General features: G+C 37.6%; 11 protein-coding genes, 5 long non-coding RNA genes and 1 pseudogene across 20 annotated transcripts in view; 5 read left to right on the plus strand and 12 right to left on the minus strand.

Moving 5' to 3' along the window:
• Positions 1 to 17,665: 17,665 nt before the first annotated feature.
• LOC126586686 (protein TIC 21, chloroplastic-like) lies at positions 17,666 to 19,832 on the plus strand. Its single transcript, XM_050251614.1, has 4 exons — positions 17,666 to 18,068; positions 18,272 to 18,529; positions 19,103 to 19,303; positions 19,539 to 19,832. Exons 1-4 carry the CDS (start codon positions 17,787 to 17,789, stop codon positions 19,650 to 19,652), a joined length of 855 nt encoding a protein of 284 aa, XP_050107571.1. The 5' UTR covers positions 17,666 to 17,786; the 3' UTR covers positions 19,653 to 19,832.
• A 515-nt stretch (positions 19,833 to 20,347) lies between these two features.
• LOC126586687 (reticulon-like protein B11) lies at positions 20,348 to 24,494 on the minus strand. 2 transcript variants are annotated; one of them, XM_050251615.1, is made up of 6 exons: positions 24,327 to 24,494; positions 23,843 to 24,023; positions 23,399 to 23,540; positions 23,209 to 23,278; positions 22,936 to 23,105; positions 20,348 to 20,686 (listed from the first exon to the last, which is right to left on the minus strand). In XM_050251615.1, exons 1-5 carry the CDS (start codon positions 24,385 to 24,387, stop codon positions 22,936 to 22,938), a joined length of 624 nt encoding a protein of 207 aa, XP_050107572.1. In that variant the 5' UTR covers positions 24,388 to 24,494; the 3' UTR covers positions 20,348 to 20,686. The 2 variants fall into 2 exon arrangements, with proteins under 2 accessions (XP_050107572.1, XP_050107573.1); XM_050251616.1 differs by lacking the exon at positions 20,348 to 20,686 and adding an exon at positions 22,575 to 22,856.
• A 2,396-nt stretch (positions 24,495 to 26,890) lies between these two features.
• On the minus strand, positions 26,891 to 32,852 carry LOC126584270 (uncharacterized). The gene is made up of 3 exons (XM_050248705.1): positions 32,843 to 32,852; positions 32,495 to 32,751; positions 26,891 to 27,169 (listed from the first exon to the last, which is right to left on the minus strand). Exons 1-3 carry the CDS (start codon positions 32,850 to 32,852, stop codon positions 26,891 to 26,893), a joined length of 546 nt encoding a protein of 181 aa, XP_050104662.1.
• A 61-nt stretch (positions 32,853 to 32,913) lies between these two features.
• On the minus strand, positions 32,914 to 35,855 carry LOC126585286 (uncharacterized; annotated as a pseudogene).
• A 3,785-nt stretch (positions 35,856 to 39,640) lies between these two features.
• LOC126585681 (uncharacterized) lies at positions 39,641 to 48,657 on the plus strand. Of its 2 annotated transcripts, none has more exons than XM_050250154.1 (10): positions 39,641 to 39,921; positions 41,153 to 41,220; positions 41,337 to 41,362; positions 41,501 to 41,591; positions 41,800 to 41,895; positions 46,812 to 46,880; positions 47,133 to 47,191; positions 47,277 to 47,399; positions 47,953 to 48,024; positions 48,105 to 48,657. In XM_050250154.1, exons 1-10 carry the CDS (start codon positions 39,832 to 39,834, stop codon positions 48,173 to 48,175), a joined length of 765 nt encoding a protein of 254 aa, XP_050106111.1. In that variant the 5' UTR covers positions 39,641 to 39,831; the 3' UTR covers positions 48,176 to 48,657. The 2 variants fall into 2 exon arrangements, with proteins under 2 accessions (XP_050106111.1, XP_050106112.1); XM_050250155.1 differs by lacking the exon at positions 39,641 to 39,921 and adding an exon at positions 39,954 to 40,690.
• Positions 48,658 to 50,534: 1,877 nt separating this feature from the next.
• On the minus strand, positions 50,535 to 51,502 carry LOC126585682 (probable cinnamyl alcohol dehydrogenase). Its single transcript, XM_050250157.1, has 3 exons — positions 51,357 to 51,502; positions 51,038 to 51,151; positions 50,535 to 50,908 (listed from the first exon to the last, which is right to left on the minus strand). The coding sequence occupies exons 1-3, from the start codon at positions 51,443 to 51,445 to the stop codon at positions 50,677 to 50,679; spliced, it is 435 nt and encodes a 144-aa protein (XP_050106114.1). The 5' UTR covers positions 51,446 to 51,502; the 3' UTR covers positions 50,535 to 50,676.
• A 900-nt stretch (positions 51,503 to 52,402) lies between these two features.
• On the minus strand, positions 52,403 to 55,769 carry LOC126585680 (probable cinnamyl alcohol dehydrogenase 1). Its single transcript, XM_050250153.1, has 5 exons — positions 55,550 to 55,769; positions 55,227 to 55,340; positions 54,808 to 55,035; positions 53,321 to 53,760; positions 52,403 to 52,900 (listed from the first exon to the last, which is right to left on the minus strand). The coding sequence occupies exons 1-5, from the start codon at positions 55,636 to 55,638 to the stop codon at positions 52,704 to 52,706; spliced, it is 1,068 nt and encodes a 355-aa protein (XP_050106110.1). The 5' UTR covers positions 55,639 to 55,769; the 3' UTR covers positions 52,403 to 52,703.
• A 3,857-nt stretch (positions 55,770 to 59,626) lies between these two features.
• On the plus strand, positions 59,627 to 69,352 carry LOC126587743 (uncharacterized). Its single transcript, XR_007611207.1, has 9 exons — positions 59,627 to 60,092; positions 65,079 to 65,165; positions 65,630 to 65,696; positions 66,536 to 66,613; positions 66,911 to 66,998; positions 67,282 to 67,346; positions 67,592 to 68,199; positions 68,309 to 68,925; positions 69,025 to 69,352. It is a non-coding gene; the product is annotated as an uncharacterized LOC126587743 (long non-coding RNA).
• On the minus strand, positions 60,201 to 63,289 carry LOC126587744 (uncharacterized). Its single transcript, XR_007611208.1, has 2 exons — positions 61,781 to 63,289; positions 60,201 to 61,698 (listed from the first exon to the last, which is right to left on the minus strand). It is a non-coding gene; the product is annotated as an uncharacterized LOC126587744 (long non-coding RNA).
• Positions 69,353 to 70,708: 1,356 nt separating the features above from the next.
• On the minus strand, positions 70,709 to 72,696 carry LOC126585146 (uncharacterized). Its single transcript, XM_050249533.1, has 6 exons — positions 72,600 to 72,696; positions 72,132 to 72,370; positions 71,782 to 72,000; positions 71,569 to 71,667; positions 71,402 to 71,482; positions 70,709 to 71,300 (listed from the first exon to the last, which is right to left on the minus strand). The coding sequence occupies exons 2-6, from the start codon at positions 72,339 to 72,341 to the stop codon at positions 70,824 to 70,826; spliced, it is 1,086 nt and encodes a 361-aa protein (XP_050105490.1). The 5' UTR covers positions 72,342 to 72,370; positions 72,600 to 72,696; the 3' UTR covers positions 70,709 to 70,823.
• Positions 72,697 to 72,927: 231 nt separating this feature from the next.
• On the minus strand, positions 72,928 to 74,035 carry LOC126585147 (uncharacterized). The gene is made up of 3 exons (XR_007610336.1): positions 73,717 to 74,035; positions 73,510 to 73,617; positions 72,928 to 73,075 (listed from the first exon to the last, which is right to left on the minus strand). It is a non-coding gene; the product is annotated as an uncharacterized LOC126585147 (long non-coding RNA).
• Positions 74,036 to 77,582: 3,547 nt separating this feature from the next.
• LOC126585253 (uncharacterized) lies at positions 77,583 to 78,360 on the minus strand. Its single transcript, XR_007610384.1, has 2 exons — positions 77,776 to 78,360; positions 77,583 to 77,705 (listed from the first exon to the last, which is right to left on the minus strand). It is a non-coding gene; the product is annotated as an uncharacterized LOC126585253 (long non-coding RNA).
• Positions 78,361 to 84,951: 6,591 nt separating this feature from the next.
• LOC126584271 (protein FAR1-RELATED SEQUENCE 5-like) lies at positions 84,952 to 86,558 on the plus strand. The gene is made up of 2 exons (XM_050248706.1): positions 84,952 to 86,470; positions 86,533 to 86,558. The coding sequence occupies exons 1-2, from the start codon at positions 84,952 to 84,954 to the stop codon at positions 86,556 to 86,558; spliced, it is 1,545 nt and encodes a 514-aa protein (XP_050104663.1).
• Positions 86,559 to 86,594: 36 nt separating this feature from the next.
• On the plus strand, positions 86,595 to 87,134 carry LOC126585229 (uncharacterized). Its single transcript, XR_007610377.1, has 3 exons — positions 86,595 to 86,669; positions 86,815 to 86,886; positions 87,020 to 87,134. It is a non-coding gene; the product is annotated as an uncharacterized LOC126585229 (long non-coding RNA).
• Positions 87,135 to 87,206: 72 nt separating this feature from the next.
• Positions 87,207 to 89,521, minus strand: LOC126585228 (sodium/hydrogen exchanger 6-like). Its single transcript, XM_050249642.1, has 6 exons — positions 89,230 to 89,521; positions 88,662 to 89,037; positions 88,479 to 88,576; positions 88,301 to 88,376; positions 88,186 to 88,205; positions 87,207 to 88,021 (listed from the first exon to the last, which is right to left on the minus strand). The coding sequence occupies exons 2-6, from the start codon at positions 88,716 to 88,718 to the stop codon at positions 87,919 to 87,921; spliced, it is 354 nt and encodes a 117-aa protein (XP_050105599.1). The 5' UTR covers positions 88,719 to 89,037; positions 89,230 to 89,521; the 3' UTR covers positions 87,207 to 87,918.
• A 4,473-nt stretch (positions 89,522 to 93,994) lies between these two features.
• On the minus strand, positions 93,995 to 96,205 carry LOC126584608 (cinnamyl alcohol dehydrogenase 1). The gene is made up of 5 exons (XM_050248940.1): positions 95,874 to 96,205; positions 95,562 to 95,675; positions 95,226 to 95,453; positions 94,499 to 94,938; positions 93,995 to 94,299 (listed from the first exon to the last, which is right to left on the minus strand). Exons 1-5 carry the CDS (start codon positions 95,960 to 95,962, stop codon positions 94,100 to 94,102), a joined length of 1,071 nt encoding a protein of 356 aa, XP_050104897.1. The 5' UTR covers positions 95,963 to 96,205; the 3' UTR covers positions 93,995 to 94,099.
• A 45,423-nt stretch (positions 96,206 to 141,628) lies between these two features.
• Positions 141,629 to 141,992, minus strand: part of LOC126586779 (RNA pseudouridine synthase 4, mitochondrial) — a 4,348-nt gene continuing 3,984 nt past the window's right edge. For all 3 annotated transcript variants that reach the window (XM_050251727.1, XM_050251726.1, XM_050251728.1), the window contains exon 11: positions 141,629 to 141,992. This exon is cut by the window's right edge and continues 59 nt beyond it. In XM_050251727.1, the coding sequence (XP_050107684.1) occupies positions 141,692 to 141,992 (301 nt within the window). In that variant the 3' untranslated portion in view covers positions 141,629 to 141,691.

A 141,992-nucleotide genomic window follows, 5' to 3' on the forward strand; every position in this document is an offset into this window, starting at 1 on the left:
TCGTTTACATACCTATGTAGTATGTTTTAAGGAAACTACACTTGTTTTACGGCGAGGGGTTAGTATATTCAAAGATAAAGGTTTTCTTATAAGCATTGTTTTGCTGACCCACTCAACTTTGTTTTTCGCCCCTCCAGGACCTAGATAATTGTATTCTTTGTGTCACTAGAGGAATCTCAGCAGTTTTGACATTTCCTTCTGTTTTAGACGTACGAACTTATCACTGTTATGTCATAAGTGTACTTTAGTTATTTTGACTACTCTTCTATAGTTTCACTGTCTATTACGCTTTGAATAATTGTAGTGGGTTCACCCCACGATTGCGCACTCTATCACTGTTTAGTTCTAATTAGTTTTAATTTTATTTACTTTTTGCATCACTTACCCTTATGGTTACGTCATCTCATGGTGATGACCAGCATGCTTCGACCTTTCTAGGTCGGGGTGTGTCAGGAATCATCTCCGGATCCCTTCCACCAAATCCACCAAGTCAAGGGATCTGAGCCTTTGAAATTTGATTCAACAACTAAAGTTATTATAACTTTTAAATCGGACCCCTGTTTTTAGCCGTTAAATCAAATTTTAAAGGCCCATATCCTTTGACTTGGTGGATTTGGTGGTAGGGATTAGAAGAGGATCTATTTCCTGTCAAAGGGGACAATACTCCTAATTAAGCAGACAAATGCTTTTTTTGTAGATTATAAACCATGTAGTAGTATCGTGTTTTTTTTTTTTAACAAAAGATATTATCTACACTAAGGGAAAATGGGTGAGCTTAGTCTCATAATGGGCTAACAATAATGTGGTTCAAATTCTCCTTTGGCGATAATCAAACCTAAGACCTTTCACTTATAGGTGAAGATGACTACTACTAGAACATAGTACCAAGTGACAGTAGTACCATGTTATTGGTAAGGTTCTAAAAGACGTTAGACGTTAGTTAGGTAGCAGGCTAGAGCCTAGTGCCTAGGCGTCTAGGCAGGGCCTAAGAGGATTTAAGTATATTTATTATATTTCGTATAAATAAGTATTTGCTTATACTTAAAATATATATAATTTCATCATAAACTACAAAATAGAATGACATATAAATTATGAAGTATTGAAACATGAGGAACAATGATATAACGTGTGTTCATTTAAGTATGCAACAAGTCTCTTATAATTTATTGAAAAATATAAAATGCAAAATGAAATTTATATATTTTTTGTCTAAAGTGAGTTGTGAACTCGGCGGGTGCTGAGGCGAGCGCCTCAGCAGGTCTAGGTCCCTTTTATTAATTTTCAAACACCTAGGCATTAATCGAGGTGGTGACCAGCCATCTAGCAACTAGGCGAGGCCTAGATGTTAGGCGGAAATTTTTAGAACAATGATTATTGGTAAGAGTTGCATCAAAGTGTCGTTTAATAAATTATAACTACACACTCCTTCACTCCTTTTTCATATTCTTGTTTAATTATATCCGATGTTTCGTTCAATTATTTTAATCTTATTGGGATTTCATTTATTTTTTCTCTTTCTTAACCCTTTCTGGTTTGTCTGGTGCCTTGAATAAAAGCTTGTTGCACAATTTATGCACGGTACATAACCTTTTATGGTTATATTAAGGGCTGGTTTGGTATTGTTGTGCTTTAAAAAAAAAGCTGCTGTGAGAATAAGAGGTTGTGAAATAAATCAGTAGAGTGTTTGGTAAATTTTTTTGTAAAAGTGCTTTTGGAAAAAAAAAACAGTCTGATAGTGGGTCTTTTCATTAAAGGAGCACTATAGCTCCGTGTGCTTTGAAAAAAAACCAATTTTCCAAAGCTACAAATAACAGCTTTAGCTTTTTCCTTTGATTTCAGCTTATTCTCACAGCAGCTTCCAAAATAAGCCCTTTTTTTTTTTCAGTTTACCAAACACCTAAAACCCTCACAGCTTTTTTTCATGGGTATTTTTTTTTAAGCACCTCACTCCCAAACCACTCCTAAGATAGTCCATGAGGACTGCTGGGCACAAGTTTAATATGACAGATGACATATCAATGAATTATAAATTGTACAATTGAGATCCACCGTAAAGTGGGAGGAAATCTGTTGTGTCAGCAGGAGTATAAACTCATGAGTTTTATCAAGTAACGGAAGAGCGAAACTCAAGAACAAACACCACAAACGTATATAAAACAACGTGTGACGTTCAATAATGTTAAAAGATGAGAGTTGGTCTACTTGCCCTTGAGCCACTGCAACAAACCTTTGTTCTAACTAGAAGTGTGCATCCCAATCCCAATAGCTAATCCTCAACTCCCTAACTTTTCACTTTTTGACTAATCTGCTCCTCATTCTTCCCTTTTAATAATAGTGTCACCTGATCGTTCCCCATTGTTATTGGAAAAAGGGTAGCTTTTGGAGTCCAGCTCTAAGGCTGGTTTGGTATTGCTGTGCTTTGAAAAAAAACTGATGTGAGAATAAACGGCTGTGCTGTGAGAATAAGCGGTTGTGAAATAAATCAGCAGAGTGTTTGGTAAACTTTTTTGTAAAAATGCTTTTGAAAAAAAAAAAGCAGTCTGATAGTGAGTCTTTTCATTAAAGGAGCACTGTAGCTCCGTGTGCTTTGAAAAAAAACCAGTTTTTCAAAGCTACAAATAGCAGCTTCAGCTTTTTCCTTTGATTTCAGCTTATTCTCACAGCAGCTTCCAAAATAAGTCTTTTTTTTTTCAGTTTACCAAACACCTAAAACCCTCACAGCTTTTTTTCATGGATGCTTTTTTTTTAAGCACCTCACTCCCAAACCATCTCTACTGTGCCCACTTTTTCTCTGCCCAGCCTGTTACTTGAAGCATTTGTTTACACCTGTTCCTCATTTAACCAACACCTTAACAGTGTTAGGGATGGATTTGAAAAACTGAAAATCGAAAAATACCGAACCAAACATTAAACCGAAATTGCTCTGGGTTTTGGGTACTTTGGGTTAAATTGCTTTGGTCTGTTGCCTTGTTGGGTCATATGACCTCCAACTTAGGCTCTACTCGTATGCTTTTTTTATGTGCTTATACTAAATAAATTATGGGAAACTCTTAAAATTCCTTCAGCAGGGAAATATAAAAATAGAAAGGCACAAGCGACTTAGTACTACAATCTAAAGGTATTATTATTTACTTATAAGTAAGAAGGTTCATGTTTGATTCATACCAAAGGAAAATTTGAACCATATTATTGCTAACACATTGTGAGGCGAAACCCACTCCCTCCCCCTTAATGTAGATAATATCATTTGTTCAAAAGAAAAAATATATGAAGAGGCACAAGAGAGACTCAATGTAATTAAGTAAAGAGTTTCCCTGGTCTCTTGGGTGTTGCTTAAGAAGGATTAGTTAGTGGGCAATACTAAGGAGACTAAATGTGTAAATTAAATCACATGGAAGTTGATAAGTTGACTATTACTTAAGTGTTGATTAACGCATTTATATTTTATTGATTACACATAATTTAGTTTAGGGAATTGTTATTAGCACTAAAAAAATCTTACAAATTTAATTTACCTAGCATTAGTCTAGTTAAAAAAAGGTCAGAAGGTGATTCCTACAAGCTATTAGGAAGTATTTAATTTCTTAAACAAAAAACATTATGATGGCATGCGATAGAAATAGAGCATCCAATCCAAAATTAATTTTGACAGTTAGTAGAATACTAGCAAAAGTGTCCGTGCGATGCTGTAGGTTTTAAAATCATATAAAATATGTAGAAAGTTATAATGTGTACATATATTATTTACATACATATGAAATCTATTTACAACCCTTAAAAAAGGTTTCAACTTCAACATAACAAAAACAGTTTGCACAAATATTAGCAAGAATTAACTAATATATTTGAAGGGGTCTCCTATAAAGAATAGTTTGCACAACCCAAGGTAATATAGCAAGAAATGAAGAATGAAAAACCCTTCCCTCTGTAAAAATGAAAGTAGTAATAGTAACATCGGTTCTAGACATATTTGAAGTGTCAAATATAGGAGCATACTTATAAGCTATTGGATTATACCTCGTCAATAACAAACAGCTAATTTCCGCACCATTTTTCTTAGCTTCATAGTTGGCATACTCTAAGCTACATAACAAATCTCTCCACTTCTTTGAGATAGTTTTGAGCAATCTGTGGTTCCCATGAGACACCTTTGCCTAACATCTCAATGCCAAATTTTCAGAAAATGCAGGAATAAGATGGTGGTGCAAAGATTCTCTATATTCCAAAAGATTGTTACATAAAACCAACCAAATACTTGAGACCAAAAAAAGAGAAAAACTACATGCGTATAGACCTATAGATAAGCTAAAGTTCAGTTCTTTGCGAAACCAACATTGCAGTTCACCACAAAAAATGAAATAAAAATAAAACCCAACAAAATAAAAGATGAGTATATGCAGTAGCCGTCATATAAGAGTTCATTCATCAGCTGAAATTTGGTATTTTAGATTGGCCCATTCATCATTTCCATAAAACTTCACTTATGGCATTCACACTTAGCAAAACTAATATGTTAGTATTAATAAACTGAAAAGCTATATCATTGTAACCTGCGTCAATTTATCCAATTAGAAAAGTAGTGTAATATCTTTAGTGGAACGTAACCTGGTCAATCCAACAAGTTTTGTGCGAAACTCATTGAAATCTTTTGTGCGAAATCTTGTAGCTCATCTTCTGGACATTGATGAAGCCGTTCCAACCCAGACTCAGCTTCACCTGCAGAAACAGAAATTACTCTTCGAGCTTGAGAAAATGACATACCTTGCAAGTACTCAAACAACTTGGCATGTTCATGTTCCAGCAAATAATATCCATCAGCATATGTCAATTTTAGTACTCATCTACATTCAAATATTTGAAAATAAAGAAAATTTAATAAGAAAAAACAATAGAGTCTTAGTAGAAAAGTACGGTAATTTGTGGTGTACCTGTTGCCAGGCCTCTGTAATGAACTTCAGCTGTGACTCAGGTTGGCACTGCATATCGCTCAGCTTCTCAAGCTACAATAAGAACATCGATAGTATACATAACTCAAAAAAACGAAAAACAATAGAAACTGAAAGAGAAAATTGTACATATAGAAAATACACGGCACTAAGCATAAACCCAGGAACACAAACCACACAATTAACATTCACATCAATCACCTATACCATAATCACTAACCAAGAAAGACATGATAGTAAAATGTTTTACTTACGTACACAGTGCATTTGCTGCAAGTCTGCGAGTGCTTTTTGCCGAGACTGCAGTGAAGGGAAAGGAAAAAAAATTACTCTAACATGAATTATTTTATAAATACCATAGATTGTCATGAAGAACATGTATTTTGAAATGATAGATACGATTTATACCCCAAAAAGTAGATAATAGAAACTGCTAAAGCATCAATTGAAAAAATAAAAAGCATCTGCACATGCACATTGAGCCTATGATAAACGTCAATTAATTGACATTAAGTCAAAGAAAGCATCTGCCAAAGCATAATTAACTCGACCTACTCTAATCCATGAACTCAACTCAGTTATCCCTTCCTATTCTGAATAACTGTCTGAACCATGAATGAGATACAGTTGGATCATCATCCAAGAACCGATATAGGTGGTTCCCAATTCTAATAGATTTTTCCTGGTGTAACATAAAAGCATGGTTCAAAACAACGGAAGAAAATATGTCAACAATGGCATAATATATGTGACGCAAGTTGGTTTGACATGAAAACAAAAACTGTAATTGTCCAATTATATTTCACACCTTCATTGTTTAAGAAATATGTCAGTTCAACCACTTGTAGATCAAATGTAATTTTCCTTGAGTATTTTTCTTTGAACTTCTTTCTACTTAGAATTTCCTAGCAATAAAACAAAGTAAATGAGAATATAAAGACACTTCAAGGCAAACTTCGAAGGACTCACTCATGAACATTACACAAAAAGAGTTTTCATGCAAGCTTTCTTCCAAATTCAATACCCTGCACATCATAACAGAAATCGAAAAGTAAAGGGAAGAGTTAATAACAATAAGATTAGCTAGCAATCTGTTTTGCATATATAGTAGATACAACTCACTTAATAAATCATTTCGTGCATATGAAATACAACATTGTCATTTAACTGCATACACAGTGCTACAGCCTCTCCATTTTCTTTTGGGACAGGTGTTCCAAGAGTTGAAGTAGTTCCTATAAAACCACCTTTAGTAAATAACTGCTAAGCACTCAAAATACCTCACCAACAAACCAAAAGGTATCTGTGTTGAACAAAGAATTAATACATATCCAAATAGAATTAAACTTACTGGAAATTTTTTAGGGAAGAAAACTGATCACAGAATTTTAGCCAAATGAACCATGTTGCCAAAAAAATGATTAAAGTATGTATAAGCATGGATACTCAGTCAACTACTAAATCATGAGCAAGCGAAAGGTCTGCAATTAGGTACAAAAAAGGCCATGTAGAGTATAGTTACCTTTTAGTTTTTGGGCATGATTTCGAAAAAGTCAAAAAATTAAAAACTCACAAACCAAAAACCTAAAAAAAAAATCAAAATTTTTTCCCCAGAGATTCTGACAGAGAAAACTGAAGAGATCTCCACTGAGTTTCTAAGAGAAAGGTCGAAATGGAGGAGGTGTTGTCCAACGGATGGGAAGGAGGAAGGAGGAGGAACCTGGACAATGAGGTAAGAACAGCGCATCGTTTCTATTTTTCCAGAAAAAGATGTGCACAAATTTTGACTGGTTTCGTCGTTTTTAGCAAGAGAGTGAGGGAGAGACAGAGAACTCGAGATCAGAGAGCCAGACAACATGAGGCTTCAGAGGAAGAAAAGCGTTTGTGAGACGGGGATGGAAAAGGAAGGAAGCAGTAGACGGACGCATGGCCAGCATGCGCAAAACCGAGAATTCACTGTTCACCAACAGTGAAAAACAATGCTAGCCGAACCCAGTTTTAGTATACAGAAGATAATATGCTTAACATGATGCACAAAGTTCAATATGGGATTGCAAAACCAACGAACCAAAAATAAAGTAAATATAATTCTCCAAAAGCAATACACGATTTTTCATATCAAAGACCAAATCTAGCTAGTTAAGGCTATCTCGGTTGCTCACAAGTTGAACATATTAATGTGCGAGCTCGGCTTGCTGTTTTCATGAACCTTAGTCAAACTCAATATAGTTTTAAGGGGTGTGTCATCCACACACCCCTTTTTACGTCTCATACATTCCTTATTAATTTATGTTCGTTGATCTTCTTCATTTCATCCGATCCGACGGCCGAAAATTAGAAGGGTGTGTGAGAAGTAAAAAGGGATGTGTGGATATCACACTCCTAGTTTTAATTGTTTTGAGCCGATTTATAGACCTAGTCTTTTTTTAATTTTTTAATAAAAAAACAATGGGCAAGCCAAGGATGCACCCTGCGGACCCACCAAGGAGCATTGAGAGACCTTTCTTAACACAAAACGGTTGTTGAAGCGATTTAAGGAGCACACTCTATCGACGTAACGAAAAAACAAATACTTTCATAACTGTAAAAGCACTTCCCAGATTTAGAAGCACTAAACGCATTAAAGCTTTTGTCCAAAAAAAAAAAAAAACGCATTAGAGCTAACTCAAGCCCATACATCAAGTGAGGACAACGAGCACCTTTCCCACTAGACCACAACGTGTTTGATGGTAATACGAAATTCTTGATAGGGTTGTGAGATCAGTGTTCTAAAAATCGGCGTAGACGGTGAAGACCCGACCCGATTTAGGGTAAGTCGTTTAAAAAAATCGGTCTGGAGCTAGGCGCCTAGGCGGGCTAGGCAGCACCTAGGCAGTCCTAGGCGGCTCCTAGGCGGATTTGATATATTTTTTTTTAATTAGTTGTGTACTTTTTTTTTTTTAGTTTCATGGTGGTATACTTATGGAAATGATGTACCTAATTCGCAAAGGATGTATTGAATACAAGTTCATCTAATTGTGAAATGAATTGGAGAACTTTTGAGGGGATACATACAAATAAAAAAAATAAAAAATAAAAACTAGATACAACAACGTTAAATAATTTAGTCTATGTCCAATCTAATGCAAGGACCATGAACAAGAAGAATTTAGTCTATCATCCAAGAATACTCCTCATTATGATTATATGCTTACTGTTTTTTAAATATTGAACTTGTTGGATGGATGTACTTTGTGTATTCTTCTAATTCTATTTTTGCATTTTATCATTCTTCTATTATCCATGCAAGTATATTTTTTTTATGTGTAAATAGGCACTTATTACAAGATATATAATAAATTTACATAAATCCGTCTATGCCACTTAGGTGACCGCTTAGACGCTAGACCCCTACCTGCCGCCCGACTACCACCTAGCGTTTTTAGAACTTGTGTGAGATTGTCATATCCTGTCCCAAAATATTCAGTTTTGACGATGTGAAATGACTATTTTGCCCTCGGATGTTTTGTGTGATTGTGTGATTTAAGTTTGGAAGTGAACTAATACCTTAAGTCCTTAATATTTGGAACCAATTAGGACTTAAAGTTGTTATGATTTTGAGGTTGTTTGGAAGTCAAACAATTTTGAACCACACACATACTCCAACACACTCTCTCTCTCTCTCATTCCCATGCACTATCTCTCTCCTCCCTCTCGATTTTCTTCTATTTCCGTCAACTTTGTACGGACAAACTCTAAGCCTTCCATTTCAGGCACGGATCGACGTTAAAAAGGAGTTTTTAAGGGCATAGGAAGCTTTAGATTATCTTCACGAAGCTCGGAGAAGAAAAATGAAGTGATTTGGACGTCGGAAAGTTGAGTTTCAACGAGTTGCAGGTTTAGTCGGATTATCGAGGGATTTTCTGACGAGTTCCGTGGGTTTTACGGCTTTTGAAAGGTATGGTTGTGTTCTATTCGTATTAAGCTTTAAATTGGTTTAAGTTTTGTAAAAATTGGTTGAGAAATGGATGAGAAATGAAGGTTTTAAAGTTTTCCAGTTTTTGCGACGGCAACGGTTGCTGGAGTTCGAAGGTAGGGGATGACGGAATATTCCGTCAACTTTGACGGAATATTCCTAACGGCGATGGTTAGTTTAACGGATTTTGTTACTATTTAACAGAATATTCCTAACGGGGTTAAGGGATTCCGTTAGGGTCCCTGCGCATGGCCGCGCGTGTTGCCATGCCCTTGCCGGTGCGTGGCGGTGCGTGAGACGTCCAAAAATTATTTTAAAAATATGAGGATGTTCGTGGAGTTGTGTAGATCACGATGGTATATTTATATATCTCATTTGAGCAATGTATGAGAAGTTAGTAGCTAGTGTTGGTGATGTGCTTTAAATCAACGTTTTTATAGTTGTTTCACATATAGGGGAGACTTATCCCAAGGACGAGCACAGTCAAGGGCGGCTCGGGGGCTACGACCCTTCGACATACCAATGAGTGGGCTTTTGATTTTTAGTATATACTTATATACTTGATATTTTCCCAGAAAATGCGTTTAAATGAAAGTATGCCTTGAAATGCCATGCATATAAATTATGTTCAGTATATGAATTAGTATATGATGCATAATATATAATTGTGATGCTGTGGACGCTCAGGTAAGTCCAGGTGAGTTTATGAATTGTAAATGTGAATAACGGTTGTGATTAATTGAGAAGCATAGAGCTCATAAACCTGCACCCTGGTGTTAGTGATTAGCCAGAGATATGACACAGGCCTGTATATAGTGTCACATCCCGCACCATATGCTCACATTTGATCCAATTTAGGTGCACAGTCTTGTCGTACAGACCATCATAGGTGGTTCCGACTCATAGGTGACTAGTGATTCATCGCCCAGCTATTATGAGAGCGTAATATTGAGCATAATTATATTACACCTAGTCTTGTCGTACAAACCCTTTTAGTGGTTCCGACTTGTGTGCAGTGTAGTGTCGTATAGGTCATTGTAGTGACTCCGGCTAGATTGACTAATGAGCTATGAATTCAGCCATACAGACTTCTTTAGGGTTTCCGGCTAATATGTTATTTTCCATGAATTTATTCTCACATGAGGTACTTATTCTATTTTATGTTTTGGTATGGCATACTTATGAATATGGTTATGTGAAGCATGATTTGAATTGAGATATATACATATATATATATATATATATTTATGCATATGTTTATATTCTATTTCTGGGAAAATTATACATGTTTTACGGCTAGGGGTTAGAGCATTTTAATGATGAAATGGTTTTGAGAAACATTTGTTTTTGCCTACTCACATTTTCTGGTTTGCGTCCCTCCAGGTTTTAGGTAGACTTGCTGTTGGTGGCTTTGAGGATCTCGGCGGTTCTGACAGATTAAAATAATTGTAGGACGTCTTCTAGTACTGTATAATTAGTACGTGTCCTACTAGATTGGATCTAAACTTTCTATGCTCTGATTAGGAGTATTTACACTTGTATCTCACTCCTAGCACTTCCTGTTTATTAGTGCACATTAGTAGCTTTCGGTTTTTATTTATTCGTATATTTCTTATCTTTATTACTTCCGCACTGTTCACATGGCTACGTCACCCTCACGTGACGGCCAGCATGCCTCGATCTCGGTCGGGATGTGTCAGAGATGATAGACTTTCTAAGCTTTTTCAGGCCCCAAACTTGCAGTACTCACCGGACGACTCAGAAGCAGTTGTCCTGCATATAACATTGATGTCGATACATCATACGTGCTCTACAGAAATCACTTGGACTTTTGGAAATTGATTGACCAAACTCAAAAGAAAAGTAGACAATAATAGGGGGCCATTGCAAATACTCTTAGGAGGGGACCCTAATTTTTATGTTTTTGAGTACAACGATATATTTTACATTAAGGAAATGGGGAGTTCGGCCTAAGCTACACTATGAGCTCCTAATTTGGTATCGAATTCGCCATCCACGAGAATCAAACCTAAGACCTCTCAATTACAAGTGAAGAGGAATACCACCAAACCGTAGTACTGAGTGACGGTTTCATAGTCTTTTAAATCTGGTTGTTAGCCATTTCTGTTCTTGTCTATTTATCATACCAACAAGTGTGGAAATATAACTTTTAAGACCTTGCAAAATTAAGAAAGAAAGGTGACTCCTTGAGTTCTTATAAGATTAAGTCATCCATTCTCGGGGCTAATTTGAGATTGTTGTGATTTAAAAAAAAACATATAATTGTATAATTTCTGATGTTTAAGGTGTCTGATAAATTAAAAAAAATTAAAAAAAAAGAAGATTATTTTGAAAGTTATGGCGATTGACAGCAGAAGTAGGCCATCAAGCTAATTACCTGGTTCAGCTTAAGCCAGTTTCATGTTTGGTATTAATCTTACCATAACCCCATGATCATGTGCCTTCGAGTAGGATTATTTGTAGTCAGAAAAAAGTTGAGATCCTTAATCCCACACCCGATCTTTTAACGTGTATTATACATGTAAGGACATGTATATAATTTTGTGCAAGAAACTAAGGAGACAGATTGTCTGCCTTCCTGTTATGGTGCCTTTCCCATCCCCTCCTATTTGTGCGGTCACAGTTAAGTCACGTCAACATTTTATATTTTTATTGCTTTTTGTTTTATTATCTTTATAAAAAAAATCAATATAAAATATTGACGTGGCTTAATCGTGATCGCACAAATAAGAGGGGATGGGAATGGCACCATAACAGGAGGGCAGACAATCTGCCTCCATAAACTAATATATTTTCTGCATAGAGCCGACTTTGGAATCAGCATGAAGTTAGGTGAGACCAAAATACATAAAGTCAAATATTTTTGTAAGATCTTACAAATGACATGATCGGACATCCTTACTCAAGGTTTTGTCTCCTTCTCAAGATATGGTTGCTGAGCTAAAAACTTGTTCTTTGGTAGATTAGATTTCAAGATTATCATAGATTTCAAAAAAATTACATACAGAACTAAGTTCTACTCAGAAAAGCTGCATAGAGAATGTATATATGTTTTATGAGCCATTCAATCCCCTTCAACCATGCGCATAAGTATTAATCACTACAATTCTGGGTGTGTGGGGACTAGAGAGGTTAATTAAACATGTTAATTAGAACATAGGATTTGCAGGGCACCATATTTCTTTACAGGAGAAAACAAGTGATTAGGTGTGGTTGCTTTGATTAATGGAGTCGGCCCCCTCATTATTTATGTTGAGCAAAATATAATCTAAAAAATCTAGAAGACGATACGTGAATTTTTCCTAAAGATAAACAAGAATGTCCTCACTAAATGGGCAAAGCTCTCAAATACTCCCACTCACAACTCAACATCCTTGGAGTTTCAAGCAGCTAACTGCGACTGCTCATAACTCCCTTGCTCGTGGCATGGAAAAATCAAAACATATTGGTAGGATTAATTACTAAATCCTATCTTTAATACATTATCAGTTGAAGATCAACTTCATCAAGTAAGGAATCTCTATCACAATCAATTATGGATGCTTCCATTATCATCCCAAGATATTATCTCCTATTAACATCTTGGGAATATTCTTTACTCATTCATTCAACAGATGACACACCTTGGCCAATAGGATGTCGCCATGTGTAGGGCAAAACCCTAATCCTATGACCGGCCAAGCCTCAAACACTCACTCTTTTTAGGGATACTGACTTAGGCATTGAAGATCCATTGACCAACCCCCCCCCACCTCATGGGCACGTGTAGCTTTGGTCATTTATCAAGTGTGACACACCTCGATCCTAGAATCAAGGCGTGCTGGCCGTCACGTGAGTGTGACGTAACCAAAAGTGCGACGCGGAAGCAATAGGTAAGAGAATTACGAAGAAATAAAAACCAAATACTAGCAGTAATAACCAACTAGCATGCTAGAGTGAATTTAAGTGTGAAACACACATATTTAGAGCATAAGTACTAGGTGCAGTCAAGTAGGACCATAACTAAATTACAACACCCGAAGGTGAGTCCTACATTTATGTAGTCTGTCAGTACGCCGTGGAAATCCTCGTGGGCCACCAACGCTGCTAACTAGAACTTGGAGGGGCGCAAAACAAAATTGAGTGGGTCAGTAAAACAAAGCTTTTTGAAAAAATTTCAATTAATAACATTTCTAACCCCTCGCTGTAAAACCTGTATACTTTTCCAGAAAATAACATAATATACATATAAATCTTTATATATATCTCAAATCACCAATCTATATCAAAAACCAGAAAGTATGCCATGTTAAACGTCAATAACAGAATAAGGATGCATCAATATAACTGGTGAAGTAATGAATCAACCGGAGACCCTGCAGTTGGTCATGTACGGTTAATTCTAAAGCTCAATATCCCATCCAACCGGAGTCATCGCAGTGACCTGTACAACGCTACTCTGCACATAAATCGGAACTACCTGAAGTAGTCTGTACGATAAGAAAGGTGTAAGAATACGCTGTAGTGCTTCTCTCATCAACAGCTGTATAATAATCTAAAATCACCTACAATCGGAACCACTCTATGGTCTGTACGACATGTCGGAACCCTCTAATGGTCTGTACGACATGCACCTACTTGGATCCAAGGTGAGCGTGTGGTGCAGGGTGAATAATATAAGCACTAACACCAAGGGTGCAAGTTATGAGCTTTCAACACAATTCACATCATCAATAAATCATATGAATAATATAAACTCACCTGATACTCACATGTGCGTCCACATCACCATTTAATATATATATGCATCAATTACTAATTCATATAATTCCTAATATGCATGCATGACATTTTAAAAACATACTTTCATTTAAATTCAATTTCTGGGAAATTCAGTAGTATATAGGTAATAACAGAAAATAACTGCCCACTCACTGATAAGTCGAAGGGTCGTAACCCCCGTGACGTCCTTGAATGCGCTTGTCCTCGAGATAGGTATCACCTATATGCGAAATAACTATAAAAACGTTAATTAAAGCACATAACCGACAATTCGTAATAACTTCTCATACAATGCTCAATTTGGGTATATGAATATACCACAGTGACCTACTCGACGTCACGGACGTCGAGGTATTTTTAAAATAATTTTTTGAGGCTGCACGCGCCCCCATGCGCGTCACCTTCTTCCTCCAGTTGCCGTACTGGTTTTGCCGGTCGCCGGAAAACTGGAGATTTTTCAATCTTCTTGTTCTTCGTCATTTCTCCATCATTTTCTACGCATTTTATATCAAAAATGAAGCCCTAAACATGTAGAATCACGTTGTACTAGTTTAAGGCTCTAAAAATTACGAAATCTCACCGAAGAAAATCCAAGAAAACCGGCCAACTTCGAACCCTATGATCCCAACGTCCAAAACCTTCAAACTAAGTACTCCGAGCTTCCTTGGGACCTCACTAAGCTCCCTGTAAGCTTAGAATTCCCTGAAAATCAACAATTCACGTGTGCATGAACAGTGACATCAAACTGGGGTTCGGATTTCACGTGATTTCGAAGGTTCTAAGTTCCAAAAATGATACCATTCAACTCAGGAGGTTGCAAGGGTGAAGAAACTCACCTTATTGACGTCGATCCGTGATGTTTTGAGGGATTTTGGGTTCTTGTCCATACGGTTCGAGAGAGAGAGAGAGAGAAACTGAGAGGGAAGAGAGAGAGCACGGGGAAGGAAAGGGTTTGTCCCGTGTGTGTGTGTGTGGTCCACCCAAAACAAGTCATTCTTTAATTCCCTAACCACACAAATATACACATATCCTTTAATCCAACTTAAATTTTCCAAAACTTAGGAAAATATGCATTATTCAAAACATGCCACACACATACCTTAGTAACCCTCAAGGGTACTTTCGTCATTTCACAACCTCGATAATCGAATATTTGGGACGGGCTGTGACAAAGTGTGTTAATTGTTTTATAGGTACAAATTCGTTAAGACCGAAGACGACAAATTTTTGCTAGCACAATTTATGTTGTGGATAATATTGTCTCACTAAACCAAGTTAATCATTGTTAATTGATAGGATTTTTATCACCCACTAAACCAAATTAATCATTGTTAACTGATAGGATTTTTATCACCTAAATCACAGAGAACAAGGTTATTGTAGTATAGATAGCTCGAGCAAATCATCCTCCATAGGGATTGATATGAATAAGTTATATTTAAAATCAATTATTAATTAACTATGCAATACAAAATATAGAGAGTTGAGATCATAAAATAAATAAAAGATTGCAAGAAATTAAAAGTAATGAAATTGGTGAGAAATTAAATGAAAGAGAATAATCAAAACAAACGGTTAAGAAAATCAAAGGTGAAAAACACTAGGGACACTAGCGTTTAGCCGTAACCATTAACAATACTACATAGTTCTACCAATTACTTACGAGTTAACACGTGCAAACTTTGAAGGTTAGGTCTTCCTAATGCATATTCTACTTGCGGCATTCAAACTAGAATATATATCTAACAAGCAATCTGTCTGTGGCATTCATATCAAATCTAAACATACAAGACTCATTAAACTTTGTGAAAACCTTTTGAAAAAATATGAACACCTTAAGACATGGCCTTAAATGAAATTACAATTATCAATTACAAGAAGCGCTAATCAATTTATGTAACATTCCACATCGCCCAAGGGAGTGGATCCTCTAAGCCTTATATGTGTATTCCCATCTCTACCTAGCACGAGGCCTTTTGGGAGTTCACTAGCTTCGGGTTCCGTAGGAACTCCGAAGTTAAGCGAGTTCGCGCGAGAGCAATCCCATGATGGGTGACCCATTGGGAAGTTCTCGTGTGAGTTCCTAGAAACAAAATCGTGAGGGCATAGTCGGGGCCCAAAGCGGACAATATCGTGCTACGGCGGAGTCGAGCCCGGGATGTGGTGGGGGCCCGGGCTGGGATGTGACAATTTCACGGCCAATTCCACATAAATTGTATTTGGTTACTTGTCTAAACATCCTGATGGTGATCAGGCTCATCACTATTCTAAAAATTGACCTAGGTACTGGGCGGTGGAGCCCCGCCCCGATTTTGGGCAAGGCGTTTGCAAAAATTGACTGGAAGCTAGGCGGCACCTAGGTGGGCTAGGTGGAGAGCTAGGCGGCACCTAGGTGGTCCTAGGAGGTTTTTTTTATATATATATTTTATATTAATTGTGTGTTTTTTTCTTTGTTGGCTTAATGGTGGTATACTCATGGAAATGGTGTACCTAATTTGCAAATGATGGATTTACTACAAGTTCATCCAATACTTATGGAAATGGTGTACCTAATTTGCATTTTATCATTATTTTATTATTCATACAAGTATAGTTTTTTTTAGGTGTAAATAGGCACTTATTTACAAGATATATAATAAATTTACATAAATCCGACTAAGCGGGCCGCCTAGGCTCTAGGCTCCTGCCTGCCGCCCGACTAGTGCCTAGCGATTTTTAGAATCTTGGGCATCATGATATATAGAAAGTTTGTACATGCTGATTCATAAATCAAAGCCTACATGCATAACATCATATGTAAATTGAAAAGAAACTAAATATTCATGCTAAGACACATAGCCACGCCCTATCAAAAGGAAATTGGTTACGCATATTCATAATTGAAAAGAAAAATATTATTAAGAAGAAAAATTAAAAAAAAATTTAAAAATAAAAATAAAAAACCTTGTAACAAATCGTCAAAAGCTGTCTAAACCGAGGTTCTAATCCTCCAAAATCACCATATAATAAACTGATAAATATGATATATGAATCCTATCTAAAATAGGTCTTCCAACAAATTTGGAAAGCCAAATAAAATAATAAAATTAGAAAACATAATCCTACTTGGACAATTTGGGCACCCAAAGATTCCTCACGTTTTATGACCATATCAACACCAAATCAGGCCAAAAGGTGGCGTTGGAAAGATTAGGACGTCCCCAAATAAGCCCAAAACTTAAAACAATATTAGAGAGGAAGAGTTACTTCTCACGCAAGCATATTCCTATGTCTTTATCTCACTCCTCGTCCTCGTAGATGTAGTACCAATACATCATTGCTAGAAAGCCATGCCCAACCAGGCTTCTTAAATCTTAATATTATGCTCATGTTTCCTAGTTCACAACATAACATAGTTGAAAACGATCATTACAAATCTAACGTTATTTTTTAGCAACAGGGACATTTTTGCCTTCATGTCTTATGACCAGTTTTCGTGTAGTGAAGTTTGTTAGAATACAAAACCAAAGTTGCCTTCTTTAGAAAACTTTGTTTTAACTCAAATTTCTTCGGCTTTGATTCTATCTATATTTGATAAGATTGATTGCTTTAGGGTGGAAAATCACCATATGAAGCTTTCTCAAATTGGTTAACCAAGCTCTAAATGATATAATGTAACCCAAATAAACATAGCACATCTTCAACTCCTCTTGAACTAATTTTCTTGTTGCCATACCAATCAAACTGCCCGAACCAAACCAATTAGCGGTCTAGGGTCTAATGTGAACTGTTCCACTTCATCGTTTTTTTCTTTTCAAATAATAAATTTTGTTAGATTAGCCACCGACGGAATTCGAACCCACGCTTCAAATGTGTTGTTTGACGTCTGAACCGATCCAATCCAGACCGTATCCAACCAGCTCTATCTAGTCCTGGTTGATGACCCAAAATTCGACCCGGTTCCATATTTCTCACCTTTTAGGCTTATGACCCAAATTTCATAGGATGTCAAATGTTTACGGGCCCAAAAACATGCCCTCAGCAGCTCCCCAAACTCAGTACGACAGCAAAAAAAGCTCCCACACACTCTCCCTCCCCCTCTTTCTGCTAACCGTTTAATTATGCAAACTCTATTATCGCCGGTGACACGCGCCGCCTACTTCACGGCGGCGCCACCTACATCTGTCACGACTCGGCCCTTAGTGTATCACGTTCCTCTTCGATCAATCTCCGACCGCCACGTGCCCAGCCTCACTCTCTCTTCTTCGTTTTCTTCTTCGTATGCTGCTCCCACCCACAGAGGACCAAAGCTCTCCATCAGCACCATCAGGGCATCTTCCCCTCCAATTTCTCAGAACTTCACCTCCCCAAACGACGAAACCGAAAGGGCCAAGCTCCTTCAGGTTCTCCTTCTTCTACTTTGCCTAATTTATTCTATTTTCTGTTTGGTTTACGGGAAAATGTAAGACCATGAAGTGAAATTACAGAAATTTGTACTGAATTGACCCAATTTCGAAACGATAGATTTTTCAATTTCAAAATTTGCATTGCATTGTTGATGATTTGATTGAAAGGTGAAGTGCTTTAGGTGGTTTGTGGTGTGTAGGTAGCCAAAAGGTTAGAGAGTACAGCAAGGTATTTCAAGAGGTTGGGTAGTTTAGGGTTTTGGGGGCAGCTGGTCAGCACTGTTGTGGCGGCCGTGATTCTTTCGTTTTCGGTTGTTATAACCGGCAAGGTTTCGTCACCACCTACTTTTTATGCCACTGCGGGTGGGATTGTGGCGGGATTCATCTCTGTGTTTTGGTCATTTGGGTACATTCGCCTCTCGGATAAGCTTCGAAGAAGTGCAAGTGACCCTGCAAAGGTATTGTGGAATTGTCAATTTTGGGAAAGTTATTTGTGTTTGTGATTGAATTGTATGTGCTTTGTGAAATTTGTTTCATAAAGGCGATAATACTGTTTTCGGACAAATGCTAAGTTGCATGGGCTTTGTGCATGATGTGAATTGTGAAGTTCCATCATCCGTGGCATGCTGATAATGATATGTTCAACCGATGCCCATTATCTTGAATGAACTGAAATATCCGTTGCCAGCTTGAATAGGCTGAAAGTATAAAATCTATTGATCTACTCTTCGATAACAGAATAAGATAACAATGGAGTTGTCTGTCACTGTCACCCAAATAAATTGTACTTACAGTTGCACTTCAATGAATTTGAATCCTTGTAATCATAATTGCCTGTGAGCACTTCATCTGCTTTCATTCTTCTTTATTTTCGTCCATCATTATCATCCCATTATTGGGTTTCTTGTTGAAATTGGCTCAAATTCCTCCCACATTTAAAAGATGTTTTCATAACCGATAATTATCTGACTTTGTTCTCCGATGGCAACTTTTACCTATTACATCTGTGTTTCACTGCTTATAATATACAGGCTCCTCCACGCGCTGATGTTATAAAAAGCTTAAAGAATGGCATTCTTCTGAACATTTTGGGTATGGGTGCTGCTGTTCTTGGCATGCAAGCAACGGTAGGACTGTTGGTTGCTAAGGCTTTTACTTCCTCTGCAAATCCGTATCAGGGTCTCACTCCGGGTTACAGTCCTGTTCTTGCCTTGGATGTATTCTTGGTGCAGGTAGATTCATATATCTCACTTTACTTTTCGTTCTGTTCTGAAACATTAGGTTAGATAATACCCCGTAGTCTTGCAGAGTATACTTTCAGTTTCCCTGTTCTAACGGGTCATCAGTATGCCTCAAACTCTGTAGAGTATAGTTACCTTTTAGTTTTTGGGCATGATTTCGAAAAAGGAATTTGCAATTGGGAGAAGACTGACATTTCTATTCGTTTGTTTGGCGTTTTCGTTGCAGGCATCGGCAAACACTATCCTTTCTCACTTCCTGGGACTTCTCTTCTCGCTAGAGCTGTTGCGCTCAGTAACGTTGCCACCTTCTGAAGGCATTCCCATTCCCAGATTCGCATAAATACTGCCCTACCTTTTTTCAAAGCATTGAAGCTGTGATTCTTTTTTAAGTGTTTTTGCTTCTCTATGATGTTATAAGACGAATGCATTTCTGTATTATATTCGTAGGTTTTGCTGCCTCTTTCCAATTGTATTATACTTGGAACTTTTAACACAAAAATGAGATTTGCACTATCCAATACGACATGGAATGTTGGGCAGTCAAGCATCACCATGATCGAAAAATGAGTGTAGCAGATATGAGAATACTTTGTTGGATGTGTAGGGACACGAGAAATGACAAGATTAAGAACGAGGATATTAGATGTAAAGTAGGAGGGGTGGCCGCAATTGAAGATGAGAAAATCGATTAAAGTGGTTTGATCATGTAAAACAAAGGCCTATAGAAGCTTCAGTTTGAAAATGCGATTGCGAGCCATAAGCTTAGGACAAAATGGGTAGAAAAAAACCTAGAAAGACTTCAAAAAAAGACTTTTAAGAAAAAACGTGGAGTACTTGGAACTAACCGAAAACTTGACACAAAACAAGTGTAATGACGTTATAAGATTCATACAACCAATCTCATTTAGTGTGATAAGACTTTGTTGTTGTAAGTAGCAACCAGCAAAAAATCATGCACGGAAAGTTTCTAGGCTAACAAACTGACACAGAAATAAGAGGAAAATTAAAACATACAACGATGAAACATAAAAAGGATGGCAAACCAAAACACTTTATATTTCATTAGAATGATTAAGTTTCTCTCTTTCATCCCATGGAGATGAACACAAAGTTTTAACCACCAAGATCCAATGATCCAATAACTATTCACCAAAAACCTAACAAGATTATAAGATCCAGAGCCAAAAACGATGTAACACTGAATCTCAAACGCAGACACTAACGGGATCCACCCAAACCTTGTCAATGATGCTGTTTCACTGTCAATATGTATAGCCGCAGCATGCCAATAAAAAGATAACCGAGGTACACTACTTCGTACGTTGAAAGCCTTGTATAAGGTTGTTATCACACTTTCCAGAGCTCCATAATACCCTGCACCATATGTACATGTGTTTTAGAGAAAATCAGCAGCAACTAAATCAACAGAATCTACAAAAATATGATACCAGTGTACACACAGAGACGGTGAAAGAAATCAAATGAGTAGTCCATTCAAAGAAAAACAACAAAAAAAAAAAACTTCAGAGGGCCAATGTCATATGAAATTAGACAAATTGGCGAATTTCATATATCCTGGTGTACATTGTGAATAATGGTTTAATGCAATATGTAAGAAATTATATTCATTAAGATTTAAATGAAACTGATTTTGTTGCCCCCAAATACCTTTTAAAGGCAATATCATATGAATACTTTCAGAGACAAAATAGCTAGCATAGTACATCAAAATTAGAACTCGAAGACGCCAAAACTTGTTCAATTTTATGCATCCACTGAGAATTATCAAAGAAAAGTCATTGTTAAATTATTTCATATGCAAATGCCTGTCATAAAATCAATACGATCTGTAAGAACATCGTATTCTCTTGAACAACAGCATTCATACTTCAATATGAGTTTCGCTTTACTAGTCAAAGTGAAAACAGAAAACAATTATAGTCTGGAAAATTAGTACAGTACACTAAACTAATCCAAGTGAGTTTTCTTCTTCAGAGCCAAAATGACAATGACAGGTAGGCGTTTGGAGAAAAGTGTTGGAATCTAAAAGTCTTCACCTAAGCCAATCAAAGACAGAGTATATGGAGTGCAAGTTCAGTGCAAACGGAGGCTCAAATGAGTTAGGGGTGAAAATTGGAGATCAGGAAGTACCAAAGAGCGACCGTTTTCGCTACCTAGGATCTATCTTGCAAAAGAACGGAGAGTTTGATGGAGACCTCAGCCATAGAATACAAGCTGGATGGATGAAGTGGAGAGGGCATCCGGCGTGTTGTGTGACTGCCGTATGCTACTGAAGCTCAAGGGAAAATTTTATAGGACGACAATAAGACCGGCAATGCTTTATGGCACGGAATGTTGGGCAGTGAAGCATCAACACAAACATAAAATGGGTGTAGTAGAGATGAGAAATTGAAGGAAAGATCAGAGAAAATCGGTTACGATGGTTTGAACATGTGAAATGAAGGCCTACTGATGCTACAATTAGAAGATGCGATTACAGGATAGAGGTCCAGGGCCAAAGGGGTAGAGGAAGACCTAGGAAGACTTTGGAAGAGACTCTAAGAAAAGAGAGTACTTGGATATAATGGAAGACGTGACACAGAACCAAGCGCAATGACATTCTAGTATTCATATAACCGACCCCACTTAGTGGGAAAAGACTTTGTTGTTGTTGTTGTACGAAAGCTGAAAATTAGATTGACTGAAATGGAAATACTGTTTATTTTTCACTGGAAGCAAGGGCTAATTCTAGTGGGAGTTACTAAGTTAAATGTCAGGTGCAAATAAATTTATTAATTGCGATGTTTACATCGCAATCCTTGCAGCTTCTTTTCCCTTCTTTTTTTTTTTATTACATTTATTTGTTCCTCTAAGGAATTTAGTTGCACCAGGGTTAGTGTAAACACTGCCCTGTTGTCTTACAGACTTTCATAACACAAAAAAACTGCAGTAAAGACAGGACAGTTTCTCGAAACAGACACAGAATATAGGAAGGACTTCAATCTTTTCCATTGTCTGCGAAAAGAAGCTGTAGAGATTGCTCAATCATCCCATCATAATCCGTAAGACACCAAAGACCCATACCCAGAAATCAGTTATACCTACTTGTGCCAACCATTCTAAAGATGGTCTTCCATTCCTCTCTAGCCATTCAAAGCTCTGGCCTTCCTTTTCTGTTTCCCCAGATTTGGAAGTTTGGGAGTAACATCAGGAAAGTGAAAGGTAGCACACCACTACATGACTCTGTTTCATTACTAGTATGTTTCGCTTAAAAATTCCTACCATATACCATAAATTAAAACTGGGTTTGCAAAATTACAGCTTCATGCTCAGTACAAATAATGAACATTGTAAAGCATAATGATGCAAGAGATTTCACACTTGAATAGTTCACAAGATGCTTTAACTAAAAACACTGATCACATGCTTCAACATGTCCACCACAAAAAACAAAACCTAGAAAAAATTTCAAACCAACATTGCACATAGATTCAGCATAACAAAAATAGCCTGAATTAATTCCTCTAATGCCTTGATACGCAAACTGCCAACAACAGGGAAGAACAATTAATATGAACAGATAAATAGAAGAGTGTCTCGGGAGAGAAAGAGATCACACTTACCTACTGTAGCTTCTTCTCCTTGTTTGAACCCAGTGGAATTTTCTTTAGGATGCTATCATCAATTTTCCTGTACTGTGTTTGTATTACTCTGTTTGCTACATGCAGCTTATCATCAATGTGGTCCTGATACTTATCATACAACACGGGCACTGAAAGACTTAGAAGAACCCCTGGATAATAGTTAAAGAAATGTCCGTAAATAAATATTGCAAATCTTTCAAGCATGCACCTAAACTAAACATATAAAGATACAAGGTGCAGTAAAGAGATTACCAATGTAGAAAAGAGTAAGGAAGTTGAAGAAACTTCCGACATAAGAAGCTAGCCATAAGCAGAAAGCAACCTACAGAAGCAAACCAAAATTTCCAATCAGTAAAATTCATAATGGTCTGTTCTACGTAATCCATAAAAACCACCTCCTTGAAACCATAAACCTAGGGGGGGGAAATAAACTACGCCTAACCTGAAGAAAGAGCTTCCAATTTCTCCCAATAGCAATGTCTCGTGCAATAGACAGTACACGATTAATCCCAGCATGCAGTGCATCAGCAGCCTTCACAACATTGGCCTCAGAGATTTCCATATCAGGGAGAGGAGGCAAAGGTCTGAAAGACAGCATAGCCCGTTTTTCATTAAAATCGCCTCAAACTAAAACCAATCCTCAGAACAGTATAAATCACCACCCATCGTTCCCAAAAAAAATTAATTCAACTGATATTGCGTTCTTGGTTACTTTCTACATGACGTATTCAGGAAAAACTAGTTCAATAATCCAAAATAACATACTCCTAATAAATACACGTCTGATCTAAAGCTAAATGAACCCGGAAATTCTCGGTGGGATAACAAGATCAGTAAAAAGTATACAAGAAACGCAGCGAAAAATAGCCAAAAATGAGAGGGTTACCTGTTGAGAAGAGAAGCAGATTTGGCCCAGAGGAAAAGAATGACCACAAGAAGCAGTAGAACATTGGCCACAAATGACAAGAGATTGTAACCAGCTCGCTCAAACAGCAACCACGACGCCGTTGTAGAGGTCAGCAGTAAAACTCCTCCACTCCATTTCTTCCACAGCAGCACATCGGCAACTACCAAAAACCCCAGAATTAACAACATTAATCACAAGTTAAATCAACACACAACGTCAATTAGGTTGTATTAAGATCAAGAATAATGTAATGATTATTCCATAATCCAAATCTACGGAATGTTAAAACAAGATTATGGTTAGTCATCGCCAATGGAAGTAGAATCGATTCATACCAAATCAGAATCGCGAATATAAATCTATGGATTTACAAATCAACAGCATCCGTGCAATTATGTGTGTGCATGTATATATACATACACACACATACGCATATGTGTAGAGAGAGAGAGAGAGAGAGTACCAGGGCCACCTCCGAGAGTTTGGTGAACGGAAATGCGACGAGGAGGCATAGATTCTCCCATGGAGATTTAGGGTTTCAGAGAGGAGAGAGATGGAAGGAGAGAGGTACTTGATAGGGAGGGAGATGGAAATTACAAAAATGAATGGAAATAGTTTAAGAAGAAGAAGAAATGGCGATGACTTCATTTACTTTTTTTGTTTTTTGTTTTTAAATAAAAAGGGGACTTAGGCTTTGATACAGTAGTTCACTACTTCAGGGGCCGAAAGATTGTATTTCAGCATCTTCTTATTACGGTTTACTTTTGACAAGAATCAAACTCAAGATGTATCGTATGAAATACAAATTTAAAATCCGTTTCTAATACAAGACAAAAGCCCAAAATTGCTAATCCGGGTGTTTTATTACCTGCGCTCCCATAAAAATAATACACTTTAATTTAATTGTCCCTTTCAAATTAAATCTCAAGTAAATAAACATCCTCCTCCCAACCAATTTTGTTGAGGGCAACATGTGGTCTAACTCTCAACACTAATCTCACCTACGTATCTTAAAAGAGGGTATTCTAAATACGCTGAATTGGGTTAAAATACGTTGTGGATCATGTTAGTTGGTCGAGACAGTATACTCCTTTCTTTGTATTTAAGTATGATCTCCTAGCGGTTTTAGCTCATTTTGGTTAAAAGACGGAATGAAAGTATATGGACAGAATAACGAATAAAGAAATGTGAATGAACTAGTGAAGAATGAAGGAGAATATATGAAACAAAAACTTGAGAAACAACGATTTGAAATTGTTATATAGTTTTAGTTTTTCATTTCATTTACCATGTCATATGCATTTCTTGCGCATCTCTTTGGCTATCATTCTGACGCCATTTTTTATACCCTACGATCCCATAAGTTATTGCTCATTTCCCCATATATTTAACTACAAAAACAAAAATTAAAAACGAAATGATAAAGGACTTTATAAAAAAAATTAGTTGAGGATAGAACCTTGTGGTTGATGTTTCCTTCCTAGATCTATCGCCTTGTAGTGCATTAGTTGAAACTTGAAACTTCACTGGGTTACGTTGATGTTGATCAACTTAGGGGTGGGTTCAAAAAACCGAAAACCGAAAAAAACCGAAAACCGAACCGAACCGAGGCCGAAAAAAACCGAACCGAAAAAAAACCGAACCGAAACTGCCAAACCGAACCGAACCGAATCTGGCTGGTTCGGTTTCGGTTTTTAAGGTTCAGAAACCGAACCGAACCGAACCGAACCGAACAGATATATATTTAATTTTTTTCAATATTATAAATAATTTAGTGATACAATCATAACAAGACATAACCTGTTACCAAGTTGGTTTGCTTGAAACTTTTCAAGCCCCTGCGCATGGGTTCGAATCCTCATGCCTCCAAGGTTTTTGAAATTTTTTTTAGTTTTTTTGAGCAATCAACAAACCTTTTAACTTAAAATTAAATAAATACTAAAAAACATTTTGGCAGCAGGGTTTGAACCCCTACAAACCTTTTAACTTAAAATTAAATAAATACTAAAAAACATTTTGGCAGCAGGGTTTGAACCCCTGACCTTATGCTGGGGAAAATTGCTTCAAACCAACTTGACTGTAGGCTTTATGTTGTTATAATTGTACCAGTAATATATCTATAGGTTTCTAATATTTAATGCTTTATAAAACCGAACCGAGCCGAAACCGAACCGAGAAAAACCGAACCGAATACAAACCGAACCGAATACAAACCGATTGAAAACCGAACCGAACCGACCCGAACAGTAATTTCGGTTCGGTTTTCGGTTTTGGCAAAAAACCGAACCGAACGGAACCGAACCCACCCCTAGATCAACTGCCAAATTTAACAAGCATGATGCAATTGCAAGCAAGAAAACAAATGCTACATGCCATTCTAGAAGAGAATGGAGCACTTGACCAAGATGTAGACCCGGTGTTTAAAATATCAGTATTAGTGAAAATATCGATATGTAAATTTATGAAAATATCGACGGATATATCAAATATTGATATCGATATCGGTATTGACAGATATATCAAATATTAATATTGATATCGGTTGCTTTTGGTAGAATGATAGATATTGAAATGAAACCTTAGGGATTATCAAACATTGGTTTAGACGAAATATAAGAGTTTTTCCGATATATAACAGATGTGTCAGTATATGTCGATTTTAGCCTATATTTAAGAGTTTCTTCGATATAAGGTGAAGTTTTAGACTTCATCCCCAATTTCCATATCTTTCTCTGGTTTTTTTAATATTTCCATGAAAATATCAACCGTATCAAAGAAAATTTAAAGATTGCGTAAACCACATCGTTTTTGTTCTTTATATCAAGAAAATAGTTAAACTAAATCAAAATTTAATTTGTTCTAATCCCTTGGGATGTTACATCTTGGAATGCATACAATCGAATTTGGGCGGCAAACATGGCAATTCTAGACTTGAGAAAAATGAAATCCCAATTACGTTGGTGCATGCTTTGCTCCTTTAATTTGCAATGCACACAGATACCAAGCTTTGAACCGATGCATCAAGAATTAAAACTTAGTACAAGCTTGTTCAGTTTGATCATCAGGATTCCCATCATTGTCCAAAGACTCTTCTTTCTGTTTCTCTTCACCACCTGAATTTGTTTTCATCTTCTTCTCCTTTTTTCTCTGGTTTTTCTTTTTGTGTTTCAAACGCTTCTTTGCTATCTTTTCTTTAGCCTCTCTCAGTCTTTCCTCCCTTCTCATATTGAATTCGGCCGCTTCTTTCCTTCTCTGATAGTCCACGTCCATCCTAGCAATCCTGTCTTGCTCTTTCTGTCTCGTTTGCTGATACGGTGGATGTACAACTTGGGGTGAGAAATAAGTTTACATGAAATTTAGCTGCCAACTTAATGATTCCAACAAACCATAACCAATCAAATATTCCAATGTCACGAAAGTAGGTGTATGAAAAGAAAATTAATTTTTTCCATGCTCAGAACTTTAGATACTTATCTAATCGGTATTACTGATTCAACATCAAACTCAAACTCAAAATCATAGTGTTAGTACCATATTATATTGGGTCTCGTTAATTGGGCTTCTAGACATTGAGCCCATTATTTATGTAAAAGGGGAGGAGCCCTTAGTCTATAAAAGGGACTCCTCACCCTCACAATCAGGAGGCCTCACATCCAGCAACCCTCTCACAAACAGAGAAACACTCTCAAACTCTTTCTTTCTCTGGGGGACTTCCCCTCACACTTGTAATCCATACATTCATACAGAGAAATACAATCAACATCAGTGTGGACGTAGCCCAAACATTGGGGTGAACCATGATACATCTTGTGTTCTTTACTTTCTTGCAGATTCATGATTAGATTTACATTGTTCCAAGACCCCTCCGGTTTTGTACATCAACATTTGGTGGCGTCTGTGGGAATCGACACGAAAAGTTATGTCGGTTTTCTTTCATTTTTTTTCATATCACCACCGTGAATCTGCAAAACCCAGAAACCAAACAGCCATGTCAATCCTTTCCATTTCTGTACCTTCTTCTTCCTCCGCTCTCCTCCCCATTCCTCACCCTGCCATTCCAAATCGCCGTTGCAAAATCCCACAAAAAGCGATCGATGGGAGTCACCATGAGCATGGAGGCCGGCATCAGAGTCATGGCCACGAAGCTCAGCATGATAAGTTTCTTCGAGCCCATCAAAAAAGTTGTCCCGATTACCGTCATGGGTTTCAAGGAGGTCAACATCGTCACCCAGGTAAAAACCCAGGCCACCGACAGCTACGACGCTTCCATATACATAGTTGGTCTCTGTGAGACGGCAGAGCTCTACCTGTCCTTGCTTGTTTTCCTCCTTGAAGGTCAGTGCCATTGCAAAATCAGTCCAGTATTAGATTGCTTTCAAGCCATACCAGTCCCCAAGAGGTGACCGAATTGGAAAAAGGTATTTCACCGATCTCTGCCAAGCCTGCAACGTTTTGTGCATAACACAAAGACTATGAGAATATGTGTTACTATCAACGCTGAGGAAGAATCATCTAGAGGTCCTTATGTGTTTTCAAAGACAACTCACCATTTTCAGATCACAAAAAAGACTGGTGTTAAGTTGCCTGAACAAGGTTAAATGTTCAAACAGTCAACTGCATCAACAAAATTGAAAGGAAAAGCTTTCGGTGATCTTTTTGGTTTTTCCACGGACTATGGTCTCCCTGCTCAGCCTAGATTGAAGCTACTACCTTACAGAAGCCCTACATACAATAATGGTGAGGAAGATGTAAGAGATGATGAGGCTTATGCACTCGAATCATCATCTGAAACAGATATTTTGGACATGGATGCTTTCCAGGATAACCTTCTTCCTGGTAGTTACACTTATATTTCTGTTCGCTCTTCGATTATTGTCTTTCTGCATAAGAACTTAAAAGAAAAGAAGAAGAAAATCTCTCTCAATAATGTCGGAATCCAAAAGTAAGGAATAAACACCCACATGCAAAAGCAAGTTGTCACCAATGAGTCCTATTCGTCAGTTCAAGCGAGGCAAGCTTCAAAGTTGCAGAGGAAAGACAAAAGCAATCAAGTGAGCTGCGGCACAAAAGCAAAAGAGAGAGGTGTGGTGGAAAAAAGAAAAGTAAAATCAGAAAGCAAAAGCATGGAATAAAAGGAGGAAAATAATGAAAAAGGAAAATATGTATGGAGATGGAGAAAAGCCGAGGAAGTGGAAAGCATGGCACACCCATACCCACTATCATTGATGAATATTTTATTAAGTTGTCTTCTACAAATTGGAGCAATTATTGTATAGTTATACTGATGTGTAAAAAAATAAATAAATAAATAAAAAAAAACCGTACGTCCAGTACTCCAAAATTATTCGGCAGCCTATCGCTATTATCACCAACTAGGTGATCAAAAGTACGTCCAGTACTCCAAAACTATTCGGCATCCTGCCGCTATTATCACCAACCAGGTGATCACAAGTACGTCCAGTAGTCCAAAATTATTCGGCAGCCTGTCGCTATTATCACCAACTAGGTGATCAAAAGTATGTCAAGTGCTCCAAAATTATACATGAGCATCACTCATGTCAATCATACATAAACATTCATGAGCATCACTCATGTTAATCATACATAAACTTTCATGACCATCATTCATGTCAACATTCATGAGCATTACTCATGTCAACATTCATGAGCATCACTCATGTCAACATCCATAAGCATCACTCATGTCAATCAACATAAACATTCATGAGCATCACTCATGTCAATCAGCTTCGAAAGCTTCATTTACAGAGCTCCAACTTTGAAAGCTTCATTTACAAAGCTCCAGCTTCAAAGCTTCATTTACAAAAGCTCCAACTTCAAAACTTCACTTTCAAAGCTTCACCTACAAAGCTTCAATGCATGGTATACAAAGACCGCCTCCGAACAACCGTTACTTCGGCCCATACATGGATTGAATTTGAAGTCTCCAACCAACAGCCTTTATTGATTGAAGACTTGGGGGACTACACTATGTACCATATATTGGGCTTCCGTAACAGGGCCTCATAAAAAATACTTGGGGGACTTAGCCCATTATTTATGTACTGAGGAGCGAACCCTTATTCTATAAAAAGGACTCCCTCACTTTCATCAGAGAGCACCCATTATTCATGTATTGAGGAGCGAACCTTTATTTTATAAAAAGGTTTCCCTCACCTTCATTAGAGAGAGACTTTTAGCCCATCACTCATGTATTGAGGAGTGGACCCTTATTTTATAAAATGGACTTCCTCACTATCATTAGAGAGCATCACCGCTTGCTGAGCAACCATCTTGCCGCGAGCATTAACTTTAGCCCATTATTTATGTATTGAGGAGCGAACCCTTATTCTACAAAAGGGACTCCCTCACCATCATTAAAGAACATCGCCGCGAGCTGAGCAACCGCCTCGCCGCGAGCATCACTCCTAACCCACCACTTATGTATTGAGGAACGGGCCCTTATTCTATAAAAGGGACTCCCTCACCTTCAACGCCATAAGCTGAGCCAACCAAGGCAATATAAGCCACAAGCCGTGTAGCCTCGCAACATGTGCTACTTCTAGTTTAGCATCATTTCACATTAAGCACCGCCTCATATCAAGTATCAGTTCTAAACGACATCTAGTTACTTCGGCCCACACATGGATTGAATTTTAAGTCTCCAGCCAAAAGACTCTCTTGACTGAAGACTTGGGGGACTACTGTTGGTACCATATTATATTGGGCCTCGTTACTTGGGCTTCTAAACATTGAGCCCATGATTTATGTAAAAAATGAGGAGACCTTAAGAAAAACAATTCTGCTAACTGGAGGATTAGAAGTTGTATTGCGGTCCACATGCAAAAATGACAAACAATCATTCATGCCTACTGCCCACATACATAACACGTATAAGAGAGCCACCATACTCCATATCCATTTTGTGTTCCCACCAACTCCAATATAACACTAAAGAGGAAACATTGCTTTACTTCTTGGCAAAATCTCTTCAAAACTCAAACTAAAAAGACGGCCACAACACAGTTACCATGCATGACTCTTATTAACACATTCTTCTACTTTTATGGTACACAGTTAGCCCTAATGTACGCATACACAATTCGACCAAGCTTATGCAATATAACCCCTTCAACATACTAACAATCTAGCCTTGAGTCTGATTATCATAAAGAAAGACTTGCTCAATCCCAAAATTGAAAATCCCTAATACCTGGTAAGCTCATATGCCACATTATCGAAATTGAATTCCAATTTTGTTTTTCTGCTAACGGTAAGTGACCAAACTCTTGCTATGGGCATATAAGCCCAACAAGTCAATTCAAATTTGATTATTCATAATTTTGTGAAGAATCAAACCGATGGCGGCGACCTCTAATTACTGTACCACTCATGTCCTAGCTAGGGGTGGGCAAACGGGTCTAGGACCCATGGGGCGGGGCAGGGTGGGTTCAGCCGGTTCGGGATAGGTATAAATTTTGTAAACTCAAAATGGGGTGGCGGGACAGGTTCATATAATTGGCAAGGCGGGGCGAATCCCAAATCTCTGAAAAGAGGTTCCTCGACCTGGACTGTTTCCCCTTTCAATAATGCCATTAGTGCATTCAGCATCCTTGTTTCTAGTCACTGACCTGACACTCTCTTCCTCTTCGAAGACTCGAACTCTAACTTGACTCTCTCCTCTCACAGATTCCCAACTCGAGCCTCAACCTCAATGCGTCTCTCTTCTGACTCCGACCACCACTATATTATCCTCTAACTTCCACAAGTTCTCTCAGAAGACGAACACACTTGCAAATGCACCACCTTTGAGCTCTCGTCGAAGTCACTCAGATCTCGTAATTTGTTCCTTCGCACGTCCGTAGGCGGTTGCCTCTTCTTCTCCTCATGTAAGTCCTCCGCTACCGCCTTCTTCTTCTCCACTTTCTTCTACATCAAATTTCAGTAGTCCACCGACCTCTGACCTTACCACATCCAGGCTCCTACTTCTTTTCTTCTCGACATCTAATTTCAATTTTATCCTGAATTCGAATTTTAGGATTTAGGAATTAGGGATTTAGTTAATTTGCTTGAAAAAATCATAAAAAATGTTAGGGATTTAGCTTAATTAGGGATTCAGTTTTGTTTTATTTTTTGATAAATTAGAAATTGTATTTGAATATTTTTTTTATTTATAAATTTGTTCTATTTGGGGATTTAGGTTGGGGCATGAGAAATGCTAAATGCTGGATTTTATTGGGAAGCAGATTGTGTGCATATGTATATACCATATTGAATTGCAGAAAAGCTTTACACGGGGAGCCGTAGGATCTGTAAGAAATAGGCCGGGTTAAGTCCAGTTCTAGTTTTGAAAATATGCCAATCCGCCCTGCCCCGGCCCGTTTCATTTTCATAGGGTTCCAATTGGGTTCCTCCAAATTTGGACTCGACCCAACCCGTGCCTAACCATAGTTCTAGCTCCAGCTATCTAAGTTCAGAATGCCCTAACTTCTACAGACAACCGAACATAAACCTTTTATCCTCTCTCAATCTACTCCAATTTATACAGTAATTTACTCAAATAAGCATCAATATCCAATAATTACAATCACAAGGAAAATCAAGGTCACCATTGTAATAATGCATCCGCGCATCATACCTGATGGAAGTTGCCAGAGGCGAACCGGCGGAGCTACCGGAGGTGTTACTGAAACGAACCGGGAAATTTTTTAGAATCCTTCGGAGCTTGATCTTGATGTCCTCTTCCTCTTCCTTGAACACAAGCGGCGTATACTTCACAAGCGCCGTTGAGCTAGCTGCCGTCGGTGGCCTAGACGGTAGCATTAGTTTCCTGTCAGACCCATGGGCTTGTTTCCTCTCCGGCCCTGCCACCAGTTGTATGTCCCCGTCTTTGGAATGTTACATCTTGGAATACATACAATCGAATTTGGGTGGCAAACATGGCAATTCTAGACTTGAGAAAAATGAAATCCCAATTACGTTGGTGCATGCTTTGCTCTTTTAATTTGCAATGCACATGGATACCAAGCTTTGAACCAATGCATCAAGAATTAAAACTTAGTACAAGCTTGTTCAGTTTGATCATCAGGATTCCCATCATCGTCCGAAGACTCTTCTTTCTGTTTCTCTTCGCCACCTGAATTTGTTTTCATCTTTTCCTTTTTTCTTTGGTTTTTCTTTTTGCGTTTTAAAGGCTTCTTTGCTGTCTTTTCTTCAGCCTCTCTTAGTCTTTGCTCCCTTCTCATATTGAATTCGGCCGCTTCTTTCCTTCTCTAATAGTCCACGTCCATCCTAGCAATCATGTCTTGCTCTTTCTGTCTCGTTTGTTGATACGGTGGATGTACAACTTGGGGTGTGAAATAAGTTTACATGAAATTTAGCTGCCAATTTAATGAGTCCAACAAATCATAACCAATCAAATATTCCAATGTCATGAAAGCAGGTGTATGAAAAGAAAATTAATTTTTTTGTGCTCAGAACTTTAGATACTTATCTAACCGATATTATTGATTCAACATCAAACTCAAACTCAAAATCATAGAGAAGAAAGCAGTTTTTGCTTGTACCTGACTACATTCTATTGCAGTGCGTACAAATTCGGGCACTTTCATTTTCGTTGAGAAAGATGCTATTTCATTGCAGCAAGACAAACAAGACAATTCCGGGCATCTCTTGTCCCAAAGTTTAAACTTAAAAGTAGACAACACTGCATTCTATTGCATTGCTCAAGATCGAAGGTTTCTTTAGCCCTACGCGTATAATAACAAGCTACAGCCTTTTAAAGAATACTACATTGTTTAATCATAAATGATCCCCAAGTTCAAGCAGAAAACACTAATTCAATGCAGAGAAAAGGGCAGAGATTCATTCATCCATAAGAAAAAACAATTCTTCTAACTGAAGGATTAGAAGTTGTACTGCGGTCCACATGCAAAAATGACAAACAATCATTCATGCCTACTGCCCACATACATAACACGTATAAGAGAGCCACCATACTCCATATCCATTATGTGTTCCCACCAACTCCAATATAACACTAAAGAGGAAAAATTGCTTTACTTCTTGGCAAAATCTCTTCAAAACTCAAACTAAAAAGACGGCCACAACAGTTACCGTGCATGACTCTTATTAACACATTCTTCTACTTTTATGGTACACGGTTGGCCCTAATGTACGCATACACAATTCGACCAAGCTCATGCAATATAACCCCCTCAACATACTAACAATCTAGCCTTGAGTCTGACTATCATAAAGAAAGACTTGCTCAATCCCAAAATTGAAAATCCTTAATACCCGACAAGCTTATATGCCACGTTATTGAAATTGAATTCCAATTTTGTTTTTTTGCTAATGGTAAGGACCAAACTCTGCTATGGGCATATAAGCCCAACAAGTCAATTCAAATTTGATTATTCATAATTTTGTGAAGAATCAAACCGAAAGTGGCGGCCTCTAATTACTGTACCACTCATGTCCTAGCTAGGGGTGGGCAAACGGGTCTAGGACCTATGGGGCGAGGTGGGGTGGGTTCAGCCGGTTCGGGACGGGTACAAATTTTGTAAACTCAAAATGGGGCGGCGAGACAGGTCTATATAATTGGCAAGGCGGGGTGAATCCCAAATCTCTGAAAAAAGGTTCCCCAACTCAGACCGTTTCCCCTTTCAATAATGCCATTAGTGCATTCAGCATCCTTGTTTCTAGTCACTGACCTGACTCTCTCTTCCTCTTCGAAGACTCAAACTCCAATTTGACTCTCTCCTCTCACAGATTCCCAACTCGAGCCTCAACCTCAAGGCCTCTTTCTTCCGATTTCGACCACCACTATATTATCCTCTAACTTCCACAAGTTCTCTCAGAAGACGAACACACTTGCAAATGCACCGCCCTTGAGCTCTCGTTGAAGTCACTCAGATCTCGCAATTTGTTGCTTCGCGCGTCCGTAGACGGTTGCCTCTTCTTCTCCTCATGTAAGTCCTCCGTTGCCGCCTTCTTCTTCTCCTCTTTCTTCTACTTTAAATTTCAGTAGTCCACCGACCTCTGACCTTACCACATCCAGGCTCCTACTTCTTTTCTTCTCGGCATCTAATTTCAGTTTTATCCTGAATTCGAATTTTAGGATTTAGGAATTAGGGATTCAGTTAATTTGCTTGAAAAAATCATAAAAAATGTTGGGGATTTAGCTTAATTAAGGATTTAGTTTTGTTTTATTTTTTGATAAATTCGAAATTGCATTTGAATATTTTTTTATTTATTAATTTGTTCTATTTGGGGATTTAGGTTGGGGCATGAGAAATGCTAAATGCTGGATTTTTTTGGGAAGCAGATTGTGTGCATATGTAGATACCATATTGAATTGCAGAAAAGCTTTACATGGGGAGCTGTAGGATCTGTAAGAAATAGGCCGGGTTAGGTCCAGTTCTAGTTTTGAAAATATGACGATATGCCCTGCCCCGGCCCGTTTCATTTTCATACTGTTAGAGTTGGGTTTCTCCAAATTTGGACCCGACCCAACCCGTGCCTAACCATAGTTCTAGCTCCAGCTATCTAAGTTCAGAATACCCTAACTTCTACAGACAACCGAACACAAACCCTTTATCCTCTCTCAATCTACTCCAATTTATACAGTAATTTACTCAAATAAGCATCAATATCCAATAATTACAATCACAAGGAAAATCAAGGTCACTATTGTAATAATGCATCCGCGTATCATACCTGATGGAAGTTGCCAGAGACGAACTGGCGGAGCTACCGGAGGTGTTATTGAAGCGAACCGGGAAATTTTCGAGAATCCTTCGAAGCTTGATCTTGAGGTCCTCTTCCTCCTCCTTGAACACAAGCGGCTATACTCCACAAGCGCCGTCGAACTAGCTGTCGTCGGTGGCCTAGACGGTAGCATTAGTTTCCTGTCAGACCCATGGGCTTGTTTCCTTTCCGACCCTACCACCAGTTGCATGTCCCCGTCTTTGGGTTTGCCCAACAACATGTCGTGCAAGAGAAGCCCTACTTCTGGATTCGGAGGTGTGGAGTTTAGTATAGGAATTTGGGGGATTCTGAGACTAGAAGAACCCTAATGGCGGAAACAGTGTCGTGATTTTGGGGTTTAATTTAGGGAGGATTTTTCTTTACAGCATATGCTCATCATGCATTTAATCATTTTGTCATGTGTCATTTAGTTAATTTTCACATTAAATTTACTTTTTAAATTTAAATAAAATTAATCAAGATTAAGTGAAAGCTTAGCATTTCTCACTTTGAAATTGTGGCATAGTAAAAAACGGAATTGAATAAGATTTATAGGTACATGGTGTGAATCAAAGCCACTTGCGGGCCCTTTCTTAGACTGGTGGAGTTCTTGAATGGGTTAGTAGTAATGGTGGTATAGTAATGAGACAAGACAATGAACTTCCGTTGGTACTTAACTATCGATATTTGTCCTACTTTAGGTCCATGAATTCGTCTTTTTTCCGGGTCTTGTACTTCGGAAGCAAGAACTCCATATGGACCGCCACTTGAATATATCCAATCTTCTTTTTCATCTTTCGAGATTTGTTCATTCTTATACTTTCACCATGACTTTACTAATCTTTGCAAGAACCATATTATCATCACGATCTATTGATCAACCGAGAAGTTTCCTTGCCTCTACATGGCACAAAACGTCTTCTCGACATGTTCGAACCAAGCTTCGACCAATTCATGATCTCCATGCCATAGAAGTATTCTCGCTTGAATACCAGTGGTGATATCCAAATCATTCTTCCGAGAATGGCAGAAAGTTATCTGGACGGCGTCAGCGATAGTCGCTCCAAGTTGCCCAAATCAGGAAAAGCTAGCGTGGTACATGCTCAGCCAGGTGGCATAGTTCTACATTTTACACCAAGAATGACTAGCGCAGTGATGATTGCAGGGCTACCTAAACCTATGCTTTGATACCAAACTAACATACTCCGACCCGGAAGGCGTGTTGGTTAACACTTGAAAAGTAACGAAGGCATAAGTGAATGTAATATGAAAAAGTGTGAATAAATTAAAACCTAAAGGTCTAGAATTAATTTAACTAATAATGAGTCGGCAATAACGGGGGGAACCCTTATTATACATGTGATGTCATAGCATAAGTAGTCAAACAGTAAAGTGAGGAATGTTTGTACATAAAGAAAACACTTCCTACATTAACATCAGTGAATGTCAGCGTTGCCAATAATCCTCGTCGCCGCAAGAGTACCATCACTAAGTTGTGGAGGGGCGAAAACCAAGGTGAGTGGACCAAAAAGCGAAGTTTGGTAAAAATCGTTGTTTTCGTAAAAGTTGTAACCCTTCGCTAAAAAACAAGTATAGTTTCCCAAACTAACTTATTAGTCATAAGTATATTGTATAGCACCCAATATATGTAGTAATAAAAGAATACGGGTACGAAACATTAAAAGCAATAGTGATAACAAATTATCATTGCTCATAAGGTCATGTAAGCACACAAATCATGCAGAAAGTTACTACACAAACAGGCTAGGCGTATAATTTACATTCTAATACTATAATCACGTGACGTTGGCACTAAACGTTCACATACAAGTCTTAGTTGCCTAATGCAAAACTAGAGGCAAGCTGGCACCTACTCTAGATCCAAAGTTATTGTAAATGGTGCATGTGAACATACACATGAAGCTAGTCCTGGCCTAGACAATACAACTAAAAGTGACACCGTGCATACGTTTTAAAATGAGCAGATAAATTACAAGTGTATACATGCCACAGTTTATACTCATAAAATAATAATAAAATAACCAAGTGTAGGTAATTATTATTTTCTAAGTTAAACATGACATGTCACACAAATAAACACAAGCACAAGTACGAAAACTAATATAATAAAAAAAAACTTTTGAAGAAAAGATCTACTCACAGTTACATTGTGGGGTCATAGTTGCCTTGCCTAGCTATGTTTCTCTTAAATGAGAATTTACCATGCTAATTAATACTTTAATAGTAATGCAAATAATCTAAATATTTTTCCTTTGTTTGCTTGTTTTGGGAATTAAAGTTGGAAAGTGATTGGCATGATGTCACATGACAAGATGTGTCACCATGCGGCGGTTAGAGCTGCCACGCACTGCTATGCGTAGGTCAAAGTCAGGCATTGTGCAAACATGCACCGAAGATGGAATATTTTGTCACTGGAGTGAATATTTCGTCATCGAGTAGAATATTTCGCCGCCAGGCGTAATACTCCATCACAGTAACGATAACGTTAACTGTGACGTGAAGGGTTATAGTTAACAAAATTTACATTGGTTTGGTGGTATATGTTGACGTTGTTAACGTCATTAGGAACATTCCGTCAAGATTGACGAAATATTCCGTCTTCCTCTCTGGTGAGTCTAATTGTCGAGGCTGTCATGCACTGTAGGGAATCTCACCAAATTTGAATTTTTTGCCTAGAAAAATCACAGAAGTATATCAGAGCCATTTTTCAACCAAAGTTCACATAAAATATATGGAAATGAAGCTATGGAGTAAATCACTAATATGCTTAATTTGAGGCCATAAACTAGCTGGAGGTGGTTGGAAAATGGTTAGAAAACCATGGCCTGATTGGTTTCCTTCTCATCCGCCACATATTCGAGCATTCAAAGCTCGAATCTGAGTCTGGGGGTGGTAAGGAGTTTGTTGGGGTTGGTAATCTTGTTCAGTTCGATCCCCATTGCCTTAGATATATTAATTTGGGTGCGTTAGGCTAATCTTTTTTTTTTTTTTTTTTGGCATCTCTTCAATTTATTTTAAACTTAATGTTCTCTGATTGTTGAATGTTAATGCATAATGAAGATTTATAATAAATTTTATTGCACATGTGACATAGTCTTATTAAGTGTTGGGTCCTACATATGTTTTAGGAGGCGACCTATAAGTTCTAGGGAAAAGAGAGAGTACACAAGTCAAAGTGGAATAAAATTTTGAGTTTAAGGAGTAAACGATAAAGGGATGACTTTTGAATTACATGGGACAAAATGAGATCAAACTAGAGTTCCAAGGAGCGTAGCAAAAAATAAGCCTTTTTCTTTTATCAAAGTCACTTTTAGTTTGCTCGTCCAACAATCCATTTGGAGCAGCTCCATTGTTGCTTACTGCCTTGGGGGATAAGGTAACCCAATCCACTCCCCCTCCCAAAAACACTCCAACCCCTTCAGGCAATTGGGTTCAAGGAGAGCCCGATGGGGAAGTCAGGCAATAATTGCCTAGCCCAGTGCCTTACCTATGTGATGTAAGACTGACGTCATTATGATGTCAGCCATAATTTAAATTATTAAAAAAATTATAAAAATGATTAAAAAACAATAAAAAAAATTAAAAATTATAATTTTTTTTTCTATAAACACCTAAATGTGTTCTTCCACAGTTCTAGTTTACACTACATTTCAATATTTTCAAATATTATTTAAACCAATCTTTTATTATTCTCCAAAATTAAAAATAAAGTTATCTGTTATTATTTTATAAAACAAAAAATACTAATATTTTTATATAAATTGCTTGGGCTATTCAGATTAGGACTGAAGATGTACTCGGACAATTATTGTTCACTACAAACAATTACTTTATTATTTACAGTTTCTATTTATTTAATAAGATTGAATTGCCTATTGCTCATAAGACCTTAGTATAGAGAAATCACAATCCAACCTCACAATTCAAAATCCAGGTCCGGCCCAATGTGAGAATTGATCGAAACTTGGGCCGTAAGCGCAAAGGGAACTGAAGTAGTCGTTGTTTCTACGTTCGCTTCCTGCCATCTGAAAATTCTGAACTCTTTCGAGGAGAAGGGGGAGAGAGAGAGAGAGCTGGTGGTAAGTACAGAGATTTTGTAGATCCGCAAAGAGGAGGTGCATAGAATTCCAAGCGAAGAAGCACAGAGGAATCAGGAGACAGAGATAGGAGAGAAAGAGAGAGAGAGAGAGAGGAAGATGTTGCCGACAACGTCGAGAGGGCGGTCGTCGTCCTCTTCATCTCGGACGAACCCCATGCCCATTCAGTACCTTCGGCGAATAATCAAGGTGCTTTCTTCGTCTCTAATTGTCTGGGTTTATACTTTTAGATCTGATCTGCGTACTAATTTTCTGCTTAAGCATTTCATAATTTGTGGGTTGGATCTAATTCGACGAATAATGTTGAAAAAACTCTGAATTCTGGAAGAATTAGTGCCTTTGATTGCTCTGGAATGTGGATGTGCGGCCGAATTTTGGGTTCTTTTTTGGTTTTCAAGTGGGTTCGGCCTCATTTGTAATCAATTGTTTGAGGGGCTGGTAAGGTTTGTCGGCATCGGTCTCGGAAGACTTTGAGAGTTCTTTGTTCAGTTGAATGTGGAGAACATCACATTTTTAGATGGGGAAGGTATTTTAGGGAAATGTGGTGCATTTGAGCTAGTTTCACGTGGAGAAGTTGCCCTAGGTTAAAACAGAGTGACTTTGGTATTCTTTTTTAAAAGAGATATCGGAGTGAAGTCGGTGTGATGCTTCGGTTCTGGAATTCAGAAATCAGCGCTTAAATATTTCCGTACTGCACACTTTCAAAATGGCAAAACTAAAGTTTACACTGATGTTGCGAAATGGCTTAAGAAAGTAAGAGAACAGAGGAACTTTCCACCATGGTGGGTTCAGAGCAACAATATAGAGATCCAGTAACTTAGCATTTTGGATAAAGCGGCTGATAGACCAAATAAATGATTTTATATGTTATTACTGGGAGGGGGTTGGAGATCGCGTCTATATATCTAATTCAATCATACTTTGAGCCTTTCACTTGATGTAACCCACACAGCTTGATGTAAGTTTTTAGTCTCATTTGGAATCCCGGTTTTACAGTGCCTGCACATTAATTGAGACCCTGGTACATGTATATTAGTCTGCATTTTGTTAGGGCATCCAGATCTGCTAAATAAAGGCTGTGTACTGTGCAAATTACAAACTAAATATCAATTTCGGCAACCAAGAAGTTTTCTTGGATGTGAAGCAAATTGAACATTGAGTTGATGTATAATCATGTTATTTGGAATTCTAGTCCTATCTATTGCATAACCAGGTGTTGGGTATAGGTCTGAAATCTGGATTTTTTTTCAGCACATCCGTGTCTGTTTTGTTGTCTCTTTGAAATCTCTTTTAACTTTGGTTCTAGAAGCTAGAACATTTTCATCAGTAACAAGTTAGTATGCTACATCCAGTTTGTTATAATTTTGATTTTGTAGGCATGTACCAATGATTTTTCTTTTGATTTTTGTTGGTTTTTTAGTGGCAACAAATGGATATTGAATATACTTTTTGGCAAATGCTTCACCTATGCACCTCACCGAAAGTTGTGTAAGTATTCACCTTTCCAGATCATCAGTATCCTCATTACTGTTGTGTTTTGTTGCTCATGATTTCCTTAATAATGAGTTTTGTATCTTGTATGTGGAACTGTGCGACTGATGCAGCTATCAGCACACTAAATATCACAAGCGTAAGTCCCTTTTCCATGAAAAATAAGAAGCAGATGTTTTATTTGTGTGCCTTCGAAGTGATTACATGTCAAAATTGTGAAATATTTCTGCTACATCTGATGCAATTGAAAATTGGTTTACTTTCCTTTTGGTCTCAGAAACTAAGAATCAATGGGCACGCGATGATCCTGCTTTTGTTGTAATCTGCAGCGTTCTACTTGCAGTTGCAACTCTGGCTTATTGTGCCGCGTAAGTTTACTGTTCGCTAATCCTACACTCTACATGTAATAGTTGCATTTTGGATTTAGTTGTTCATCTGAATTTGATATTGCTTTTGCCTCAAAAGTTCTAGCCTAATTGCAGTTTATATTATTTATTTATTTTTATAGGTTTAGACGGGTCTAAGAGTTCTGTGAGGAATCCCTTGTTGACTTATATATTATTTTTATTATTTCAGGTACGACCATAGTGCTGCACATGCTGTTTTTGTAGTTATTTCCGTTTTGTTTTTTCATTTTTTGTTCATCGGGATGCTTCTGGCTACATTTTGCTGGTAAGAACTAGTGCTCTCTAACACTAATGTGAACTCGTATTGTCCGATCCCTGAAATATGTTAGTTCTTAATTCTTATTCAGGCCCAATTGTTTCATGAAAAAATTGAAGGAACAAATAAGTTTTGTGGAACCAAATTTCTTGTATTTTCTTACCCAATTTTTTAGATAAACAAAGCTATTTTCCATAGAAGTAGGAAAACATGTTTGTTTGATGTCACCTGTCGATGCCAAGCCACCTTGAGTTTCCTAGTCACTTAAACATTCACTAAAAGGCTTCTATATGTTGAAAAACACGCCCACTAGACCTTGTTCTTTAATGTAACCAACAACAATAGACTAAACTAGCAAATATAGAAAACTTAGAAACACACAAGAATTATATTGGTTCGGCAGAACTTTTGCCTACGTCCAGTTGTGATTTCTCAAGGTAGAGAAATCACTGCTCCTTTGATTAATAATAGAGATTACAGAACTTTTGCAAACCCTAGAACTAATCTCAAAACTATCGGCTGTCTCTGGCTGTTCTCTCTCTAAAAAATTAAGCCTTGCCGCACCCTATTTATAGTCATAGGTTAGGCTTACATGTCCCAAGGTTGATTGAATTCCTATTTCTAAGTGGATTAGGAATTTACATTTATCCAAATCCAAATAGACTTCTAGAAATCCAAATCTAAATTGAATAAGGAAAACTGAAATTCTTTCCTAATTGCTCTAGGACAATAATCGGTATACCTCTAATTTTCCTAAAACAAACCCAAACCGACTAGGACATATTTGACGACCCAAAAATTCTAACAATCTCCACCTTGGTAAGTAAAACCAAGTCTTGATCCTTGCACCCCAGAGTATCTTTGAACCTTCTTGAAGCAGCTCTAGAAATCTTCAAGAGTCTTCACCTTGGCAATCTTCTTCTTGCCTCATTGCACCTCAAGTGAGGAGGTGCTCCACTTTGATCTTGGCCATCACTATCTTAATCTGCGGCATGGTCATCCGTATGAATCTTTTCAATCCAAATGTCTTTAGACTCCACCCAATCTCTGATTCTATGATACCTTGCTTCAATGTGTTTTGATCTTCCAGAAAAAACTTGATTCTTTGCCAAGTGAATGGCACTTTGACTATCACACTTCAGCTTCACACAATCTTGAGTGATTCCCATTTGACTTACCAAGCCACTAAGCCAAATTGCTTCCTTTCCAGCTTTGGCCAATGCAATATACTCTGCCTCTGTGGTCGACAAAGTTGTAATTGGTTGCAGTAGTGCCCTCCAACTAATTGGTCCTCCTGCGCATGTAAACACATAACTAGAAGTTGACCTTCTCTTGTCCAAGTCCCCTGCATAATCGACATGCACATATCCTAACACTCCTGCATTTTCTTTTTGCTTTTCAAACGTAATCCTTTGTCACCAAGAACCCTTCAAATAACACAAAATCCACTTGACTGCATCCCAATGTTGCTTTCCTGGATTTGCCATGTATCTGGAAACGACGACACTGACTGCTTGAGCTATGTCGGAACGTGTGCATACCATTGCATACATGAGGCAGCCCACGACATTAGCATAAGGCACCTTTTCCATTATTTGTTGCTCTTCCTCGGACGTAGGACATTGTTGCCCACTTAACATGAAGTGAGCTGCCAAGGGAGTCGAGACTACCTTTGCTTCTTGCATGTTGAACTTCTCAAGAACCTTCTGAATATACTTGGCTTGTGATATTCAGATCTTTCCAACTGTCCTACCTCTTTGAATTTCCATGCCAAGGATCTTCTGTGCAGCACCTAGATCCTTCATGTCAAACTCCTTGCTCAACATCTTCTTCAAGTCTTCAATTCTAGACTTGTCTTGACAAGCAATTAACATGTCATCCACATATAGCAATAGTAATACGATCATCCCATCTTGGAATACATGATAGTACACGCAACAGTCATATAAACATCTTCTAAAATTGATTTTCAGCATGAAGGAATCAAATCTCTTGTACCACTGCCTTGGAGACTGTTTCAGGCCATACAGGGACTTCCTTAGCTGACATATTAGGTTCTCTTTCCCATATTCAACAAACCCTTCTGGTTGAGCCATGAAAATCGTCTCCTTTAGATCCCCATGAAGAAACGTTGTCTTCACATCCATTTACTCAATCTTCATATCATGCTAAGTTGCCATTGCTAAAAGTAATCTGACGAGCCTTGCTTTGAATCTCACGGCATCTTGTTCATGTAGTCCTTCCTTTTTCCTAAATACCCACTTGCATCCAACTAGCTTTTTGTCTTTGGGCTTAGGAACCAACTCCCAAACAAAGCTCTTGTAAAGAGACTCCATTTCTTTTGTCATAGCACTTATCCAACTATCTTGCTCATCACTTGCTATATCTTCTTGATAAGTAGTCGGATCTCGACTAATGTTAAAGAGCATAATTGAACTTTGCATAAACCTCGGATTTATGCTTCATGAAATAAACCCAAACCTTCCTAGAAAAATCATCCATGAAAGTAACAAAATACCTGGCTCCACCATTTGATTTAGTTGGTGCAGGGCCCCAAACATCTGAGTGAATATAGCTGAGTTGCTCTTTGCTTCGGTTATCTGCACTGCTACTTGCGAATGATACCTTTCCTTGCTTCCCGAGAATACAGTATTCACAAAAGTCCAGTTTGCAAGATGACACGCCTTCTAACAGGCCTTGCTTGTGTAATTCATGCAACCCCTTCTGGCTTATGTGCCTAAGCCTATGATGCCAGAGTTCAGTCTTGTCTTCTACACTCTGATTTTCAGAAACAGCTGCTCCCCCGACCATGGTGGTCCCAATTAACTTATACAGCTTATTGGGTTGTAGGTCACCTTGCATTACCACTAGCGACCCTTTGGTTACCCTGAGTCTTCATTTTTTAGACTTGTACCCATAATCGGCCTCATCTAAAGTACCCAAGGAAATCAAATTCTTTCTTAGTCTAGGGACATTTCTAACGTTCCCCAAAGCTCGTATCATTCTAATTCGAACAGTGTCGATTCCTCTTACAGGACATGAAGAATTGTCCCCCATTAAGACTTCCCCGCTGCTGACTTCTTTGTAAGTATCGAACCATTCTCATATTGCACACATATGAAAAGTGCATCCAGTATCCAAAATCCAATTTGTGAAAGCCTTAGAGCCTGATGTTACTGAAAGAAGCTCCCCGTCACTCTCATGCTCGGTGATTGCACTAGCTGAACCTGAGCTTCCTTCCATCTTGGCTTTCTTCTCTTTCCAAATCTTGCATTTCCTTTTCTAGTGATCGGTTGAACCACATTTGAAGCAACCTTCTTTCTTTTCCTTTTTCTTTTTGGATTTTGACCTACCTCTGTTGCCGATTTTTTCTTCCTTTGTCTTTTCCCGTCCCTTCTCATTGCCTTTGGCATAAAGGCCTTGAGAGCTTTTAGTTATATCATCCAGTTTAGCATATGACTGAAGAGCTTGAATTACGTCTTCAAGCTTCAGGGACTCTTTTCCAAACATTAGAGTTGTTCGAAAGTGCTTGAAAGATGAAGGTAGAGACCTCAGCAAGATGATAGCCATATCATCATCTTTGTAAGTTTCTTCGACCTTCTGAAGATTAACTACGCAATTCTGGAACCTGCATACATGATCTTCAATATCACCTCCTAGTCGAAGCCCGAATAGTTCATCTTTTAGAAAAAGTTTATTGGACATGGTTTTGCCCATATAATCATTCTCCAGCTTTTCCCATGCTTCCTGGGCAGTCATCTTTTCGGTGATGTGTGACTGAACTGATCTTGTAAGATGGATCTCGATGGAACTCTTGGCCTTCTTGAGAACCTTAGTCCATGTTGCTTCTGTCATGTTTTCCGGCTTCTCACCATTGAGTGCATCATCCAAATCCTTCTGTATCAGTATGTTCTTCATCATCCTTTGCCAGTCCGTGAAGTCATCATTGCCGTCAAAGGGCTTTAACGCAGGTCCTGGATCCACATTCATCTTCCCTTTTGACTTCGTAGAACACCTTGATCCTAGCTCTTAGATACCAATTGTTGAAAAAACACACCCACTAGACCTTGTTCTTTAATGTAACTAACGACAATAGACTAAACTAGCAAATATAGAAAAACTTAGAAACACACAAGAATTATACTAGTTCGGCAGAACTTTTGCCTACGTCCAGTTATGATTTCTCTAGGTAGAGAAATCACCGCTCCTTTGATTAATAATAGAGATTATAGAGCTTTTGCAAACCCTAGAACTAATCTCAAAACTCTCGGCTGTCTCTGGTTGTTTTCTCTCTCTAAAAAATTAGGTCTTGCTGCACCCTATATATAGGCATAGGGTAGGCTTACTTGTCCCAAGGCTGATTGAATTCCTATTTCTAAGTGGATTAAGGAAATTACACTTATCCAAATCCAAATAGACTTCTAGAAATCCAAACCTAAATTCAATAAGGAAAACTGAAATTCTTTCCTAATCGCTCTAGGACAAGAATCGGTATACCTCTAATTTTCCTAAAACAAACCCAAACCGACTAGGACATATTTGACGACCCAAAAATCCTAACACTATATAAGCAAGTAGTGAGTATGAAACAATCTATCTAAAGACAAAGATCATGTTAGTTGCATGAACATATGAGAGTGAAATGTTTGATGATTTCATATGTTTTGGTGTAAACGTGAATCTGGGTCTCTTATAAATAGCTAGTTGCTGGTAACAACACATTATTAATTTCTCAAAAGTCTATGAAGGAAACTAATATTTGGAGAACTTTTAAGTGTAAATATTTTAGTTCTGAGTCTCTTTTATAACTTTTTCAGTTCTCAGTCTCCTTATCTATAGAGTTCTCAATCTTCATTCATACTTGACACCACAGTGTGAAGTATTGCTCATCTAATGGCAAAGTCCACTTCTCAATGTTCATGCAGGTTTTTGACTAATTCTTACCTCCGTGAAGAGGCTCCGAATAGCCATGTTGTTGAGCAGCATGTTGAATGGTGAGTCCATTATCCTTTATTTCCACTTTATTAGCAATATGATTCTTACTGAACAATTCAACTTAGTCTTTCTCCTGATCCTATATCATCAGCATGTACGTTCATGTGCATGTTATGTATGTGAATATGATTTTAGATTGATTGAATCTCCCAGAACTAGTAATTTAAATTATATGTGTATTTCTAACTTTTATTTCGATTCTTGTTTCACCTTCTGATCAATTATTTTGTTGTGATTTTGGTCAATTGAAGGCTGTACGCGTTTGATGTGCACTGCAACTCTTTCTTCCCGATGTTTGTTCTGCTTTATGGTAGTTAATACAAAAATATGTTTTCCTTATCATATTTTTATTCTCAAATGTGTGAAATAATGCTTTTGGTGTCTTGGTTCTGCAGTGATCCATTATTTTCTATCACCAATTTTGGTAGCTCATGGCTTCCTTCCTGTATTGCTATCAAATTTGATATTCATGGTGGCCACTTCATACTATCATTATCTCAACTTTTTAGGTTATGATGGTAAGCTAATGATTCCGTTCTGTGCTTGAAAATTTTCATTCAAATGTTTAGGTTCATTCGGTGTTTTGGATGTGGATACAAAGTAATGTTGCTTAAAGGCCAAGATTAATGAATTCAATCATATTTCTAATGAGCGAAATGTGCAATTGATTTGTCAAACATAGACTAGTAAGTAGTAACCATCTAAATGGTTCACCTATGCATTAATATGCATTAATATGTAGAGCTTCCACCACTTGCGGTGGAGATGAGAGGTGGCCAGCATTATAGATTTTTACATTTCAATTCTAGCATTCTCCTCTATAGTCAGTAATATTGAATTCTCTTCAAGTTCTGTTTTTCTTTTCTGGAGTTCTCTTCCAATTAAGTGGGCTCATCAGCTTGTAATGTAACGCAATGACTTTAGATTCGAATGCAACTTGTTGAGTTTTTTCATTTCCATATATGATAAGAACTCTATGAAACATACTTGTCAATGATGTACTTATTTGTTAGGAACTTGAGTTAGTTTGCCTTTGTGCGTCATACTGATTGCATGCCCTATGTTTTGCAGTGCTGCCCTTTCTGGAGAGGACCACTTTCTTCCTGTATCCAATCAGTGTTGTCATTGTCCTCTCTCCGATCTGTAAGTGTTGCATGAACTCTCTCTTTTGAGTTTGCTTTCCCGTACACCTAGTGTCAAAATTGTTTGTTTCCCGTCTGCAGTGATTTTGAGTGGCTTCAGTCCTTCAAGATACTTTATGAACATGTACTTTAGTCAACGAGTATGGATTTAATTGAGGCAAACATTTAAGACGGCACATATATGTCATGCTTGGGTTACTAATTGAGAGGCCACAACTCGAGAAGGCATCGGCGGATTCTTGATTGCTTATGCATGATATGATTATCAGCAGCAGGTCACATTGGAAAAAGCTTGTGTGGCTTCCGTTGTAGTCATTTTACCACTGTGAATGAAGATTGGACCAACAAAGATAGGGCATCAAGTGTGTTTTGAGAGATGAACATTGATCCCAGAGATGTATCGAATGCTACGATTTGTCTGCAAATCTATGCTTTTCATTTACATAAATTTTTGAAAAATTATAGTCGACGTGTTTTGAAGATTCTGTTCCTGTTGTACCAAAAGATATTTTGGAGTCAATTGAATAGAATAGCTACGGTTCAGCGTAGTACATGTATGGTGAATTAGCAATTGAAGAGAGTTGAGCCATATAAAACAGATTCCTCAATAAACATGGACTTGTGTTTTTCTTCATTTTATTGTTCAAAGATTGCTACCGGCTACCGGCCACATCGACGACGAACCTGTACCTGACGTTTTTCTCCAGCCTCTCGAAAGCTGTGCGGATGTAGTCCATCTGAATCACTTGGATCATAGTTGTCAATCCTCTCTCTTTTGCATAACTGAAGCTCCCTACGCATAATTGCACAGCACAGAGAGTAACAATCCATCTGTTGCTAGTCAGCCCCAATATGCCCCAAAGCCTCCTCTCTCTTCTTTTCTGAAGAGCTCATCACCGTCACATGGTGCCCCATGTGTCCTACACCTGCCAGTCCCCAGCATTCCTCCTTTTAATCCCACCCACATTCAGGCCCAAGTGCCTCAGCGGGCTGTACACCGTCACCCCCCGCGCAAAGCATTGGCGCCGCCTGTTCTGGCACCATGCCCTCGGGTATCTTCACCGCAAACCTTAACCAAAATAAATAAATAATTACAAATCAACAAGGATGGAGATTCAAACTTTGGAATCTCTTTCAAAGGAAGAGAAATACAATCAGACAAAAATTAGTTAACAAGGTAATATTTGTTTATACGTACAGATTCTGGTTAACGGTGTGACGTAAAATATATGGCCATGGTGAGATAACGTTATTTTAATGGATAATGCCTTTTAAGATCATCTTTAACTTTTGGGTTAAAACTTAAAATTTTTAATCTAAAAAAATTAGGTTTTAACTTAGAAACTGTTTTGACCATTTTTTATTTTTATTTTTTGTATCGTTAAATTTGATTATATTAGTCGTTAAATTCAATGAATTTACAAATATACAAAAAGAAAAAGAAAAAAGAAGAAGAATCTGCACCGTGGGATTAACCAACAATCCAATGATCCAGCACCGTCGGATGTAAGAAAAACCTGTTGGGCACATAATGGTGGCAAGCGCTTCCATGTGCATGGGCCTTGCACTGTAAGGGCCTCGCGCGTTGGTGGCATTGGGCGCATTTACTCTGTGTGTGTTTGTGGTGGTGTCCACGCACACAAGTGAACCAGGCCCACTAACCTAGTGTTGAATCATGGCCCAAATTTACCCTAAAATTGAGTTTTTGGTTAAAACTCATTTTTGGTCTAAGAGTTGAAGCAACTTGAGTTGAGTTTGGAACTTAAAATTTGAGTTTTATCCAACGGTTGGACTAGGTCAGGATAAGCTCATTTCTCCACTCAGTTATAATGAATCTCTACTAAAAAAAAAAAAATCATTTGCATTAGATATAGGTAGTAATCTAAGGATGCGTTCGTCGACAAAAGCTCACTCTCTCACAGCCAACCAAATGAACAAGTCACACAATCAGCAGAACCCATGACGCGATTTGGATTCTGGTGGTATTGGAATGATTAATGTGCAACTCATGGAACGATTGGGTTTCAAACGTAGTGATTTTATATTTTTTTGTTTTGTTTTTTGTTTCGAATTCTGGGTTGGATTTTTGAAAATGGGCTTCAAATTTTGGGTTGTTTCGAATTTTGGGTTGAATTATAGGTTTTAGATTCCGCTATCTGGTTTTGAAAATGGCTGAGCAAGTGAGGAAGAAGTAGATGGGAGAGGCGAAGCAGGGAGAGACAAAGTGGAGCTGATTGGTCTTAGTAGTCCGCCCTATTTTGGGGGGTCTCTCTAAGACCCTTTCGCGAACCCGTTAGTTCATGCGAGCCCCACTTTGTCCCACTAAAGTTAGTCCCCACGGGGAATCAAACGCAGGATTACACAAACACTTAATCTAGTCTAGTCCAGTCCCACTTAGTGAGAGCAAACAAACGCGCCATAAATGAATGAAATAAATCAATGGCTCATCATGAATTTATTTCTTAGTACCTATACGTTTGATTTATTTGATATGTTGAATGTTAAACGATATTAGATTTGAATGATTTTTCCTATTGATGATCTTCAAATGAAGATTAAGAGATTAAACGGTAATGATTATAAATTTCTATAGTAAATATAGATTATTTGTGAGGATAAGCTCATCCCATAAAATTGAGGGAGAATGCAAGTATTACTTTTGGTCAACCACCATTGCACCGGAAAAGCCGCCTTTGGTGGGTTTGCCATAGGTGCAAACGTCAGCGTACGTCCAGATTTTCTTGTTGCAGTATTGCTCATTATCTGTGTTGCAAGGGTTGCAGTTTCTGCAACAACCAACCACGAGGCCAACTCCTACCACATCTCCTACTCTGAACTTGGTCACATCTGATCCAGCCTCGACCACCTTACCAACCACTTCATGCCTGTTCTCGAGCAACACATATCATAATTACTAAAATCATCAGTCGCACGTGTAGAATTGATCGTGTGCAGCTGGTTTTAGCATTTCTCGTGATAGAAACATATAGAAAAGGAAGAATGATTTATCATACCCAGGAACCAGGGGATAGTGTGACATGCCAAGTTGATTTTTTGCCAGGTGCGTATCGGTGTGGCAAACTCCACATAATAGGACTTTGATGTAAACATCTTCTGGGCCTGTGTTTCTGCATATGGTTTTAATAAAAAAGATTCAGCTGCCACATAAAATAGATCACTACTACTCACTATATTTACCAAATTTAGTAGATAAACGAACATGTCGTAATACTTCAGTTCCAAATACGAGAGAGAGCTGAGAAAATCATTTAGTAAACAAATTTAGCGAATATGTATGTCATACAGAAAGGGAGGGACATAAAGTTTTATTACCTAAGAGTGCAGGTGTAGGGTGAGAGAATGCCAGATGCGTCTCTTGCAGCCCATGCTGTTGTTGTTCTCTCCACTTCTAGGTTGCCCATTTGAATTTGTTTGAGAGAGAGAGAGAGAGTGAGAGAGAGAGAGAGAGAGAGAGAGAGAGAGAGGGAGAGGATGGGTTGGCGAGTTTTTGAGAGGAGAGGCCAAGTTTTTGGGTATTAAAAGAAGCACAAAGTAAGGTATTAAATAGAGAAGGAAAGCCAAATTTAGGTTAAGAAGATGGACACCTATGCTTGTCTACCGAAATGAAGAGAAGAAAAGTTGGTTTTCTTTGTTATGGTGACATTTTTGAGGTCTATACTTTTGACACGTGCATTGCATTCTCCACGCTTTCATCCAACTGGCAAATGGAAATAGTAACATCTAGATTTTGGTACAATTCTTCAAACAAAACAAAATATGAATTTTTTTTGTTTTTGGGTCAAATTATGAAATTGAATAAATGGTGAACCATGTTATTAAATTATACGCTTAAATTTTGATGACGTTAATTGAAAGGTCGAAAGATTTTTGATTTGGTAAATTTTTTACAAAGTTAATCTTCATAAGGTGAATTGTAAAAGAAGATAATAGTTATGATCATGTGCAACATTGCACAATTAGAGAGGGAACTGATATGGCAGAACGAGAAGGTCCGACTAAGAATGGTCGTAGCATCACCCATGAATAAGTCAACACGAACGAAAGTAAACAAGAAGAAACGAGGAAAAATAGTGACATTTAACACAAATGAAAAGCTCGACTTCAATATTTTCCAGCCATATCGATCATAAAATCCACGTTTTTGGAACGATCAACTCACAGGCTATTAGTTCTTGGTTTGAGGAGGGGCCTTTGGCACATGTATCATGCTTCTCTGATGCGATCTCATGCTCCCTTCCGCGGGAGGCACTGTTGGATTTCTTCCACCATCTTTTGGAAGCTTGCCCAAATTGAGTGTTTCTTTTGGATTCAACCAGTATGGCTGTTGTACACCGTCGGTAACTTGTTGTTATAAATAATTCAGGTCTCGAGCGAGTAGGCTCAAATTTAAATAGCATTTGTGGCAGAGTAATTTTTACAATGGCATATAGCTCAAATAATCCATGTGATGAATTAGTGGGTAGTTGGTTTACAAATAATATCCTTACCATCTAATTATGCTGCAATTTCATATCACATGACGTGGCAGGTGAGGTGAGGTGAGGTGAGGTGGATACTCACTAATGTAGAATGGCTAGGAGAGATATTCATGGAGCAGCTTGACAAGCGTAAATCAAAGAAAATTCAGTCTTACATGAACGTGTTTCTTCATTTTATTGATCAAAGATTGCTACCGGCCACATCGACGACGAACCTGTACCTGACGTCGTTTTTCTCCAACCTCTCGAAAGCTGTGTTGATGTAGTCCATCTTAACCACTTCGATCATAGTTGTCAATCCTCTCTCTTTGCAGAACTGAAGCACCTCCTCTGTTTCCTTCATGCTCCCAACAAAGCTCCCTGTGATCGTCTTCCTCCCTATGCATAATTGCACAGCAGAGAAAGTAAAACAATGGGTCAGTCACTAGTCTTTTAAACCTTAAGCAGTTAGGGAATAATATAACAATATACATACATATACATATACATATATATATATATATGAGTTCTTCATGTTTATCGCTTAGATTCTAAGTTTACCACTTCTGAGTTCTAAAAGACCAAAAATCTCGACTTCAAACCTAAATCTAAGCTCGTAAGATAATTCTACACCTTAAAAATAAGCAGCTCCCCTGAGAAAGGGATTAAAAAGAGACAATTTTGCACACATTTTAACAAGGTTCATAAATAAGAGTGTTGCAGCAAGTGAAAAAAAAAAGGTGTGCAAATATCATTTTCCGATCGAAAATTTGATTAAACAGCTGCCGGTTGAAGGCGGTGACAGAAGATCGGACTCACCAAGCATGACCATTGGGGAAAGAAATTGTAATGGGGTGTTAATAGCACCCATCAAGATCAATTTGCCGTCAAGTTTCAACAAAGAGAGGTACGGCTCGAGTGGGTGGCCGACGGGCACTGTGTCAATGATGTAATCCAAGGAGTCAGCAGCCTCCTGCATTTTTGTGGCATCTGAGCTGATCAAGTACTCGTCGGCCCCAATATGCTCCAAAGCCTCCTCTCTCTTCTTTTCTGAAGAGCTTATCACAGTCACATGGTGCCCCATGGCCTTGGCTATCTTCACTCCCATGTGTCCTACACCTCCAAGTCCAAGTATTCCTCCTTTTAACCCACCCACATTCAGGCCAAAGTGCCTCAGTGGGCTGTACACCGTCACCCCCGCGCAAAGCAGCGGCGCCGCCTGTTCTGGCACCATGCCCTCCGGTACCTTCACCACAAACCTTAACAAAAAAAATATAAATAAATAAATAAATAAATAAATAAAATTAGTCTGAAATTATTAAAGAATGAATTTGGATTAATATTTTTTAAAGTAACTTTAAAAAAAAATGTAGACTATCATAATTTAATTTTATGAATCTTTTAATTTAAAAATATTTAGATTCTGATAAATAGGTATTTATATATTTTTTGGGTGAATTTGATTTATGGGCTCATAATGGTGGCCGACACACCCACGTGCGTGGGCCCCTGTGTTGTTAGTGCCTCACACATTCGTGGTGTTGGGCACGCCTGTGCTATGCGTGTATGTTTGTGTTGGTCGCGTCCATGCGCATAGTTGGGCCAACCTACTAACCCAGTGTTAAATCCAGACGGAATTTGCCCCAAAATTGAGTTTTTGGTTAAAAATATTTATATTATGATAAATAGGTATTTATATATTTTTTGGTGAATTTGATTTATGGGCTCATAATGGTGGCCGACACACCCACGTGCATGGGCCCCTGTGTTGTTAGTGCCTCACGCATTGGTGGTGTTGGGCGCGCCTGTGCTATGCGTGTATGTTTGTGCTGGGCGCGTCCATGCGCACAGTTGGGCCAACCTACTAACCCAGTGTTAAATCCAGACGGAATTTGCCCCAAAATTGAGTTTTCAGTTAAAACTTATTTTTGGCCCAAGGGTTGCAGCAATTTAGGGTGAGTTTAAAACCTAAAAATTGATTTTTACTCCAAGAATTAGAGTAGGTCTAAGGATCATCTCATTTCTCCACTTAGTTATAACAAATTTTCACCGTAAAATTTTCACAATCGGGACTGTTCTATCTTCTAATCTTCATTTGAAAATCATATCTACAAAAATAATCATTTGAATCAGATCAGTTAGTCATCTAAATGAATGAAATAAATCAACGGTTCATCATGAATATGTTACTTTCTACGGTGAATATACGTTATTTGTATGTGAGAGAATAAGCACATCCCATAAAATTAAGGGAGATTGCAAATATTATCCTATTTTTATTAGGCATATTATGCTTTGGTCCTTACTTTTGGTCAACCACCATAGCACCGGAAAAGCCGCCTTGGGTGGGTTTGCCATCGGTGTAAACGTCAGCGTATGTCCAGATTTTCTTGTTGCAGTATTGCTCATTGTCTGTGTTGCAAGGGTTGCAGTTTCTGCAGCAACCAACAACGAGGCCAACTCCTACCACATCTCCTACTCTGAACTTGGTCACATCTGATCCAGCCTCCACCACCTTACCAACCACTTCATGCCTGTTCATGGGCAACACACATTATAATTAATAAAATCATAAGCTGCACGTGTACGCAAGCTGATTCTGACCATTCTTCATGCGTGAATGTAGACCTCACAAAACAGGAACGGCCAGGATCAGGTGTGAGCGTCTGGTTTTAGCACTTCTCTTGATAGAAACATAAATAAAAGGAAGAATGATTTATCATACCCAGGAACCAGGGGATAGTGTGACATGCCAAGTTGATTTTTTGCCTGGTGCGTATCAGTGTGGCAAACTCCACAGAATAGGACTTTGATGTAAACATCTTCTGGGCCTGTGTTTCTGCATATGGTTTTAATAAAAAAGATTCAGCTGCCACATAAAATAGATCACTACTCCTCACTATCTTTATTTACCAAATTTAGTAGATAAGCGAACATGTCGTACTACTTCAGTTCCAAATACGAGAGAGAACTGAGAAAATCGTTTAGTAAACAAATTTAGCGAATCTGTATGTCATACAGAAAGGGAGGGACATAAGATTTTATTACCTAATAGTGTAGGTATAGGGTGAGAGAGTGCCAGATGCGTCTCTTGCAGCCCATCCTGTGGTTGTTCTCTCCGCTTCTAGGTTGCCCATTTGAATTTGTTTTGGAGAGAGAGAGAGAGAGAGAGAGAGAGAGAGAGAGAGAGAGAGAGAGAGAGGATGGGTTCGTTGGTGATCGTCTTTCAGAGAAGAGAGGCCAAGTTTTTGGGTATTAGAAGAAGCGAAGTAAGGTATTAAATAGAGAAGGCCAAAGTTAGGTTAAGAAGTTGGACACCTATGCTTTGTCTACTGAAATTAAGAGAAGAAAAAATTGGTTTCTTTGACATCGGGACATTTTTGAGGTCTATACTTTTGACACGTGCATTTCATCCTCATCGTTTTCATCCAACGCAAGTAGAAATAGTACCATTTAGATTTTAGTTCAATTCTCCGAACAAAACCAAATATGAAATTGTCTTTTGTTTTTGTCAAAATATGAAATTGAATAAATGGTGAACTGTTATAAATATGTAAGAGTTAGAGGGATAATCTTTTTAGTGAATGGAATGAAGCAGGTATAAAATGTCACATTGAAAATAATAACACAAGAGAATAACAAATAAAAGATGGAGGAAGAGATTTCTTTCTTTCTGTTTTCTGCTCTCTTTTGATTGCAATCGAGTGCTCTATTTATAGAGCAACTTGTATTACTACATTTGAAATTTACAACACCCTTTTTGACAATATGATATCCTGCATCCCCCAAAGTCAGTTTTCAATTTGTATGGACATTGAAAACTTCTACCAATGTTGGAAAACTTCTACCAATGCACTGTGGGCATTCATTACCCACTGGCATTTTCAACATGAACCATGTTATTAAATTATACGTTCAAATTTTGATAACGTTAAATGAAAAGTTGTAAGATTCTTGATTTGGTTGATTTTTAACAAAGTTGATCTTCATAAGGTGAACTGTAAAAGAAGATCATAATTTTGATTATGTGCAACATTGCACAATTAAAGGTGGAACTGAGATGGCAGAACGAGAAGGTCCAACTAAGAATGTTCGTAGCATCACCCATGAATACGCCAACACCAACAAAAGTCAAAAAAAAAGAAGAAACGAGGAAAAATAGTGACACTTGACACAAATGAAAAGATCGACTTCAATATTTTCCAGCCATATCATAAAATCCACGTTTTTGGAACGATCAACTCACAGGCTATTCTTGCTTTTAGGAGGGGCCTTTGGCACATGTATCATGCTTCTCTGATGCGATCATTTCTTTCACTATCTTTTGGAAGCTTGCCCAAATTGAGTGTTTCTTTTGGATTCAACCAGTATGGCAGTAGTACACCGTCGGTAACTTGTCTAATAATTGAGGTCTCGAGCGAGTATGCTCAAATTCAAATGGATTTTTCGGAGTAATTTGACAATGGGATAGAGCTCAAATAATCCATGTGATGAATTAGAGGGTAGTTGGTTTACAAATAATATTTGTATTCTTACCATCTAATAATGCTGCAATTTCATATCACATGACGTGGCAGGTGAGGTGGACAATCACTAATGTAGAACAGCTAGCAGAGATGTTCATGGAGCAGCTTGCAAGCGTAAATCAAAGAAAATTCAGTCTGACATGAACGTGTGTACACTTCCTAGTTCAAAATTTTCATATCCATCGCAAGTTTTCAAACCATCCCTACTTAGAAATTCAACTCTCCCCCATTGATCAGACTTCAATCAACAACATAACTAGTCTCCAGTGTGTACAATTGATATGAAATTTTTTACGTAACATGATAATTTTTTGTTTGGAATTCAGACCCATATGCAAAGAGTGCTCTTTGTTTGTTTGTTATCTGGCTATTGAAGTAGTTGGCTTCTCTCGTTTAGTTGCCGACTATTCTTATTTTATGGCTGTGCTCGGGGAGCAAATCGAGATTGGATATTGCTATTGAAGAGGCGATGCTCGGCTCTGGAAGAGGAATTGGATGGGTTGTGTGGAACTCTGGCGGTCAATAAGCACCAATAAGCTCTCCAAGTGAGTTTTAACTAGAATTTAAGAAGAATTGGAAGAAAAAAAATTTCAACTTCAATCATCCTTCTCGTGAGCTCCTAGTGACTCTCTATAATTAATACTAACTCTTTTAATATTATTCTAAACAAATAATTAATTCATATTGGCTAATCAAGGGCTCATAATTATATATAAAGTAAGGAGTACGTTGTTGTTGTTTTTTTTTTTTTTGTCAAGAAGTAAGGAGTATGGTTGGAGTACCGAATTTTTTTCTTTTTACAGAGCTTCTTAAATAACATTTTGATAGTTTTAGTTAAAATTTAATTATAAGATAAAGAACATGATTAAAGAGGCTCTAAAACCGCAACAGGTAAGATAATAAGAATAAAATTGCCCAACAGAAAAATAAGTCACTGGTGTGGAAGTATATGGGCAAGACAGAGAGAGAATGGATTGATTTAGACTTTAGAAACGTATAATCCCATCTCATTGGTGCTCACCAATTAATCCTCCACAAGTTGCCAAAGCTTAAGAAAAAAGGAAAAGTTGCACAGAAGGAGGCCCCTGACGTACATATTGTGCTCTCTATGTTACAAGTGGCCAATACAGTCAAAAGAAAGGGGAAAAAGACTTGAGGGGTTTCACCGTTTCAGAAAAGCAACCATCTTGGGAGGACCATTGGCAAACGGGGCATGTCTTAATATTTTAGAGAACAGCTAAACTCATTCAATTATCTTATTTCCTCACTTACGTTATATTTACATCTATTATAAAAGGTTAAAAAAATTAAAGTGTTATTTCTTCACTCATTATTATTTTTAAAATAACCCTTATATAGAAAATTATGAACTTGTCTCTTAAAAAAAGAATATAAGTCACTTAATGCTACCGTCTAGTGGTATTCCTATTAACTTGTAAGTGAGAGGTCTTAAATTCGATTCTCGCATTGTTAAAAAAAAAAAGAATATAAACAAATAATATATAAAACTAAAGAAAAATACACGATTGTTTCATTTAAAAAAAAAAAATCGTCTAACAGAGGGTGAGAGTTATCATGCCCAAACTAAGTTCATTCTTTTTGCTTTATTTGAATGAAAGGAGATGGGACGATGCGTTAGAGTTTAAATGAGACAAATTGTCTAAACAGAGTGTGAGAGTTATTATGCCCAAACTTAAAAAAAAAAAAAAAAAAAAAAAAAAAAACGCAAAAGAGGGTAACTAAGTTCCTTATTAGTCATTTTACAAATGGATAAATTTGTGATTAAAAAAATTCATTGAAAGGTAGTTAGGAAGATAACATATTGGGGTGAGAATAATAGTACTCATATTTTAATGTAATAGCCATTGTCATCCATAAGATATTAGTTCAGAACTTTATAGATCTATTTCAATTATAAAAATTATTATTTGACGATCAAATATAATTATATGAATATATGTATTTAATACAATCATTATAATCATCATTTGATTGAGGTGATGATTGTAATTAATTACATATAAGTATTTTAGCCACATCTCAAAATTAAAACTGTGTTTCAACCGACTAAAGAATCATTAGGAACGTCTACTAGTATCGTGCAAGGTTGATTGTAAATTCTGCTAAAACCTTGAAGCTTCAGAATTTCTGGTTAGACTTATTGTAGCAATGATCATTTAACTCTACCTCTAGTTTAATTTTAGTCCATCTCAAATTAGTTTCTTTAGTCCTTGAACTTAACTATATGTTGCACCATTGATCGTTTTTATAACACCGTCTTTCTTCCATTAAATTCAAGGATATATTAGGAACTTCAACTTAAAACTTAGCAAACAATAGAAGAAGCTAAAAAACAAATGAAAATTTACAAATTATCTATATACTAAAACTCAGTTAGGATGACATTGTTTTTCCATGTTCGTGAATAGTGAAATGACCGAAATACCCTTTGTTTCTTCTCACTCCCATGTTTTGTTGTTGGCTTGGTACATCAAATTTCCGGTTTTACCCATTTTGGCCACGCGTCACTCATCGTTTAACCCTCTATTTTTGTTCATTTTCCCGATCCTTCTTTCGGCTTCCGCTTCTTTCTTTCTTGGCCACGCGTCGATCATCGTCGAAGGTTCCCTGGGAATTTCTTCCCGACTTTTCCTTCCGTTTCCATTTCTCTCTCTACGGTCTTCTCTTCTCTCCTCTCCTCATATGTCACTCTTCCTCTGATTCGTATCCTCCACTAAATCGTCGGAGACCAAAGTTTAAATATGGTTCTTGACACCATTTGGACCTCGCAGGCTCGCACATTCTCTTCTCTCTCTCTCTTTATCTCTCTCTCCACTTCTATTTGGCTTATGTGGTGGCATTCTGAGATCTGGTGGTGGGATATGACGATCAATGGTGAGTTTTTTCATCTGGGTTTTGCCTCATTGTGGATGATTTTTGCCTTTTGCTATGAAATTTGATTCAAATTTTTGAAAAGTTTAATGCTTAATGTAAATCTGCATCTGGGTTTTGTGTGGTAGATTGACTTAACCTTTCATATTGTGAAGGTTTTCTTGGCGTTAAAGGTATGGATTTTTCTGTATTGTTGGATTTTTTGTGCAGTAAATTGAACTCGACTTGTAAAAATTTTGTTTATACCATATTTAGGGCCTCGTATTTAGACATCGTATAAATACTCGGAGGACTTAAATGTAATTATGTAATAAAGGAAATGGTAAATATGTAATTAGGGGAGGAACCCTTATTCTATAAAAGGGCCTCCTCACCCTCACAAACCCTAAGCCTTTTCAAACCCCCTAAGCTCTCTCTCTCCCTCTTCAACAGAGAAATATAATACAATCAGTGTGAACGTAGCCCAAACTTTAGGGTGAATCACGATACATCTTGTGTTATTTACATTTTATGCAGATTCACGGTCGGATTTACGTTGTACCAAGACCATCCGGTTTTATGCATCAACATTTGGCGCCGTCTGTGCGAAACGATACAAAAAGTTATGTCGGTTCTCTTTCATTTTTTCATCTCCGTCGTGAATCTGCAAAAATTTGCAAAAAAACCCAAAAACAGAAAAGATCCATATCTCAAAATCACTTTTCTCTCTCTCTCTCATCACTCGGTTTTGATCCTCTGTAAACATCAAGGCCAGATCTCTCTCTGTGATTTATGTAGAGATCGAGATCTCTCAGCAAGCATCAAGAGCGGGATATTCACCAAAACTCCGCATACTGGCGCTTCATTTTCTTCAAGCTGTCGATTTTGCCCCCCAAAACTTCTCAATAAAGTCCCGTCTTGTCCCGATTCCACCATTTCTGGTTCGTCCAAATCACCGGAAATCTCCCTCATCTGCATCTCCGGCTCCGCCTTCTTCTCGCTTCAGATCTTCGCCGAGCTCAAGAATTTGACCAACCTTCAGCCGCAGGACGGCTGCGACGGCCTGGATCGGGAAGAGGACGAAGAACTCGAGCGTTGAGATCAGATGGAAGCCACTGACTTGGTGCTCTCAGTATCTCATTACGATCTGCCTTTCTTTCCAGGGAGAGAGAGAGAGAGAGCGTGGCAAATGAAAAGCAATCTTTTTTTTTTTTACCCCTGCAGCAGCAAGAGCTACAAGAAGTATAGGCCACTTAGCTTATGGTTCCCGCTATCCAGCGCACACTGTGCAACACCGCTCAACCTTCACCACTCTCTCTCATCACCATAGTCGTCGTCACACGTTCACACTCCTTCCAACCACCGCTCTCTCCTCCTGGCCCCTCCTCTAAAATCCTAATTTCCTCACGGGGAACCGTAACTCCCCCTTTCGCGGAATGGAGCGACACTGCTCCGGGAGTAGCATTAATAGGAACAAGGGGATGGTGGATCATTTGAAGAGTTATGGAGTGATTAAATCCAAAAGGGTTACTGAAGTGATGGAGACTATTGACAGGGCTTTGTTCGTGCCTAATGGGACCCGGCCGTATGTTGATTCCCCCATGTCAATAGGTTATAATGCACACCACCTTCAATGCCGCAAAGTGGGTCTCCTTCTAGTAATGTTAGCGATACTAATCAGAAGGACAGCAAGTCCTCTTCTTCCTGCCATAACCAGCTCTGCAGAGAAGGTCCGGGAGCCGTCGCCGGAGTTATCATCGCTTCCGCTTTTGTTTTGGCTCTGTTTGCCGGTGTTTTAATCTGGGTTTACTCCAAGAAAGTCAAGAAATCAGATTCGAAATTCGCTTCGGATATCATCAAAATGCTGAAGGAGTTCACTTACAGGGAGCTCAAGGCGGCAACTAAGTGCTTCAATGCCAATAGAATCATCGGGCATGGTGAATTCATCTGTAAACCCATGCCGACTTAACTCCTTTTTGAGCTACCCACGCATACCAGATAGCATGTGCATCGTGCTTGAAGACACAAAGTGTCGATTTCCCACAAAAGCACAGACTTTGAGGTCCACCGCCACTGGCTAGCCATAACCCACTATCTCCCTCTCTCCCAATGGTACTCCGACGAGACGAGCATTTGGACCCTCGACTACCCGCTATTCTTGGCCTACTTCGAGCGATTCCTTTCCGTTTTCACCAATCTCATCTCCCAATGGTAATAATTCTGAAAATGACTATGGAAAAACATCATCGTCGTCATCCATCAATGGCGAGCAGGAGATGTTTGCAGCGTGCGCTGAGCACATCGAGTTTGAAGAAGAGAATGATTGGGAAAAGCTTCGCTGCTGTCCCTCAAGCCAGCTTCCCTTCATATTCGCAGGAGCTCATCAACTCTGAATATCAATACAGCGCCCACAATTGTAATTAACATTCAGGTCGGCAGCAGAATCCGACAACGTACTTACTCGTAGACCTGTAAACGGGTCGGGTTTATTGGGTTTGGGTCGGGTTGAATTCGACCCGTTAAGTTAACGGATCACCCCGAACCCAACCCGTTAAGCTAACGGATCACCCGTTTCACCCGTTAACACCCGTTAACAATTATTATTATTATTTTTTTGCATAAAGTTTATTTTTTGTTATTAAGACTTTACTAAAATTACTAAAATATCCTCAACTAACGGGTGCTAATGGGTGTTAACGGGTCCTAACGGTCTAACGGGTTGACCCAAAGTAACCCGTTATTTAACGGGTTGTTAACGGGTTCACCCGTTAGCGACCCGACCCGTTAAGCATCCACCCAAATATAAATATTAACGGGTTGGGTCGGGTCGGGTTAACGGGTTGGGTCCAAAATGCCAGGCCTACTTACTGGGTTTCATCCAACAAACCCCCCACCAACTTCCTCCTCTCTCATAAGCCCGGATTCTTCTCAAAGATTCTGTCTTTTCGCAATTTGCCTTTCTGGGTTCGGTGGAAATTCCATGCGTCGAGTGGAGGCAGGAGTAGGACCCATTTTTTGATAAGGATGAAAACCGGTTCAACCGAGTCGACGAAGAGGGAAGGAGTTGATGCTGAAGTGTCAGGGCCTTTTCCAGGAGGGCTAACAAATACATCATTGCTAAAGAACTTTAAGAGTCACGTTGCTGCAGCAGTTTGGAATGATGAGAAATTATTGAGCATTTGCAAGTGGTGCAGTCATGTGCTCACAAAAAAGAAAAGCAAAAGCACTGACAGAAGCAATGCTACTATCATTCACGAAATGCGCCATTCAAATCTTGAAGTTGGAGAGAGATCCAGTTCACCTAACCAAGTCGACAAGAAAAAGAAAGCAAAAGTAAGGAATAAACACTCTACCAGAATGATGTGATTTGTTTTTCTTGTTTTTGTATGATGTAATTTATTTTCCTTATCTTTCGGAAACATCTGTATAAACCCCATCAGAGGGTAATATGTATAAACCCCATCAGAAGGTTAAAAAAAAAAAGCCTAAAATAATGGGCTACAAGCCCAAAATAATGGGCTGCCATGTTGTGGAGAGCAAAGGCCCATAAGCCCAAAAGAGCACCAACCAGGTCATCAAAAGTACGCTCAGTACTCCCCAATTATTCGGCAACCCGCCGTTATTATCACCAACCAGGTGACCAAAAGTACGCCCAGTACTCCAAAATTATTCGGCAACCCGTCGCTATTGCCACCAACCAGGTGATGAGACGTATAACTTGTACTCTAATTTGGCAACTAGCCATTCATGCCACCAACCAGGTGATCAAAAGTACGCCCAGTACTCCAAATTATACATGAGCATTACTCATGTCATTCATACATAAACATTCATGAGCATCACTCATGACAACATCCATAAGCATCACTCATGTCAATCAACATAAACATTCATGAGCATCACTCATGTTAATCAGCTTCAAAAGCTTCATTTACAGAGCTCTAGCTTCAAAAGCTTCATTTACAAAAGCTCCAGCTTCAAAAGCTTCATTTACAGAACTCTAGCTTCAAAGCTTCACTTGCAAAGCTTCACTTACAAAGTTTCAGTGCAGGGTATACAAATACCGCCTCCGAATAACTACCACTTAGGCCGATACACGGATTCAATTTAAAGTCTCCAGCCAACAGACTCTATTGACCGAAGACTTGGGGGATTACATATGTACCACATATTGGGCCTCAACTGGACTTCATGAAAAATACTCAGAGGACTTAGCCCATTATTTATGTATTAAGGAGCGAGCCCTTATTCTATAAAATGGACTCCCTCACCACCATTATAGAGCATCGCCGCCTACTGAGCAACCGCCTCGCCGCGAGCATAAACTCTAGCCCATCATTTATGTATTGAGGAGCGAGCCCTTATTCTATAAAAGGGACTCTCTCAACTTCGACCCACAAGCCGAGCCAACCAAGGCAACATAAGCCACGAGCCGAGCAGCCTCGCAACATGTGCTACTTCTAGCTAAGCATCATTTCAGACTGAGCACCGCCTCATATCGAGCATCAGTTCAAGACAGCATCTAGTTACTTTAGCCCACACATGGACTGAATTTCAAGTCTCCAGCCAAAAGACTCTCTTGACTGAAGACTTGGAGGACTACTGTTTATACCATATTTAGGGCCTCGTATTTAGAAATCGTATAAATACTCGGATGACTTAAATGTAATTATGTAATAAAGGAAATGGTAAATATGTAATTAGGGGAGGAGCCCTTATTCTATAAAAGGGCCTCCTCACCCTCACAAACCCTAAGCCTTTTCAAACCCCCTAAGCTCTAAGCTCTCTCTCTCCCTCTTCAACAGAGAAATATAATACAATCAGTGTGAACGTAGCCCAAACCTTGGGGTGAACCACGATACATCTTGTGTTATTTACATTTTATGCAGATTCACGATCGGATTTACATTGTACCAAGACCACCAAGACCATCCGATTTTGTGCATCAACAAATTTCAAAAGTTTGATGGATTAGGAATAAATTTTAAATCTTTGTCATGTTTTGATATACAAATGGATGATCATGATTAATTTTTGGGTTTAATTTAGCTGTTGATGATTGTGGATGAGTTGTGAAACTTCTTTTCTATTATGTGATCTATGCCTGTTATGTTTTTCTTATCTTGATTATATTTGATTGAGGTCATGATGATTTATGGGTATTTTTAAATATGATCCAGGTCTGAGCATTCTGGTTAGCAGGCCCGCTTAGTTGAATCAGCTAAGTTTCATGTCTGACATCAACGTACAACTTCCCACTGCCTTTGGTATGTTTTCTGTTAATTCATAACTCATTTGAGTGTGTTTGTGCACTTGAATGCATGCATGTGTACCTAGATGCCCGAGAGATCATTTTTTAAATTGAATTCAATTGGATAAGTTTTTTAATCGAAAACCTGGGTACCTAGATGCTCTAAAGATCATTTCAGTCATCGATATAGTACTGCTGTAATTTAGTAGTTGTGCAGTTTGAGAATTGGTGTGTAGTTGTTTGTGGAATTCAAACAATTTATAGGTTACAGCATTCACATCTCATAAGGAGATATTGACATAGATAAATGCAGTAGATTAATGTGACCATCTAAAAATCTACACTACATTCTATTACAACTCATTTTAATAACATTTATAATCTCATTTGTCATGCTAAAATTTTGGGTCTCTTTCTTTTAAATTTTTCTGCATACCGAGTGTAAACATTGTTGATAATGTCGTTGTTTACAATTCACAGTCAGTGGACATAACCTAGGGAAAGAGTGAAAGAGTGAAAGAGTACGCAAGTATTTCCTCTGTTTTGGGTGAGTCTCAATTAACCAGTGCATATAGTTTGCTTCATTCTATCACTACTCATTCTAATAACATTTATAATATCATTTGTCATGCTAAAATTTTGGGCCTCTTTCTTTTAATTTTTTTTGTGTACCAAGGGTAAACATTGTTGATAATGTTGTTTACAATTCACAGTCAGTAGACAGAACCTAGGGAAAGAGTGAAAGAGTATGCAGATATTTCCTTTGTTTTGCATGAGTCTCAATTGCCCAGTGCACCTATATTTGATAATAAAATTTGGGGTGTGATATCCACACACCCCTTTTTACTTCTCTCACACCTTTTTAATTTTTGGGCGTCGGATTGGATGAATTGAAGAAGATCAAATGACATAAATTAACAAAGGGTGTGTGAGAAGTAAAAAGGGGTATGTGGATAGCACACCCCTAAAATTTAATACATAATTTGAATGGATCAAAGGTTTTTTATTGTTGAAATGTTTGACTGAAACTTTTATACTCAATCAAATAACCGTTTATAAGAGATTAAGACACATGTAGGACCTATTGTAAAAGAAAAATAAACAAAGGTGAAATCATTGCTACAACTATAATTTGGTTTTGTCATTTATAGATTATATTCCTTGATAATTATCAAATAAAACTTAATTTTGACATGTCTACCACTTGCATTGTACTGAAATGTCTTTAATCTTTCACTTTTATACCGCTACTCCAATGTTTTCTAATGTAGATCCATGTGGCGTTTAGGAAACCAAAGCTTATGAAGTTTGAATATTTTCCATTTTTAGCTTAGTTTTGGGTAGGGAATTTTGATGAATTTATGTTTTTTTTCCTCTATTTTTCAGTGTTTTCAGGCGGTTGGAGTTGAATATGGAGAAGGTTTTGAGACTTCTAGACCTATTGGACCTCTCAAGGTTTATGTGGTAAGGAATTTATGGAGTTTTATGTATGGTAGTGAAATTGTTTCTGTGTTATGTTGAATTTAATTTAGGGGTGTGCTATCCACACACCCCTTTTTACTTCTCCCACACCCCTTATTAATTTTTGTCCTTTGATCTTCTTCAATTCATCCGATCCGACGGTCGAAAATTAAAAGGGTGTGAGAGAAGTAAAAAAGGGTACGTGGATATCACATCCCTTTAATTTAATGGTTATACTTTATGTTGTTATGACTTACTGTTGTTGATTTTTACTCTTGGGTTGGATTTTTTGAACGACAGACTACAACGAGATTTTCATAAACTGATACGATATGCCATGAAACTGGATGAAGCTTATGGTCGTATATTCTCTTTTGACAATTTCGTGGTAAGTTTCTATAACACTCATTAGTTATGTGTTCCAGGTTATGATGAATAGATGAATATCGTAGCCATCACACTTTAACTGTACAATTATTAAAAGATATCTAAATGCTTATCAGTGAATTTTTCCGGCAAGTGTTTTCGAGTTTTTTTGGTGAATTTCTCTATCTTCATTTTATTTTTTAAGTTGCATGTAATAGTTTATGGTCAATGTGATTAGATTGTGTAGGAAGGCTAGCAAGTAGCAATGCTACTTCTTTTTAAGTTAGTTACTCTTCTTATTGCAGACAAAACCATTGGGATAATAACCTTGCATTTACATTCTTTCGAAGCAATCCATATGTCCATATTGGTAAGCATAATTTTCCTATTTTTCTTTGATTATATATTTAATCAAATTGTAGTATTTTAACCAACAATTTGTTACTATAAAGGAATTAGCTTCATTTATTCAAAGCCTAATTAGTTAATTTATAAATTTATCTTTGTAAAGTTTTGATGCTTGGATTTTAAATATCTTAGCAATTACCTCAAAATCTCTAATAAATTTACCCTTTTTTTGTTGGAAATTTTGGAATTTTGGGTCATTGGAGAAAGAGGAAGAGTTTAGAGATCCCAAGAAGGAACATGGAAACTGCATCAGAGACTGTAGCTAAATTGAAACCAAATCCCCACCCAGAATGTCAATTTTATTTATAGACTTTCAAAGACACTTCCATTGCCTTACCTTAGTCTCAGCTTCCCCCAGACTGTTAAGTTTTGTTGCTTCTCCTTCTCCTTCATTTATTCCTGTAATTTTTCATGTTTTACAAATTATTTGAATTTTGGATATTTGATTTTTGTTTCATTATGTATTGGGGTTTGTTTGATTAATATGTTCTGTTGTGTTGTGTGAAATTGCATTCTTTGTTTTGGTGTGTTTTATTGGATATGTCAGAGTTATACAAATGCATGAACAACACATTACAATTTTGCGTTTAAAAGATGTCCATTTTATGATGTTTTTGTGTTTTTCAGCTACTTTGTTTTTTATTTTCAACCCAAATAATTAACCTGCACTATGTTGTTGCCTCTTTTCTGTATGCATTTTTCCGTGCACGCTTCATGCCGAAAGAAGAACGAGCAAGCCACTTTCTTGGAGGATTTGAAGGATCACATTGATGATTTTGTTAATGCATACTTGCTTCAAGACCATTGTGCAAAAGGTTTGTTCCCCTTTTGCATTTAATACTTATACGGCATGTTTGCAAATGTTTTCATTGTTCAATTGGTTTGCTTCAAATTTTGATTAGGTAATTTTGCATTCGTTTTTAGTTCTTTGGAATGTCAAAGAGTTGCCGCAGAGATGAGCAACGATACCAAAGAAGTTGGAGTGAATTATCTATGTAAAGTAACAAAATAAGAATTTTTTTGCAACAAATAAAAATCTTTCCTATCCTGGGATATTTTTATTTAGATTAATCAATGTTATTCCAACATATATTATTAGCTCAAATTCATATATTGCAGCCGATTTCTATTGCGCAGCAACGCACGGGCATTAGTATCTAGCTATATATACTAAACTTGGTTTTCAAATCACTGTTCCGTAACAATGATTTGACGAATTTGCCCTTCAGTTGTTAACCATCTTCAGCCTTTTTCCTTAAGTTGTACAGTACATTTACTAATTTTCCCGTGATGTACACGTGTTGGTCATCGTGGGATTGGAAATGTTCTCGACTTTTCCATTTGTTTCCACAACGAAGCTTTTCCATTTGTTTCCAGATGAACCTCTCCGGTTCACTCTCTCAGAACTGCGAACTACAACATCCTCCTCGGTTCGACGTCATCTCCTCCCTTCTCCTTTGTTGGACAACATCTCCCCCTCCAGGCTCCTCCCTCATTCCTTTTCCTCCGTTAGGCAGCGTCTCCTCCGCTCCTTCTCCTGGGTATTTTTTTATCTCTATATTTCCTCATATCCCTCTTGCCTTTACCAATTATTGACTAACGAGTTGACCATGTGTTTTCAATTTTGCAACCAAACCCAGGTCTGAAAAGAAAAGAGCTGCAGATTACGGTGGCTCAGTTATCTCCTCCCGAATGTCCGTCGTGCCAACATCACCCTTGAAGAGCAGGTTCTGGTTCTTGAGCTTCACCCTAGCTGGGGTAACATGTAATTATACATAATCATCATCAAAACATATGATAAATAATTATTCTAATTGCATGCACGAATATTCGAGCTTTGCAAGTACCACCGATGCTCTTCCCCTTACTCCATCTACTGTTGTTGCTTTATCTCCGTTCCTCTGCCTTGAGAGATCGGAAACTGGAAACCCCAAAGTTGAAATAAAAACCTAATGTTCTTTTCTCTTCTTTTAATTTTCTCTTTTTCTTCACTGAAAAAAAATCCCTAATTTGGTTTTTTTTTTTTTTTCGATGGAATAACGGCGTCTTAAGGATGATTTGGAGCCCAAAAAAAAAAAATCCCTAATTTTCTCTGCTTCTTGAGATTGACGTGGCTTGAAATCAAGTGTAAATTTACATTCAAAATATTAGGTAAAAGCATGTTGACAAATCATCTCCAAATGTTGTAAATACAATACTTCTTACTAACTTTTTTTTGCTTATATTCAAGAGAAAGAAAAAAAAAAAAAAGAGTTACACTATGGATTGATGTTGCAAAGAACGTCAGTTCCATTGTGGTGCAACAATTAGTCCCGCCAACATTTGTGGTTATCATAAGCCTTAAGGTTAAACAATTTACATATCAACGACTCTACAGTTTCTAATTGGATTCAAATTAACACAGATACATTTGAAAATTAGTTGGGGAAGGCATGGTCTGATGTTCTTTTTCATTTTATGCTTGCCAAGGTCCAACTGTGTGTTTAATATAAGACAATTTGGCTCATTTGTCTTGATTAAATTATTGAATTTCGTAGATTGAACTATGTACATTTTGAATTTCCAATTTAAAAGTACTGAATAGTAAAACTGTTTTGCAAGGAAATTGTGTGTTGTTCATGTGCATTCTTCATTGTTTACGCTTTCAATTTAAGATAGTAAAAAAAACACTTTGCGTGACGCAGGTCCTTCGTCACGCAAAGTCATAAAAACGTCACGCAAGTTTTTGCGCGACGAACCTTCGTCACGCGCCAAACGTTGCGCCAAGCCTGTGAAAGCAGGGTTTGCGTGACGAAGAAGTTGCATGTGTCGCGCAAAGTGTCTTTGCGTGACGCACCTACCTACGTCGCGCAAAGTAGCTTTGTGTGACGTACATGTACGTCACGCAAAGACACTTTGCTTGACAACGAAAAAGTTTCCTACGTCGCTCAAAGTATCTTTGCGTGACGCAGGTACGTCACTCAAAGACACTTTGCGTGACGATGAAGAAGTTGCCTACGTCGCTCAAAGTATCTTTGCGTGACGCATATACGTCACGCAAAGATACTTTGCATGACGACGAAGAAGTTTCCTACGTCGCGCAAAGCTACTTTGCGCGATGTATATGCGTCACGCAAAGATATTTGCGCGACGTAGGAAACTTCTTCGTCGTCACGCAAACTTTTTTTTTTTTGGACAAAAAAATTGCGTGACGTAGAATTGTGCGACTTTGCGTGACCTATGCAACTTCTTCGTCATGCAAATTTTTTTTTTTTTTTTTGGGACAAAAAAAGTTTTGATATAATTTTTAATAAATATTGTAATTCAATTCTAAAAAATAAATAATAAACCAATAAAAAGTATTTAATTATAAACTACATAAAAATGTACATACAAGATGTCCGAACAAAAAAAGAAAAAACTACAATAAGTAGTCTTCTAGGTTTGATACATCAAACTACTAGGTATCAGTTGGATGAAATGGCTGGGAAGTCGAAGGTGGAACAAGATCAGGTGATGGCATCTGGATTTGAAGACCGGACATCGCTAAGGCCTGTAGAATCATATTCATCTTGTCGTCCTGGGTCCTAACCTGAGCCTTCATCTGCTCGTTCTCGGCCCTCAACTGCTCGTTCTGAACCTTCATCTGCTCATTCTGGGCTACAAGCTGACCTTTTAAGGTTGTCACTTCCTCCTTCAGAGCATTGACCTCTCCTATGGTCGATTTGGAAGAGAAGGCACCTGTTTCACGAACACGCGCCTTCCCCATGCCCCGAACAACTTTGCCATGACGACGACCGAACTTCTGATTCAGGACCTCAGTCATGATCTCAAAACCTGCATCATCGGGTACAGTGACGTCCTCAATCGGGGTATCCGGGGGAAGTTGCGATGTTGCTTCTTGGAGAACAACATCACGTTTTTCCACCATAGAAGCCTGTAATAATAAAGAAAAAACATATAATGTTTAATAACAAAATATAAATATTATTTGAACGATTCATAAATATAAGAATAATAACAATTACATATACTTACATAAAGCTGCTCACTGGTCTCATCGCCAGGTTGAACGTAAACGTAATTGAACACGTCGATCTCTGGGAACTTAGAACCCTCCTGAAGAAAAAAAAAACATTAAGAAAATTTTATTAATCAATAATAAAAAATAAATTGTTTAAATTTCAAAAGTAATATACTTTTACCTCATGTCGTGCCTCAAGCCTATACGAAAAGGGTTTCGAACCGGAATGGTGGAGAAGTGTCTTTGACTCCCGAGCAATCTTGCCATCAATAGATTTCTTCTGTGAAACACATAATATAGATGTTAGTGTGACGATTTGAAAGCAATTATTTTAAAATGCTTAAAAAAATAACTAAAACATTAATGAATTATTATTAAAATATTATGTACATACCACAAATTTTGGGTCCGTAAAATGGTTGCAGAGCCACTCCCAATCCTCTCGCCGGTCCGCCAACTCGGATGGGCAACCCTGTAGGCGAGCAGTCTCCACATCACCCCATATCTTAAAATGCGCATGAAGATCGCTCTTCCAATTTTTGTACCGGTTTGCAAAGGTCTCATCTAAGTAGGTGATGACCTCAGGGGATATGTCCTTAAAATCAAAATTGACCTACAAATATGAAAAACAACAAAATAATAGTAAGAAATTTAATAATATTAAGATAGTACACTTTGGTTTATAATATTTGTAAACATAATTGAAAAAAAAAATGACAAAAGGCTAAAAATTAATATACTAACCGACAACTTGTCTCGCACCAGTATCTTCGTCTCCTCGGGAATTTCTGCCCAAGATTCCCATTGCATAGGACAACAATTTTTAATAACATAACCACAGCTAGTAACGACGATACTATGTTGCTGTGAGGTAGCCGCTCCACGATGTCGCGAGTCATATGCAATCTTGATCAAGGAGGCGGACAGACGTACCATTTGTGCCGCCTTCAGCATTCGATTAGGCCCCCTGGTGTTTTTTTTAGCTGCCCAAAAAAACTATGGTGAAAACCCTAAGCTTAAATTTCTACAAAAAATTATGCAAAACCTCCCCTAACAGTATATCATTTCCCAAAACCTTAAAAAAGTAAAATAACAGTAATTCACAATCCGTAACACATTTTCACAATCCAGCAGATTTTCACAATCATAAAAATAATAATTTTAAAATGAAAAAAAAATACAACATAATGAGAATTAGAAAAAAAAAACTACCTGGAGGGGAGCCCCCATCCTCGCCCCGGATGACGAGGAACTGTGAATAGAAGACTCCGAATCACGGCGGCGCCGGTGAGGCCGCCGTGCATTGAGAAATTGAACGGACACTGATGACGTCGATGATAATGGCACCTGGGATGTCGTAGCAGTAGCCTCAGTGAAAGGTGTAGGCTCCCCAATCAATGGAGCACTCACGACCGGAGCAATAGATGGTGATAATGCGGGAGGCGCATTGGTCACACTCCTACGACGAGTGATCAACCGCGACATCTACACTTTTTGAACCATAAAAATATAACATTAGAAACTAATCCTTTCTTGCATTTGAAACTAGAAGAAAAAAGCAAGAAAACTGAACAAATAAACCATGTGTGAAAAAATTGCAAGACTGCTCACTACATGTGCTCTAGTCATCCCGGAGATGACAGCAGGAGACACAATGATTTTAACAAACATATAACGCAACCTTCCACCTGATTCCAGGCAGAAGAATAACAAAATTATGTTAACAACCAACTAGGCAGTAATCACCGAAAACATATCCAAATACACTAGTACTCTCTGTTCATTCTTCCATTTAACAGCATGCCATTTCAGCAGTTTAAACAAAACTTGACATATGCCCGATCAGCAATTTAGCACTTGTCAAGCAACTTTCGTAATAAACTTAGCTGAGTTACGCTTATATACAAAATAACAAGCTGGTGAATATGCAAACAACAATGTAACACCTGTAATCCCACCCCACCCACCCTGACCAAACCTCACTTAATTTAGAAGACCAAGAGACACATACAATTTAATTGCAATTTAGTAATTGTGGTAAGTTTAATCCCAACTAGTTTTCCTTGTAACTTCGCCGCAAAAATGAATTACGTTTTTATATAAGTGAAAAATAAAAACAAACCTGAAAGGTTTCCCTGATTAATGAATACTCCAAGCCATGCTCTCTTTCAACAGCGCATGATATTCTTCTTCTTAAGCCATCTACGCGGGTGAGGTACAAATCTAGGTACTAAAGAAAAGAAGCTCAATGAACAAAGATATTAAAAAATATTGTCACATGTTTAGATACAAAGACAGAAAGACAAATCAATTATAAGAACATATGTACCTCATCAAGGGTTAAAGTGCATAGCAGAGACTTCTCAAAGACCTGAGGACGAGCAACAATTTAAAAGGTACTCTACACATTTTTCAAGAAATCATAATGGAATTGTATTTCTATTGGTTCATTTTACGTTTATTCATTTTTGGTTTGGTAAAGGCATCCACTGGAGTTGTATTGAAAATTGAGTCTTCACTGGAGAATATTCTGGCTGAGACTGGAGACCAAGTCTAATGAGAAGCAAAGCCCAATAGTAAGTTACCTATTGGCTCTACAGTTTGATGTACTAGTTCCTTAACACACGAAACATTAGATTCAACAGTCTCCACTCGTGTCATATATGAAGACGAAGGTTGGTCTAATCGTTCTCCATGATGATACCAAGTAGTATAGGTCTCCATCATCCCATTTCTTACTAAATGAAATCGAACATTTTCGAATGTCTCCCTCATTGAGTTGTTACACCTCCTACACGGACATCGGATATGAGTTGAACCTAGGTTGTGTCTAGTTGCGAATTCAATGAACTTATCTATTCCATCCAAGTACTCAACAGCACATCTATTATGATTCTGTATCCACTGTCTGTCCATTTTGTCTGCAATCCCAATAAAAGAACAAGAATTACAACAACTTCAACTATTGTCTTGTCACCTTATTCCTCTGGTAAAGGCCTTATCCCATTCAGGAATGCACAGTTATGTGCCGTAATTTACGATTCCAATGGATGAAATTTCGACGCGGGCAAATTTCGACAGCATCTCCTTATAGTTCTTCAAGTGCATGACGTAGATACATAATATCCACCGTGTACTCGAAGAACATCAGGAAATGTTACCAAAATTTCCACTATCGAAACCTAATCCGTGAACCGCAAACTACAACACATAACTATGAATTCCCAAACTGTCCAAAAAATGGGACAATTCAAGAATTAATTGGACCGTAGTCATGCTTTTGCATCCATGCACGAAATCCAACTAATTCTCAAACGGGAAACTAAGCTTTTCTTGAAAAAAGTGTACGAAGTTAAGTAGTATTAACTTCGTACAACACAAAACAATTTTGTACGTGATGTACAAAAATATGTGCATACAAATAAATTAAATCACAATAACTAGTGAAACTAAATAAAATAGATACAAAATATTGATACTTCTAAACTATAATGTGATGGCCTTAGTTTTTATTTGTTTATACTAATTATATCATAGAATATACATATTCTAGTTAGTTACACTCGAGTAATTTTCGTGGTGAGATTAATGTATTGTTAGAATATGAACACAAGTGTACGCGTATTTTGGCTAGATATTGGTTCTAAAAAATCTTATTGAAAGATGTTTTGGTTGTCTTCCAGTTTACAAAGGATTGAGACTGAAAATGAATCCTTAATTACTTACTTGTATTAAAATTGGAAGACGATATTAATTTTCTACAAGGATTTAATAGGAGAATCGTAGCCATTGTTTATCTACATAAGTATGGCATATGCTCACAAAAATCAACCCCCTCATTATTGAACTAAAACATGTTGTCTTAGCATTAAGAATTTAATAGTGATGATAAGATTAGCTTTGAAGTTCATGGCTTTTGTAGGTTTTCTATATAATTCTTAATTACCTACGGTGCATTGGATTTACCCTCAATTCAACCGTATAGCACAAATTAAGGAAATTTCAAGGGGAAACCAACATTTCTTACAATTTCTTCTATGTAAATATATAAGTTAACCCATATGCAAAATTAATAAAGATTACTAAAGGGCATAGCAAGTAGGCAAAGTACCTAATAGGTAAAATTAATAAAGATTACTTCAAAATTCAATCTCACAAAACTCAAACCATTACCAAAAAGGGCATAGCAAGTAGGCAAAGGTACATATACAAAAATCCCATATGCAACATGACTTCAAAATTCAATCTCACAAAACTCAAACCATTACCAAAAAAGGGCATAGCAAGTAGGCAAAGATACATATACAAAAATCCCATATGCAACATGAAGAAAATACCTTCAAATTCGTTCTTCAATGATAATTGTATACAAAAATCCTGTACAAAACAAATTTAGTAGTTTTAGTTTGAATTCTCAATTCAAAGTTACATATACAAAATCAAATCGCTTACCGGATAGAAAAAGATTGAGGAAAGGAGAGAATTGGAGAATGTTTTGAAGAGAGATGGGGGAGGGAGGTAGCTGCTGCAACTAGTTTGCAACTTCTACCTCCCAAACTGATTAAATGAAGTAAGAAAAGGTCGTTGACTTTGCGTGACGTAGGTGGCGTCGCGCAAAGTCGTTTTGCGTGACGTAGGTCAACCTCCGTCACGCAAAGCTGTTTTGCGTGACGTAGGTGGCCTTGCGTCTCGCAAAGTCAACGAAAAAAGCGGTAAAGCAATCTATATTTGGTGCCAAAATCTTGCGGGACGCACAAAACGTCGCGCAAACGGCCTTTGCGTGACGGCAAGTTGCGCGACGTCGGTCTTCGTCGCGCAAACTGCCGTCGCGCAAAGTCCGTTTGCGCGACGCTTTGTGTTTAACGTCACGCAAACATACTTTGCGCGACGAATTTGGCTGCGTCGCGCAAACTGTTTTTTCTACTAGTGATGCCATATATTTTCAACGGTAACCAACGATATCTTTTCAGATAATCAAGGGAGTATGCCCATGATGTGTTATTAGGGTAATTCGAGTGCAATAATTTTGTGACAGATATTAGTTTGAAACATTGACTGCCTTCACATGTCTCTTCCATTTAAATACTCGATTGGGAGCTTACTGTATTTGTAACCTTATCTTAATGCCCTGTGTCATATCCTCCTACTTAAATATTGAAGAATGACTATTCTTGCGTAGTTGTATTGGACATAAGCTATACCTAAAGTAGTTGTAGCACCTTAGAATTTTGGAGGTAATCCGATCGGAGGCCGTTTGCAGCTAATGATTCTCAGTTTCTCGAGTACACCAGTAAAGGTCCTTTATCTTCATTTCTCATTGACATTTGTTTTTCCTTGATAACATAGTTAACAGTGCTTTTAGCCTGTTATTATAATTACTGTTAACAATGACTTTTAGAGAGAGAGAGAGAGAGAGAGAGAGAGAGATGGATATACCAAATGATGCATGTTCAAGGAGTACTAGAACAACATTATTGGAATTGTATAACAATACTTGCCATAATTTTGGTAAGGAATCAGTTGACAGTGTGGGGTTCATGAATTTGGATTTGGATTTGGCATTCTCTGATATTAACCAAGGAGTGGAAATTTTGATTGGTTTGATTGGTATTTTGGGTATGTTGTTTGCATTCAACATTCTATAGTTATGAGAGAAACCAAGATCATCGTATTATATATTTTATTAACATTCAACATTTATAATTGTGCTTTTTCAAAAAAAAAAAAACATTTATAATTGTGAACTATCTTTGTGGGTTTATCAATTTATTTTTTTATGGTTTTCAGTTTCCTAAATGAAGTTTGACATGTATGGAATTTGACAATTTATCTTCATTTGCATTCTTGCATTTGAATTTGCAAGTCAGTTTGTGCTAAATGCTATTTAATAATTTAGAGAAAACGTTTCAATTGTTTCAATTGATTGTTATGCAACATAGTTGGAAACTTGATGATTTAGAATCAGCTTATCAATCTTCCATACAATTTCTAATCCCGCAGCAACGCACGGGTAACAATTTCTAGTTAAGATCTAAAACTTAAAGCAAAATGAAATTTGAACTATAAAAATACAAATTGAAAAGGGTTAGATTTTAGCAACTTGTAAATATGAGGTAGTGCGATGTCAAAATTTTTAGGAGATCGAATTGTGGCTGGACTTAAACAACTAACAAATCACACATATTGAACAATGAGAAAAAATTCCTATGTATTTAATTTTGTAACACCAAAAAAAAAAAAAAAAAAAAAAAAAAAAAAAAAAAAAAAAAAAAAAAAAAAAAAAAAAAGGCTATGGCAATGGCTAGGGTCGGTGGCAACCTCCTGTTCTTTTCTTTCCTTTTCTTCTACTTGCGTTTAGGCTATGGCAATGGCTAGGGTCGGTGGCAACCTCCTGTTCTTTTCTTTCCTTTTCTTCTACTTGCGTTTTCCCCTACTTTCCATCCCCCATCTCTTGTCCTCCATCACTTCTTCCTGTCTTTTTTATCGGTCGATCTAGCCCCAATCTCCAATTCCACTTCGATTCCTTCGTCTTCGTTTCCCACCACTTTGATTCCTCTATATTCATCTCCGACCACTTCGATTCCTCCCATCCTCCATCCCTTCTTACCACTTTGATTCCTCCGACAATTTGCTCCATCACCTCACGATTCCATTATCTGCAACCACATTTCTTAAGCGCATTTTGTCTCGGATTTTCCGGCGACAGCAGGGGCTGCAAGTTTCTAGGTTTTCTTGTTCTGTCTTTTGTTTGTGCTGGGCTCCAAAACTTGTGTTGGGCTATGGTTTGTCAGCTATTGAGCTCCATTTATTTGTTTGGTGTTTGAATTGTAATTGGGCCTATACTTATGTACATTTTTTTTGTTGGTAACATATTTAATTTACCTTTCAGCCAAAATAAATCATTTTTTTTAGGTTTTTTTTTTCTTTCTCATTTCTCATTTTTCAATTCGTTTTTAGTGATGTAGGATGAAATTTCTAATATACCTCCAAATTTAATGAAAAATTAGACATCATTAGTGAAATGGCCAATGGTACAGCACATTTTTTAGTTCAAAGACTAAAGAAACTAATATAAGAGTTGAATAACTAAAATTAAACTAAAGGTAAAATTCAGGACCATTGCTACAATTAAACCTTTCTTATTATACAATCTTTTCTGTTTTCACTACAAGCTCATTCTAGATGCTTGCGATGAAATTCGATTTTCTTGAACTAACCCAATTTCAAACCGTGGTTGTTGATAGGAATGGGCAACGGTTATAATGGGCAGGTAACCGCGATTATTTACCCATAACCGTTTATGCTCATATCCGCATAACTGTTTACCCGTTGGGTAATTGCCTAAATGGTTATACCCATACCCATAACCGTTTATAAACGGTTAACCATACCCATAACCGCATACCCATTTAACCGTAACCGTTTAATACCCGTTTACTCATTTATCCTTTTTAACCCGTTTATCTTTTTTTTTTTTTACCATTACCCTTTTTTCACCCGTCTACATGTTTTTTAACAACTTGAAAATAAAAAAAAAATTGTCATAATTTTTTTTTTTTTGACAATTAAACACCGTTATAGGTACATTCATCATACATTTCCATATTTTAATTTTTTAAGTCCTTATACCATTCCAATAATTGAAATAATAGTTTACAGACGATATTTGTAACTGTTACCAATGAAGGTAAATATAATATTGGGAGTTTTAACGAAAAGCCCACTGTACTGTTCACTTTAACGAAAAACCAAATTTTTACACTAAAAAGTCAAACCTGATACTATTCACTTTACCCTTTATTTTGTCCTTATCATTAAAACTCAAAGTTTTCAAGCCATTTTCATTAGTTTTCCTTATAATATTTGCTAAGTATTATTGGGTTACAAAAATTGTTTAGAAGACATTTATGTCAATTTCACGGTTACCCGCCAGAAATTTAAATTAATTTGGCCAATTCCTTGATGATGGGAATCATCATTCCTATAACAGTGTTATTGAGAGAAGGATCGAAGAATTCTTTGCTAATTTATTGGGTGCTAAGTATTATTGGATCGAGAACATGGTTTGTGTTCGTTTTACATATATAAAATAAATGGGTAAACGGTTATCCGTTTATAACAGCGATTAATACCCATAACCGCCCATTTAAATTTCGCGGGTAAACGGTTATACCTATAACCGTTTATTTATCTAAACGGTTACCCATAACCGTAACTATTTAATTTAAATGGGCGGGTAACCGCGGTTACCCATAACCAATGGGTATTTGCCCATCCCTAGTTGTTGAGCAGAATTGACAAATAACGACTTCGGTGACTTATTTAAATGCATGGTAAGCATCATGGTCATGGAGTGGATTAGACTTAAGTGTGAAAATGTGAGGATAAAGTTCCACATTCGTGAAAAACCAAATTATGTAAGTACTTACAAGAAATTAGATTACTCTTTATATTGTCACTGTTTGGTATCTAACTCAAAAAAGTTTATAATTCTTAAAAACAACCTGGATGAACTTCTCTCAAGAACAATTTTTTTTTTTTACAACCCAAAAACTTGTTTGGTATGAAATCATGTTGTCTTCAGATGGGTTTTGTTCACATATATGATGGTGAGTTGCTAATTTTAAATGTTGCCATTGAAATTGAGCAAATTGAGGTTGAAATAAAGCTTTGGTAATGGCGGAGTGGCGGAGAGGTGAGGTTGGGGCTTGTGGGTGATTAGAGTGAGAGGACGGTGGGTCGGGGATAGTGGGAAGAAAACATCTCAGTCCTTGGAAAGGTCCATGTCACAGTCGTCGGAACATCTATTTCAGTCACCACAAGTTACTCTCAGTTGTTGTTTGGTGTTATTGGCCTCGAAGCCAAGGCCATGCAGGTGTTGCGAAGAAGAAAAAAAAGTAAAAACAAACTTTTGTTATGAGATTTTTGGCTAGTTTTTGAGTTCAAGTTTCGCAAAACAAACTTACCAAATAAGTTTTTGAGTTAAAAACCTTGAACTCAAATAAAATATCAAACGGGCTCTTAATTTTCTTCCTTTTGAGTTTTGAGAGTTCCACCAGCTAGAAGCCAAGAAGTCTTCGTTGAGAGGACACGATTTTAGAAACTTTCAAACTAGATTGATATGGAGATGAACAGTGGCGGATCTAGGATTTTAACATTGGGTGGTCCCAATATAAAAGCTTTAAAAAAATTAGATGAAAATATTATTAAAAAACTAGACAATAAACTACCAACCAACTTTTCATTCATAATCTTCATACAAACAACATATCAAGCTACAAAGACTAAATGCAGTTTATGTGCTACATACTACAGTTTGGGGTCATTTTCAAAGTGGATCACAAGGTTTCAATTTCAGCATTTTATGCCTAATTAAATGTCTTTACTTTTACTTTTATTATTGGTTTAAAACAAAGCAAATAATTCAAGTGGGTTAGGGCTTTCCTCTTTAACCCATTGTGTCTTAGGTTCAAACTTTTTTCTTCTCTTATTGTAAAATAAGTGTAGAATTATCCTCTATAATTAGAAAACAAAGGAAACAAATGAAAATGAAAACAAAAAAAAAAAAAAAGGAACTAAAGAGGAGAACACACAGACAACCAAGATGAATTGATCAGCAATGAAAAATTAGACTAGAAAAGGGAAGGAGGATGAGGGAAGGCAGTAGAGAACCAAAAGGAAATAATTTCAACAAAAAACAGAAAAGCAAAGACATAAATAAAGTGATGTGGCATTAGTTTCTATAAGCTAGGACCCAAAAACTAACAGCCTCACAAATACTCAGTAAATGAATAGATAAATCTCTATAAGCCAAGACCCAAAAACAAACAGCCTCGCAAATACTCATTAAATGAATAGATGAAACGACATCGTCCAGTCGAGGATTAAGAAAAAAAAAGAGCAAATTTTCTCCTTCTTCTTCCTCAGGTTGCCTCCTGGTTCTTCTTCACTAGCCGCCATTACCTTCATACACCCAGACTTGGGTGGTCCCTTAGTAGATCCGTCCCTGGAGATGAAGTGGGACAAGTGACCCCTACGTAAACTCATGACAATGATTGAGTAAAAATATACCGACTAGTTTTTTATTTTTTTTTATTTTTAAGAGAAAGATGGCACTATATATATATATATATATATATATATATATATATATATATATTTTTTTTTTTTTTTTTTTAAAATTTTTTTTTTTGAGTTCAGCATACGATATTCATTTATAAAGGAATTTGAAATTCATACATTACATGGAGGATATGGTGCAAAATAAAGAGCCTCGATAAAAACCTGGGGCACGCAAAGGAAATGGATTTCAGAAAAAAAATCTTATTCGGGTAAAATCGTATGAGAATTTCAACACCCAAAAAAAAAAAAAAAATCATATGAGAAAAACACTGGTAAAGAAAAAAACAAAGCATACGTGCCATAAATACTTTCAACCAATTAAACTGAGGTTGCATAACAGATTGCGAGTTAGAATAGTCATTTCGTATTAACTCATAAGCCATGGATGTCCTTCCTCGATTCAAAATATATACTGAGCAATCCGATGTGTCATTTAATACTTTCGAATTCCAATCATATAACTTTTGAATTTTTCTACATAAGTTCATTTATATTCGATGCTGCCTATTTAATAATATCAAGAACTCCCAAATATTTTCCGTTTCTTCGGGGACATCCTATTAAACTCTCAATTATTTTTTAATTGCAGACTTATTAGGTATTTGCAAAATGATAATATTTGGTACTCATAAGTGAATACTCATCTTTTGGTTTTGTCCAATAATATTTAGCACGTGTTATTATGACCCGTACCTTAAATAATTATATTTAATTGTTAAAAGTGTGAAATGACTAAAATGCTCCAATGAGGCTTGTATTGAATAATTATGGACGACTGAGTTTAAATTCATTTTTCTCGTGTTTTCTATTTTGTTTTCAATTAGTTTTCATACTAACGAATGCATGGGTGAAAACATATTAAAAAACGGACTTACGAAAATACAAAGACAAAGTTTTGTTCTTGGTTAATGATGGGCAAAATAGTAAATTCACTTGGAAAATTTTTTTTGAGTGGTTTAAGACCACACTCGATGAAACACCCCAATCTGGAAGTTCCACCTGGACTCCTAATCGAGTTGTGCTGGGCGATACCAGGAAGGTGATGAAGCCAATAATGTGTAGTGATGTGGAAAATGTGCATAAATTTAAACCTAAAAATGTATATTACAATAGTGCGCATGTGAGTGGGTTGAACCCTAATGCCAGAGCATAAGTAAAGTACAGTAAAGTTGGAATAAGAATTAAACCATCATAAGTAATCTCCTATATCAACTTTTGCCAGAAGTCCTCGTCGACACAAGAGCCTTGCCACTAAAACCTGGAGGGACAAAAAACAAGGGTGAGTGGGCCTGAAAATAAAGTTTTGTAAAATCTTTTTGAAAACGTATAACCCATCGCTGTAAAACAAGTATAGTTTTCAAATATGTATACTACATATAGTATGAAACACTTACCGTAATCAGTAATATTTCATAAATACGATAAATCCCAATATTTCACACTTAAAACATATAGCATCTGGTAATTACAATATCTCGCATAAAACATATCATATCGGGTGCTCATCGACAGATGCTGACACACGAGCTCATGCAGAGATATTTTGACATGAATAGGACTGAGTGTACTAATGATTTACACTATAGTACTACAATCATGTGAAGACTGGCGCTATGCGCGTCACACACGAGTTCTAATTGCCTATAGCAATCTAGGATTGGATTGACACCTATAATAGATCCAAAGTTAGTGTATTGGTGTGATGTGAACATAAATATGATCATCCAAAGGTAATTCGACAATTCTAGTCAATAAAATACTATTCATGGCCGTAAATATAATTAAGGTGTACCATAATATTACGCATACTTGTGCATCCCCTAGGACGTAGAATAATTTCATAAATTCCGTCAATACGCTAATTCTTATAAACATTATTCTAATCTAGGAGTAACGTAGAAAATATTTATTAAATATATATATATATATACGGGGAGCTTAAGCTGAGGGATCCCCATTTTTTTGAAAAAATGGGGAGCCTTCTCCTAACCGTTGGATGAAATGGGTGGTTGAGATTAAATGAGGATCCCCATCTTTCTTTTTTCTTTTTCTTTTCTGGTTCCCGCCTTTTCCGTGCGACACCGGCGCACTCATCTCCCACGAACAGAGCACAATACCAGCCAAATCACAGGCCATCGCGAATAACCTTTGAGATTTCAGGTATGGGTCTCCTCCTCATTCACTATTTTAGACGATTAATTTGGATTTGGATTGAACAAATGGGGTTTTTTTTCTGGTTCTCTCCTCTCCCACGAACAGAGAAGCTGTTGTGTTTCGGTGTGCGTTAGTCGATCATACTTAAAACTCACAAAATTGTAATCGAATACCCTCTAATTGAAAAGGAACTCTTCATTAACAACCAAGGAGCCAAGTTTATCCTTTTTAGTAATCATGTGGGTTTTTCTAGTTAAAGTAAATATAAATTGTGAGAAGAATGGGCAAACATGGAGGCTGGAAGAGTTGACCTCGCAGGTGGGCAGCCTGTGAGAGCAGCTAAGAAGACAAATTGAAATAAATTGAAAGGGAACTCTTCATTAACGATATACGCCGCTGTAATAATTGGGATTGTCTTGGAAACCCACTAAAGAAAACTGACCTTGAAGCGGTTTATCGCCTTGGAAAAGCATGTTACTCACATAGACAGTTCACTGAAAATCGAGAGGTAGTGGACGAGATAGAAAATAGAAATTCAAGTTGGTTTTTGAGTTCTAATTCAACTTGGTTACAGATTTTTCTTGAATAATTTGAGTTTTGTTCTTCTTTTCAAGTTTTGTTGATGCTTTTTATTATTCTTTTTGGTGTGGATGTTTGATTGTGCTAATGTTCATGTTCAAGTTATGGAAGCTAATGAGATGACTATTGAAGTTACGGGAACTGATGAAATGCCTATTCAAGTTATGGAAGCTATGGAAGCTAATGAGATGACTATTGAAGTTACGGGAACTAATGAAATGCCTGTTCAAGTTATGGAAGCTAATGAAATGCAAGTTCCAATGGAAAATCAGTCAGAAATTGTAGCTGGTATTTGTTTTTTCATCCTCAAGTAACAGATGAGTTCAAGCCTACCATAGGTCAACGTTTCGAAACATTAGACGAAGTGCTTGAATTTTACAACAATTATGCAAGGGAGGCTGGGTTTAGTGTTCGAATGCATTCAAGTAAGAAAAATAAGGATGGTGAGATCACGAGAAAGGAGTTTGTGTGCAACAAAGAGGGAAGTAATACAAAAGAATGGATTGGTGACGAACAAAAGCGTCGTGGATTAACCAAAGAGGGTTGTAAAGCAAGATTGATAGTTGTGAGATCTAAACTTGGTGGGTATGCAATCACCATATTTGACGAGGGTCATAATCATCCAATGACATCCCCACGAAGACGCCACTTGCTAAAGTCTCATCGCAAGGTTACTAAGTGTCATAAAATATTAGCTGATCAGCTAGACATGGCAAACATACCTCCACACAAACAATTTGACATTCTTGGATTGCAGGTAGGTGGAATTGAAAATGTTGGTTGTACACAAGAAGATTTAAATAACTATCGAGGAAAAGTGCGAAACAAGATGAAGGGGCATGATGGAAAAATGTTGCATGATCATTTTTTGCTAGAGCAAGAAAGAAATTCTGAATTCACATTCAAGATTCAAGCAGATGAAGAACACAAGATTACTCAATGTTTTTGGGCCGATGCAAGTTCTAGGCAAGCATACAAGCTTTATGGTGATGTGGTCATTTTTGACACTACATACAACACCAACCGGTATAGTATGATATTTGCCCCGTTCATGGGTATAAACAATCATGGTCAAACAATCGTTTTTGCTGGTGCCTTTCTAAGTGACGAGACAACAGATTCATTCGTTTGGTTATTTAGAGAATTTTTAAATGCCATGCCTGGTGATGCTCCAAAAATGATTATTACTGATCAAGATCCGGCAATGACAAAAGCCATTCCTTACTGTTTTCCAAACACGTTTCACAGATTCTGTACGTGGCATATTTTGGATAAGTTCTCGAGCAAGCTTCCTGCGATGAAATACAGAGATCATTATTTAGATTTCAAAGCATGTATTTGGGAGTCAGAGACTAGAGAGGAGTTTGATGTGAAATGGATGGCCGTTGTTTCAAAAAGTGGATTATCTGGTAATGGTTGGTTGCAATCGATATATGGGATTCGATCTACTTGGGTTCCATCCTATGTGAATCATGTTTTTTCTGCAAATTGCTCAACTAGTCAAAGAGCTGAGAGTGGACATTCATTTCTAAAGAAATATGTTTCTAAGAACAACTCCTTCCTCGAGTTTATGGTTAAATATAATAGGGCATTGGTACGCCAACGCCATTCGGAGTTGAAGGCAGATCATATTGATTTGAACGAGAGGCCAAAACTCAAATGCCCTATTAAGATGGATGCGCAAATGGCCAATATTTATACACGTAGCTCTTACCTTGATTTTCAAGAGCAGTTGTGGGAAAGTTACAGCTATAATATTGAGCTTACAAGCGAAAATGATTCTTGCAGCATGTTTAAAGTTTTGCCCATTGATGACGAAAATGGTAGAGTTCGTGAAATTTTGTATGAAAAATCCATGGATTTTGTATCATGTAGCTGCAAAAAATTTGATAGTTCAGGAATCCCATGCAGCCATCTTTTGGCATATTTGCATAGAATACGTCAATTTCAGATATTGCCGGATGAATACATTTTGAAGAGATGGACTAAATCTGCAAAATCTTTAGGTACGGTTTCTAATGTGGAGATATCTGTCGACAAATCCGTACTTGAAAGGCGTGGAAAATTATTCCAACAATATTCGCATTTGATTGATAAAGTCATTCTAAATGACGAGGCAAGTAAACTCTTTTGTGAGGCGATGGATGCTGTGAATGAGAAGATTAAGCCATTGGTTGGTGGTACCAATGAAAATGTGGAACTTTCTGCAACCAAAGGAGATATGGAATGTCGTGCAAAAAGAAAATCGATAGTAGATGATGCTGGTTTTCTTGAACCTGATCCTGTTAAGACCAAAGGATCTGGAAAAAGACTTAAAAAGGGAAAAGAGAAAGGAAAATGCAAGAAGAGGGTTGGTAACCTTTGTCATGGGTGTGGGCAATATGGAGTTAATCATGACAAAAGAAATTGTCCGGAGCTCCACAATCGGTAAGAATACATACTCCACGTGTTTTTCTATGTATATCGTGCAATTAATATATCAATAGTTGAAATGCGTTTGTTGTCTTTGATGTATAATAGCATTATTATTGTTAATCAACATTTTTATGATTTCTATTTTGGTTAATTGCAGGATGAGCAACACTCATTGTCTATAGGAAGCTGATCTCATTTTTTTGTTCCTAATTTGCATGGTGTTAATGAGGTTCCTCTATTTTGCATAAGTTTATTCTATGAATTTGGAGGAATTGGCCATGAGCTTGCAGGATGAGGAGCACTCATTGTCCATAGGAAGCTGATCTCATTTTTTTGTTCCTAATTTGCATGGTGTTAATGAGGTTCCTCTGTTGTGCATAAGTTTATTCTATGAATGTGGAGGAATTGGCCATGAACTTGAAGGAATTCACATATTTTGTATGACTTTATTTATAAATTTATAGTTCAATGATAAAGAACAATAGCATCTCAACTTTGGAGGCAACATGGAAGACATCAAATGGTTTTTTTTTATTTCATGAATATCAATCCAATTCTTTTACAGTGCTTCTCATACACAGTAAAAAACAATAACAATTTACAAAATGTCGATAAATAACTTTTGAGTCAACATGGAAGACATCCGCAACTTCTTTTTCATATTGCTGCTTGCTGCTAATTGCTAAAGCTTGAGTTTTGCAACTTCCTTTTCATACTCTGCTTGTTGGTTGCTACTCATCAACTCAGCAACTCAAATAGGAAATTCATGATATGAGTGAGGGTTCCTTTTGTTAACCAAGATATGAAAACAAGTCAAGCTTGACCAAGGCTCCTGTGATCTTGACATTTAGCTTCCTCTTTGAAATGAATAAATGCCTTCAATTGATCTTCACTCTCCCATGTAGTGCCATAGATCCTCTGCAGCATTGGTTTCATTTCATCTCCTCTGCAGCATCGATTTCTTTTCATCTACTCTTCAGCAGGATTCTAGTTCGACATACAATGAGGAACTATGGCATAAAGACAGGCTAATAGGACAAGATGCTAGTTCAAAACACAATCAAATCCCAGTACAAGCATGCATATGTATAAACATAAGTATAATTTGGTTAGCTTGACCAAAAGGTTCCTCCCACCTTCAAATTAGTCTCCTTTTCAATCTGCATATCAATAACTCATTTTTAAAGAGCACCAACAACATTGTTTGCCCTAAAACCCTAAACCTTAAACCCTCTCTTTTTTGTTCCTTTAAATTTCCATCTTAAGACTCGACACAAAGTGCTTTCTGGTGTTTTAAAGGTATCTGTCTGTGTGCAAGTCGAACCACATTGACCAAATATGCACAAGAAAAAACATTAGCTGCCCTGCACAAAATCATTCGGCAAACTGATTAAGATTTTCATACCAAAATACAGCGATTTGTACAAACGGACAAGGAAAATGAAATAACAAATGTCTAGTAATTGAAAGACTAATAAAGTAAGATTATGACCAAAGTCTCATCACAGTAAACATACAGAAAGCATACCTTGCAACTATAATAAAAATCTGAGGCAATCACGGACCAAGTTAAGGAAAAAGATGAAGTTTCAGTTGCTACAGTATAAGAACTTTTCACATTAGACTACTAATTCAAAGGATACAATTGAGAAAAAAATGAACCCCACATGTGACCAGCTATGTTGTTCCTTGGCAATATCAAAACCCATGTATATAAACCTGAAAATTAAGGTTTTCATTTCAAAACAAGCGTGGTGTGTCATGTGTAAATAACAGCTTAAATACTGGATATGTGATCAAGACAATGAAAAGCTCACTTACACAAACGTCTCCGCTAGTGATGATATCAAATGGAAAAAGGAAGAAACAGATCTTTGAGAGTTTTCTGATAAATTTGAATACGTATAATGCTTCATAACCTAAAACAGAACACCAGTTTGTCCATGGCACAGCTTTACCGTAAAATATATTAAAAAGAAAAAAATGTACAGTTCTTCCACTTACCATTCCTGTGAACAATATTGACACAATACCAGACAGACCAAGACCTTCTGCAAGCATGTAACTAAACAGATGATAGTTCTACGTCAATTTGCATATAAGGAGAAGGCCTTAAAACTAATTTACATAAGTTATATCCAATTGTTGACATCCTCAGACAACAACGCGTGTACTAACAAATACTGAAAGTTTAAAGTTTACTAACTTAAGATTAGATTCTCTGCAGCAAAGATGATATTAACCTGATTTTAATGGTTCTGTACCTGAATTAACTGAGTGCATATCACGTTTCCTGTCAGAGTCTTGGAATGGGGTACAAAAGATCACTCACGAGAAGTATGGAAAAAGGACAAACATACAGCACTCCAAGTTTTGAAGACTGAAAAGATAACAAGACACCCTCGTTATTTCCGTCGTAGTACCAACTAAACAAAGGCCATCAAAGAATGGAAGAAAAGAATCAGAACGCAATAGGTTTTTGCTTTTAGAATTTGAAAAATATAAACCCCAATTGTTCAACCCAAATTCCAAATTAATCACCTAAAATAGTGAATGAGGAGGAGACCCATACCTGAAATCTCAAAGGTTAAAGGCGATGGCCTGTGATTTGGCTGGCGCGAAGCTCTGTTCGTGGGAGATATTTGTGTCGCAAGGGAGAGGAGAGAACCAGAAAAAACCCCAATTGTTCAATCCAAATCCAAATTAATCGTCTAAAATAGTGAATGAGGAGGAGACCCATACCTGAAATCTCAAAGGTTATTCGCGATGGCCTGTGATTTGGCTGGTATTGCGCTCTGTTCGTGGGAGATGATGTGCGCCGGTGTCGCACAGAAGAGGTGGAAACCAGAAAAGAAAAAGGAAAATGAAAGATGGGGATCCTCATTTAATCTCAACCACCCATTTCATCCAACGGTTAGGAGAAGGCTCCCCATTTTTTCAAAAAAATGGGGATCCCTCAGCTTAAGCTCCCCGTATATATATATATATATGGAAACTAAATAAATATATAATATTTAAAAGTAAAGACCCACTCACAGTCATATTCGTCGGGTTGAACCTAGCGAGCATCGAAGATTCTTGCGATGCGTTTCACCTAAAAACGAAACCATTAACGTGGATATATAACGTATTAATGTAACTACGTGTTTTCGTACAAAGTACGACTAATAATGAAACTATTTTAAAGCAATCGAATTTCAGAAAACAGAAGGCGGATCCGGGTTTGACACGTTGAGAAACCAAAAGAGGGGCCTCAGGTTCCTTCATGTGCTGCCGCATGCACCACCACAAGGTGGCTGCACAGGCAACCATGCGTTGCATGCATAGGAGACATTTGGCTTCCCACGTGTGCCTTACACGCCGTGAGTGCAAACGTACTCGCCATCTTCACGAAGGTCTACGGATTGCAGGTTGCAGGTTCAACTTTCAGAGCTCTAACCGAGCTCATTTCTCAACCAAAATCAATGATTCAAAAACCTAAATGAAGTTAGAAATTCAGGGAATATATCTATACCAAAGTGGGGCCGAGTTATGGTCAGCGTTGACCTAAAAAATGATCCGAAATGGCTTGGTGGCCACGATTTTCCTCACTAGTTTTCTGGGAAATCTCCCCCGAGGTTTATTCTGCACTAATTCACCCCAATCACACTTTTAAGGTTAAAAACATTATCAGGAGTTCAAAATAAGAAGGATTTGAGGTTGGGGGGTCCCGAGGCTCACCATGGTTGAGTTATTGTGAATTTGCCGGAAAACATGGCTCTGGTGATCGTTACTGGGCTCTGGGAAGGACGTGTGAGACATGGTGGTGATCTGAGTGGTCTAAGATCAGTGGAAAAACGGCGGCTCCGCCGCTTTTGTGCCTACATGCATAGAGAAAAGGGACGAGAAAATGTGAAGTGAGGGAGCTCATCTTAGCTTCTTTATGATTCACAGAGAAAAATAGAGTTTAGAGGGAGAGAGTGCAGAGTTTGAGTGAGAAAGGAAGTGTGGAGAGAGAGGCCGAGAAAATGGGCGGAAAGAGAAGAGAGGGAGAGAAGTGAAAAAGAGACCAAGAGAGTTAGAGAGCTTGAGACAGTGAGGAAATCATTGAGGGGACACGGGAGAGAGGGAGAGAGGGAAAGAGTGGGGTGTGGGCCCCACTGGCTCACAAAACAAGGCCACAAAAAGATAGATAAAAGATATCTCCAGCGCAACGTAAAATTACCAAATTACCCTCATTGTTCCATGTTTCATAAAATCTTCATTGTAACTTTAAATTCGATTCTGCTTGCGCTCATGTGTTCGTATCGCCAAGTACTATGATAATATGTGTGTGTGTCATTAGGTCAAGCCCAAATAATAATTAATTAGGCACTAGACCTAATTAATAAAATACTAACGTAGATTGGCCTACTTGCTTACTTGCGTAACGAACCCAACAAATAAATCATCGATATTATAGTTTGCAGCCCGCAATACCAATAACTCACTTTTGTCTCGATAAACAAGTAATAAATTTCCAAGAGTGTAAATTACCATTTTGCCCCTCATTGGGAAATGTGCATAAATCGTCCGATTTACGCCTCGTTGCGCTCATGTGTTTGTAAGGAAGCGTGCCACCTAGAAATATGTGCAAAGGAACAAGAAGTGATAAGGACTCGAATGTCCATGAAGGATTTCCACCTGTCAAGGGCATTTTCGTTGCACATATTTTTAGGTGCACGTGTTCTTACAAACACATGAGCACGAACGAGACGTAAATCGGATGATTTATGCATGTTTCCCAATGAGGGGCAAAATGGTAATTTCTCAAGGTTAGGGAATAAAATAATATTAAATTCGAGATGGGATGTCACACTTGATCAACCTCACACTCTCTTCTTCCTCACTTCCTCCCCATCTGCACCTCTCTCCCTCTCACTTTTCAACAAGAGCCAACCACCCACACTACCACTACCAATTCTGACCAAATCGCCACTCCAATCCTAGCCAGTATAGTTTCTGAAAAAATAGAGGATTTTTTTTAGGGTTTTTTCTTCCTTTTTTTTTTGGCTTATTCACACATAATCAATTCACCAGAATTATAGTAGTAGTAATATAATATAATTGCGAACAATAATTTGGGTAGAATATATAATTCGGCAATCGAAAATGAGGGTTCATGCTCAATGATGAGTGTTTCATGCAATCAAGTTGAAAAACTATTGATAATTAAGACCGTGTTTAGAAGAACACGGATTGTGATGATGCATCTTGTGAACCGGTTTGTAGTAGAAAAAACTTTAGTTCCTTAATGTAGCTACAAAAGCGTGCTGATGTGTTGTGGCCTATTTTCTTTGAGTGGTGAGGTAAAGTAGAGAGAAAGAGAATTGAGGAACTTCAGGGATGTGTATTTCCCTTTGCTTGTGGGGTGTAGTCAAATTAGGATTTAATAGAATTTGATAGGATTTTAATAGACTTTAAAATCATACTCTAGTTAGTTAGATTTTTAAAAGAGGAATCATAGTGTAGTCAAATTAGGATTTAAGATGATTTTAAAAATACATCAAATCCATAGGTAGTCAATTGAGATTTTAATGGATATTTTTAGAGTGATTATAAATCAAGGTGTACTAAAAAAAGAAAAAAAATCAAGGATTTGACAGTATTGTATTAAGTTGTGGATTTTATTGGATTTGTGAGTACAAATACATATAGCCAAGAGAAAAAAGAATCCCACCTCAACTCATAGGATTTCAAATCCAGCTCATGTTCACATTTTATCACTCCCTTCCTTCCTCGTTAGCTCGCTCCTCTTCCTAGCAGGTTGCTACAAAATCTCACAAAACTCTCGTAATCCATGTATATTAAGGAGGATGTCCGATTATTACGACTTGATTCCACATAAGATAATGGGATTGTTAATCCATACGAAGCAAAGCTGGAAGTATAGGATGAGAATAAGATGGAGGATAAAGGGGAGGAGAAGGAAATCCTGAATCCAGAAGAACAACATGATGACATGGAATTAGATAAGAAGAGGCCCTTGAATGTTGTCTTATTGGCCATGTACATTCAGGGCTTTTCAAGGTCATTACCTCAAAGAGTTTAGGGCCGGGTCTTCAATTTGATCATAAGCTTTCATACAATTTTTAAAACGGAAAGCAGGTCTAAGAACTCTTGTTTGACCATCAGTATCCTATCTCATATGAATATTCTTATTACTCGTGAGACAGATAATTTTGTCCTCAATGATATTCCCATTTTTTTTTATTCCCGATTCTCTCTCTTTTGTAATTTTCATCCTTTTACACAAAAACTATTTTGATTCCCTGCCAAAATTTATATAGAATTGAAATCACTTGACTTGAAGATTTTTGAGTGATGCTTAATTGCCTTCCCTCCTTGCCAAGTTCACAATGCAACAAGCTGGGACAGAGAATATGAAGTAGAATTTGTTTGATACCTGTTCAAATATATAGCAGACATGAAAATAATTAAACATCCAAATATTCTTAGATCAAAACATTTGTAAAGCAGGAGAAAAGATTTCATTTAGTTCGCGAAGTATCTGTATATTTGGTTTGATTAAATATCTCAAAGAAATTCATTCTATGTTGATTTGGTCATGTTTGTATTGGTTTGGTGATGCTTAGAAATCCATAAAAAAAATCCTTACAAATCCATTGAAATCTACAATAGAAATTCATATAAATCTGTCAAAATCCAAATAAAATTGAAGAGTATTAAAATCCATTGAAATCTGTCACTTAAATTTTTTTTAGTAAAATCCTCTGAAATCCAAATTGATTACACCTCATAATAGTAAACAATGAGGAAAGAGAAATAAAGAGTAAACTAAATCCACCAAGAATTTACACAATCACATATGTGTTAGAATTTATGTCACCACATATAAAATAGATTAATTACTAGAATAGGGCATTTTACTAATCACATTGAATTTTGTTCTGATTTATATGGTTTAGTACTATTTCTACTCTGATTCCTCAAAATTTTAGTAACTAGTTAAAATGAGAATTTGGTTTTGATTTCACCCCATTTCAATTCCTCCTTAATTCAATAACTCTCAAATGGATACGAATTAGTAAATCAACTACAAACGTTATCATTTTTCAATTTGGTGACACACATTCTCACAAGGCCATCCATATTAGTGAAATCATGATTAGCCAAAACAGTTGACCAATCACATGTGTTTTGGTATATATGTGTGTGTGTGTAACATCTCGCTCGCCTAGGTTTGGTACCTTTCACAGTCATCATCCACACCAAATCAAATAAGCCCCATCACCTCAATTACAATGCACTAAAACATCTCGATTAAAAGTAAACTTAAAGACGAAACAAACATCCAATAATATGAAAATACTATTTTATATTTCATTATTTGTTATAATACACAACAGCTAACTCTCACAAAGTCATGATTCTTTGTTTTTTGTTTTCTCCTTTCTTCTTTACTAAATAAGATTGCTGCCGGCCACATCTACGACGAACCTGTACCTAACATCGTTCTTCTCCAACCTCTCAAACGCTGTGTTGACGTAATCCATCTTAACCACTTCAATCATTGATGTTAATCCTTTCTCTTTGCAAAACTCAAGCATCTCCTCAGTTTCCTTCATGCTTCCCACAAAGCTCCCGGTGATTGTCTTCCTCCCTACATACAAAATTACGTACCCAATATGATCAGAAACAACAACCCAAGTTTTTTGAAGCCATAATTCCTAACTAATCTAGTGAAATGAACAACTTAAAGGAGAATCAACGAACAAGAGATGAAAAGGAGAATGCAGAAATCACTCCCCACTACAAAAGGAGAGATTAAATAGTGATGGAAGTGAGTGGAGTGGGCTAACCAAGCATGACCATTGGGGAGACAAATTGTAATGGGGTGTTAATAACACCCATCAAGATCAATTTCCCATCAAGCTTCAACAAAGAGAGGTAAGGCTCAAGTGGGTGCCCAACAGGCACTGTGTCAATGATGTAATCCAATGAATCTGCAGCCTCCTGCATTTTTGTGGCATCTGAGCTGACCAAGAAAGCATCAGCCCCGACATGCTCCAAAGCCTCCTCTCTTTTCTTATATGATGAGCTTATCACGGTCACATGGTGTCCCATTGCTTTGGCTATCTTCACCCCCATGTGTCCCACACCTCCAAGCCCTAATATTCCTCCTCTTAACCCACTCACATTCAGGCCGAAGTGCCTCAGCGGGCTGTATACTGTCACCCCAGCGCACAGCAGTGGCGCCGCCTGTTCCGGCACCATTCCCTCCGGTATCTTCACCACAAACCTTAACCAAACAAATCAACAAATCAGTAAAAAAAGGGATTGGTTTAATTACTAGGTAATCTAAAATCACAAGCGGCCATATTGTTGTATATATATGGTGATAGCTAGTCTTCAGTTTGTCAGATGAAAGTTCTGAGTTCAAATCTCATGAATCAAAGTAATTGAATAAAAAAGCATTCGCAAATGATCCGAAACTTGCAATTATTAAGAGTTGGCCAGAAAACGTACAAATTTTTTTGCTCGTGAATTCTATGTGAGAAAAGTTATTTAGGGTTTGGAGATCATTACTTTTGATCAGCGACGAGGGCACCGACAAAGCCGCCTTGGGTAGTTTTGCCATCGGTGTAAGTGTCGTTGTAAGACCAGATTTTCTTGTTGCAGTACTGCTCGTTGTCCGTTTTGCATGGGCTGCAGTTTCTGCAGCAACCAACAAGGAGGCCAACTCCAACCACGTCTCCTGCTCTGAACTTTGTCACATCTGATCCCACCTCCACCACCTCACCAACCACCTCATGCCTGGTTAATATTCGAAGATTTTGTAAACAATTATTACAAACATATATAAGGAAATTAAGAAAATAATTCGGGGGATTAGGTATGGAAAATCTTATATATTAATCGTACCCGGGAACCATGGGATAGTTTGACATGCCAAGGTCATTTTTGATCTGGTGAAGATCCGAGTGGCAAACTCCACAGCATAGAACCTTGACGTAAACATCCTCTGGCCCTGTGTTCCTGCAATTTTTATTTTTTGTGTTAGGATTAAAAATCAGTAGACAAAAGGATAACTACATATATAATATAAACACTGATCCACTCGCAAATTTATTTATCAAATGAACAATGTTTTTCGTGTATTGAGACGCGTTATTTGGTGAATAAATTTAGCGGTTGTAAACAATCAAAGATTTGAGATACAATGTTTTGGTTTACCTAATATTGTAGGTGTAGGGTGAGAGTATTCCAGATGAGTCTCTTGCAGCCCATCCTGTAGTCTTTCTCTCCACTTCAAGGCTGCCCATTTTTCCTTCTGAATGTCTTTTGGAGAGAGAAAGAGAGAGAGGGAGGGAGGGAGGGAGGGAGGGAGAGGATGAGTTGGTGAGAGTATTGGGAAAGTGGGTTTTGGCTTTGGGAAATCAGAAACACAAATGAAGCATATAAATATACACAAGGAAAAACAAAGGCCAACTCAGAAGCTTGACACATCAACGGTATGTGGTTGGTGAACCTGGTATAGGATCCTATCCTCTTCATGAGCATTCTAAAAATCAATTCATCCTATTCGTTTATCAGTTTTCCTGTGATCAAAAATTACTTTGAATTTTTTTTTAAATTGAATTCAAATAGTACCTAACGAAAGTTGATCACACGATTACGATGAACAACTAAGATGAATTGATCCTAAGATCTTTTCAAAGGGAATCTGGAGAATACCATCTCATTTGATGAACCTCCCACTCTGAGGTGCAAAAGGAAGACTCACTAGCAACAGAGCCATTGGGTCCCCCGATCACATTCATGTGTCATGGAGAGGGGGGGAGAAATTTTCTAGGTACCGGGTACATGATATAGCTGATGTTCCCCACGAATGGGCACATGACACCTGGGTTTCTTCTTTTTATATTGCACATGTTGGCACTTGAGTTACCATCTTCCTATTTAGTCCCTAATACTCAACTTTTTAGAAACGAATATAAAAAGTTAAATAAAACATAGAACCCAGATTCTCATTCTGGCTTTTCGACCTCCACCCCACCCCACCCATCTTTCCCTCACCTATCTCTCTTTTTCCTTTCCTCTTTTTATTTTTAATTCTAATCCTCCTTTAAGCCAGAGAAGGATCTAAGAAATTGCCAACGACACTCCCACACTTCGATAGGAGATCAGTGACTGCAGATCTGAAGGTCGAAGTTGTTGTCAATCCGGGTACCATGTAAAGCTAAGAATGGAAGAGGAGAAAGGAAAAAGTAGGAAGCGAGAGAATTTGATGGGGTTTCTCCGGTGAAAATATTAGCTTCTATGGAGGTGCACTGTGGTTGGGTGAGTTCTTGGCAGTGCAGGGTGGGTTATGATGTGAGAGGGAGGGTGATTATTTTCAATTTTTGTTTCACTTAAGGGTAAATTAGGAATTTTGATTGACAAAAAAGTATCCTAGTTGACATTTTCTTAATTAAAAAACTAAGTAATTGGGTGTTTGGCTTTTATTGGTTAGGAACACCAGCTCAACTGGTGTACTCGGTACCTAGAAAAATTTCTCAGTGATTGACACTTACCTAAATTTGGACAATGTTGAAATGCTTGTGACCTATATTTTTGGTGAAAGAATATTTTGTAATCATTTGTTGTGTCATTTGTACGTCACAACCCAGAACCAATTACGGCGGAGATGGTGAACTAGACGAGACGACTTTTTATGAAACTCTAATGAGTATCAGATGCTATGGGGTTTTATTTTATTTATTTTATTTTTTATACTGTAAAATGATTAGTTAAAAACACAAAAATAATTAAAATAAATTGAAATATTATAAAATTTAGAGTATCATCACCTTTTTATTAGGGGAGCTGATAGTTTTGATTGAGCTACATTATTGGACCACTAAAAAAGGGTGAAATATCATACAATTTTTGTTAGTTGATATTAACTCTATAACACTTTGTTAGTGATTCAGATCTGGTGACTCTCCTCAGTATGGTGGTTTTATTGGCGAAATTTGGTTGGAGATAGTTTCTTGTTGCGGGTTGATATTTTTTTTTGCTACCATACATTTGCGGAATTCAACATGGAGTTGGTTTTCTTAGGACGCTACCTTTGTGGTTGCTAACATGGTGGTACTGGCATCTTTGCTTTGCCTTTGTGGGATAGAGATTAGGTTTTTTTTGTTGTTGTTGTTTTATCTTGCTCCTTGATGGGTATTGACTATCTCCAGTTTTCATTGAGCTTGTTTGATATAACCTATAATGAGTGGTCAATGAAATCTTATGCTTTTTCGAAAGAAAAAAATAGAAAGTTATTTAATGGAATGAATGCCCCGTCCGACTTGCATGTGTTGACTTGTGTGATATTTCTCGTTAATTCTGGGATTCCTAGTTTAGGTTGTAAATTAATTGTAATTATTCTTTCCTTATTGTAGTAGGATTGTACATAATTATATATACCTCAGAATGAGAAGAATACACTTAACACATTCAAAGCATTCTCTTCTTAGCACCAGAGCCAGGTCGTAAAAAAAGGAAAGAAAGTTTCGAACCCTAACAGGGTTTGTTATTGTGCCGTACCCAGCACCACCGTGGTGCCTCCGATGAATAGTGAGCCACGTGAAGTTGTTGTTGTGTCTCGATCTTCTGCCTCGAATTCCAGTGAGTAACGTGTGTTGTTGTTGCCCTGAGTACCTTTGCCGCTGCACATGTTTGCCGAGAACAACCAAATCATTTCTGTTACCGCTCTGGTCATGATTCAGTCGGATAACTCAATCTTCAACATTGGGATGTTTTTGGATGAGAAGAACTATGATTTATGGGCTTCTCTTATTCAAATTCATATTGCTAGAAGGAAGAAGATGAGATATCCTCGTGGGTCGATTAAGGCCTCTACACAGGATGATCCTAAATATGATGATTGGTTATCTGAAGATCAGAGAATTAAGAGTTGGCTCTTGTCGGCAATGAAGCTGGAGATCATGAAACGTTATATTCGATTGGCAACTTCTAAAGAGATCTGGGATGCTCTTAAGACTGCTTATTTTAATGAAAATGATGAGGCTAAAATTTATTCATTAAATCAGAAAACTTCACGTCTCAAACAGAATGGGCGGTCTTTAGCTTGTTACTTTAGAGAATTGACTGAGATTTTCTAGGAATTAGACCACTTTAACAAAGTGGCCATGACATGTGAAAAAGATGTTCTGATTTTCCAGAAGACAACCTAGTGACAAAGGTTGTATTTGTTTCTTGGTAGGCTTGATGATGGGTTTGATCAGGTTCATGGAGAAATATTACGCAAAGACCCGCCATTTGGACTTCAAACTGTTTATGCGTATGTCCGTCGTGAAGCAGATCGTAAAGAAGCTATGAAGATGGAGGGCTAAAGCTCAGAACCGGCTACAATGGCAGTCAAGGCCTGCGACCCTTCCAACCGCACCGATCGAGGTGGATCCGAGAATAAAGGTGGGCAACCAAGAACTGGCCAACCCGGTCGTGATCGTCCTCAGGGTAAATGTCCCCATTGTGGTATGATAGGACATTCTAAAAGCCGGTGCTTCGAGCTAATTGGGTATCCTAAGAATTGGGATAATACATGTGACCCTCACTTCAACAAACCTCGAGCTTCGATTGCATAAACCAAGGATGATTCAGAGGATGTAGCAAGCAAGGCATCAACTCTAATTGTCGCGGAAGGTACCGATGGTAAGGCACTTAATGTCTTTGCTTCTGTTATGAATAATACATGGATAATTGATTTTGGAGCTACTGAACATATGACTTGTGATTCTAGACAGGTTTCATCACTAAAAAACTCTACCCACACTAAGGTTAATGTGGCTAATGGTGATGCCGCCCCAGTCTTTGGGAAAGGCACAGTTTCCTTTTCTGATACCATAAAACTTGATATTGTTCTTGTGGTTCCCTCATTGAATTATAATTTATTATTGGTTGCCCAAATAACCCTTGCCTTACATTGTTTGGTGGTGTTTTGGCCTTATTTTTGTGTATATAAAGACATCCGGCCGCGAAAGACAATTGGTTATGGTATTAGATGAAGGAAGCTGTACTACCTTGAGTTGAACTCTAGTAGCTCGGGATTGCTCACTCAAGCATTGTCAGTGAATGAGACTTCAGTTGAGAATAATAAAGGGTCCAATGTGTGGATGTGGCACTGTCATCTTGGCCATGCTTCGTTTGGTTATTTGCGTAAGTTATTTCCTAGTTTGTTTGTGAAAAATAATGTTTATTAGTTTAAGTGTGATGTGTGTGAAATGGCTAAGAGCCATCGAACTTCTTTTCCTCCAAGTTTAAATAAGAGTTCCGTTCCTTTTATGATTGTGCACTCAGATGTTTGGGGCCCTTCCAAAATTGCCTCTCTTGGTGGAGCTCATTGGTTTGTCACATTTATTGATGATTGTACGAGAATGACTTGGGTTACTTTGCTAAAATAAAAAAGCGATGTGAGTATGGCCTTTCAAAAATTTCACAAAATGGTTTCGATACGATATTTTTCATCAGACCATATGTCTATATACTCCTAAGCAAAATAGGGTGGCTGAACGGAAGAATCGACACTTGTTAGAAATGGTTCGTGCTTCTCTTATTGAGGCACGTCTCCCCTTGTATTATTGGGGTGAGGCCCTCATGTCAGCTACCTACCTTATTAATTGGCTTCCCTTTCGTACCCTCGAGTTTCAGACACCATTTCAAACACTTATGTCTCTGCTTAGTTGCCTGCCAGTCTCTAACCTTTCCCTTCGAGTTCTCGGCTGTGTGGCTTTTGTCCACGTGTATCCTTCACAACGGCAAAACAAACTTGAACCTTGAGCTCTTGGATATGTGTTTATGGGGTATGCTACCACTCAGAAGGGCTATTGGTGCTATCACCCTCCCACTAAGAAAATGTTTATCATTGCTGATGTCATTTTTCATGAAATTGAGATGTATTTTGGTTTCTCTGGGTTCTCACTTCAGAAGGAGTTTCAAGGCAATGAAGTTCATATGTTTAACTATGGAACTGAGTAGCAAGTTATGGTGTAGCCACCCATCATTGAATGACAGACCACTCCACAGTAGCCTTTCGTCGAGCAGCAAGCTACGGTGCCGGCCATCGAGCAGCAGGTCACTGCGCAACAGCTTACCACCGAACCTGTGTCGACTACACGGCAACCAAGTTCCAAGCAGATTGTTGCTACAAAGCAGCTTTTTGTCGAGTTCGAGATAGTAGAAGACATGGCCCTCTCAGCCCTCTTGCAGGTGGAACCCGGGGTTGTAGAAGAAACAGTACATGCTAACTCGTCTCTCAGTGATTCTTATAACCAATCGTCTTCTACGCCAGATAGACCATTGCTCCGTAGTCTTCTGGAAAGAATTAATATAGGTATTTCTAAACCCACTTATGAGGTAGACCCTAAGTGTAAAGCTAAGTATTCAGTAAGCGAACTAACCCATAACTTAAGAGTGAGGTACCCATTAAACAACTATGTGTCCACCTGTCACCTGTCTAAATCAAATAAGTCGTTTGTGAATCAATTGTCTACTGTATATATTCTTAACAGTGTGCATGAAGCCTTAGCTGATCCTAGATGGAAAGAAGCAATGAATGAGGAACTAAGGTCATTGAAGAAGAATGCTACCTTGGAACTATCAGACTTGTCAGTGGGCAAGAAACCTGTGGGATGTAAATGAGTCTATACAGTGAAATACAAAGAAGATGGAACATTTGATCAGTTTAAAGCAAGACTAGTAGCAAATGGGTACACTCAAAAGTATGGCATAGATTACATATACACCTTTGCGCCAGTAGCCAAGATCAATATTGTTTGAGTTCCTTTGTTCATGGCAGCGAACCTCAACTGGCCACTTCAACAATTCGATGTAAAAAAATGCATTCCTACATGGATATTTAACTGAAGAAATTTATATGGAGCTTCCACTGGGATGTACCAAAATAGACTTGAACAAGGGTAAGGTGTGTAAGCTAAAGAAGTCACTATATGGATTAAAGCAGTCACCAAGGGCATGGTTCGGTAGGTTCACTAAATCAATGAAGGCCTTTAGGTATAGCTAGAGCAATTGGGATCACACCCTGTTCTTGAAATGAAAGAATAAAAAGATTACAACACTCATTGTATATGTGGATGACATAATGGTTACTGGGAATGACCCAGTGGAACAATCGGCTCTAAAGAAGTATTTGTCTACAGAGTTTGAAATGAAAGATCTTGGATCTCTGAAATACTTTCTTGGGATTGAGGTATCAAGAGACAAGTTTGGGATATTCTTGTCCCAAAGAAAGTATATCATTGATTTGTTAAAGGAGATCGGGTTGTCAGCTTGTAAACCTATAGCAACTCCGTTGGCTGAAGGACCAAATTTAAGCATCAACAAGGATTAAGTACCTGTAGTCAAAGGAAGATATCAAAGGTTAGTTGGGAGATTGATGTATTTGGCACATACAAGACCTGATCTTGTTCAAGCCTTGAGCGTAGTCAGTTAGTATATGCATGATCTGGGAGAACAACATATGAGTGCGGTGATGATGATATTGTGTTACTTGAAGGGAAGTCCAGGTAAAGGAATTCTGTTTAAGAAAAATGAGCATTTTAGAATCGAAGGGTATAACCGATGCCGACTGGGCGGGTTCGGTAGATGATCGACGCTCAACATCAAGATATTTCACTTTTGTTGGTGGTAATCTAGTAACATGGAGTAAAAAGCAGAATGTAGTAGCTCGTTCAAGTGCATAAGTGGAATATGGAGGTATGGCTCTTGGTATTTGTGAACTCTTGTGGCTTAAGTTTCTATTACGAGATTTGGGGGTTAACCATAGTTCGTCGATGAAGTTATTTTGTGACAACAAAGCTGCCAGGGATATCGCTCATAATCCGATACAACATGATACGATGAAGCATGTGGAGGTTCTTCATTAAAGAGAAATTGGAGAAAAAAATTAATTGAATTGCCCCCGATTAGGACCGAGGATCAAGTGGTTGACATACTCACAAAGGCTGGATCGAGTGATAAGTTCTCAAGCTTCTGGACAAGTTGGGCATGTGTGACATATATGCACCAACTTGAGAGGGAGTGTTGACTTGTGTGATAATTCCCGTTAATTCCGGGATTCCTATAATATTGGGTTTCCTAGTTTAGGTTGTAAATTGATTGTAATTATTCTTTCCTTATGGTAGTAGGATTGTACTATTAAACTAAATATTCGTCTTTGTAGAGCAGAATATATGATTGCACAAAATGTTCAATCAATCAGGTAGGCTCTGCGATAATTAGTGCCACCATCTTTTAATTTTAAGTTACAGAAAAGAACATCATGTCTTCTGTCTATTGGTTTTGCTTCCAAGATTCTTTAAGTTTAATTTCCCACTTGATTTTGACAATTCGTAAAGAATAGGGTTTCAATCTGAGGCCACGCGCAACCAATCACTTGTCAATTTAGAAGAAAAATCCAATTTTCCTAGATTTTTAAAACTTGCCATATTTGCAAAATTGCAAGTGATGTTGTGAACACCAAAAACTGCTTCACTTTAAAGTTAAGTAATAAAAAGTGTTTGGTAAAAATAAAATATTATGCTTATTTTTAAAACAATAGCCTTTAAACAACAACTTTTGAAAATAGTCTGTAAGTTGCTTTTATAAAAAGCAGAGTTAAATATTTTTAATTCATGTTATACTCTCATTAATTTTTTAAAATAACATTATTTATCCTTGTATGTGTTGGAAATTATATATTATAATATGAAATATTGTAATATATAATTTTAATAATTGAATGAAAAATAGTGTTAACCAATTTCTTAGAAGGGTTATGTTGTTTAGGTGATTTTCCCTTGATAAGTGATGTATACTTATAGATGAAAAGTTACATCTCTTTGATAAGTAGAAGTTGGATTCTATATAAACCCATGAAACTATTGGTATTAAAGATAGAAAATTAGAGTTAATTTTTACTCTTAAGAAATAGGGTTTCCCCACTTTGTTTCTCAAATGATTCGTGTGTCAAGTTCCGAGTCGTGTCTTGAGAGTACGGAACATATAAAGTTCGCCAGAGTCCGAAGATTGAAGTGCTTTGACTTCGGATTATAGATTGTTGAATCCTGGGAGATGGACGCCTATTAAACTACAAGCACAAGAGTAGGGGCGAAATTCTATCTTTAGGACATTGCATTTATGCAAGCCTCAATCTCTAAGTTTGTCAGTTTTTCTAACTTTATCTCTGATTGTTTATATTAATCTCATATATAATTGATGTTGTGAAATTTCTTTATTATTATTATTATTGGAATTATATTGGTTTTCCCATATTTTCTAATATTGCTCCAACAATATGTACATTTTACCCTTAGAGAAGAAAGTGACCACATATCACTATAACGACTAACCTTATATCACCAACACCATTACATCACAATCGTTGCCACCACCACTACCACCACCAAAACCACAATCACAACTGCCACCACTAGCACTACAATCACAACTACCATTACCACCACCATTGTTGTTGTTATTGTCGTCAAAATTGCAACCACTACTACCGCCATCATGATGCGAAAATTACTTGACACACAAATTAAACCCTCTTTTTGACAGTTGTAGTATAGATGTAAGTAGGGTATCGTTCTAGGCCGGGGATTAGGAGGGATTGCTAATCTATTCTAAATTAATTTAAAAATATTAAATAAGACTCAAGGACACAAAATTAGGCTAAAAACTCTAATAACTCGAAACACACTTAAAATGACTCAAAATAATGAAAACAATCAAATTAAACACTAGGAACTGAAATTGACGGAAATTAAATTAAAAGACTAACAATAAAGAAAACTAACTAAATAATATAATTTAATAATGGATGGGTGTTTGGTTTTGATGAAAAGTAAATTAAACTTAATTAAATTACAGAATTGACAAAAACATAAAATTAAGGTAAAATGATAAATGACTGACTAGCTAGAGGGTTCTTCTCCACTCATGACACATATGCAACCTAAATTGATTTTCAGTTGTTCTTTCAATAAATTGTGAATCTCAATACTCCAGATTAACCGTGAACAGCACTTTTTTAATCTTCAAGTTTTCCTTAAGTTATTGAATTGGACGGGAAAACGCATACAACAATTCAAAACATTCTTCAAAAGTCCCCTACGTGAAAAGCACAATAGAGATACAATCAAAGATCATTAAACTTTGTGAAAACTATAAGCATTGACGAGGCATTCGTAACTATGAAAAGCATGATACTCTTGCCAAGAATTTACTTAACGTGATTGTGACTAGCAACCTTTACTACTTGTGAAAATAAGTTCATAACGATTAGGTGAAATTCACTTATATTCTAGCATCAAATTCATGCATGTAAATTAAGCGTGCACTCTCAACCAACATACACAAATAAGTTATCAATCAAGCAGTTAAGCAAATTAAATCACAACTCAGAAATCACAACTGAAGGTAATCAATTCATATTACAAATATATTCATGGCTTTGAATTAACCTCTAGCCAAAATAAAATTAATTACACATTATTAAAACAAAAATAAAATAAAAGTTTAGAGAGAGTAAACCAAAACGTAAAACATAAGTTGGAAAGATTTAACCGAGAGAAATAGAGTGAAGCCTCTAATTTTCTTGCTGCCTTGCTCCCGTCAGCCTCTGACTTCTCTCTGCCCTCTGCGCTGCACAGCAGCAAGTGCTGCTCTCTTCCCTATCTCTCAGTTTTCTCCCTTCCTTTTTCACGTTTTTTTTTTTCTCTGGCCTGCGTCTCTGTGAGCTGCCAAGAGGCAGCTCCCTCTCTGTCTTTTTGTTTTCTGTTTTTCTATCCATCTTTTCCCGCATACTCCTGCCTTCCACTCCTCACGTTTCCACCTTGGATTCCTTTCTTTCCAGCTGCAAAGCAACTTCCTGTTGTTTTCAGAAGTGAAGAATATGGGAGTCAACGAGGTAAAAAAAAAATATAAATCATGATGCTCTCTTGCTCCCTCATTGACCGACTCTCTCCATTTCTTCTTTCATCTATTTTTTATTCCTTTTCTTTTTTTTATTCCTTTCTTTTCTTCTTCTCCATCCGTTCATTTCTTTTCTTCTACAAAACAAAACCATCATGATGATGTTTCAAACATCATCATGACTTATCATTATTATATATATATATTTTTAATTTAATTTAAAAGCTGATCTACAAAGACAGTTTTGACAAATTTATTACATAAAATTTCATTTGTTCTATTTTTATTTTCTTTGCATAACAAATCCTATAAACACAAAAATAACGTAAATAGCTCAAAAATATAAGGAACTAACTAAGAAAAGACGAGTGAATTCGAAGTAAAAATATATATAAATATCATTCGATCAAATACCCCCACACTTAACTTTTGCTAGTCCTCGAGCAAAACAAAGAAAACAAGAACAAGAAGTAACAAGAAAAACATTAGTTTCTCCCTATTTGACCCTCATAGAATTTCATTTAAGAAAACAAATCATCAAGAACCATAGCTAGCATCAAGGAACTAATCCAAGTTCATCTTCCTTATTCAAATATTAGCAGTAGTCTTCAAATCATCCTTGAAGTGTAGTGTGTGAGATAGCCATGCTAATGCAATTTCAAGTTTTTATTTTTAAAATCATCATATGCAAACTAGTGACCTTCTCACGGGATATGCACTCAATCACACATGTGTTTAGTTTTAATGTGTTTCGCTCAAAGAAACAAATGTGAAATTTCTACCATAAGCTTGCATAAAGATCACTTCTCCACAGTCATAATTGCAAAACTTAAATCAAGAGGACTTTTATTGGATGTAATGAGGCTTAGGGATAGGGTTATTGAAATGAAAGAATAGGAAAACACAAGTTCCAAGCTATATTGCAAGCAATTCTTTTGTTTAGATTTATAAGAACTCAATTTTTCCAGCGATTCTTCTAGCACCTCCAACCATACCCTTAAACTGAAACTTTTAAAAAAAAATTTTATTTTCTTCCTTTTTTTTTTTCTTCGTATACAATCTTTCTTTTTCTTTTTCTTTTCTCTTTTTTTTTTTTTTTTTTTTTTTTTTTTTAATACAAACATGAAATACCCTCACACTTAATCTTTTGCTAAACATCTTCACAGTACTTCACAAACGTTTCTCATAAAACAATCTCACATTGCTCACTAGCTTGCTTGGAAAGGGTAAGGAAAAATGTTTCAGGTATAAGGGTAGACATATCTGGTGATAAGAAATAAAAGGCTCAACATACATGGCTCAAATTGGCAAACTAATGATATCATTTTTCTTTGGGAAACATGGTTATTTGGGCCATAGTGGTAAACCTAATGCCTCTATCATTTCCAAGTTCATGCAATCAATGACAAACATTTCGAAAGATCGTTACGCAAGTTCTAGAGATGTATCTCACATAAGTTCATCACACATGAAAGAATAGGAGTGTATGAAAAATGCACACACTTTCAATCGGCTCAAAAACTCACATAGGATGTATATGGTCACTAAATTCACATATGAAGCTTTAAGTCATACTTTAGTTTCACATTAACAAGGCTATGTGCATTTGGTTTTTCAAAGATGGTCAAACATGTACAAAACTAACAAGAGAATTAGGAATTTCACAAAATACATGTTAACTAAGTTCTTGATGATCATGGTTCAAATTTGATCCAATTATATCATTGGGTAGGGAAACTAACAAAAATCTAATTCAAAACAATAAGGGAAACAAGACAATATTTTTGGATTTTTTAAATTTTCCGATTTTTTTTTTTTTTTTTTTTTTTTTTTTTTTTTTTTTTTTTTTTTAAGAAAACAAAAACTAACAACACAGAAACAAATGAAATTCTAGAGATTTCTACCCCCACACTTAAACTGGACATTGTCCCCAATGTCAGAAAACACTATAATGCAAATAAAAATAAAATAAATAAATAATAAGAAACAAAATAAAACAATTGGACTGAAAACTTCCCTAAGTTGCAGTAAAATCAAGCGATGACCCCCAAGCTAAAATTCTGCAATCAACTTCAAGGGTGGAAATAACTAAAAGTTCCTGCAAAGAAAAGAAATAATTCAGTTAAGTACGCAAGAAAATTAATTAAAAAAAATTGCAAACGAAAAATTGAAAATTACGATAAAAGATAATGAATAAAACTAATAAGTAATCATTGGTCGTGCTTGTTGACTTTCCACAGCTTTCCTCTTGAACGGGGTGACACTTAGCTTTTTACTATTTGATGATATTGTACGGCGGAGCTTTGCTCTTTGGGAATGTTGCAGTTCCTTATTTGTTCTCCAAGCAGATGTGGCAGCTTCTCTAGTTCCTCAGTTCGGACTCCTTCCGCTGGGATGATTGTGCAAGCTGCATTCTTCTCTGCTTGTTTCTTCTGCACAACGGGCAGGCACGAGGGAAAGGTGTTGGTCCTTATTTCTTTCTTCAATCTTTCCAAGTGCCCACCTCTTACTTTCTTTCTCCTTGTCCCTAGCTGAATTGTCTCCACATGCTTCGAGGTATCATTTTCACTTCCCTTACTGTCCCCCAAGTAGATGTGGTAGACAAAACGGAAGCATAAGATGAAGAAGATGAGTACTCGAGAGCAAGGCTAGGTAAGCAATCAGGAAGGGGTTCCAGGCAGTTGGCTCCAGATCGGAAGATTGATACCAAATGCTGGCTGATTGCTCTCTTTCTCCTTGTCGGAAAACAAAGACAAGGAGAAGGACATGGAGAAAGCATGATATGAGATACTCTTGCTTTCAACCTTTATGATATGAAATACTTTTGCTTTGAATGGGTTGTTCGCAGGAGTATCCCAAGGAATGAGGAACACAGAGTAACTTAGGAGGATTCTTTGGGAATGCATTTTCGGAGATGAAGAAGTGTTGAGAGGGTGTGCCTTTGCTGTGGAAGACGAAGGTAGAAACTTATAGGACTTTTCTTCACAACCGGAACTGTTCTCTCACTCATTGTCGGCAGCCGGTGGATGGATGAATAGTACAAATTACGCGCTTTCTGACAAAGCTGCCCGTAATTTCCGCAAAGCTGTGACGAGTGACAACACGTCTGGACAAATTTATCTTTTGAAATCCGGGGTTCGACTCGTGGGTTCTGAGCAAGCCCATAATTTCGAGAAATAAAACGCCTCTTTTGAGAAAAGAATCCGGCTTTTGAGAAAGGAAACTCCTCTTTTGAGAAAAGAATCAGGCGTTTTGAGAACGGAGCCCCGACTCTTCGATTTGCGAGAGGACGCCTCTTCAATTTCTGAGGAGCGCGTCTCCGATTTCTTCTTTTTATAGAGGCGCTAATTTTGTTCCACAACACACTTGAGCACCCTCCTGTAAACACTCCCTTCTTGCACTTGTTTAATCTTGATCATTCCGACTCTCTTCTTTCTTCACCACCTCTGAAAAATGTCTGGCCCTTCCGATCGTCGTTTTGACTTGAACATTGGTGAAGAGGCAGCTCCGCCTTCACCAGACAATATATGGCGCCCATCCTTCATATCCCCTACCGGTCCTCTTACCGTTGGGGATTCGGTGATAAAAAATGACATGACCGCTGCGGTGGTGGCCCGAAACCTTGTCACTCCCAGAGATAACAGACTGCTCGCTAAACGGTCTGATGAGTTGGCTGTGAAGGAGTCTCTGGCTCTTAGCGTGCAGTGTGCGGGTTCTGTGTCCAACATGGCCCAACGCCTATATGCTCGAACACGTCATGTTGAGTCGTTGGTGGCTGAAATACAGAGTCTCAAACAAGAGATTAAAGGGCTCAAGCATGAGAATAAAGAATTGCACAAGCTCGCACACAGCTATGCCACCAGCATGAAGAGGAAGATTGACCAGATGCAGGACACCGATGGTCAAATTTTACTTGATCATCGGAGGTTTGTGGGTTTGTTCCAACCGCATCTGCCTTCGTCTTCTGGAGCGGCACCGCGTAGTGAAGCTCCAACTGATCAACCTCTGCCGCCTCCTCCTTCTGTGGCCCCGCCGACTGCTGAAGCCCCGCCTACTACTGAAGCACCACCCGACCAATGAATACTATTAGTTTACATCATTGTAAAATATTTGTACTTTTTTTTTTATGTATTTTTTTTTTTTTTTTAATTTTTAATTTTTAATTTTTTTTTTTTTTTTTTATTTTTTTTTTTTTTTTTAATTAATTTTAAATTTTTTCTTTTTTTTTTTTTTTTTTTTTATGTAAATTAATGTAAAGAGACTTTGGTTAACCTTCCCCCACACTTAAACTAAATAACACAACTAACTAAACAAAACAAAATGAAAACAGTAAAGATAAGGGTGGAAGAATGCAAAGCTGATTGAGTTAGTGATTCCAAAGTCTCCCTTCGTTGAATGCTTGGGTTGCCTCCCAAGAAGCGCTTGATTTAACGTCTTTAGCCGGACGCATCTTTCCTTTAAATTTCCCTCGGCTCCATTTGAACCTAAAATCAAAGAAAGAAAAATAAATCAAATATCAAAAGTAAAATACACAAACACCAATATAAACATAAACAAAAACAAAAATAAAGGGATTAGCAAAGTTACTAATCCCCGGCAACGGCGCCAAAATTTGATGCGAAAATTACTTGACACACAAATTAAACCCTCTTTTTGACAGTTGTAGTATAGATGTAAGTAGGGTATCGTTCTAGGCCGGGGATTAGGAGGGATTGCTAATCTATTCTAAATTAATTTAAAAATATTAAATAAGACTCAAGGACACAAAATTAGGCTAAAAACTCTAATAACTCGAAACACACTTAAAATGACTCAAAATAATGAAAACAATCAAATTAAACACTAGGAACTGAAATTGACGGAAATTAAATTAAAAGACTAACAATAAAGAAAACTAACTAAATAATATAATTTAATAATGGATGGGTGTTTGGTTTTGATGAAAAGTAAATTAAACTTAATTAAATTACAGAATTGACAAAAACATAAAATTAAGGTAAAATGATAAATGACTGACTAGCTAGAGGGTTCTTCTCCACTCATGACACATATGCAACCTAAATTGATTTTCAGTTGTTCTTTCAATAAATTGTGAATCTCAATACTCCAGATTAACCGTGAACAGCACTTTTTTAATCTTCAAGTTTTCCTTAAGTTATTGAATTGGACGGGAAAACGCATACAACAATTCAAAACATTCTTCAAAAGTCCCCTACGTGAAAAGCACAATAGAGATACAATCAAAGATCATTAAACTTTGTGAAAACTATAAGCATTGACGAGGCATTCGTAACTATGAAAAGCATGATACTCTTGCCAAGAATTTACTTAACGTGATTGTGACTAGCAACCTTTACTACTTGTGAAAATAAGTTCATAACGATTAGGTGAAATTCACTTATATTCTAGCATCAAATTCATGCATGTAAATTAAGCGTGCACTCTCAACCAACATACACAAATAAGTTATCAATCAAGCAGTTAAGCAAATTAAATCACAACTCAGAAATCACAACTGAAGGTAATCAATTCATATTACAAATATATTCATGGCTTTGAATTAACCTCTAGCCAAAATAAAATTAATTACACATTATTAAAACAAAAATAAAATAAAAGTTTAGAGAGAGTAAACCAAAACGTAAAACATAAGTTGGAAAGATTTAACCGAGAGAAATAGAGTGAAGCCTCTAATTTTCTTGCTGCCTTGCTCCCGTCAGCCTCTGACTTCTCTCTGCCCTCTGCGCTGCACAGCAGCAAGTGCTGCTCTCTTCCCTATCTCTCAGTTTTCTCCCTTCCTTTTTCACGTTTTTTTTTTTCTCTGGCCTGCGTCTCTGTGAGCTGCCAAGAGGCAGCTCCCTCTCTGTCTTTTTGTTTTCTGTTTTTCTATCCATCTTTTCCCGCATACTCCTGCCTTCCACTCCTCACGTTTCCACCTTGGATTCCTTTCTTTCCAGCTGCAAAGCAACTTCCTGTTGTTTTCAGAAGTGAAGAATATGGGAGTCAACGAGGTAAAAAAAAAATATAAATCATGATGCTCTCTTGCTCCCTCATTGACCGACTCTCTCCATTTCTTCTTTCATCTATTTTTTATTCCTTTTCTTTTTTTTATTCCTTTCTTTTCTTCTTCTCCATCCGTTCATTTCTTTTCTTCTACAAAACAAAACCATCATGATGATGTTTCAAACATCATCATGACTTATCATTATTATATATATATATTTTTAATTTAATTTAAAAGCTGATCTACAAAGACAGTTTTGACAAATTTATTACATAAAATTTCATTTGTTCTATTTTTATTTTCTTTGCATAACAAATCCTATAAACACAAAAATAACGTAAATAGCTCAAAAATATAAGGAACTAACTAAGAAAAGACGAGTGAATTCGAAGTAAAAATATATATAAATATCATTCGATCACATCACTACCACCACAACCATCAACGTTGTTACCACTGCCTCTACCACCATTATAACCTCTATGTCCCAACCACCACAACCCACTATTGGCACCACCATCATACCTTTACAATTGTTGCTTCCATCACCATCACCATCGCCAGTCCCCGCCACCATTGTTGTCGCCACCACATACGACTGCAACCACAGACATGACACAATTGCCACTGCCAACAATGCGCAATTGTCACCACTACCCCTGCCACCACTTCTACCTTTACACCCCAATAAGCACCACCACCATACCCACACCATTGTTGTTGTCATCACCGCTACTACCCTCGACACTGTTGTCATTGCCACCACCCCCACTAGTCTGTCTATTTTGTCATTACATACAATTGTATCACTTTTACATTGAAATTTACTAAACGTTTTTACACTTCTTTTCCTACTCACAACACTTTTAAAAATACATTTTATCAAAAGCCCAATTGCTTTATTTTATAGATGATTATTCTTCAAGCACAACATAAGCAGTTTTTTAAAAAAGCACAACAATCCCAAATTGGCCCTAAATGCAACGGGTAATAAGTGTTAGCGCCACAATTTTCCTTTTGAGCATTGGTACTCTTTGTGAGTTTAAAAATGCCTTTGGAAGCCTTAAGTAGGCATCAAACTCTTTTAAATGAGCTATTTGATATTGGGTGGCCCATGTTGGCTACGTCCAACAAAATGTTTGAATGATATTAGTGTTAGTAAACTTGCGTCGCAAGTAAACCGAGCTTAATTAAGAGATTGTGCCGTAGAAGAGTTAAAATTTATGTTAAGTTTTTTTCTATGCCTTGTTAAGTAAAGGACAACAAGTATGTCTTTGTGTATGCCAAGTGATGACCACAAACTGATTGGATTTTGGTTCAATTCAATTTGCAATTCTCATATAAACACAACCACATAATGTATGCCAAACTATAAGAAAACGAAAAGACATAAAGGAAATGACGTTAAACACTTTTCAAATATTCAACAACAAAGTAATAACCTGAAAGAATTGAGAAATATAAGCAATCGGTTAAACTTTAAACTTATTTGGACAAGTATTATTGACAGTCGAGCAAGTTTTTGCTAGTAACTGAAGTGCTTTGAATTGATGTTTTAATACAAAAATCAATAGTACAGGTAATGTAGCAGAGCTTTAAATATAACTGCAATTGCAAAAGTGTCGAATTACAAAAAGGAATTTGGAAAAGGTAGGCTGCATATCTTTAGTCTTTTTAGGTTGTGAGTCAAGTGTCTTTATCTTCTGCCTTTTAGAGAATAGGCCTTTCTTCGAGTTGAAGGTTACCTCTCAAATTAATCTTTTATGTTCCCAATTGCTGATCTAAATGCTGGTAGAGGATAAGAATTTACATTGAATTTTTATCGTCCTAAAACTACCAAAATGCCATCCGAAAGAATTTTTCTTATGTACAAACCGACCGAGTTAACTTTATTCAGTGTGAAAGAGGGTTGTTCGGCCCACAATGGCATGTGTAAAGTACTTATTATGAAATCTTTGGACGCGCACACTGTTCATTCCATTCATAGTAAATATCTATCAGTGCTTTTAGTTGGAAAAAATAAAAATAAAAGAATTGCGCCTTGAATACGCCTAGGGCGTGTTTGTTTGAGCTTGCTAGCTTTCGCTAGCTTAGACTGGACTAACTATCACTGTAATCCTGTGTTTGTTGCACACACGGACTAGCGTTAATGAGACTCGCCTACACTAACCCCGACTAAACGATTCGCTAGAGGGGCTTTGCGAGGCCCCCCAAAATCGGGCGGACTGCTAAGACCACCTCTGTCCGGTTCGCCTCTCCTCACTTCGCCCCTCCCATCTGCTTCTTCCTCGCTTCCACAACTATTTTCAAACCCATATCCCGCAAAATTCAAAACTAAAAAAAATATGCAGTCGTTCCATTTTTCAAATCCAGATCCAACCTGCAAAATAGAACCCAGAAACTTATAAAACACACACACACACAAAATCTGCAGTGGGTATAAGCTTAAATCAACGATGGGATTGACTGAAGGAAAACCAAACCCAGAAAACATGAAACTCCCTGATTGCAAACCTTCTCCATCTCCCACCTTCAAGGCAATCACACATGCACCCCAACCCCAACTCCTAAATTTTCACTTTATTTCTTGCTATGTGGTTTGATTTTGAAGGTTTGCAGTAGATTATGAAGTTGTGAGAGGAAGTGAGGAGGGAGGGAGGGAGGGAGAGAGAGTCGGATAGGATAAGGAAAAGGGAAGAGATTATGAAGTTGTGAGAGGAAGTGAGGAGGGAGGGAGGGAGGGAGAGAGAGTCGGATAGGATAAGGAAAAGGGAAGAGACAAGGGAGAAAAAGGGAGAGAGAGTCGGACAGGATAAGGAAAAGGGAAGAGACAGGGGAGAAAAAGAAGGAAATAGTTTGACCAAAATAGGGAGATTCTAGAAAACGAAAAAAATAAAAAATAAAAAGTGAATTAATTTTTTTATTATTTTTATTATTCTGTTTTTTAGTCCGACACTGCACCAAACGCCTCACTAAACTAGTCCAGCTTAGTCTAGTCTAAGCCAGTCCAGCTTAGTCCCCGCAGCTAGTCCAGTCCGAGACAGTCCGGTGTAACAAACGCACCCCTAATGTATAATTTGAGTCCAAACGATAAGATAAGATAGGCACATCAACCCATGTACCAAGCTTATGAATAGAAGAAGATGATGGACGGTAAGCTTGCATTCAAACATATAATGAGTGTTTTAGACGCACAAAGTATAAAATCCATTTAGAGGATTTTTTTATTTTTCCCTTCTCTTTCGATAACCTAATGTTATCTGTAATTAGTCTGTAACTTCCTTAACTCATACGATTAATGGAGTAGGTAGGATAATATGTATAGAAGAAAAAGTTGAAGGTTGAAATGGTCGAGAGATGCTGCATGCTGTATTCACACATGCACTTTCTTCTGATGAAGCCAAATCCTTGACTAGTGTTGATGCACAAAATCAGCAAGAACTTTGGTACAGCAGAAAGTGTTAAGTTTGTTACCTTCGCTAGATTACTCCGGTCACTAGTGTGGATAAGTATGTAAATGGATAGAGACAGGGAAGCAAACACAAGATGTACGTGGTTCACCCAGATTGGCTACGTCCATGGAGTAGAGAAGTTCTCATTAATTGTGAAGGGTTTACACAAGTACATAGGTTCAAGCTCTCATTTTGTGAGTACTAGTGAATGATTTAGTACAAATGACATTAGGAAATATTATGGGAGAATGATCTCCTTTTATAGAAGAATTTCTAGCTTTGTTCTGACATTGACACGTGTCGTGTTGTGATTGGCTTCTAATGTTGACACGTGTCGCACTGTGATTGGCTTCTGATGGCGACACGTGTCGCACTGTGATTGGCCTCCTGGTTGGAGGGAAACTTTTCCGGGTCCTTGACGGTATAACGTTGACCGGTACTCAGTAATTTCGGGATTGGTCAAGTATGGTACAAACAGTGCTCCCCTAAGTTCCTAAGTAAGGGAAGCTCCTCAGTTGGGGACTTGCAAGATCCAAGCCGCTGAGTAATCACGAAACTTCTAAGTATCAAAGTGTGGTATCATCTTCACTTGCCTTATCTGTCTCATAGGTAGATGTGGCATCTTCTCTGGAAGTACTCTTCCTCTATCCAGGGGTGGTATCTTTAACCGGTGGAGACGCACAAGGTAATGTATCAATTTTACTTGAAGCTTACTTGTAGCTTCATGCTTGGTCAAGCGCGATACAAACCATGTACTAGGAGTCCCCCAAGTCGCTGAGCTAGGAGATCTGCCTCTACAAATTACTAGCTTTATGTGAATCCTAACTAAACAATGAAACTAACAAGTTGAGTTTTTATTTTGATTTGAGAAGTAAAGTAACTTAAAATGCAAGAGAATGTAAATATGAATAATAGAATCATTCATAAACAATGGAAATGGAACTAGGGATACCGATTTCACCATTACAAGTCAAGTCCATGAAAATTAAGTCAAAACGCATTCAACTCTCCAATCTGCAACTAGGGTTCGTTTTACTTATTTATGATCATCCATTTGATGTGTGGTTATGATCAAGTACTCCTAATTTGCAACCTAGTTGTGATGTTCAACTTAGATTACCAAATAAGAATCCATTAAGAACAAGAAAACTTCAAAGAACCAAAGAAATCACATGGCAGGATGTATGCATAGCAGTTTCTTCATTCATTCACATGTCTACCAAGATTAAGCATGATGTGTACTATAAACTTGATCAAATAATCTGTAAGAAACCCTAATGGTGATTAAACATTAAGATAAACAAACAAATTGAACGATGAAATCAGTGAATCAAACAAGAACACAGATTGGTAATTTGAATACTTTAACTTAATAACAAAGAGTAGTTTTGCAAGGCTACATCGAAATCCCCAACTATGAACTTAATTACACAACATGATTACATAGTATATAAATATCAAGAACAACATAAGTGAAATTAAAGTTCATAAAAGAAACCCCCTTAAAGCAATTATGATGTTGAACTTCTCAAAGAACAGCACGGCTACGTGGTTTCTTTGGTGGCTGCGGATGGTGAATGGAGAAATAGGGTTTTGTTTCTAAAACAAAGGCCAAAGAAAGAGAAGAAAGAGAGCTCTGGGCAACCCCAAGGGGGGCTTGTCTAAAAGTGATCTGAAACCCTAGTATTTATATGCTAAATGGGCTGCAAGATATTCCAAAGTGATCCCAGCAACTTAGCCTTTGTTTTACACGTTTTTGCCTTATTTGGCACCTCCAAATCAAGCTAGATATCCCAATTCCTTTCCCATTCTATTCCTGGTCTTCTAACAAGCTAGAGTCATCTGGATTCTTTATTTGGGCTTCAAAACAGGCCACTAAATTTCTTTCCACGTTTGAATAAGGGTCAGCTAAAAAAATGGCATGTTTTCACTTCTTTTGCTTTCAAATTGATCTTAAAGTACATGTAACTGCACACTAACACAAAATAAGGTAAAATGCAACCAGTTTAACTCAAAAACATCACAAAGAGGCTAGAAATGGATGGTATAAATGCATGAAATATATGAGTTATCAGCGCGCGCACCCTAGGCCAACACATGTACTGGGCCTGTGTCCCCCAACACCATTTTGGCCTAAAACCAGCTGCTTGGGCTGATAGGTTCCTTCCTAGAACCGGCCCGTGGCTTGCATCCATGATCGGATTGCTTTTGCAGCTAACTCATGGCCCATTAAACCCCTTTAGGGCCTTGCCCCGTACACGGCAACCAGCCCATTGATATTGGGCTATGCTTTTTCGAATCCAAAGCTCTTTTTAGCATTCCAGCTAATATTAACCCAAATGTTATTATTTTGCTTCTACAATCAAACTTGAATGGTTATGATCTATTACATTAATTAAATTACCCGTAGTCCATTAATCTGACAATTAATCCAAAATTATTGGCGTGAAGCTCATTTTTGGCAATTAACGATTCAATAAATAATTTTTTTTTCTTTGAACCGTTGACTATCTTTCGTAGTCCCGACGCACTCATACTTGGGTTTATGAAGCAATCCAAAAATTCACTACACTTAGTTGTATATTGTATTCTGTGTTCTTACAGGTACCCCTATATATGAACTCGACATTCATAACTAAATTGAACCTGTAGTTTCAAATTTAGCGCCTTTGAAACCCAAAGTTTTCATTCAAAACATACCACATGAAACCCGTAGCTTTCGTGCTTAAATTAAACCAATACATTTTTATAGAACCCGAATGTTCTACAATGTATGTCTATGGCTTTCCATATGACTAACCACGTTTTTTTTGGTACCCTCTATTTTAGGGACATTTCAAACTTGAACAAGCTCAACTTCACCGCTTTAGAAGTATCTGGAAGAAACTACCTAAAGTGGGTTCAAGACGTGAGGCTTCATCTTACTGCAAAGAGTCTTCAAGCCACCATCGAGGAACCTACCGACAACCCAGTCGACGAAGCTCAGAAAGTTACTGCTATGATCTTCATCCGAAGACACATCCATGATGCACTGCAGACTGAGTACCTTGCTGAGGAGGACCCACGCACCCTCTAGGTTGATTTGGCCAATCACTTTGATAACTAGAAAAATATTTACTTGCCTAAAGCAAGACACGACTGGCAGCATTTACGCTTCCAAGACTTTAAGTCTGTGAATGAATACAACTTTGAAGTTTGTAGAATCTCATCACTGTTGAAGAATACCTATTCCACCTTCAATGTCACCAATATTGTCTTGTAGCAACAATATAAGGCACAAAAGTTCACCAAAATTTCATATTTGATCTTTGCTTTACTTATCTCTGAAAAACAGAACTAGCTTTTGATGAAGAATTATCAAGCTCGACCTACTGGCTCGAACGTTCTGTCTGAAGCACATGCGACTCATTCTAGCGGCCACAATAGACGGAAACCCCGTCGTGGCCGTGGAAATGGGCGGCAGACCCCGCAACCGGCCTAAGGTTAACAGAGTAAAGGCCTACCCAAGGGAGAAAATTTGACCCAGAAGCGCCAACCCCTTGCCCCTAAGGTCCCAAACTCAAGAACAAGGGAAAAGTTATCTTTCAATCGGCTTCCACTGAACTGGACATGTGCTACCGTTGTGGATCAAAGGATCGTTGGTCACACGTATGCCAAGCTACCCCTGAGGCTATTGCCAAGTATCATTCTTGTCATGAGACTAATTTTGTGCGTGTGGAACATCCCGAAAATGCTACTACAACTATAGAGATTTCAGATTTTCAGAAGGTATCCGCTCCCATGGAAGAATAAAGTTTTATTTTTCTAAGACATGTTAGGGTGTTTTACACCCTTAGTGGCTGAACCCACTAGGTGTGGCTGAACCCTGCTATTTTTCTAGGTTTATGGTTTAAATTTTTGGACAATTTTTCTAAGTCTTTGGAATTATTTGTTTGGTTTTTGGTTTGTTTTGAATTATGGATAATTATTTTTATGGATATTATTTCTCAATTGATTAATTGAATGAATGGAATTATATTTATGCATGTGACCGATTCAATTAATTTCTTTCTAGGTATGACTAGTGGGGAAGTTAGTTGTATGGCTGATAGTGTTACCATGCACACCATCTTGCGTGAGCAACACAATTTTACTAACTTCGTACCTAAAAATGCACCTCTCACAACCCTCTCAGGCCTATCCAACTTGCTCAAAGGATACAGAAATGCCTGTATAATATTGTCTAATGGTACTGAATTAACCATTAAAGAGGCTATCTATTCTCCATGTTCCAAAAGAACATTACTGAGCTTTAGAGATATTCAAAATAATCAATATCATGTTGAAACCATTGAAGATAGTGGTTTCGAACTTCTTTGTATCATTTCTTACGAATATGGCTAGCAGCGTATTCACGAGAAGTTGGAATGTCTCTCGAATGGGTTGTACATAACAACCATTCGATCCGTGGAGACCTACCACATGGCTGACCCAATGCCTGGGTTCTAGAGCACACTTCTGCTTTGGTATGATCGAATGGGACGTCCCAGACGAGATATGATGCACTGTATCATTAAAGTATCACATAGGCATCACCTAAAATCTTATCCCAGCCATCTACCATGCAAAGCATGCGCCCTGGGGAAGTTGAATATTCAACCCTTAGCTACAAAGATTATTCACGATCCCCCTAAGTTTCTTCAGAGGATTCAAGGGGATATTTGTGGACCTATCCAACCAACATACAGACCATTTAAATACTGCATGGTGTTGCTTGATGCATCGATACGTTGGTCATATGTCTGCTTATTGTCCACACTCAATGCTACATCTGCAAAACTCCAAGCTCAAATCATTAAGTTTAGGGCTCACCACCTTGATTATTCAATTAAGCCAATTCGACTGGATAATGATGGAGAGTTTACATCACAGACTTTTGACAATTATTGCATATCTGTTAGGATTGAAGTTGAACATCATGTACCCTATGTTCATACCCAAAACGGCTTGGCAGAAGCTTTCATAAAGTGCATTCAAACGATAGCTCGAACGTTGGTTATGCAAACCGAATTGCCGGTATTTGCCTGGGGCCATGCAATATTGCACGCAGTTATATTAGTCTGTCTGTGGCCTACCTCTACCCAACCTCATTCATTGTTATAGTTGGTTACTGGATACGAGCCTGACGCCTTGCATTTTTGTGTGTTTGGGTACACAGTCTATATGCCAATAGCTCTGCCACTACATACTAAAATGGGTCCTTAAAAAAGAATGAGAATCTATATCAATTATGATTCGCCATCTATTATTCGTTACTTAGAGCCCGTGATAAGAGATTTATTTACCGCATGCTTTGCAGATTGTCAGTTTGATAAGACAATCTTCCCGTCGTTAGGGGAAGATAAGAATATTAACATTTATGTAGAACGCCGCGAATTGTCGTGGATTACTCCTACTTTGTCTCAATTAGATCTCACACTGCCTAGTCTGAAACTGATGTGCGTCCTATTCTAGATCTTTAGAGCATTGCTCAAAGCATGCCAGATGCTTTGACTGATCTAACAGAGGTGACGAGATCTCATATACTTGATGCAAACGCACCTGCAAGGATGGACATACTTAATGTACGTAGTAACACCACCTTGGAAGGCCATACCGTCCCCGAATGTGGAGCAGCTGCACCTCCCATGCAGCTCGGTACACTGGCGGCTAGCCCATCATCTCTCCTACCTTGAAGCATGGCAGACCCCCTGGTCTAAATGATTCACAACCCTAGAAGAGGAAAATGGCACAAACTAGTGACCCAGTCTGAATCTGACCAACGCTTACTCATCTATTCCAATGCATGAGGTTATTCTAGATTATGGTGATGTCTTAAACGTGACAAACCGACATTCCAAGAATCACGAGATTTCGGTCCATTACGCAGTATTGGATGAGGTTTGGAATCAGAGTGAGATAATTGTTGATGATGCATTCACGTATACAGTTGCTATCGACATCATGCTTAGCGATGAAAATGTCAACGTAGAACAAATTGGTCAAACTGGAAACAAGCAATCCAGGCCGAACTCGATTCGCTTGCGAAAGGCAAGGTGTTTAAGCCTGTAGCTCCTACTCCACCACATGTGAAGCCCGTGGGCTACTAGTGGGTTTTCGTGAGGAAACATAATGAGAATAATGAAACAGTGCGATACAAAGCATGCCTCGTAGCGCAAGGCTTATCTCAACACCTTGGGATTGATTACGAGGAGACGTATTCCCCCATAATGAATGTCATAACGTTCCGCTACCTTATCAGTTTGGGAGTTTCCAAAAAATTGAATATGCAGCTTATGGACGTGGTAATCATGTATCTCTATAGGGATCTAGATACGGAAATCTACATGAAAGTTCCAAAAGGACTTCCATTGACTAGTTCAAATAGTTCTAGACCACAGAACACCCTCTCTATTAGATTGAAGAGATCACTTTACGGATTGAAACAATCTGAACGGATGTGGTATAACCGTCTGAGTGAATATTTGACAAGTCGGGGTTATGTGAACAAAGAACTATGCCCATACGTGTTTATCAAGAAGTCACATTCTGGATTTGCGATCGTTGCTGTTTATGTCGAGGACATGAACCTCATCGGAACTCCTGCAGAGCTTAAGAAAATTATTGTTCACTTGAATCAAAATTTGAGATGAAGGATCTTGGAAAAACTCGATATTGTCTTGGCTTGGAAATCAATCATTGTTCGGATGGAATCCTAGTTCATTAATCGAACTACACCCAAAGGGTGTTGCGATGTTTTAATAAGGATAAAACGAAGCCTTATAATACTCTTATGGTTATTCAAACTCTAAATGCTAAACGAGATCCCTTCCATTCCAAAGAGGATGGGGAAGAGATTTTGGAGCCTGAAGTTCCATACCTAAGTGTAATTGGTGCTTTATTGTACTTGGCTCAATGCACTAGACCCGACATCTCATTTGTTGTTAATCTTTTGGCTAGATACTGCAATGCATCTACACATAGACATCAGAATGGTGTTAAAGACTTTTTTCGCAACCCCAAAGGTGTGACGAATTTGGGCTTGTTCTACACCCATGAATCCTCGAGAAAAGCAGCCACCCCATTCGATCCTTGGGTTGATTCCTGTCTCATTGGTTACGCAAATGCTGGTTATCTGTCTGACCCACATATGGCACGTTTTCAAATGGGCTATGTCTTTACCATTGGAGACACTACTATATCTTGGACGTCTACCAAGCAAACACTAGTTGCGACTTCTTTGAACCATGCTGAGATTCTCACCTTGCATGAAGCCTCACATGAGTGCTTTTGGTTGAGAGTAGTTATGGAACACATTCGAATCACTAGTGGTCTTACTTCTGTCGTTAACCTTCCTATGACAATCTTTGAAGACAATGTAGCATGTATCGAGTAGTTACGAAGGGACACATCAAGGGAGACAACACCGAGCATATAGCGCTGAAGTTCTCACCAGCAACAACAACATAAGAACATTAAAGTCAAGCAAATCCATTCCCAGGACAACCTGGCCGATCTTTTCACCAAGTCAATGCCCAACTCTACTTTTCAGAAGCTCGTCCAAGGAATCTGTATACGTAAATTATCTGAGTTGAATTGCTTGTAGTTCTCTTATTTGGAAGTTATGTCTAACTCAAGGGGAGTATCCAAAGTGTACTCACTTGCTCTTAATGTACTTTTTTTCTACGATTAAGAGCATTTTTTTCCATTGGGTTTTTGCTACCTAATGAGGTTTCGATAAGGCTCTTATTATGGGATGATCATACTCCGTTCAGTTCACTACTTTCGTCCCATTTGACATTTGTTTTAAACATTATGCATACTTCTTACTTTTCTCCTTAGTCTATCGTTTTTACCTGCCTTAAGTTTTACCATAACGAGGTTTTGTAAGTTTTACTACCAATGCGTACTTTCTTTAAATTTGAGACTCGCATTCGCCCGTTGTGCCGACGACTTCATCAACCGTTCTACCTCAACTGCTAAAGACCTGATGCGAAGTTTTGTTTGAGTATTTACACATTCAAGGTGAAGTTTTGTTTGAGTTTTACTACCTGATGTGATTTTGTAAATCCTATTAGAATTGTAATCCAATTAGGGTAAGGATTTAACCTATCCTACTACTATAAATAAAGGCACACACCTTTATTATAGTAGTGGGATAGGTTAAATCCTTACCCTAATAGGATTACAACACATACCTCAGAATTACTTCTCTCATCTCTCTCTTGCCACCGGCCCTCTCCCTCTCTAGTCCTAAATATAGTTCAGTAAATTATGCCTACAACAAAAAAAAGGTTGTTATATCAATTAGACTTTTATATCCATCTGGGACAACTTATTTAGAAAGCATTATACTCATAAGAGTTTTTTAATAAATGCTTTTAATTGATTCATGTTTATTGTTTTTGTTGGGATTGTATGTTTATTTAAAATTTAGGATTAGTCAGATAGGTTAACGTTAGATTCCTAATTTTATGGATAATCTTTTTTTCTTCAACAAAAAGTTTTGTTTTGTTAGAAGACCTATTCTTTCTCAACTAACTAACCTTGCTTCCTGATTTAGTGGCCTGATTTTGTGAGCATTTTCTCCTCAACTATCCCAACGTTAAAATCCCTCTAAGTAGTTTATAAATACTGGGGTTACACTTCAATCAACTAAAAAAATACTTTGAGAATATTAAGTAGTTGAGTGGGTGAAAGCTTTGGATCTTCCTCAATGCAAAAGAAGGTCTATTAAGTACTGGTGGTTTTAGGCTAGTTTATCCTGGGGACAGAGTGGCACTTGTGACTGCTTGCACACATTGGACAGAGCCATAAAATGTCTTAAAGAAAGCGACATTTTCCGTGACTCAACACAAAATAATTCTGTGTTATTTGGCTCTTCAATTTTTCTGGTAAACTAGTTCCTTGTCTTTGAGTTTGTGCAACGTTTTCAACAATTTTAAGATGTTTATTTTCTACTATGTACACTGAAATCACTTTCTTCGTCACTGATTTGAACAAACCTATCAAGTTTGAAAGGGCTTCACTTTAAACGTTGGAGGCTAAAGATGTTATTTTTCTTAACCACCAAGAAAATTGCTTCAAACTGCACTTCTAAGATGCCACTACTACTTGATCATCCAACTGCCAAACAATTCAAATTGTTTCAAACAAGGAATGAAAATGACTTTCTCTACAAAAACTATATCTTAAATGGTTTATGTGATGATCTTTATGTCTACTACTTTTCTTGTAAAACTGCTAAGGAAATCTGTGATGCACTCCAAAAGAAGTATGATACTGAAGAAGCGAGAACCAAGAAATTTGCAGTTAGTTGTTATCTCAAGTTCCAAATGATAGATGACAAATTTGTGGAGGCCCAATCACATGAGTTGTAAAAGATTGCTCATGAGATCATATATGAAGGAATGAACTTGGATGAGCAGTTCCAGGTTGCTGTGATCATTAACAAGTTCCCACAAAGCTGAAAGGAGTTAAAGAAGGATCTACAACACAAGACAAAGGAGTTTTCTCTTGAAAGCTTGATCACTTGTCTTTGAATTGAGGAAGAAGTCAGGAAGCAAGATCTGCGAGAAGAGGTCATTGTCATCTCGAATACCAACAAGAAGTCATACTCGAAGAACCATGTTGTTGTTGTTCTCAAACCTAATGGTAAGAATACGAAGAATGTCACCAAGACTCGCGCCAGCAACAAGAACCCTATGAAGGTACAAAACACTTATCACAATAACAACAGAAAAGTACCCCCTCAAGAGATGAAACAGTTAAGCCATTTTTGTGTTATAACTGTGACAAACTTGGACATCTTGCTCATAACTGTCGCAACAAACGAAGAACTGCTCCTCAAGCCAATCTCATAAAGGATCAACTCATTGTAATGGTGTTAGAGATCAACTTGGTTGATGGATCTGAGGGGTGGTGGGTGGACACTGGTACTTCGTGCCATGTCTGCTATGATCATGGGCTTTTTAAGTCTTACACTAAGGCGGAAGACATAAAGGTTTTGTTAGGTTACTCTCACTCAACACATGTTGTTGGAGTTGGGGAAGTGGAGCTCAAGTTCACCTCAGAGAAAACTGTGATATTGAAGGAGGTGTTGCATGTTCTAGAGATCAGGAAGAATTTGGTCTCGGGTTACCTGATCAACAAGGCTAGGTTTAAACAAACTATTAGGGTTGACTTGTATACTTGATCACTCATATATTTCATGCATTTATACCATCCATTTCTAAAGTCTTTGTGATGTTTTTGTGTTAAAATTGTAGCATTTTACCTTATCTTGTGTTAATGTGCAGTTAATTTTGTTTTAGGATCAATTTCAAGCAAAATGGAATAAAGGAAATAGAAAAAAAAATAAAAGAATTAAAGATGGAGCAAGTGGAGCACTAATTGTGAATTGAAATGGCTGCCTTTTGAAGAAGGCAGAGAGACACGGGCTGGAAAAAACAGAAAAAGAAAAGAAAATAAGGGGGAGTGGGAGAGACACTGAAGGAAAAAGCAGTGAAAGAATAAACAGAAACATAAAGAAAGGCCAAGTGCACAGAGAAAGTAAAGGCGCAGAGAGAAAGAAAAGAAAATAAACTGCAAAGAAAGAGAGAGGAGTGCGGGACTGACGGGAAAAGCAAAAAAAATATAGGAGGAACGGGGAGACAGAGAAGAGTGGGGAGAAAGACGTGGACTGCAGAAAGAATAAAAACAGAAAAGAGAGAGGGACACGGGAGAAAACAGAAGGCAGAAAATAAGAAGGCAGAAGAAGCAGAGGGCATAAGGAGAGAAGAAGAGGCTTCACTCTATTTTTCTTGGTTTTATCTTCTCAAACCCATGTTTTACTTTTGGTTTAGTTTGAGAATTATGTGTAACTAAATTTTAAGTAGTTAGGGGCTGTTTTGAAGCCCCGAATATGATTGTAAGTTTGTTGTGATATTTTGTTTGAATGACTTTTATGAAAGGATGAAAATTGTTTCACTACTTATGTCATTGATAAATTCTTTATTTGTTTCTATGGATGCATACATAGTGAGCATATCTAGGATTTTAATGCTATGAATATATGTTTACCTGCCCTTGTTGAATGAGGACCTACATATGTTCTAGAGTAGCACTTGTTAATTGTGGTTAACATGTGAACCGATTTCTAGGATAAGTAAGACAATGCCGGTACTTACGATGCCTTGTGATGACTCAAACTCTTTTTATTCTTAATGATTTGTACTTGTTAAATCTATGAACACACCATTCTAGATTGCATGTTAGGGACTAAGTTAAGTTGAAAACGCCATTCTCTTAACATACTACGTAAGAAAGAGTAATAGGTTGAGTTCTAACAGTGAGCCAACTTGAGCATCTTCATCCGGAAATAAAAGGGATTTGAATGAAACATAACATGCTTGCATGATTATTTGGTGGTGGATAGCATTTCCCCTAACTCGTTTTCTTAACTTGTGAATTAAAATCTATTGGTATTATTTAGAACTTGTTGAGGTCCTGTTTTGTCCGATTTAATTTAAATAGCTAATCAACTCCAAAAATCCCAAAAATTTGTGTGAGCATAGCTTGGTGTGTCTAGTTTATGTGTATAAAATTTCGTTGCATTTGGATAAGTGTAAGTTAGTCTCATAATTATTGTTCGGTGGCTGGTCAGTGGAGACAGCCTCCCTGTTTTTGTGACATTTTAAGTATTTGGATAAAACAATCTTCTGCGGGAAAGACCCTTATTTTCATATGCTACAATCGACAAATTTTAGTGTTAATAAGGAAAATTAATAGGATATTTGTGGGCTACTTTGTGGTGTGCTTTTAATCCTACCAAATTTTGGCGCCGTTGCCGGGGATTGTTATTTCTAAATTACTTATTTTTCTATTGTTTTCTTTTCTTGTCCAATTAGTGTTTTTGTTTTTATTTCAGGTACTCTTTGTAGTACATGCATACTCGAAAGTCTAAGAGCATTGATCTAGCTTCCTATGATCCAGAGATTGAACGAACACTTCGAAAGCTTCAGAGAAAAATCAAGCAAAAGTGTGCATTGGTGTCTTTACCACCATTTTCTCCACCACATTTAAGTTCGGAAGAGGAGGAGGAACCACAAGAAGGCATGGCTGATAATCGTACATTAAGGGAGTTGGCAATGCCAAATACGGATCAACAACCGTTGTGCATCACATATCCAAATGCAGAAGGAGGATTTGAGCTTAAGTCCAGCATGATTCACTACTTGCCTAAGTTCCATGGCTTCTCAACAGAGGATGCCAACAAGCATGGTATGCTCAGGAATGAGACCAGCAACTGTGGATGAGGAGCAAGTCAAGTTGAGGGCATTCCCATTTACATTAGAAGCTAAGGCAAAGGAGTGGCTTTACAATTTACCTTCGGGATCAATGAACACATGGAACCAGGTGAAGCAAGCATTCTTGGAGCAATATTTTCCGGCCACAAAAGCTGCAAGCATAAGGAAAGACATATGTGCAATCCGCCAACAACATGGAGAGCCCTTTGGAGATTACTATGAGCGGTTCACACATTTGGTTGCATCTTGTCCTAACCATCAGATTTCAGAGCATTTACTAATACAATACTTTTATGAGGGATTGTACGGTACTAATCGTGTAATGCTTGATGCAGCAAGTGGAGGAGCATTCATGGACAAGACGCCTACTAATGCTAAGGCATTGTTAAAGAACATTGCTGGCAACACACGACAATTTGGAGGGAGAGATGAGCTACCTTTTAAGAAAGTTAACGAGGTAAGTGCTAATTCTAGTATTGAATTACAATTAGCTAACTTGACTAATCTTGTGCAACAGGTTATTGTGGCTCCAAAACAGGTGTGTGGTGTATGTTCAATGATGGGACATGCCACGGACATGTGCCCTTCGTTAATGGATCAAGGCGGTCTTGAGCAAGCTAATGCATTAGGAGGATTTCAAGGGCAACAAAGGCAAAAGTATGATCCATATTCCAACAACTATAATGCAGGATGGCGAGATCATCCACACTTAAAGTGGAACAATCAAGACAACGGACAACAATCTATTCCCAACAACTATAACCGTCCGCCTGGCTTCTTTCAAGCAAGACCGCAGGCACCATTTCAGCCTCAACAACAACAAGCTCCAAGTAAGTCTCTTGAGGATTTAATTGCTTCTTTAGCTAACTCTACTCAATCTCATTAACAGAAAACAGACAAAGCAATTGAAAACCTTGAGCGCCAAATGAGTCAGTTAGCAAGTTTAATGGGGCAACAACACCAACCAAGAAGGTTGCCTAGCCAAACCGTGGTGAATCTAAATGCGGAACAGATGAATGTTGTGACTTTAAGGAGTGGAAAAGAAGTTTTTTAGCAGCCGAGGATGCAAAAGAGGACTAGAAAAGACACAATTAAACAAGGGGAGCTGCAAACCAAGAATCTTGAGCAAGATGAGGCTTCAACAGAAACTGAAAAGTCTCCTAAAGATACAGAATTGAACAAAAAAGATTCTGATAAGGTAAGTAAAGAAGTTCAAAATTCATTTAACTCATGTGTCCCTATTCCTTTTCCTCGTAGGTTTATGAAGTATAAGAAAGAGCAAACTGATAAGGAAATCTTGGATACTTTTCGGAAAGTCCAAGTGAACTTACCTCTTTTAGATGCCATAAAACAAGTGCCCAAGTATGCAAAGTTCCTTAAAGAGCTTTGTACGAACAAGAGGAGATTCAATGATCAAGAAACTGTGGCATTAAGCGAGGAAGTATCAGCTGTTTTGCAGAGAAAGCTGCCACCGAAGTTGAAAGATGCCGGTAACTTTACCATTCCATGTGTAATTGGAGGCAAAGAGTTTGGGAGAGCATTGTGTGATTTGGGGGCATCCATCAATCTGATGCCATATTCAATGTATGAGTCATTGAACCTTGGAGACTTGAAGGAAACAAAGGTAGTAATCCAGTTGGCAGATCGTTCAAATAGATATCCTAAAGGCCTATTGGAGGATGTACTTGTGCAAGTGAATGAGCTCATTTTTCCCGCTGACTTTTTTGTTCTTGAGATGGAACATGATCCTATGCCTACTGCACTTCTTCTTATATTGGGAAGACCATTCCTTAGAACAGCACGGACAAAGATTGATGTCTACGATGGTACCTTAACCATGGAAATTGATGGGGAAAGTGTCAAGTTCAGAATCTTCAATGCTATGAGGTATCCTAGTGAATTAGAATCTTGTTTGTCTATTGATGTGTTTGACTATTTTGTGCAGGATTGTTTTAATGAAGGTGTGGGACAAGATAATTTAGAGAAGGCATTAGTGCATAGCATTACACATGGAAATTTTAATTATTCAGAGCACATTGAAGAAGAATTAATCCAAACAGTGGCCTCTCTTGAGTCTCTTTCACCAATTCGTGGTAAGTGTTCTTCCTATTTTATTTCTCTTCCTACTTCTAACAAAAAAAGTCTTCCTTCTGTGATTCAGGCACCTAAATTGGAGCTTAAACCGATCCCTAAACATTTGAAGTATGCATTTTTGGGAGAGGATGAAACATTACCAGTCATCATATCGTCACAACTCACAGCAGACGAGGGGGAGAAACTGATCCGGGTACTGAAGGATCACAAAACTGCCATAGCTTGGAGCATTGTAGATATCAATGGTATAAATCCAGCTACATGCATGCATAGTATTCTGTTGGAGGAAGGTGCAAAACCAACAAGGGAAGCTCAACGCCGTTTAAACCCACTCATGATGGAAGTCGTAAAAAAAAGAGGTTATCAAACTTCTTGATGTTGGCATCATATATCCTATTTCAGATAGCAAGTGGGTAAGCCCTATTCAAGTAGTCCCTAAACGATCTGGAGTCACAGTTGTTAAGAATGAAACTAATGAGCTAATGCCTACACGTGCGCAAAATAGTTGGAGAGTCTGTACAGACTATCGAAAGATAAATAGCACCACACGCAAGGATTACTTTCCAGTCCCATTCATTGATCAAATGTTAGAAAGGCTAGCTGGTCATTCTCATTATTGTTTTCTTGATGGCTATTCTGGGTATAATCAAATTGCAGTTGCTCCGGTGGATCAAGAAAAGACGACTTTCACATGTCCATTTGGCACATTTGCATACCGGAGGATGCCGTTTGGAATGTGCAACGCCCCTGCCACATTTCAGAGGTGTATGGTAAGTATCTTTTCTGATATGATTGAGAAAATAATTGAAGTGTTCATGGATGATTTTTCAGTTTATGGTGATTCTTTTGATACATGTCTACATAATCTGTCCCTAGTTTTAAAACGTTGTCAAGAAACTAATGTAGTGTTAAATTGGGAAAAATGTCATTTCATGGTTTCGCATGGATTAGTTCTAGGGCATATCATATCTGAAAAGGGAATTGAAGTTGATAAATCTAAAGTAGAACTTGTTAGTTCTTTACCCATCCCTACTACTGTCAGGGAGGTTCGTTCTTTTCTTGGACATGCAGGTTTCTACCTTAGGTTTATGAAGGACTTCTCAATGATTTCTAGACCCTTGTGTCGTTTATTTCAAAAGGATGTAACATTTGATATGAATGAAGAGTGTGTGGTAGCATTCAATAAGCTTAAGGAGTTGTTATCCACGGCTTCTGTAATCATGCCACCAGATTGGAGTTTACCTTTTGAGTTAATGTGCGATGCTTCAGACTATGCTGTTGGTGCAGTTCTAGGGCAGCGTGTCAACAAATTGCCACATGTCATCTATTATGCATCTCGAACACTCAATGATGCACAGTTGAATTATTCAACAACAGAGAATGAGCTTTTAGCTGTTGTATTTGCTTTAGAAAAATTTAGATCTTATCTGATTGGGACTAAAGTTATTGTGTTTTCTGACCATGCAGCTTTGAAGTATCTACTAAAAAAAAAAGATGCAAAACCACGACTCATTCGATGGATACTTCTGCTTCAAGAGTTTGACTTGGAGATCAAGGATAAGAAAGGGAGTGAGAATGTTGTAGCAGATCATCTTAGCCGACTTGTGCATTCAAACACAGAGGAAGATCTCATCCCTTTACTTGAAAGTTTTCCGGATGAGCAACTGTTTTCATTAAAGATTACTGACCCTTGGTATGCAGATATTATCAATTATAAGGTCATCAAAAAGATTCCTGATGATTTTACACGTGCTCAGAAAGATAAGCTTGTCAAAACCGCCAAATACTACGAGTGGGATGATCCTTATTTGAGGAAATATTGCACTGATCAATTGATTAGAAGGTGTGTCCCTGAATCTGAGTTTAAATCTATTCTAATTTTTTGTCATTCTTATGAATGTGGTGGCCATTTTGGAGCAAATAGGACAACCCTAAAGGTGTTAGAGAGTGGTTTTTATTGGCCTAGTTTGTTTAAGGATGCGTACGAGTTTTGTGCAACATGTGATCATTGTCAACGAACAGGTAACTTGGGCCCAAGAAATTAAATGCCACAAACCCCTATTTTGGTTGTTGAGATCTTTGATGTGTGGGGCATTGATTTCATGGGACCTTTTCCATCTTCAAATGGTTTTCTTTACATTTTATTGGCTGTGGATTATGTTTCTAAATGGGTGGAAGCAAAAGCCACCAAAACTAATGATTCAAAAGTTGTTTCAGATTTTATTAAGAGTAACATCTTTGCCAGATTTGGAATACCTAGAGCAATCATTAGTGATGGAGGGAGTAATTTTTTGCAATCGAACATTTGAAGCGTTGCTTAGGAAGTACAATGTCACACATAAGGTGTCTACACCTTATCATCCGCAAACTAGCGGTCAAGCAGAAGTATCAAATCGTGAGGTGAAGCAAATTTTGGAGAAAACTGTGAGTCCTAGTAGAAAGGATTGGAGCATGCGCTTGAACGATGCATTATGGGCTTATAGGACTGCCTATAAGACTCCTATTGGAATGTCTCCATTTCAGTTAATTTATGGGAAACCATGCCGTCTTCCAGTAGAGTTAGAGCACAAAGCTTATTGGGCGATCAAAGCCTACAACATGGACATGAGTGTTGCCGGAAAGCAAAGGAAGCTTCAATTAAATGAGTTAGACAAAATCTGGAATGATGCATACAAGTCTAGTCGAATATACAAGGAGAAATCAAAGGCATTTCATGACAAGATGATCTTAAGGAAGAGCTTTGTCATTGGACAGAAATTTCTTCTATTTAATTCTCGCCTTCGGTTATTTCCAGGTAAGCTTCGTTCTCGATGGGTTGGTCCATTTGTTATAACAAATATTTTTCCTCATGGTGCAGTGGAAATCCAAAGTGTAAAGACCGGATACATGTTCAAAGTGAATGGGCATAGACTCAAGCCATATTACGAGTCTTTTGCGGAGCATGATGTGGAGGTTGTACCTCTCCAAGAACCAGTTCCCTTTGAATGATTACTCTTGGTACTGTCTGGCTGCGGACGTAAAAGCAAGCGCTTATTGGGAGGCAACCCAATATTTCTATTCATTGCCTTTTTCTGTCATTTTCAATTTTCTTGTGTGCTAAACTGAATTATTTCTTTTCTTTGTATTTGGGTTATGTCCACCCTTGGAGTTGATTGCAGAATTATAGTTTGGGGGTCATCATTTGATTTCACTGCAAATTGGGGAAGTTTTTAGTCCAAATGCCGGATCACTTCAAGTATCACCTTCCATTCGAAGTTCACTTCCATGCCATGGAACCTAGGGGAGTGTGACTGGAGGCATCGTCCGGCTGCAAGACGTTAAAGAAAGCGCTTCTTGGGAGGCAAACCAAACTTTCTATCTTTCATCTATATTTTGAATAATTTTAAATTTTCTTGTTCTGTTTTTCTCTTGTTTTATGGTTTTTGTGTTTAAAGTCCTACTTTTGTTCCTTTATGCAGGTAATGATTTTGCAATCTCTACCACAACTTCTTGCAAGGTATTTTTACATTCATAAAAACGAAAGGAACATTAAGCATATAAATACAAGAGGGAGCCTTCACAAAGGCTGCTTAAGAGAAGTCTCAGTAGTCGGCGGAGCTTCAGCAGTCGGTGGAGCTTCAGCAGACGGCGGAGCCCCAGAAGGAGGAGGCATCAGAGGTTGATCATTTGGAGCTTCACTACGCGGTACAGCCCCAGAAGACGAAGGCAAATGCTGTTGGAACAAACCCACAAACCGCTGATGATCAAGTAAAATCTGACCATCAGATTCCTGCATCTGGTCAATCTTCCTCTTCATGTTTGTAGCATAATTATGTGCGAGCCTGTGCAATTGTTTATTTTCATGCTTAAGCCCTCTAATCTCCTGCTTGAGACTCATCACTTCAGCTGCCAATGATTCAACTTGACGAGTTCGGGCAAATAGGCGTTGGGCCATATTGGACACGGAACCTACACACTGCACACTGAGAGCCAGAGATTCCTTAACAGCCAGCTCATCAGACCGTTTGGTGAGTAGTCTGTTATCTTTGGGAGTGACAAGGTTCCTGGCCACCACCGCAGCTGTCATATCATTCTTCATCACAGAATCCCCAACGGTAAGGGGACCAGTAGGGGATATGAAGGATGGGCGTCATATGTTGTCTGGAGAAGGCGGAGCTGCCTCTTCACCAAGGTTCAACTCAAAACGACGGTCGGAAGGGCCAAACATTTTTCAGAGGTGTTGAAGAAAGAAGAGGTCGGACAAGTCAAGATCGTAGAAATGCAAAGAGGGAGTTTTTACAGGCAGAAATTCAAGTGTGCTTTGAACGTCTTGCATACCTATATATAAATCAGCACGCGATGGGATTTCAAAGATCGAAGAGGCAAATTCCAGATATCGAAGAGGCCAACTAAAAAAATCAAAGAGGCGTTCGCTTTCTCAAAATTTGGGCTAGCTCAGAAACCATGGGCCATCCTTTGTTCCAGATTTGTCCTCACTCATCACATGCAACCTTTGCACTCGACGGAGCTCAGATTTCGAAGAGGCAATTCCAGATTTCGGAGAGGCATCTGTTTTTCCAGACGTGTCAACATTTGTCACATGCAGAGTCTGCTTTGAGGAAATTACGGGCAATCTGTCGAAGATCTCTGGTAAAGTAGAAAACACGTGAAGTTTACTGTTCCATCATCTAATGGTTGCCGACAAGAGTAAAAGAACAGTACCGGTTATTATTTCCTATAAATGTCGACCTTCACCCTCCATGGCAAGGAAAACATACATAACCTTCCATCATCTCCGAGAATGCCTTTCCAACAAACCCTCTCGAGTCACTCAGTGTTCCTTATTCCTTGGGGTACCTCTGCAAACAACCCATCCAAAGCAAAAGTATTTCATATCATGAAGGTTGAAAGCAAGAGTATCTCATATCATGCTTTCTCCCTGTCCTTCTCCTTGTCTTTGTTTTACGACAAGGAGAAAGTGAGCAATCAGCTAGCACTTGGTATTAATCTTCCGATCTGGAGCCAATTGCCTGGAACCCCTTCTTGATTGCTTACCTAGCCTTGCTCTCGAGTACTCATCTTCATCATTTTATGCTTTCTCTTCGTCTACCACATCTGCCTGGGGAACAGATAAGGGAAGTGAAAATGATACCTCGAAGCATGTGGAGACAATTTGCCAATTCATCCTCAGCTAGGGACAAGGAGAAAGAAAGCAAGAGGTGGGCACTTGGAAAGATTGAAGAAAGAAACAGACCAACACAGCTACCTTATGCCTGCCCGCGGTGCAGAAAAAACAAGCATAGAAGAATGCAGACTGCACAATTCAGAGTTCCTTGGTTTCAAATCAGACTCCGAGATTCGCCTACACAAATTGGTGTGTTCTTTCCTTTTCTTTATGTGTCTTTATTTCATTTTATATTTCTTTCCTTCCATTTTTATGTCTTATTGTTCAAAAATTCCTTTCATTATCATTGGGGACAATGCTATAATTAAGTTTGGGGGTGGAAATATATTTCGTTAGTTTATTTATTAAAAAAAAAAACTAAAAAAAAAAAAGTTTTTGCATTTTTGTTGTTGTTTGTAGCTACTTCTCAATTCAATGATGAGATTTGATTTTAATTTCCTTCTTACTTTCAAGAAGTCTAAGTTCTTTTCGATGTCTTTTTGTTAAAGGTGATTTCCAGAAGTCAACTTGAAAAATAAATGTGCCTAGTCTTGTCAATGTGAAACTTGAGCATGATTTAGCGTTTCATATGTGAATCATGTGAGATTATGTAAACCTTGTGAGTTTTTGAGCCTATACATGATTGAACCATTATGCATCAATCTCATTCCTTCTTGTGCGTGTGATCTCACTGTACATGTATCTCTAGAACTTGCTTTATACTACTCGATTCATTAATCAATTCATGTAATAACTTGGAAGTGATATAGGCCATCTTTGAATCGTTTGAGCCTTTCATGCCTACCTTATATGCTATGTTTATCTGTAGTAGCCCATTGAGCCTTTAACTAAGCCATTTCTTTGTTAGCCACATCTCTTTACCTTGCTCCAATATTGGAGTTGAGCCCATACACAAAAATCGATTCCTTATTGTTTTGAGAAAGTATTACATGGGTTGTGCTTTTGGGGGTTTCATTTATGTAGAAAGATGGATGGAGCATGTGTATTACAATGAAATGTGAATTTGATGGGTGATGTAGCTTTTGCAGATTTGTTTCTTTAAAAAAAAAAAAAAAAAAAAAAACGAAATATATGAAAATTGGAGAGTGTTGATTTGTTGAAAATGTGTCGGTAGAGTATAAATTTCCTTTTGAAGTTAAATTTGGGGAGTAACAGGTGCTCGAGGTTTTATTATTTTGCTTTCAATTTGAGGTAGTGTGATATTGAGGTGTTGGAAAACTACCAAAGTGTACTTTCTCAAAATTTTTGATTTCCATATCCTTTCTTTCATTAGCCTATCACCTTTAGCCCCATTACAACCGTAATAAAGCCCTATTGATCCAAGGTATTACTAAAATATTGATAAGCGAGTTAGGTGGACAAGCAAGCATATGGCGGCATGTACAATGAGATCACTTGAGTGAAACACATTAACCAAAACTTATGAGTGAATGAGCGTATGTCTTGTGAGAAGCTCACATGTTTGCATATGATGATTTAAAGGAGTTTGGAATTGCATTGACATGGCTAGCTCACACATGACTTTTCAACGTTTTGTTTGAAGGAAATTTGGTTAACTATTGGATGATGTTTTGAGCTCTTGCTTACTTCTTGGTAGTGTATTTCATGATTAGCACTTATCTCTGAAATCGAAATTGAGAAGTTGGCTACTCAGTTGTTGAATCTAGTCTCAGTTGAGTGGTTTTGTTTTGTGTTTTGTTTTGCTAGAAGACTAGCAAAAATGTAAGTTTGGGGGTATTTGATCACTCATATATTTCATGCATTTATACCATCCATTTCTAAAGTCTTTGTGATGTTTTTGTGTTAAAATTGTAGCATTTTACCTTGTCTTGTGTTAATGTGCAGTTAATTTTGTTTTAAGATCAATTTCAAGCAAAATGGAATAAAGGAAATAGAAAAACAAATAAAAGAATTAAAGATGGAGCAAGTGGAGCACTAATTGTGAATTGAAATGGCTGCCTTTTGAAGAAGGCAGAGAGACACGGGCTGGAAAGAACAGAAAAAGAAAAGAAAATAAGGGGGAGTGGGAGAGACACTGAAGGAAAAAGCAGTGAAAGAATAAACAGAAACATAAAGAAAGGCCAAGTGCGCAGAGAAAGTAAAGGCGCAGAGAGAAAGAAAAGAAAATAAACTGCAAAGAAAGAGAGAGGAGTGCGGGACTGACGGGAAAAGCAAAAAGAATATAAGAGGAACGGGGAGACAGAGAAGAGTGGGGAGAAAGACGTGGACTACAGAAAGAATAAAAACAGAAAAGAGAGAGGGACACGGGAGAAAACAGAAGGCAGAAAATAAGAAGGCAGAAGAAGCAGAGGGCAAAAGGAGAGAAGAAGAGGCTTCACTCTATTTTTCTTGGTTTTATCTTCTCAAACCCATGTTTTACTTTTGGTTTAGTTTGAGAATTATGTGTAACTAAATTTTAAGTAGTTAGGGGCTGTTTTGAAGCCCCGAATATGATTGTAAGTTTGTTGTGATATTTTGTTTGAATGACTTTTATGAAAGGATGAAAATTGTTTCACTACTTATGTCATTGATAAATTCTTTATTTGTTTCTATGGATGCATACATAGTGAGCATATCTAGGATTTTAATGCTATGAATATATGTTTACCTGCCCTTGTTGAATGAGGACCTACATATGTTCTAGAGTAGCACTTGTTAATTGTGGTTAACATGTGAACCGATTTCTAGGATAAGTAAGACAACGTTAGTACTTACGATGCCTTGTGATGACTCAAACTCTTTTTATTCTTAATGATTTCTACTTGTTAAATCTATGAACACACCATTCTAGATTGCATGTTAGGGACTAAGTTAAGATGAAAACGTCATTCTCTTAACATACTACGTAAGAAAGAGTAAAGGTTGAGTTCTAACAGTGAGCCAACTTGAGCATCTTCATCCGGAAATAAAAGGGATTTGAATGAAACATAACATGCTTGCATGATTATTTGGTGGTGGATAGCATTTCCCCTAACTCGTTTTCTTAACTTGTGAATTAAAATCTATTGGTATTATTTAAAACTTGTTGAGGTCCTGTTTTGTCCGATTTAATTTAAATAGCTAATCAACTCCAAAAATCCCAAACATTTGTGTGAGCATAGCTTGGTGTGTCTAGTTTATGTGTATAAAATTTCGTTGCATTTGGATAAGTGTAAGTTAGTCTCATAATTATTGTTCGGTGGCTGGTCAGTGGAGACAGCCACCCTGTTTTTGTGACATTTTAAGTATTTGGATAAAACAATCTTCTGCGGGAAAGACCCTTATTTTCATATGCTACAATCGACAACTTTTAGTGTTAATAAGGAAAATTAATAGGATATTTGTGGGCTACTTTGTGGTGTGCTTTTAATCCTACCAATACTCTCACAAAGAACGGTGTCTTTGTGGGAATGGGGTATGCCATTGATGGAATGTTTAAACTCAATGTTGATGTTATGAATAAAAATGTTATTTCTACTTACATTAGGGATAACAATTCAAACAGTTAAACCCAAAAACCATGGATAACCATCTGAATGAAACGAATTTAGGATGAAAATTCGGATATATTGTGGATATGGGTAAAAACCAAAAATATTATCCGGTTATGATTTTGGATATGGTTATAGGGGTCCCTGATCCATGTCCGTTCCCAAAACCGACCCGAATGATATGTATTATATATATATATATATATATATATTCACCGAACTCATTACCTTGAGAATTACAAAAGTTGCATTTTGTGAGAAAGTTCCAAAGTTTTGAATAAAAACCAATAAGAATTCAATGGTGCTTATGGGAGAGATCAAACATAAGCCAACATGACCAATGTATATATTATATTATAATGATGAACTTAGTATGTATTGTATTATAATGCATCAATTGAACAAATATATTTTTATTCTTGACGAAGATGGATATAACCGTTAACCGATGAGAAATCTGTTAACTATTGGGTATGGTTATGGATAATCCCCGATGGTTAATTCACGGTTATGGATATAGTTAAATTTCATGGTTATGGGGATGGATTAACATTTTCGTCCCCAAACCGAACCGTTACCATCCCTAGCTTACATGTTATCTTCTTTCAATATTTGGCAAGCTAGGTTATGTTACATAAATAAGAAGTTAGTAAATCAAATGAGTAGTTTTGGACTAATTCTTGATATCTCAATAAAGAACCATGTTGTTAGTGACTCTAATGATTTTGATTTCTTTGAGAACAAGTTTCCTATTATGTCAAGGAATAGTGGGGGTTTAACCTCAACTAATTTAAGGAAGGATGGAACGAGCAGCCATGCTCTAAATAATTCGGTTGAAACTAGTTTCGAACCAAGAAAGAGTAAGAGAACCAAAGTGACCAAGGATTTTGGGGGTGACTTCTAAACTTATGCACTGGAAGAAGATCCTACAACACTCCAAGAGGCATTGACTTCTTTGGATGTAGATTCATGGCAAGAAGCCATAAACGATGATATGAATTCACTTGGTTGAGCTACCTCCAAGATGCAAAACCATTGGCTGCAAATGGGTACTAAGGAACAAGCTAAAATCCGATGGTACAATTGACAAGTTTAAAGCCAAGTTAGTAGCTAAAGTTTTAGGCAAAGAGAGAATGTCGATTTCTCTTACACTTTCTCACCAGTCTCTAGAATTACATCCATTCGAGTCATGTTTGCATTAGCTTCTTTACATAATCTTGTTATGCATCAAATGGACGTTAAAACTGTTTTTTTAAATGGAGAATTAGAGGAAGAGATTTATATAGATCAACTTGATGGTTTTGTAATACTGGGGCAAGAGCATAAAGTTTGCAAATTAAATAAGTCACTTTATGGATTAAAACAAGCACCTAAACAATGGCATGCTAAATTTGATTGTTTACTTCTTGATAATGGCTTCAAAATTAATGAAAGTGATAAGTGCATGTATATTAAAACTGAGAGTAATCTATGGGTTGTAATATGTTTATATGTCGATGACATGCTTATTTATTGCTCTAATATTCATTTAGTAAATGAAGTTAACACCATGTTATGCAATAACTTTGATATGAAGGATTTAGGAGAGGCAAATTTAATTCTTGGAATAAAGATTAACAAAACTGAGAAGGGGTTTTCTTTAAGTCAGTCACACTATTTACAGAAAATTCTAAAGAAGTTCAATTATTTTGATGGTAAGCCTACTTGTACACCGTCTGATCCTAGTGTGAAGTTGTTCATGAACACTGGATAATGTTAGACAAACTGAGTATGCGAGCATCATTAGTAGCCTTCGATATGCTACTGATTCCACTAGGCTAGACAAAGCCTATGCAGTTGGGGTTCTATGTAGGTACACAAGCAGTCCCAATATGGAGCATTGGTATGCAGTTGAAAGGGTAATGAGATATCTTAAAAGGACCATCAACTTTACCCTATGTTATGAAATGTTTCCTGCTGTTCTTGAAGGATACAACGATGCTGATTGGAATACATTATCGGAAGATTCTAAAGCCATGAGTGGCTATATTTTTAATATAGCTGGGGCTGCAATCTCATGGAAATCTAAGAAACAGATCCTACTTGCTCAATTAACAATGGAATATGAAATGATTGCCCTAGCAACAGCTAGGGAAAAAGCAGGGTAATTGAGAGATCTTTTGTCTGACATTCCATTGTGGGAGAAACCAGTTCTGCTATGCTTATTATAACACAACAGCCATTGCAAAAGTGGAAAATTTATATTATAAGGAAAGACACGACAGTTTCGTCAAAAATATAGCACGATAAGAGGGTTTCTTTCCACAAGGACTATCATAATAGATCATGTAAGGTCTGAAGATAATCTAGCTGACCCTTTGACGAAATGGTTAGCATGAGAAAAAGTTTGGAAAACCTCTAGTGGAATGGGGTTAAAGCCCTTGATAAGTTGAGTCACTTGTAATGGTAACCTAACCTTTGGACTAGAGATCCCAAGAAATTGTTTCAATAGATAATAACAAGTCATGAAGTGATATGGACTCATGCCATACTTCTTGTAGAAGTTGTCTGTAGAGGCATGAAATCCTGTAACACGTGTAAAGGATGAGTTATGAAACTTTTAATGAAAACTATACTCTAGTTGAGTAGGATATCTAGCTATAGGAGTATCCTTGATTGTTTTACCCTTGTGATAATGAAGCTAAGGCCGCCTATTTTAAAGTTCCTAGGGTTAACTTCTAGCACTATCACTAAACTGGGATACAAGCACATGGCCGAATTGTGCCGGCTTCGAGCTTCACCCAAGAGGAGTCGTGTGTGCTTTGTTGTTAGAGATTGAGTTCAAAACCAAGTGCTACTCTTGTTATTCTAAAGCAATGTCACTATGTTTTGGTTCAAGTTAAATAACACCATCATTTATACAAGACTCTATGACAGTTTTTTTTTTTTTTTTTTTTTTTTTTTTTTTTTTTTTTTTTTTGACAGTTTACTCAATGTTCAAGTTTAAATAACCAAGTAGGGGATTGTTGGGGTTATATGTTCATTTAAAATTTCGATTAGTCAGATAGGTTAATGTTAGACTCCTAATTTTGAGGAGAATCTTTTTTCTTCAACAGAAAGTTTTGTTTTGTTTAGAAGACCTATTCTTTCTCAACTAACTGATATTGCTTCTTGATTTAGTGGCCGGATTTTGTGAGCATTTTCCCCTCAACCATCCCAACGTTAATATCCCTCTAAGTAGTGTATAAATACTAGGGTTTTAGTCTGGTGGAAATACACTTGAAAAAACTGAGAAATACTACGAGAACATTGAGTAGTTGGGTGGGTGAAAGCCTTGGATATTCTCAGTGCAAAGGAAGATCTATTCATTGGTGATTCTAGACTGTTTTATCATGGGGATGGTGTGGCAATTGTGACTGCTTGCACATCTTGGGCAAAGCCGTAAAACGTTTTAAAGAAGGCAACTTTGTTTGCTACTCAACCCAAGATAATTATGAGTTCTTTGGCTCTTCATTTTCCTGGTAAACTCGTTCCTTAAAAACTTGCAAGAACTTGAATCAAACAATAATAATATAATTAAATAAATAAGAAAGCTTCGAAAATTCTCGTTGTAGCTTAATAATTTGTAATATCCCAACTTCTTTGCATGTATGAAGGTAGAGGAGCAACCAACTCTAGGCTTTCTAGTTCAGAAAGATCACAATCTGAATGCAGCTTCACGTTTTGCAAAGCCAGATGCACATTAGGCAAAACCATTTGCTTACAATGAAGATGCAAGCGGGGTGTCTTTTCGGAGATACTTCCACCGTCCATATTCAGATCAAAAGGGAGGTTTCTTCTTGGGTGAAGCTCCTCATTCCAATGAGATTCAGTATTAGACGAAGATAAAGGTTTCCAGTTCCTATGAGTTTGCCAC

The sequence above is a fragment of the Malus sylvestris genome, chromosome 10 (assembly GCF_916048215.2).
Source record: "Malus sylvestris chromosome 10, drMalSylv7.2, whole genome shotgun sequence".
NCBI lineage: Eukaryota > Viridiplantae > Streptophyta > Magnoliopsida > Rosales > Rosaceae > Malus > Malus sylvestris.

What these genes read in the sequence shown, in the direction of transcription:
- LOC126584271 (XM_050248706.1), top strand. Translation starts at nt 84,952, where the DNA reads ATGGCAAACATACCTCCACACAAACAATTTGACATTCTTGGATTGCAG. An exon ending in AACCAAAGGAGATATGGAAT is followed by an intron (nt 86,471 to 86,532) that starts GTCGTGCAAAAA and finishes GATCCTGTTAAG; the next exon opens with ACCAAAGGATCTGGAAAAAG.
- LOC126584608 (XM_050248940.1), bottom strand. Translation starts at nt 95,962, where the DNA reads ATGGGCAGCCTTGAAGTGGAGAGAAAGACTACAGGATGGGCTGCAAGA. An exon ending in CCCTACACCTACAATATTAG is followed by an intron (nt 95,676 to 95,873) that starts GTAAACCAAAAC and finishes TAAAAATTGCAG; the next exon opens with GAACACAGGGCCAGAGGATG. An exon ending in GCCCTCGTCGCTGATCAAAA is followed by an intron (nt 94,939 to 95,225) that starts GTAATGATCTCC and finishes TGTTTGGTTAAG; the next exon opens with GTTTGTGGTGAAGATACCGG.
- LOC126585682 (XM_050250157.1), bottom strand. Translation starts at nt 51,445, where the DNA reads ATGGGCAACCTAGAAGTGGAGAGAACAACAACAGCATGGGCTGCAAGA. An exon ending in CCCTACACCTGCACTCTTAG is followed by an intron (nt 51,152 to 51,356) that starts GTAATAAAACTT and finishes AACCATATGCAG; the next exon opens with AAACACAGGCCCAGAAGATG. An exon ending in CACTATCCCCTGGTTCCTGG is followed by an intron (nt 50,909 to 51,037) that starts GTATGATAAATC and finishes GCTCGAGAACAG; the next exon opens with GCATGAAGTGGTTGGTAAGG.
- LOC126586687 (XM_050251615.1), bottom strand. Translation starts at nt 24,387, where the DNA reads ATGGGAGAATCTATGCCTCCTCGTCGCATTTCCGTTCACCAAACTCTC. An exon ending in TCTGCTTCTCTTCTCAACAG is followed by an intron (nt 23,541 to 23,842) that starts GTAACCCTCTCA and finishes GCTGTCTTTCAG; the next exon opens with ACCTTTGCCTCCTCTCCCTG. An exon ending in CCTTACTCTTTTCTACATTG is followed by an intron (nt 23,106 to 23,208) that starts GTAATCTCTTTA and finishes ACTATTATCCAG; the next exon opens with GGGTTCTTCTAAGTCTTTCA.
- LOC126585146 (XM_050249533.1), bottom strand. Translation starts at nt 72,341, where the DNA reads ATGCTGAAGGCGGCACAAATGGTACGTCTGTCCGCCTCCTTGATCAAG. An exon ending in TGGTGCGAGACAAGTTGTCG is followed by an intron (nt 72,001 to 72,131) that starts GTTAGTATATTA and finishes TCATATTTGTAG; the next exon opens with GTCAATTTTGATTTTAAGGA. An exon ending in TTACGGACCCAAAATTTGTG is followed by an intron (nt 71,668 to 71,781) that starts GTATGTACATAA and finishes TGTGTTTCACAG; the next exon opens with AAGAAATCTATTGATGGCAA.
- LOC126585228 (XM_050249642.1), bottom strand. Translation starts at nt 88,718, where the DNA reads ATGCTTGCAGAAGGTCTTGGTCTGTCTGGTATTGTGTCAATATTGTTC. An exon ending in CAATATTGTTCACAGGAATG is followed by an intron (nt 88,577 to 88,661) that starts GTAAGTGGAAGA and finishes GTTCTGTTTTAG; the next exon opens with GTTATGAAGCATTATACGTA. An exon ending in GGTTCATTTTTTTCTCAATT is followed by an intron (nt 88,206 to 88,300) that starts GTATCCTTTGAA and finishes TGATTGCCTCAG; the next exon opens with ATTTTTATTATAGTTGCAAG.
- LOC126584270 (XM_050248705.1), bottom strand. An exon ending in CAACTTCCATCAGGTATGAT is followed by an intron (nt 27,170 to 32,494) that starts GCGCGGATGCAT and finishes CCACCGTATCAG; the next exon opens with CAAACGAGACAGAAAGAGCA.
- LOC126585680 (XM_050250153.1), bottom strand. Translation starts at nt 55,638, where the DNA reads ATGGGCAACCTAGAAGCGGAGAGAACAACCACAGGATGGGCTGCAAGA. An exon ending in CACTATCCCCTGGTTCCTGG is followed by an intron (nt 55,036 to 55,226) that starts GTATGATAAATC and finishes GCCCATGAACAG; the next exon opens with GCATGAAGTGGTTGGTAAGG. An exon ending in GCTATGGTGGTTGACCAAAA is followed by an intron (nt 53,761 to 54,807) that starts GTAAGGACCAAA and finishes TTTTTTGTTAAG; the next exon opens with GTTTGTGGTGAAGGTACCGG.
- LOC126585681 (XM_050250154.1), top strand. Translation starts at nt 39,832, where the DNA reads ATGTTGCCGACAACGTCGAGAGGGCGGTCGTCGTCCTCTTCATCTCGG. An exon ending in GATGTTTGTTCTGCTTTATG is followed by an intron (nt 47,192 to 47,276) that starts GTAGTTAATACA and finishes TTGGTTCTGCAG; the next exon opens with TGATCCATTATTTTCTATCA. An exon ending in CAACTTTTTAGGTTATGATG is followed by an intron (nt 47,400 to 47,952) that starts GTAAGCTAATGA and finishes TATGTTTTGCAG; the next exon opens with TGCTGCCCTTTCTGGAGAGG.
- LOC126586686 (XM_050251614.1), top strand. Translation starts at nt 17,787, where the DNA reads ATGCAAACTCTATTATCGCCGGTGACACGCGCCGCCTACTTCACGGCG. An exon ending in GTGCAAGTGACCCTGCAAAG is followed by an intron (nt 18,530 to 19,102) that starts GTATTGTGGAAT and finishes TATAATATACAG; the next exon opens with GCTCCTCCACGCGCTGATGT. An exon ending in TGGATGTATTCTTGGTGCAG is followed by an intron (nt 19,304 to 19,538) that starts GTAGATTCATAT and finishes TTTTCGTTGCAG; the next exon opens with GCATCGGCAAACACTATCCT.